This window comes from Galleria mellonella, unplaced genomic scaffold, assembly GCF_026898425.1.
Source record: "Galleria mellonella isolate WM207_F2 unplaced genomic scaffold, CSIRO_AGI_GalMel_v1 utg38, whole genome shotgun sequence".
Classification (NCBI taxonomy): Eukaryota; Metazoa; Arthropoda; class Insecta; order Lepidoptera; family Pyralidae; genus Galleria; species Galleria mellonella.
In genome coordinates, this window is record NW_026442090.1 from 8,285,639 (window position 1) to 8,429,817 (window position 144,179).

The following is a 144,179-nucleotide window of genomic DNA, read 5'->3' on the forward strand; positions in this document are numbered from 1 at the left end:
GCAGTGAAATTACATAGTATATAAGCATAATAGGTTTAGTCCTTAGAAATAGCAACGCATAAGAGGTTCAATAGATATTGCCGTGTATTCTACTCGTATGATGCCCGCGGTATTGGGCATTTCTACAGGCAACGGTTACCACTTTCCATTAAGGCGTCGTCAGCTTGTTTACTATTCTGTATTCCGTAAAAAAAAATTAGAGAACTCATTAGAACTGAATTTTGCTTCGGAACTACACGACTATATGCAGTAAATATAGTATATATTTGTACTATACATATTTCAGATAGACTAGTAGATATATAAAGTCACTATACGAGATTATACTTTATGTAACTCAGCAAAACGTTTTCCTGAATCGCTCTCTCAGTTGCCCGTGATTAATAGCTTATCCCGCTCTTTAATCCTGGAATGTCGCACTCTTTGTTGCTAGTTAATTTCCTCTACGTACCTATCACAGACATCTGAATAAATAAGTTGATTTTACAATTCAGAAAAATCGTTTTTAATGCCTTGTTAATACGCTTTTTTATACTTTAGTATATAAAGTAAAAGATGTTTAGAGCCATTTTGACGGTGTTGCCTATATCTGTCTGTGATTTTACTGTTTAATTTTGAAAGATTATGAAATTGAATCATGAAAGAATGGTTTAATTCTTTCCTATCGTAGTTTATAGAGTTAAACATCACTATGCACATGATAGAATGATGACACTATACACTGTGAAGCTCATGTGATGCAATTTCTGAGGAAGATGTTATGCCCGTTATTTCACATTCGCATTAAGTATCGTTAACTATGCCCTTGAGAAATATGTAAGAATAAAACAGCAAAAGAAAATTGAAGGGTTTCAGGTATTCTAAAAAGTTCTTAAATAATAAGTCTGAGGAATGGGAAAGCCTGATGAGATGAGAAAATATCTATAGTAGAGGCAGACAACAAACAAGCTCATAATGGATGCTTTAACTGGGCACATGCCAGTAAAGCATGTACTATACAAGATGAGTCTGTCTATGCAGATACTGTGGATTATGTAGTATGGAATCGGAATCCATGACATATCAGATGTCCAACTATAATTCGATGGCAAGTATGCGTAAGAGTGTGCTAGAAACGGCTTATTCGAAGCCAAGAGTTTATAAATATCTTAAAACACAGGATATCGTAAAGGTAATACATAGGATCTATAAAATCATAGTATAAGGCAGGGTAAAGCACAAAAGATCCCAACGGACAAATAAAAGATAAGATATGCCCCTGCAATTTTTCTGCCATAATTCATTCTTTAAACTGAAACATAACCATGCAAGAGCAGCTGCTTGGTGCCAGTAATACGAATGGTCAGAAGTATCCAACCAAATGACTTATATAAACTTTTTATTTGATAAAGAATAACAAATCTAATATAATTAGCGTTATTAATAGATATAACCTTAAATTTAGCCATAAATGTCTTCTTTAATGCCATTATCTCAGTAACTCAATAAAGTTGTAACTAAACGATATCAGTACATGGAATGCCAAAACAAAAAACTGGCTAACGTTTTATACGTCCCCTAGAATTGGTCTATTTAAATGATTTTCCTACATTGTAATTCACGCGTACGAAGCAGGGAGTAAAATATTACTCGTAGTAATCTATATAAAGAAAAATAAATCGCTAAATGTGTTGCTATGCGGAAAAGGCTGGATCGAATCAATTAATTTTTTTTCAAGTATTTGTTAACTTGAAGTCTAAGGAGCGTTCTTTGGAAAAGAAAAATTGGAAACATTGTACGGAACCCCATTTTTATATTTTTCATACGAACTGGTCCAAGTTGTTAATTAATTTGATAAAACAACGTCTGTCGGGTTAAATAATTAGTGGGCAAATTTGGGAATTATAGCAGTGTGTTATACAGAACTTATTATTTGAATACAAATATAACTGAATTATTAATAAATAAGAAATTTGTGTAATTAAATTAGTTTCTTATAAAATTATTTAAATTATGCATTAGGTATGAATAAAATGTCCGAATTCTAACCTAATACAACTAATAGATAAATACGATAATAAAAAGTAAATTTATGTAAAACAAAATACAATTGCCAGACGAATAAAAATAAATTATAGCTTCTATTGCAGCACCCAACTAACGGTATACATGTTGGAGGGAAGAAATTGTTAATAATAGGGATCTAACAGGTCCATTGCTAGCAATATACCCTATCAAGTCGACCTCCATGCGGTCCTTCCTGAAAACTATCTTATTTAATTCTTGTGAAATTCGTCACGATGAGCTTACTGGCCTATATTCATTCTCATCTATCATCCTTCGCTGGTACCCCGCCAGCGTGTACCGACAGCGCAAGCGGGATTACCATTACATTATCATTCATTAAAAAAAAGATTAGCGGCATATATAACTATATATACTTATACATTATCCGGTATGTTATACACCTTCGAAGGGCATCTTATTAGGTTTATATCCGTCTATATTCTGGCAAACAGACTTTCGAGGTCATAAATTGTTACGTAAATATAGCAGTTTATATTTGCTCGGATGACTGTCGACAGGAAAGAAGAGAAACTTTTCTTTTTATGGATTACGTTGTTTGTTGAATACTTGAATAGAATATTTAAAGGAATTCTTATATTCCAGTATTTTGTGTGTCTACATTCCTTTTTTTATACTACAAGTATTTTAGGCGGAATAATATGATAACATAATACCGGTATATTTTATATTAGATGTATTCAGCGGGTTTGACTGTTTAAGATATAAGTCTTCTATATGTAAATCTAGACTATAGTAGGTATTTCTGCTATATTTTACATTAACAACAGGACACTTATACTACCAGACTTAATATATTATATTAATTTCAAATCTGTTAAACCATTTAAAAGTAGCTCAGTTGGAGAGCCCAAAGTCGAACCCTAACCTAAGTTCTGAATATTCAAATTTATATTTCAGTTGCTTGCCACTCGTATTTTAGAGAGCATGTAATGCTATCAAAAGGAATTTGTGTATAAAAAGCGATTTAATTTTTTTTTGATATTACAGGATACTTTTACGTGGGTAGCAATAAGTTATAGTAACGTGATTAAGTAATAAACACTCAAACATCTTGCAATTTTTGTATTTATAATACTAGTCGGATTGTAGTATAATGATTAAAGTGATGATTATTATCTTTAGGATCTTTAAAAATAATTGCATGTTGTTCTGTTACTAGTTATTTTTTACGGATAGAGACACTATATACTGGTTGACTTTGCAACAGAGGAAACTGTTACACATTTTGTTATCTATAGTTTGAGATAAGGTTGTGTATACATGTTAATTTATTTGTAGGTCTATTACGATTATATTAAAATTATACATAAGTAGTACCTAGTTTAGTAAGGTACATAGATAGTGTGCCTATACCTTTTTGTGATATACGTTTTATAATTGTGTTTTATTGGAGTTGGAACATGCAACTATCGAAATATGAAGCAATGTCAAACTGTTGCACCGCCAAGGTCGCCCTGTGACATATTTGTGTCTGTTAATTATAAGTTTGCATGTAAACTTTCACGTTGTCCGACAAGATAAAAGATTTAATGGTGTCCTTAGCGAATGTGTCGCAAACGGACCCCATTGTTGTGAAACAATTTACAGGCTTTAATCGCTTTTCTGAGCAATTTTCCGGTCTGCTGTCGAGCGCACGCGGCCACTTATTGTTTTGCAGTGAAACAAGCTTTTTGTTCTCTCTACGTAACATTAATATTATGCTTTATATGAATTCATACTGTAGATAATTTTTCCATTCATAATATTTAAATATTAACTCTAAGTTTTTGTAATGATACAGATGAAACTGATAATATTATTATTTTTTATGAGCGTATTCTGTCAGTGAAATTGATCTTCTTTCTTAGAGTATCACCGATTAAAAAATGATAAAAAATTTTGAATCTCTCCCCAACAGACAGATAAATTTAAATTCAAATAGACTTGTTTGCAAGCACTTTTAAATCGTTATTTTTTATGAATGCAGGGTTCGGAAAGTTGTTTTCTGCTGAGAAAAACCCGCGAGAAACTCAACAGTTATTCTTGTATGTCTCTGTTAACATTATGTGTATTTATTTTAATGTACGAGTACTACGTTTAAAATTACTGGTTATTAAAAAGTCTGCGCATTATCGATTAACATTATGCACATTTGTCATTTAAGTAGTCGTTTAGTGTGTAATAGACTTTGTTTATTAAGTTTTAAATTATGACAGAAACAGATAGCTCCTATTAGTGTTTTTGTTAGTTATATTTAATTAATTTAATTATTTTTGAATCCATGTTTTTTTAGAGAAAAAGTACAGTTGGTAGAATAATAAATTAGAGCTACCGATTTCATTCCGCACAAACAAGGTTTTGATATAAAATGATTATGGTTTAGTTCAATAATTTCCAGTTTTTTTTATTACAACTAGGTGATTAGTAATAATTTTAAGTAGTAATTTTAGCAGTGTAGTCCCTACATAGAATGGGCCACCACTTTCTTTCCCCTGAGTGTCGTAAGAGGCAACTAAGAAAATTTAATGGTTGAGGAAGGGGCAGCAGCGTCCTTCTCAAAACATCACCAAACCTTATCTACACTTGCCAACTTGCCTATCAAATGTGGCAACTACTAGCAATACCTAGGGGGAGGCCTACGTTCAGCAATGGGCAGTTAACGGCTGATATGATCATATAATGAATTAAATAATTTTATACACTAATGAATCTGTATATGAAATCTAGAAAACAGGATAACGGTTCCTCCTTAGTATAATTTTATGTAAGTGAATTAATGCTCTTATATTTTTGATTTACATAGCGAGATTTACATTACCTATATCAACATTTCAACTTATATGCGTATAATACAAAAGTTTCAGTTAGGTACACGTACAGACCTTCTGTAGACCTTCACTCATACAGTACACAATGGCCAGCATTAAAATTTCAAAGTGGAAAGTTAAATAGTCGTTGTGTAAAGTTCGAGAGTAGTACATAGGCATATTATGTATCTACATATAATAGACCGTAACCAGCATTCCTCGGGCAAATCCCTTTGATGGAAAATGTATGTTGTGGCTGGACGCCGGTTACTGTACAATTAATTTGAGCTAAATCTCACATCGTTGAATTATTCATGGTGTGCCAGTAGCTGCCGAAAAATAAGAAGGACCCAAGGAAATAAAATATTTCCGATTAATATTAAAATAATGGTAGCACTTCCCTTCTCCGCCTTGTTCGTTTTCATGAACCTTTTTTTATTGATGACCGATTTTTCATAATCCATGATAAAACATGATTTTTTGGAATTGTGCTAGTTAAAATTAAAATCATTAGATTCTTTTTAAGGTTAGTATTCTAGTAGTAAATCTGAATATTTTTCTAAAAAAAAATATATTTATTTTGGTCCGTGTTTTTTACCAAAAAATTCATATAACATTTTTTAAAATTTTAAAATTTTCATTTTTATACTAAATTGATAGCTGGATATATTTTGTTACTACGAAATGCTCAAAGTTTTGTGTTATATTTCGATCCATGTTTGTTTGGAAAAAAATGACCACTTTTACTGGTAAAATACACTTATATAAAGCTAATATTTAAATTTTATCCTATATAGAATAAAGTTGTAAACGTTAGTACATTGCGTCATTGAATATACGAGTAGCAAGTAGTTATACACAGGGATAGCTTATAACTTATATGCAGAATTAAATATTCTAACAGGAACCGGTTGGAAATGTTAACTTTAACCTCCTGGGATGAAATTGCGTGATTTATATGAACGTTTTAATCGATTATCAATTGATATAACACGATTAATCAACAATGAATTCAATAACTACCTATTCAAATAGAGCAATTACTGTTTAACTTTAATATATTTATCTCTCATTATGTAACGTATGCTTATTATAATTCCCATTGACATGTACGTAAGAGAATGAGTTGATATGAAACTAAATGATTCCTTTCCATTGCCTACTTTGTATATTTTTTTCTTATGTCAAACAGTAAGAAAATTCTTTAAAGGAATGCAAAGGTTCTCGTTGTATATGAGAACAAATATACATAAAAAAAAACTAGACTTCTGCGCAATAAGCACAGAGATTTAAAAATATTTACTGTAAAAGATTATTGAAAGTTCTCTTGGGAACGGTAAATAATTGATTGCAAACCCTTTGTGAATTCTTAGTATTTTACCTTAAGGTTTCTATCTATATATTTTGACTCATTTGAAAGGAAACAAATGTATCTTATTTTCTATCGTATGTGCAATTCTTTTCTATGTTACACAGAGTAATAAGCTGACGGGACAGAGCATACAGAGGTGTATATTATATTTATGATTGTAACTGTGCCTATTAGAGAAATTTGACAACATTTTGTTTTTAATTTGTTTGTTTTCAGAATGTCATTTAAATTAACACTTGCATACCAAAAAAACTACAGTACTCTATCATGAAGCGTCTATAATCTTAATAGTACTATAGTACTTGTTTTAAAATTATAGATGCTACTTAATATGTAGTATAGCAACTTAGACTCATATTAATAACACTAGAGTATATATTTTGAAAACAGCCACCATATATTTACAGAAGAGCGAAGTTTTGTATGATTTTCATTCATTTCTATTTTTCTTGCTAATTATTTCGAATATTTAAATGTAGTAACTTTCCTCTCTCTCACCATAATACTTGCCATGACCGAAATGTTGATTAGAAATTAAAATTAATACGTGACGTGTTAAAGTTGGTAAGATTGGAATTAACAATCAATGGTTGTTTTTGGAATAGGTTTTCTACTATAAGTCCTTAATGCTATTTGTAACGGATATTTGCATAATTTTCTACTGAACAAGTATTGAAGGAAAATACATCATAGATAATCCACTGGAACTAATAATTATCGGGATTCTAGTCTGTCCTGCTGTTAAATTTCGATCCCCGATCACGGTCTTAGTGGGGATTATTATTCCATTACAGGATTTGTGTAATGATGGCTTGCTCTGCCTCAATTATTATTATGCATGCTAGAAATCCTTGTGTTTATTGAACATTGGGCTGTAATTATTTATATGGATAATGGATAAGTAAACAAACGTTATCTACTCTATCTATCTATTCGTTCATTTCTACTATTGAGCATAAATCTTCTCCATAAAGGGACAGTAGGTCCTTAATCTATGCTCATTAGACTATTACAATATTTTACGAAACGGTGCTGAGGTATAAACTAAGAATAGTGCCTATTCTAACCTAAGAATAGTACCTATTTGAGTCACTTGTACATACAAGTTCATATTTTAACATGCTTGATTACGTTGCTTTATGAATTAGAAAAAACAATGAATATGACAATAAAATGAATTTTTAGCAGTTGTGCCGCCATATTTAATGCATGTATTACGTATTGTCAAAAATATCAAATACCCAGTATTCAAAACATTGTACATTAATTGGTATTATGAGTGTGATATGACTATTTTCTGTAACCACCCTCATTGGGTGGTTACAGATTACCTTAAATTTTTTTCTACTTTACATACATTTTTATGTACCAGAAAATATCATAAAAATATTGATAGAAGGAATGATGAATATTAGAAAATAATTTTAGAAAACTATTTTATATTAGAAAATAACAATAAACAAAAATTACACTACCATTGTATTTAGTACAAACAGACAAGGACAGATAAGGAACATTTAGGACGTAATTCAAAATTATGTCCCACAAAAAAGAGTCTTCGAGTGCGGCAAAACTAGTTATTTTGATTTAAAAAGTAAACTACTGAATCAATTTTGATAAAACTCTATGACTAAATATGTAACTATATCCTTTTATATAAAAGAAATAATTTTCTAAATCGTTTTATAATTGACGAAGTTACGAGGTAATTGAGAACTTACTTCTTTTTGAAGTTCTTTGAAAATCCACAATATTCAGATAGTAATAACTTTTTAGGGCATTTTCATCGCTACTTATATGAGAAAAATAAGAAGCTAGGCATTGCTTTTTCATTGTAACTCATATATATGATAATGATAACATATACACGATAGATCCTTATATTTTTTATTTACATATAATGTTTTTTTTTTCTAAATTGGCCCCCCACAAAGTATATGCGCTAAGATAAAAAAAACATTTATGGCATGACATAGACAAATATATATGTGATGTCAAGTGTGCAGCTTTTTGTATTCCAACGGCATTATATGATTAATTTTTTTTTTATATCTGTACCTCTTTCTGACAGTGTATATGTTAAACACGATATACCAAAATTTACAAAGCCGTTTAATATGAATTTTTACACGTCATTTTTTTTATGCTTGAAAATCCGGCAGCCTATAAATAGAATTTATGAGATCACCCCGAAACCGTACCATACCTAGCTTTGTATTCTTGTTTTTGAAATTATATGTATTGTATATATATATATAATTACGAGTACATCTATGTATGAGTAGTAGGCAGTTAAGTTATACTAAGTTATGCAGTGTTAAAATTTGTAAAGAACAGTTTTAACAGTATTAACTGTTTATTATAATATTATTTGATTACTAATATAGTAAATCTAATATGTAAAGTCGTAGCAGAATAGTATTTATCACGACTTATAGACTTCAAAGATCGTCAGTTCGAAACTAACCGATATTCAAAACATGAAAATATACTAGGCAAAATGTAGACGTCATGTTTACTATGACAACCAACAATTGCCTCTGACTATTCTATAATCGATTACTATTATATATATATATATATATATATATATATATATATATATATAATAGTAATCGATTATATATATACATATAAAGGAAATAACACAACTACTCTGAAGATGATAGATTTGTTTCAGCAATATTTTGCACTCAAAGACATCTTTCAGTTTCTAGACTGATAAATTGTTCAAATTTTAAATAAAATATCTGAACACATTTAAATGTTTATATGCATACGTGTAATATCTTTTTATTATATAAACTCATATTCTATTTAATTAAAAATAACATCAGTAAAGAAAATAGAGCTTACATTTCTCACCGATAAAATTTACTGCAATGTTATTTTTCAATTTGCTTGTAACATACAAGTAAATTGAAAACTCTTCAGCAGAAAATGTCGTTGCCACAGTATTTAATTTAGTTCGTTTCGTTCTTACCAACTTTTACCTGTAGATGTTGATTTTAGTTTTTGCAGTTATATTATTATGAGAAGAAAAATTTGAAATTAAACTGTATACTGAACTACATAGCCAGCCTGGTGAAAGTAGATTAATATTAATTAAAGGAATAAAGCATTCCTAATACATAATAATTATTTTTGCTTCTCATATAATCAGAAGCAAAAATAATTACGAAAATCGGTTAGAAACGAATAAAATGTCACCATATGCACATACAAAGAATCTGAAATCCTCTATTTAATTGAAAAATAGTAATTAATAAAGATATATTGATGTAAACAGAACTGTATGTGAATATAAAAAATTTAAACTTTCGAGTGCCTTCGTCGTTGGAGCTTTTGAACCAATACAACGTAAATATAGCGTAATTCGATTTTTCTTAAACCATTTTCCACATTGCATGAAACACTATAAGGTTCGACATTTTAAAACTTCCAGCTTTTGTGCACGAAAGTATTACATATTTGAAAATATCCTTTACTCAGAAATTTTAAATATTATGAGGTAAAAAAAATTAATGTCCTTGGTTAGATAGCTAAATAATGTTAGAAACCAGTTTAGAACCGATTTTTATAAATCATTTTGCATTGGTATCCATAGGGTGAAACATATTTAAAAGAAGAATAATTGAAAGAAAATAAATATACTCACAGCTAAAATAATTCATTTTTAGTTGATAAAAATGAAATAGTGACTTCGCCTACGCAAGCAGTATATTATATAGCAGGATCCTTATAGGGAATAATATGTAGGTAAGGATTAAGTAGATCAGTAGACCCATCGTGACAAAATCAACAATAATTAACCACGATGGTTTTCAGGATTTTCCGCATGGAGGTCTACCTGGTAGGGTGTATTACTAGCAAATGGTAGCAATTAAACCTCTCTGATTAGGTAATCATAGCCATTACTCGACTGTTATTGTAGTGTTGGCCGTATTTGTCTCTTTCACATATTTCGTTAAGTAATTGTAGTTCAAAGAACAGGGTCGACCCTACTGATATCATTCGAATGAACTTTATTTCTCCATTATGAAAAGGTGAGAATTTTATTTGACATACAAAATTGTTGATGTTAGTCAGATTTGAACTAATTAAATGAGTCATGATATCAAAGCACTAGATCACAATGCTCCTTTAAACAAGATATCTATGGAACTCAGACATCATAATTAATTATGTTATAATACGTATACCAGGCTATTCTATATTAGCTAGTAAAACAATATTAGCTAACAGAATAATTTATACACACAGGAGTGGACATAGGTGGTACTTAGTACTCAGAGGGAGGGCCGGGTGGGCCGTGCCTGTCCCAGAATAAGGAACAGAGATTTCAGCTATAATAGAAAACAGGACAGAGAGAGCATATGCACCTTTTTAAGGGGTCAGCCTCCCCCTGCCCCTTGAAAAATATATTTTAAATACGTCAATACATAGGTGATATAGGTAGCACAATGTATGTATCTCTGTATGTATGTCTTTGATATCAATGTTGTATATGTATGATTATGGCTGTTGTTTGATAGTGTAATAGTTTAATACACCGTCTCTTTTTCCGATGGTGATTGATTTTTGTGATTCTTTTATTAACGATAATGGAATGGCAACCTTACTTGCGCTATCGGTTGTGCTGTCAGTCAGTAAGGGATGACAGGTGAGGATAAAAGCAGGTCAGATTTTTTTAAGAATTAATCGTAATGGAGAAGGGGCCGCGTGGTGGTTGACGTGACGGTGTATATTACTAGAAACAAGGTTGTTAATACAATTTACTAATAATACGTTACTAATAATCTCTAACCTCCTTCTCCGGAATTCGATCACCGCACATACAAACTTTCATGAGCATGTCTGTTTGCATTGGAATAGTCTGGGTGTCACAGTTGTCTAATATAAGCTATGCTTAGTTTGAGACTAGATGGCAGTCTGTAATATGTGTAATAATATTTATTTATTAATTTATGTTGCTGAATTGGTTGGGCTGTAGCTTGTTTGCTATTTCCATTACATATACACATATTAGGATAATAAAATGTCTTAGCATTATCAACAATGCCGAAACTCTAAGCTCTCGAATCTTTGTTCACTATAATCGTTCTATTTTCATGACTAATGAGTGCTTTACTTACTTTTACTGCACTTTGGGAAGTAATAATGGCTCTTGATGAAGTTTTGCCCGTAAAAACAGGCTGAGCAACTACATCCGTAAAAGTGGCCGGCGCGGCGCCTCGGTATTACTCATTCGAAATAGGCCAATGCGCACATTATTCTGTGATTGTTCGCCACAATTTGTCACGAAGTGGCAACGCTGGTTTACATAATTCAGGCGGGTCCAATTCACGAGTTATTAATTGGGACTATCTTGACGCAAGTGGCCATATTTGCAATGCTAATGCGTTGTTCCCTTCAACGTCACCAACATTTGATTGACCTTGTAACCGCATTTTGTAAGGTCTCTGACGTAGCAATTTATTGTCCTTGCAACCATAAAGGTTTGACTAGAACTGTTGTTACATGAGTTAGATTATGCTATTGTATTCAAGCTTAGGCATCCAGCCATGTTGTAAAAATTTTTAAAGTGACATTTATGTTCACTGTCGAAGTATAGATGTTTGGATGTTCGGAATACTGTACAGCAAAATTAAGTAATACAAGACATATGAACAATAGTACCTATTTATAACTATTTATATATGTTTTTATTTTTTACATTCCATAAAAGACTCTTCTAAGGGAATCAAGTTTGAGAACTTTAGAAATTTAGTTTTAGGTTTTGAAATAAAAAAAAGGATATAACTTTAAAACATGTAAAAAAATAAAAGTGTTTCTGGATATTGATACGAATATCAATATCCAAACTACGCTGTATTATCATACTACATTGTTTTCCACATCGAACTATATAATTAAGGCTTTTTATAAGGAAATCCAAAGAACGAAGATACGTTTCCTTTTAGAAACCTACACCGGGAAACTCAATGCTATTGCAAAATATCCAAAAAGAAGAACGTTGACTGTCAACAAGAGTACAGTGCTGGGTTCGAAATATTATTAGATATATTGGTAGTAGAAATTTTATCAATACCGCTTCAATTATAGATAGCGTACGTATTGTACGAGAAGATTCTTAGAACTACTTAAATGATGAAAAATATTTTATATTAGAGTTCAAAAATATAACATTTTGTGTAATTTATTGTATTTCTAAATGTATGATATTAAATATGGACATGATAATGTTTTGTTACTGCCTACACAAGCGATATAAATTGATATTGCTATAAAACCCTCACAGGTTTCTCTGTCTAAAAATATTTAGTTAGGTACATTTTCTTTGCCAAATGAATTCAGTCGATTCGCTCTATATTATTTCTATTACAACCATCCACGAAAATATATGGTCCCAGGTACGTAAGAAATCAATGTAATTTTACGGATATGAGATTGCATTACATTTCAGGCTTTCATTGGAATGAAAACATTTTTCCTGTTTGCTCCGGGCGCATTATTCCAATATTTTATAATAACATTGCTTGTGATATTCTCTCTTTGGGTTAGGTAATCCTTTGCCATATTTGTTTACATTATATTGTGAAATATATTGAGTGCAGAATTAAATTAGGTTCATTGTTATTTTAGCCATCCAATATCACAATTTCTGCCACAATGCACGGTCGAGTTTCATCTGTATTCACTGATTTTATCTTTGCTAACAATTACCGTGAAGATTTCATATAGCACATTTAAATATACGAGAAAACCTCTAGATTAGTTGACTGTTGTTTTTCTATGATGTTTTTGATAGATAACACTTCATTTAAAAGCACTAATCTAGATTATATATTGTATATAACGTAGGAAACATTGCAATAGTGATATTTAATCTTCTTTTGCCCGTCTAACCATCCAAAATAAGAGGATGCTAATGTTATAATTATAATATTGTATGTATGTATAATATGCATTACAGCTACTTTTACATTAATAGCTACTAGAAAATATGATAAAAAAAAGAGAAAAAGAATAGATCACGTTCAGCCAGTAGATACATTTTACTAATTTACTTTTAATGCCAATATAAAACTCTTTGCTGCAGAGTGCAAATATTGTTAGTGCAAATTCAGGAGAAAAAAAACTCAAAAATATTTTGTTCTCTGATAGATATTAATATATATCTTTCTAATGAATTAATGTACACAGGAGATAAATATAAAGTGCATCCATAGTATAAACGAAGGGTATGGCATAGCCAGCATAAAATTGTTTATTATTCGTGTTTAAATGATTTTTATTGGACGGGGTTAGTCCTACGTTTATTTATCTTTCTCAAAAAATAATAAGCAAAAATATATGTTGTTCTGTGTTGTGCTCCCAAACATTTGTTGTCTGGTTCTTCGTAACACAGCTTGAGGATCAGGCGATTGAACTGATTGTGTGTCACTTATTATTATTTTATTGTCAAGGACCATCCAAAGCTTAGTAAATAAAAAAAATATCAATAACTACTTGTTCTGTCTGTATATTTTGCAAAAACAAAAGCATGGGTTTATATAAACTCCGCTGAACAGTAACAAATAAACTTAATGAACCGTGTAGACATTGTGTTACCGATATGAATACTTCTTAAAATTTCATTATTTTCAAGTTATAAATAACTTAAAACTGACCCACATATTGTTAATTAATAGTTTAACGTCATATTAGTGAAATATTAATAGATACTTGTTAAAGTTATGAATAAGGCTTAATAAAAATATATGGACGTCAAACAGACATAAAATATGACGAAATTGTAAATTTAAGTACCCAACTATAAATTAGATCGTAAAAGTTCTAGTTATGATTGTATTATAGTAAACTTTGTAATGCCCTTTTTAAATAATTCAAGACAGTCAGTTTTTTAGAAAATGCTTGATAGGGCGCGAAATAACGTTTAGAAATATTTTGACTCTAGATTATTGCAACAAATCATAACATAACCATTAAAAAAAGGTTTCAAAACTCTTTCATGTGTATCAAACGTTCATGGTCAGTTTATTGTTTAAAAGTTAGTTTTATTTTTTCTTCTAGTGGTCTTCCGTTATCTTGAAATTCAATATCTCGACGTTTTATGTGAAACCGTATTTAGTCTAAGGGATACTGGTAACTTAAAAGGTATATTATTTGAAATCTATTATTTTAAATAAATATGTTTTTAAGCAACTCAGAATAGCAAACATGCTGACGGTCGTTGGACAACTGATGGACATTGGTAACCGTCGCTTATAGACTTGAACAGTACCATGGACATAAAAGGGTGTCGCCCATGATTTTTTTTTTATACAACTTAGAATGGCAAACAAGCTGACGGCCCACCTGATGGAAAGTGGTAGTCGTCGCCTATAGACATGAGCAGTACCATGGATATAACAGAGTATACTGTTTCGCTCATGATATCCCCCATGCGTTGCCATTCGTGAGGACTCAGATGTTATTCCTCTGTACCCAGTAAATTCACGCCATATCCCACCCTTCAAACCGACACACAGCCATGCAAACACAACTGCTTCACGGTAGAAACACGAATGGGCAGAGGTACCCAAGCAATCGACTTTTGTACAAAGTATCCCTCATGCGTTGTTATTCCTGAGGAATTAAATATTATGTTTCTGTACCCTGTAATTTTAATGATATATCCCATCCTTCAAACCAAAAACCATGCCAATACAACTGCTTCACAACAGAAACACGAATAAAATAGATGTATTTAAGCCTAAAACTTTTGAAGAATGTCCTTTGTATATATTAGTTATATAAAATAGATGATTTTAATATAAGTAGTTTTGAAGAAAAAGTGTTTCATAATATACACTTTGTTATCTACAGTCATTTATATTAAAATTTATTCACTTTATTAATATATTCAGAATTTTAAATAATAAAATTTGTATAAATGAATTTCTATTTTGGATCAATCGACTCGATGAATATTCTAATGTAAATAATGGATAACGAATTCTTGATATATTATCCGTTTGGATTAGGACTGCGAAAATTAATATGCGACTATAGAATAAATTTAGAACTTTAGATTAAATTTATATTAAAAAAATATATATTTAAAAAATGTCCTCAAAGTATAGAGAAATAAAAAAGGTACTGCTTGTATCTTCTGAACGTAATCGCTGACAAAGTCTAAAGAGGTAAATTTATATTGATACGGGTTCGTGAAGAGGAATATAGCTTTAAATGTGAAGGATAGTATTCGAAAAATATTTTTTCTTTGCCTTGTAATCACATTTAAGCATTTTTTTTAATTTACAATTGAAAGAATAAGTATTACGAAGCTATGTGAAATGTCTGTATTTAAGAAAAATTAATATGAGGAGTCTATATAAGACTAATGCATGCCAACACGTATAAACTACTGTAATGTATGTGGTTTTCACAGTTGTATTCGTAAAGGTTGTGGTGTACGTTTTATCTTAATACGCCATCTAGAAGTGACCTATTTTATTGCTTTTTCTACTTCTGAAATCCACGCGTACGAAGTAGCGGGCAAAATACTAGTTTCTAAAGAAATTTGCGTATTTGTTACACCATTTATTTTTTAAACTTTATTGACCAATAGAAACTGGTAATAAAAACGGGCTTAATGCTATTCAATCACGCTTTAACAGCTGGACGGATTTGATTGAAATTTTGTATAGATAGGTATAAATAGAATATATTTTAAATTCAATTCCACATTAATAAAGCTGCTAGCTATAGCGTGTTGTAATAATAATTATTATTAGATTTGATTTTTATACTTTCATTAAATATAAAAATAATTATAATTATTATTTAAAAATTATATATCCATAATTATTTAAAAATCATAATTATAGGGTACTATAATTATGATTTTTAAATAATTATGGTCATTATTTAATAAACTTTATTTAATTCGTAGACCAGTGTATACCTCCAGTTGTATTCAACTCGGTTATATAGTATGATGGCACTACTGTAAGAATAACTCAGAAAAGGAACTAAATAAATCCCTTGCTTGAGTTAAGTTTATGATAGGTACACTTTATTATTTATTAATATAGCAGGGAGTCTACCATAAAAATTTACAGTATATCCTAAATAAGAACTACTAACAATAAAGTTTACGTAACGTTCGATCGCTTACCACTTGTGCCAAAGCTTTCTCAGAACATGGGTAGAATTTATCACTTGTTTTTCGGTAGAGAAAATGCCTAGTGCTCTTGATGTTTTGACCATAGCCGAATATATATAGAAATCGATAGCTAGTACAATGTTTGGGTAAAGGATTGGTGTATATCGGTTTAACTTTCTTATAGTATTCAACAATATGAAAACTTTTTTACCCGACTATTGGAAACAGTTATATCTTGACTACATTTTTGGTTCATCGTGTAGAATGTCGCGATAGATATGTATTTATTATTTTTGTTTATTATTATTTCGGCCGTTAACTGTCCACTGCTGGATATACGCCTTCCCCATAAGGGGGGTTTGCCTGTAGTTGCTACGCTTGGCAGGCAGGTTGACAACCACAGTTAGACTTTTAGAGATGTTTAAAAAGGGACGCTGCTGCCCATCCCTCGCCCTCCCTTAGTCGCCTCTTACGACACCCACGGGAAAGGAAAGAGTGGCTCATTCTATGCCGATGCACACACAGCGAACTAACATAATATGGTTATAGTAAAATAAATATTATGACCATAAACTGCATCTAATCCTACAAATTCTTAAACAATGACCAATACTATAATGTTTACCTATTTTCTATTGATGCATAAATTGACGAATCACCTATGGCTATATGTGTTGTCTATGACACAAATTCACTCATACAAGAATAAAACATTTTTTAAACTTGAGTCGCCATCTGTTATAAGGTTTACTAATATTTTATTATACCTCAAGTTTTTAAAGTTTGTACAGATACACTGTATTTAATATATGTTTTTGTAGCTCATGTGTTGCCACTAAAATCTTTTTTTTTTTAATGGTTGTACTGGCTTTGGCTTGTTTCATTTCTTCAGATCGCAACATAATATATGTATTGTCGTTTCATGGCAGATATAAGTAAAAAAATTTGAGCATCCAGGCGATATACACGAAATGTGCAATCTGGTTTTCCTATTAATCTGTGAACAAACTTACCCCCTTATGCATAAAAACTAAAACCTTCAACAAAAAACCTTTTTGAATAATACACTGTTTTGTAACTTTCTTTTAAATTGAGAATTTAGTGTAAAAGAAAGGAGCAAAGCAGTTCAATAGCTAAAATTTATTTATGAGTGGTTTGACTTTTTATGAATAAGAGGGTTTGTATCTAACTTTTTATCGAAATAAATAAATTGATATAATCAAATCGCTGGAATAATAAGGATTTTATATTCACTAATGATTATTTTGGTGTTTGTTATTTTTAGTAACTAAATTACAATATAAAATGATGCCAAAATTATTTACTAAAATGTCAAATAAAAATACAAAAGAATCGACATAAAAGTAGTCGTATTACCTAAGTGGGCGTAACACACTTTTAGCAGGCATTTTTAGATATTTCACTAAGGAGATCAAAGAAAAATTTCGGTTTTTATATGAGTCGAAATATTGAAGAAATACATGAGTTCCCCGAAAAGCAAATCGGAGGGTTGCCCACTGTTAGTCAGATAATTTAAGATATAATTTCGCAAAAAGCAACGATTTCAAATGTGACGCAATTTACTAAATCGGAACCAACATGGGAGTAAATGTTATTGAATGCTAAAACAATTATTAGAATTAATAAATAAAAATTTCGATGCGAAATAAAATACTGAGTCACTGCAGAACAACTTTTAGTATATTAGAACTACTAACTGCATATACCATATTCAGAACTATTCTAACATATTTTCTTGTTATTTTAAACTGAGGTAATCAACCGTGCTGTAGAAGTAACTAAGTTGCGGTCTAAATCTAGTGTTGTTGATAACTCGAAAGAAAATAGATACCTCTGTATTTATTGTACAACGCCAACTACTCTTACATTAGGCAAGTTAGTACCATGGATATTAATTAGATAAGAGATAGAAATACTTAGTTATATTTGTAAATATATACATATTAGGTATGCATAGACACAACCAGACTAATATATACAGACACACTCACGAATACAAATGACTTTGTGGGGATCGAATTTGCAACCATCGGAAGACAGTGTGTTAAATGCATATGTATTCGGTTTGATGATGCTGTCAATGTGTAGTGTATTTTATTTATAATTTTGATATCTTATATACCCTTTCTATGAAGAGCTTCCAGCAAATTGTTACCTCGGGCTATGAAATCCATCTCGACACTTCAAGCCGAACTTTCATCGGTGAAATGCAGAACAAAGATAGCGAATGCCAGGCAGTCCTCGACGAGATACTTTAAATTTCTTATTATTTACTCGCAAATGTTATAATTTTGCAATTTCAGACATTTAACATATTTGATATTTGTTTAGTTTTTGTATTAGATAATTAGGCGATATTCACAAAAACAGTCTTTACTGCTAAGTATTTGGAAACTCGTTGTGTCGGTCCGGCGTAGAATGGGCTACCCCTTCTTTTCCCGTAGGTGTCGTAAGAGACGACTAAGGGAGGATTGGCAGCAGCATCTCTCTTAAAAAATCTGTAAAGCCTAACTGCGGTTGCCAACCCGCCTGCCAAGCGTGGCAACTACTAGCAAAACTCCCCTTATAGGGAAGACTTATGTTCAACAGTGGACAGTTAAGGACTGAATAATAATAATAAATTTGGAAACTCGTCTCCTACGAGTTTCCAAATTTATTATTATTATTTCAGCTCTTGGAAACTCGTCTCCTACTTTCTATGTTTTCTGTTTGTCCTGTTTCTCGTTTTCTTTCTTGCACTGTAAAGAATCTGGTGTAAAAATAACTATATAATAGAAGAGTTCACGGCTTCGTCTGCAGAAAAACCGATTCAGGGGAATTTCATTAAAAAATTACCTTTTTTCGTGGATGTCTACATCACATGAAAAGAATTTCTGTGAAATATTTTCCTAACACTAAAAATAAGGCGCTTTCAACCAAATTTACTATTTTCAGTTATTCAACGACGCTAGTTATTATTTGAATGTAGCCAAATATATTGCAATGCTCTTACAAATTCTATATTACTATGATATTTCGACAAGGAGTACGGTACGGACTCGTATTACGGTACGGTAAATAAACAACTCTACTGATATCCATTTATTTCTTTTAATTCTGGAGTCTTTTAAGTGTAAGTTTTAGAATTTGAATATAGGGTCTATTGAGTTTAAATTTTCAGGTCACCTTTATCCAGCAATTGTATATCATAGGATATGTTTGACTGATTACATATAGAACTGTTGTGTGGTCCCGGCATAGAATAGGGCAGCCCTTCCTTTCCCATGGATGTCGTAAGAAGTGACTAAGGTAACTTAATGGTTGTGTTGCTGCATATGTATATATAACGTCCCTCTTAAAATATCACCAAAAGCGAAACTACAGTTGCCAACCCATCTGCTTAGTATTGCAACTACTGGCAAATCCCCGCCAATTGTAAACTGCCATAAGGAATGGCCCCTTTCTTTTTTAAATTTTATGGAGTAGGCCTATGTTCAGCAGTGGACAGCTAACGGCTGATATGATCATGACATATAGAAGACTAATAGGTAACAGGAATCAGAAAAAAATATCTGTATGAATAGCAGAAGACAGTTGATTGTTATCACCGCAGTATACCATAGAGCATATATTATATTGATAGGGGTACTTATTATTTATTTAAAAAAAATATGACTATAATCTCTAATGGGACAGTCAACGTATTTGCCGATTGTTGTCTAAAATAACATTCGACATGGCCATACTTCACCATCTTTTTTCTATTTAAATTGTAGGAAAATTTTAAGCAAATCTCATCTCCGGACTTCCGTGGTAAAATTTTATCAGTAAAGCAAAGTTAATAGAATGTTGAACTGCCCTCAACGAGATAATTAAAATTCTTCGAATGAACTTGTCACTTTCAATGAGTTATACATATTTTTTAGGTAGATGATCGTTCGACCCTTGTCAGTGATGTACATGAAACCAAACATTTTCATTTTGTTTTGACAATTTCCATAGGAATTTCTAAGTATCTATAATATTTACCACATCTTGTTCGTAGTAACTCTTATTTAATTTGTCTTTAACAGCCCGTATTATTAGTATTATTATTAGTATAGTTTATATTTCTTAAAAAAACTTTGGTTAGGTATATTCTGATCCAAGATATAGAAGCTAATAGAAAGAAAGACCTAAAGAAAGAAAGATACTCAAAACTGAGCAAAGAGGAGGGAATTGAGCTAGAAGTCGGACACTAGCATCAAAAGTTAGGATTTATACACCAAACAAGAATTAATATTTCTTTTAATTTTGGGAGAGCAATAAAAAACCATAATCATGTTTTATGCCTATATTCAGGATCTTAACAATTTAATTTGTCAATAACTATAATAATAATTAAATTAAAAATCTACATGTACAAAAATTGTTTTTATATACATGAATTCATGCAACTAATCTTAATCTAATTGGTAGGTAAATACATAATTATAACGATCATTGTTTCAAAAATTTACAATAACTATCGACATCTATAATGAAATCGACCATTTGACACAATCAAAAAACACTTTAAAGTTTTAAAAACTTCATATTTTTAATGATGTTAAATTTACTAATTGCTATTATTAAAAATAGAAATTTAATGTCACGATACCTGTTCGATATTACACGAAACAATTAAAAATCGACGACGATCTATATAATTATAACATGAATGTATTTCACTTAAACGTGTTACGTATTCGACTTGAAAGATAATACACTAATCACATACACATTTCCTGTAGACAGAGCATTTATAAACAAACCATCCAGCAACCAGTCCACAGACGTTGGCTATAGCTAACACAACTAAATTATCTGCATTACTATTCTCTAATCACAATTAGAATAAATTCGTTTGCCCAACAAACTTAACTGTACCGTCAATTTTACTTTCTTAATTATGTTTCGCTCAGTAACAATTTCTTTCTTTCTTTTTTCTTAATAATAGGGGCTAGTAACCCCATTGCTACCAATATGATGTTTGACTCTGTCAGGGCGACTTTCACGAGGTCTTCCCTGAGAACCATCAAGATTGATTCTACTGAATCCATTACGATAGGCCAACCGATCTGACTTCATCATCACCTATCATTCTTCATTGATATCAGGGCGCCATTCCATTTTTGTCTATTAAAATATTTTTTTTTATTACCTACATTCCATTAACTTCCTAAAACTTTTAATTCCTTAAAGTATTTAATCCAGAAGTCAGAATATTATATCTGATATCATCATATAAATTTGGGCACATAACGTTAGCGAATAGTAATACTGAAAGCTAATATTGGCAGATGCAGTGCATCTCTCAATATTAGTGCATCTATACTTTATATTATATTTACACACACAGGGACGAACGAACATTTGGCACAAGAGGCGTTACACGCACACACGCGGCCCACAGACGCCCTACTACAGGTTCTGAGCAAATATAGGTATGCAGAGAGATATCTACAGAAATACGTCAGCTAGAGATATTCTTACACATGCGACAATACTTTATAATACCATTGTATATTTTTGTTTAATATATAACGAATTTATTGTTAAGCATAAAGGCTGCAATATGTTTATGATATACTTCCATAGTTTTATAAATTCCAATATCTGATAGACTAAACCTCTTATTCATAAAAACTAAAACCTACAAATATATTTCAACTATTACATTGCTTTGTCACTTTCTTTCAAATTGGGAATTTAACTCAAAAGAGCAAAACGGTTCAATGGCTAAAATAAGTTTATGAGAGATTAGACACTTTTATGAATTATGTTTGATAGTCTATTGTTAATGTTCCATTTTTATCATTTTTACATAGTTATATTAATGTAATAATAAATAATGTCGAAAGTTAAACAATTAAATACTCTTAACACATTAACAATGATATTTTATTTCATGAAATTTACTCAATAAATAATGTCTGCTTAAAGAATTGTCACAAATGTAACGAAGTCTCGTGACTCCATCTACTAATCTCGACTTACAATGTATTATATAATATTATGTATTAGTGAGTTCTTATTCTACAATATTTACATCTCACAATCAGTCGTATAGTTAATATTTTGGCAGATAATTTTATTTTAAAACTACCTATTTAATTACAAGAAATGTGATCGCAACATTCAATGTACATTTCAAACGCAAATTAAACCTTTTGGTTGGCACCACTGTTGGCACTGTATGGTCCTTAATAGGCCGGACTAAAAGCAGCTATATATTAAAAAATGTATATAAATTCTGAAATTTCTAATATTGTGATGACGATAAAACATTTCACAACCTGTTACTGATGTTCGATATTTAATGAATTATACAAGCTGTACTATGAGGGTGATAGTTGAGGTTAGATAGAGGATATTGTCAAGAGTATGTTAAGTCTCAGAAGATTTAGGATTCGCTAGAGAATTCTAGAAATTGCTGTCGTAGTCGGAACGCCGTCGGCCGTAGTGCGAGCGCGGGTATTCGCCCGTATACCCGTACACCTGGGACCCACCGCCGGTCTGCCCGTACAGCTGTGATCCCCCGCCGCCATATCTATTGACAAAATTACCATGAATCCCTGGTTTTATTAAATTTTGTACGTACATTGCGACCGAAATAAAAATTAACGTTAAAAACCTTGGACCGATCAATTGTCTTTTTAAAAGTATAGTTTTCATTAATCCTTATATCTTAGTAGCTCAGGTAAATATTTAGACTCATTAAATACTATTTTAGAACGTATTGCGTACTATATAAGTATAAAAATATAGTTTAAGTATATGGCCTTTTTCTGCAACTTAGAACGGCAAACATTCTAATGGTCCACTTGATGGAAAGTGGTAACAGTCGCCTATGGTTATGAACAGTACCAAGGATATAACAGAGTATATTCTGTCGCTCAAGACACCCTGTATGCGTTGCCATTCCTGAGAACTAAGGTGTTTATGTATATGCCTCTGAACACTGTAATTTTATTGTCATAACCCACCCTTTAAACCAAAACACAGCCATGCAAACACATGCAAACATGCTTTACGGCAGAAACAAGAATGGGGCAAAGATACTCAAGTCGACGATTTTTATACAGTCTCAATCTGGTTATTATGCAGTCTTAGGAAAACTTCTTCATCTGAGAAACCTTTAAATTTTTAGAACATTTTACATTAACAGGATATTTATCCTGTTAATGTAAAATGTTCTAAGTAGATGAGATTTTAAATACTAGCATACATTAATATTATATAAATAAATACACAAACCGCGAAATTTTAATTTTTAATAAAGAGTATAGTCAACAATAGAATAAATAGTATATAAATAAATAAGAAAATTAAAAACTTGGACATTTTACCCGTATCCATTCCCGACCGGCCCATATATTTGTGAGCCACGTCCTGAGTCTGGAGTGTAGTGCTGCATGTATTTCTGCAGCTGTGGCGTCCACTCCGACCGCCAAGAGTCACCCGGGTTGGGATACGCTAACTGTTCGATGAAAGCAGTCGACATACGCTGTAAATCAATCAAGTATTTTTATATAACTTATGACAGTAAGTAAGTCCAATTAATCTGATGGATGTTAATGGATCACATATACATTACATGTATACTTTTCATTATTATTTCTAAGGACTAAGATCTTATGCCTTCGTAATCAGTAATTTATAAAATTAACTAAGTTATTAAATTAATTTTATTCAAAGAGTGTTTTTCAATAAAATTTTGTTACATTTTCATTTAGTTCTATTGAAACAAACCACAATTTCATAAATTATGTTCGTACTTAATTCTTAAATTAAATAGAGTATATTTACAAAATAAAAAAATACCGTTGTTATAATTACCTTTCCTGACGGGAGGTATGGTAGTTCCCTTTCCTTTAACTGATGCATATCATCAAAACCTCCCATATGACTTTTATCCAGCTCACGAAGCATATCCTCGCTGAGAGGGATCGGTGCTTTGGCTTTGGCACTTTTTTGTCGATTCACCAACTAAAATGAATACGAATAAATTTTAGACATGGGTCTCAGACTTAGATATTACAAATATTATTTTACATCAACAAATGTTTCATTTTAAATCATTATGGAAATCGAATAACAAAATATGCATATCCCTTAGACATATTTTACATCTCAATTCTGTCGCCTAGATAGTCAGTAGGTATAATCATGTTAGTAGAATATGTTGTTGTCAGATAGATAATAATTTTAAGAAGTTTAAATTGCGTTTAAATTCCATTGTTTCTGCCTACCCTAATGGGAGACAGGCGTGACAGATATGTATGTATGTATGTATGTATTTAAATTGCGTAAATTGTGATTAAAATAATTAAATGTAATCAATTGTATAGACAAAATTTTTAAATTGTTAAAGATATCCATATAAGTCAACTATGTACATCACTTTAAATAAAATTAGTACAATAATTGCAATATATATAAATAATAAATATACATAATTGTGTAATGTGTAGGACTTCCACAATTATATATATTTATTATAAACACAACCATAATTTACGCATCTTTTTCACGTCTATTTCTGATGGATAGGAAAACATTAAATAGAAAAAACCTTAAAGTTGAAAGTTGGCACTTGGCCTTTATACACTTAAGTAAATTTACATACTTGAGTGTATACAAGCAAGTTTTGTATAAATAATTTAAAATTAAATTGTGAACTACTTACCACGGTGACACCAAAAATGACGACGAAAAGGAGTGAAGCCAACGCTATAACAATAACAGCGATACCCCATTGTGGTAGAAATGATTCTTCCTCAGGTTGAACTGGCGTTGGTTCCTCGCGTTTCGGTAATACTGTAAAAGGTTAAATGTTAACTTCTAAATGTGTATCAAATTAAAATAATAACATAAGAATCAGCATTTGTAATTACCAATAAATTCCGTATACGCAGGATCCATAACAAACTTTCCAATTTCCAATTTTCCAACAGATTTGTCAATTGTTTTTGTCATCTTCTCATTACTTTTTCTCATTCTTTCTTCATCAGGTTGATCTCCCAACATCATATCAGAATCGAACTCTTCTTTTGGTTCATCAGTAACCTCTTCAACTACAGAACCTGGTTTGGCTTCATGAAGAGATTTATGGAACATTTTCTTTAGATCTAAAGTGTCTACTCTTTCATCGACATCATTGAGTTCAATGAAATAGTCAACAAGCACTGAGCCTGGACTAAATCCATCTATTCGAATATTTTTATACCATTTCTTCAAATAATCTGATTTTGAATATACAGAATTGAGCTGCAAATAAAAAGCACAGATTTATTTTTATGCACAATTGGCAAAAAGTGGCACATTTTTTAAAGATATTCATAAAAATACTTACTTCGTCTTTTACATCGTTTGCTAATCTTTGCCACTCTTCCGTATGGCGATCTAATAATTCTGGTAACCATTTAACTCCTGCAAAATCAAATATACTCTATATTCTTGTGTATTCATAAATATGCAAAAAAAGTATTTAGTAGCGTATAGTATCGTAATTATAGTAGTAGTAGTAGATTCGGCCCTACTTCATACGAATAGATAAAATTAAAAAAAATACATAATGCAGCCTATGTTATTTGTTGATAATGTAGCTTTCTATAGCAGAAATAGTGAAAATATTTTTAAAACTAGTTGAGTAGTTTTTTAGTTTAACTAACTTTTTAGTTTAACTAACAATCAAACCTTTTATCTTTGTAATATATATTTATGAATGAATAAGTATAAATGAGTATACTTTATTTGCATTATACAATATAGGAAATAAGCAAGGCAATTTACAAACACGACGATACAATTGTATAAGTACAGTAAGGCGGTCTTATTGCTGAGAGCAATTTTTTCAAGACCACGTTAAGGTAATGGACTAATTGTTGTACAAGCAGGTATGATAGTGCTATATAATTAAAAAATCATCTATTTATATATATTATAAAGATAGTATATTTAGATAAATAAAACATGATTCTTTGATAACAAGGATACTGCATCGCGCAAGGTAAGAACACTAGCGTGATATTAGTATTTTAAAATGGCGCACCATGAAAAATATATTTACCCGCAACAATTTTTATAGTAGCTGCAATATCACACTCCTTTCGACATACTCCAGGAGTAGTTGATGGTGGTGGCTTAGGTGTAGTTGTAGTTGTAGTCGTAACACGTCGTGTCGTTGGTTCGGTTGAATAATCGGGCATTGGGCTAGTAGCAGTGGCGTTCCTTTGTGCCTCAAGAAGCTTCTCTATAGAAAAGGGTGTCGTAGATGGCGATGGCCAACCAGTAAATTCAGTCGATGCTCTGGAAGTACAGAAAGCATTTAAAATTATTTTGAATTTCATAATAATTGTTAAAAATTCAAATAATACAAATAAATCAATATTTACCTTGTTGGCCAACCTTTCTGAATTTTAGGCGTGACAGGACTTGGACCTAATCCACCGCTAGGTTTTGGTGTAGTTTTTCTACTAGTTTTGCTACCCGGCCTTGAAGGGAAGACTAATTTTATACCACCAGGAGCTTTCGTAGTAGAGCTTGGCGAAATAACTTCTTCTGAAGAGTTAATTTTGAAGCCAGGGGGCAGTAAGCTTGACACATCAGCAACTTTGAACTTTGTCAGCTCATCATTTCCTTTTTCACTTGTATTTAATTTGAATCCAGGTGGTAAAAAGGCAGATATATCTACTGGAACAGCATTAGCTGGTAATTTAGGTTTGTCTATAGATTTTTCTGTTGTAGTTGTTGCAGTAGAATTCAAGTTATATCCTTTTGGTAAAAATGCTGAAATATCAATTTTTTGAGCCTTATCTATAATGTCCGGTTTTGTTACATCTTTCGATTCTCTGGTATCAGAATGAGGTGGTTTATAACCAGGCGGTAAGAATTTACTAAGATCGTCTTTTTGTAGTTTTACTAATAAGTCTTCCTGTGTTTTGTGTTCTTTTGGCCTATATTCTTTAGGAAGTAAAGATTTTCCATCTAAAACTATTACCCTATTCTTGGTATTAATACCTGAAGAGCGTCCTTGTGTGCCATTTATTATATCTTCAGTTGATGAAATTGGTATACTAGTAGTAGCTATTGTTGATGTGGGAATGGTAGTTGTAGTCGTTGTACTAGTACGTTTATCTTTATATGACATTCGAGACTTATATCCAGGAGGCAATAATCCAGCCAAATCGTCCATTACTGTAACTAATTTCTTTTTTGGTTTGGGAGTTGTCGATGTTGTAATTCGAGGAGTGAATTTCTTTATCATTACGGGTAATGGATCTGGAGATGATCTGTCTGTGGATAATGTAGATTGAGTACTTTTAAGAGTAAAAACATTTAAAGAAGACGGAGTTGTAGTTGTTGTGGTAGTCGTTGTTGTACTAGTTGTTAATTCTGTTGATGATTCAGTTATTAATTCTATATTTTTGTTATCATTATCCAATGATCCAGATAAAACAGCACTAGATAGTTCAGATTGAATACTATCCAATTTGTCATTAATATTTTCTGTAGATGAACTACTTACAAGATCACTTAAATCGGACATTGGGTCTTTAGTTACTAATTCTTCTTCTTCATCTAACTGGTCATTGGTTAAAACTTGTTTTTTTCCTTCTTGACCTACTGCGGGAAAAGGTAAAAATCGGGCACCAGATACACTTCTACTCGTCTGAACAGACGCTACTACGATTACATTTTCTGTGGTGCTTGTAAAATCTTTACTTTGTTTGTTTTGTGAAGTAATGGGTTCTGGTGTTACATTTATTTTTGTAGTAGTAGGTGCAAAAGTAATATCAGGTATAGATATTGTCCCATTAACAACACTTTTTGTGGTTACTACAGATACCACTTCTTGTCCTAAAATAGAGGGTTGTTCTACAGAACTGATATCTTCACCAGATATAGGTACATTACTAAAATTAGTTTTATTAGATATTTTTTCCATTTGATCAATTAACGGCGTATCGACAAATTGCTTAAAATTATCGTCTTTAACCATTGTATTAACTGGTTTTGTTATTAATATATCAAATGGTTCTGTAACATTTGATTTAACTTCACTGTCGGGTTTATCAGGCTCTTCAGTTGAATCATATTCATCATAAATGTCAGATGTATGTACAGTAGTCTGAGGATGTTGAGTAGTATGTTTAACTTCGGAATCTTCTGAATCTTCGTAATATTCATATTCTTCACCTTCTTCGACTTCGTGACTTTCTAAATCATCGTTTACATTATCATTTTCGGTAGGTTTTACAGTTGTTGATGTTTTGCTAACAGGCAGTGATGTTGTTCCACTCAATTTAACATGTGGTGGCATGTCTTTGGAAATATTATCTGAATTCATAGAACTAGCATCTGGCTTATTATCTGCAGCTGCTTCTATTTCACTATAACTATGATTAGATTTTATAACTTCAACATCAAATGAGCCCTGTTTATTTTTCATTAATTCCCTGAAAGAGCTAATATCACTAATATCATCCTCAAGTAAAGGTTCCAAATCTAATAGAGCTTTGTATTCGGTTGAAGAACTGTGATATAATTTACTATCAGGTTTTATTGATTCTGCATTATTTCTTGTAAATGGCTTATTTTGAGTAGTATGTAAATTAGTTTTGTCATCTAATGTAACCGAATCATAATGATGGAATGAAGAAATCTTAGGTTTTGTATTCAGTCTTGACTTGCTTGGAAGTCTACCGGGGTTATAAGTAGTAACTCTATGATGCTCAAAAAGATCTTGATTTTCATTGTCAATATCTTCGTCATGTGAAATGTGGCCACTTTGTCCATTGCTTTTTAAACTATTATTATCAAAAGGTATATTTTTGAATCTACTATTTCGCAAATAGTCAATATCAGGATTGTTAATTGTGATTTGACCTAAAAAGGTTTCGGGTTTCGATGGATCATTTTGATACGCAACAGAATGTATTTGTGATACATCAGGCCTCTTAGTTGAAGCTGGGTGAATCATTTGAAAATTATAAGGAAGAGCTGGCCTGAACCTTTGTCGTTGTGGTGGTGGAGGACCACTGAATTCTGGTTGGTTTACATAGTATTGTGTACCTGATTGACTTCTACCCGTAGGCAATTGAAATGGTGATGGATTTTGGTTGTAATTAGGGCTTGGAAACCTAACATGTCCTTCATTGTAAAGAGGTTGTTGTGCGGGCTGCGTTCTATAATTATCCCCATGTTCAAAGAATGTCGATGGACGACTATTTGGAAATAAAGGCGGTTGAACTTGAGCAAAACTTCTTTCCACCGGTGTATAGTAGAAGTCATTTTCATCTGAAAACAAAAGAAAAACTTATTATAGTAATATGACTAAATAAAATAAAAAAAATATACCCATCAATTTTAAAATTAATTTACACATTATCAATCTTAAAATTTTGAAAACATTCCTTTCTTTTTCTTTTAATTGAAAAAGTTTAATTTCTGAATAATTTCATGCTCATTTTGCTATAATCGAAATCGATTATGTACATAAAGTATTACAAGATTATTATTATCTTAAAAATCATATAATAATTAACGGTATTGAAAAATATGCACAGATGTTTTGTATTACGTCAATCGTAACCAGACCGTATGCATTTCATTATGTTCCATTTGCGTATGGAATATATTTCCAATTTTTAGTTACTGTTGCAGAATTTTTACGAACTGGAATACGGACATAGCTAAATTTAATTTCTGTAAATTGAAACCCATATATTTCAATTTGTTGAAACATTAACGTTCCGCGAAATAAATGGAAGTTAAATTGTAATTTTAGGAGTTTCTGGTGTGCGAAATTTAGATAATATGAACAAAAATAATATTATGATATCCAAAGTTAAAGTCAACATTTTACAATAAAAAATTTACAATCTAAATTTTGAAACGTAAAATTTGCCTAATGTATAAATAGATTACCAAAGTATACTTTTACTTAAAAAAGTAGTTACCTGCGATTTCGTTTGTGTGTACTTATTTCTTATTTTACTTATTAAATAAATTTAATCAAAATTATAAAGCAAAGACAGCTTTTCAATTTTCTAATTCGAGATCTGAGCCAATTCTTCACTTAATAATTGTGGCCTTTAAAAAACAGCAAAATAATTCATTTGTGAGGAACTTTTATATAGCCAATATGTTAACTACATGGTAGCTTAATATACAACACAGTTAGGCTGCCTGTTTTAAAATGCTAACATATAAATAGACTAACCAACACACAAAGAGTATAAAATTCTAGAAGCATCATTTTCGTTTCAGTATTGCATGCGCGACATTTATATAAACTTCATTACTAACAATATTTAATGTACCTATAGTTTTGAATTCGTTTTGATTCTTTTATAATGTAAAAATTATAAAATTCGTAGTCCTAACACATTAAAACTTTTATCGGAGAGAATGCATATCCAATTATTATATAGTAAAAGCATTTTGGGTCATCCCATGAAATATATTTGACAAAAGGCGCAAAGACGACGCTCGGCTAATCTTCTTTTATGACCTTTCCAGTTTATTATTACGTTTCTGGTTGGGGCTCCATATCGTTCGGAAAGATAATCTCAAGGAAATTACTTTCTTGCGGATCATATCCCTAATTAAGAAGGGCGGACGATCCTCATCAGTGCTTGAGTGGAAGCTGCGTTGAACATAATAGGAAATCGATAAATTGGGACACTTATTACTTGAGAGATCCTATTGAAAATATTTTTAATGGAAGGCTCTGACAATGATCTTCCAATTAGTAGCAAGTAGTTTAGGTAGTCAGTCAGTCCGGCAAGCATTATATATATATACTAGCCGACCCCGTAAACGTTATTTGACCACTTATATATTATATTATATTATATTATGGTGTTTATTACCAAACTCCTCCGAAACGGCTTTACCGATTTTTATGAAATTTTGTGTGCATATTGGGTAGGTCTGAGAATCGGCCAACATCTATTTTTCATACCCCTCAATGATAAGGGTGATCCTTCCAAAAAAATTTTTTTTTATTTTTTTAATATTTTTTTTCATTTTTAATTTATTATGGTTTAGCATTGAAAAATACACACAACTTTAAATTTTCATCGTTTTACGATCAACCCCTGTCTTTTAATCGCGATTTTTATATTTCGCAATAAGTGGTCAAACAACGTTTACGGGGTCGGCTAGTATATATATATATATATATATATATATATACATACATATATATATATATATATATATGTATGTATATATAAAATTTAATTGCAAATTATTGAACGAATTCAAAAATATGAATAATCAAAAGGCACAAGTATATACGAATAACTATAAAATTATCAGAGCAACAACTTCGATAATTGGAAAAGTCAATAAACTAGAATATTCCATGCCCATGCATGTTTTATTCGTACCACGGCAAATTGGAGGTGTGCAGTACAGCATATGTGAGCAGAGTTCGTTAATCCAAATTTATTGGCACAAAATGTACGCAGACGTGGGCCTGATATATTCTACACCCTGAAGTTAACGGTAAAGATTTGCTAATTGCAATATCAACATAAATTAATATTGATCGTGGCATCTGCATTTGTTTATGCAAATGGGGTTCGAGAGACTTTAGGCGAATGACTGATTTTTGATGAAGTCTAACTTATTTATGTCGGATAAAAGCCCTCCTTGACTAAATGGCAACGGAGATGACTATAAGTCTACAAACAGTATTAATTATGTGAGGTAATTTTTTTTTCATTTGCATCCAACCATGTGTGTCAAATGGTAGATTTTAAATAATCAAATTTACTAATGATCGCCGTGTGGTCGAGATTTGAACAGAATTAATTTAAATTATAAGTTTAAACATTAGTAAAGTTCTAATGTCAAAGACTACACCACTATCCAAGTAATACAAGACAAATAATATGAAGGACATATAATGTGTTTGACATTTAGTAAGGGTATAGACAAGTAATATTAAAGACAAACAATATTAACCTATTCTCAATTTGACCACATACTTTAACAATAAACAAAATACATACTCATACGTGTGTGAGTCAAATACATGGTAGTGTGTGTAATGTTTTTTTTTATTGATTGAATGTATTTTATATGCATAATTGAATATATATATATATATATATATATATATATATATATATATATATATATATATATATATATATATATATTAGTATTTTGCACTCTTTCTCTATACAAATCATGAGTGTGCGAAATTTCATACTCCTTCATCCGCGCAATTTTCGTAAAAAGGAATATAAAGTTTTTGCTTCACGTATATATAATAACATATAGTTAATATGTTCATGTATAGGTATATATGTATATTAACAAAATCAGGTAGGCCTAATTTTTTATTTCAATAAGAGAGTATAAGAAGTTGATATGTGATTTTCATTGAGCCCCCCAATATAAATGAGATTTGGTGAGATTTTGCCAGACCCTTCTCCCCATTTTGAGGTCACAGGATGCACTCGGAGTTTTTTGTGACCTATCAAAGGCATTTGATTGTGTGGATCATAAAACGCTTTTGTACAAGCTCGAACATTATGGTATAAGAGATAATGATCTAAAATTAATGAGAACTTATTTAGAGGATAGGGTTCAAACTGTAGATATTGACGGTGTAAAATCTAAGGGAGCTAATATTAAGATGGGCGTTCCACAAGGGTCAATCTTAGGCCCCTTTCTCTTTTTAATCTACATAAATGACCTTCCCTTTATGGTAGAGAAAATTGCAGATATAGTGCTGTTTGCGGATGATACTTCGTTAGTGTTTAAAATTGGACGTCAAAGTAATCAATTAGACGATGTAAATTGTGCTATGTCTGCAATATTAAATTGGTTTACATGTAATAACCTATTATTAAATTCCAGCAAAACAAAGTGTATAAAATTTACACTTCCTAATGTAAGACTAATAAATACACAGTTATTGCTTAATGACGAAATAGTAAATTTTGTTAATGATACAGTTTTTTTAGGTATAACAGTGGACTCGAAATTACAATGGGGGCCCCATATTTCAAAATTGGCCAGTAGACTCAGTTCTGCTGCATATGCAATTAGAAGAATTAGGCAATTAACAGACGTGGCGACGGCTAAACTTGTATATTTTAGTTATTTCCATAGCATAATGTCTTATGGCATACTGCTGTGGGGTAAAGCAGCCGATATAAATACTATATTTGTTTTACAAAAGAGAGCCATACGTTCTATTTATGGTATGGGTTCAAGAGAGTCATTACGTCAGTGCTTTAAAGACTCAAATATCCTCACAGTTACTTCACAATACATTTATGAAAATATTATGTATACACGGAAGAACTTAGCGAGTTTTAAAAAACTCAAAGACTGTACAAGTAGAAACTTACGCAATATAAATAAGCTTATTTTACCTAAATGCCGTCTGCACAAAATCAGTAATTCATTCTATGGTAATTGCATAAGATTTTATAATAAACTGCCGGAATCTGCATTAAATCTGACAGAGAGGCAATTCAAATCTTATATTAAACAATTTTTATGTAAGAAAGCCTATTACAGGATAGACGAATTCATAGATGACAACATATCAAGTAAATAATTAGTTTATTAGCATACAACGTTATAATTTTATTTTCTCATTGCTTTCTTGATTTAATTGATTAATTTTAGAAATATGAAAGCGTAGCGGTTTTTTGTATTAATTGCCGCATGCATTCTTATGTAAAATGTGAATACTATAACTATCAGATGGCAATTGTGAGTAGCTTTGACGTGGTCTAGTGTTTTGAGTAGTCATGCTCACTAAAATGTCCAGACTTGTGGCGGCGTGGTGGGCCGGGTCATTGGGCTCCCTAAAATATGGTCGAGCGCAGTGATGGCTGGCTCATCCGTCATACTCGTGAACGGGTGCTGCTTGTAGGGACTGGTCTGCTCTAATCACTATGACTGATTTCCTCTTATTAATTGTTTAACCAGTTGGTTATGTATTCAATTTTTTTTTTCTTTTTGAGTATTTAATTGAATTAGTGCTAATTGGTGGTTTGTATTCACACAATTAAACTTAAAAATGTAAAATAATAATAAAATTATTTAAAAGAGCATCACGCAAGTTTCTTGCTCGTTCTTCTTGTGATGAGACAGCTTTCCGAACGAGCGGTAAATTAAAAAAAAATGTTATGACTTTTCAAAAGTGCTTCAATGTAAGTTTATTTGAATAAATGATTTCTATTCTATTCTATTCTATTTTAAGCTCATGTAAGCTTAAAATAGGAGGGCAGGGGAGGGAATTAATGGACTCCCTAATTGATTACATTACTAAATACGTTTATACTTCGTTACGTTATAACGTACATTTTATTTTATTTATTTAGTCTTCACCGCAAGAGATAGATTTAATGAATTTTATTGCGATTTAACATATGTATGTATATATTATGAAGAAAGATTTACTTTATATAGATTTATACTTGAACGAACATAATTAAGAATATATATCTAATACTAGAAATCTGTCCCGACTACATACAAGAAGATAAAGAGATAAATTAGTATTTTATATAAGTTTTAATAGACTTTGATACTCTGGGTTTCATTATTATAATTTTCGTAGCGATCTCTATTTTTTTTTTAAGTATAATACATTACTCGCTGATAATGTATGTTTGTTTATAACCTGATATATAGAGATACCTGATAGATAGTTTATAATAGTAAACCTAACAATATACTTTTCTACTCAGTCATTATTGAGTTTATCCATTACAAAAAACAAACATAGAAAACAATATACCCTTCCTTTTAATAATATTAGGTATAGACAAATAAGTATATTATATTTAATAATATTCCAATTATTTGTTTACAGCTTCTAAAGAGCTGGAAATTATCCTCAGGTATAAGCTTCTCTCTCTCTTTTCATTTAATAGTTTCCTCTTGTCGGTGCAACTAATTCATGCATCTTCTTCCAGCCAGTTCTATCCCAGGCGATATCCCTAACCTCTCCATATGACACCTAGTGTTTCTTTTATCTGTCCTATGTAGTTATTCTTCAGTATTCCTCTTCCTCTTTTGCCTTCTATTTTTCCTTCTATTATGCTCCTTAAAAAATCGTTATGTCGTATTAGATGGCCCCGCATTTTGCCTCTTCTAATCTCTATTCTTTATATAATATATATACAGGTATAAGCTTACTCGATTAAAATTTATATTTAGAATAAGTAAGTCTTAACACTATCTCTACACTATAGCGCTGAAAAAAACTCCACTGTTTATAAATAAAAAAATATCATCTTTGTTCTAGATAATTTACTACTACCTACATATTACAATTTAATGTAATCGCAAATGTAGATCCAGTAAACTGTACTTTTTGATTAGAGTATTAGGTATAACTTGTTTGTATTTCGCTAAGAATATTTAGCTGTGTTGTCCCAGCACAGAATGGGCCACCCCTTTATTTCATGTGGGTGTCGTAAGAGGTGACTAAGGGAAGGCTAGGGATGGCAGCAGCGTCCCTTTTAAAACATCTTGAAAGCCTAACTGCGGTTACCAATCCGCCTGCCAAGCGTGGTAACTACTGGCAAAATCTCTCAAACCACATAACGAGGCTTATGTTCAGCAGTGGACAGTTATAAGCTGATATGATGATATGATTTAATCAAATATAGAAAGGGAATTGAATGCGCCGTTTACCCGTGTATAAATACTTTGCATGGCTTGTGAGTTGATCGGAAATTTAAATTGACACAATTTCTTGATCTCGACAAAATTATATACTTTGGGGGATAATATGTCGAGAGTGGTACTAAGTATTAAGTTAGGAGTCTTGATTCTCCAGTTCTTCAAATAATAACTTTTTATATTGTAAAACTACTTGTGTCTGCAATTTCGTATGCATGTACTGTAGTAACCTTCTGTCGCAATTAATTAATTATGGCATTTTTATAAATGTAGTTTTTAGGCTATGTACCTATTATTCTATAGAGTCCATCCTTGACTACAGATAATTTTAACGATTAAATACCTATAGCTTAAAAATAAATATTTTGAAGCTATAAACTATATATCCATACCTATCTTTATATACTGTTAAAATATCAAACCAAAGTGACGAACCAAAAAACACGTTTCAGAATCGCTTCAGATTTAAAACATTTTGAGTTTTTACAATATACATTTTACAATACAATTTCCTAACTTATACACAAAACAAATCCATAAAATTAGACAATTTTTGGAGTTCTTTCTATTAATCTCGCAAAAGTACTTAGTGTGGAAATAGACAAATAGATTTAATGGAATTATCTAACATTAGAACTCAGCTACCTCGTGTGCCACCTCTCTTATTATTTTTAGTCATCCACAAAATTATTATTATTCCATTTCGCTAACTTTTGTTAAGATTATAGCATTACTTTGGTTAATTTGTCTGCTCTAATCCTAAAGTTCATGGTAACCTATTAAACGCAGTTGAGCTTAATGTATTCGCATATTAAACTCTGTTAAAGACTTCTAATTGTATTGACACTTCCAAAATTCGAAATGAAATTTTCCTTTTGTTATAAAGTACAATCGATCAATACAAAACATTCGGCACAATTTTATTAAGAGAATATTGTAGACAATACAATATTAAATGTAATAGAATTGCCGTTTTGAGACTTGTGTGTTTTATCATTAATCTGTTTAAAGCAAAAAGAAGATTTTTAATTTAGCTGCTTTTTCTATTTTTGTATAATATATGGATTTTCTTATTTGATTTTTTTTTTATAATGACAAAGAAGCAAACGGTTCATTTTATTATCGGTGATGTAACGATTTTCCTAATTTTGGGTAAATAAAAATTTTATTGTTTGCAAAATTTAAGGTAAATGAAATTGGGGAAAAATAAAACGGTTGTGGAAAAGTTTAGGTAATTTTTCGACAGTATTAGTATTATTTTCGATTTTAGCATTTATATAAAGAAGTCAGTATAGAAAATGGCCTATATGCAATGGTTTTCAACACTGGTTTAGGATTGCATAGTAGCGAAGAAAATTTTATCAATTTTGAGATTTTTTTTTTAAATTTTGAACACAATTGTGTTTTTTGAATAAAAGAATCGCATTTGGCATTACTGGACATAACGTAATAGAGTCATAAAAAATTAGATTAAATTCTTTCTTCAGCAAGTCGTTTAAAAATGGAAACTCCGTTTTATAACTCCCATGTGTGTAACCTTTGCCGATAAATAATATTAATCGAGTTTCGAGAGTACAGCTCAAGTGACATAGGCTTCTTTTTAATCCCATTGGTCCTCTTCTAGCGGCTGTAGTATTTTTCTCTGATTAAGTTCGTCGCGATGAGATTTCCCCAGGGAATGTGTGAGCTTCATAGCGCAGTGTCAAATTTTGATCGTCGATATTGATCGTGCTTCTGCAATGTATTGGATAGGGTTGGGTACTAAGGCTATAGAAAAATAAAACATGTCTCATAATTTATGACTCTTAGATTATATAGATAAAGAGTCGCCATACAAATCCTTTGCCAAAACAGGAGAGCTTTATATTCATTTGGGTGTAAATCGGGTTCCCTTTACTATGGCAAAAAAGCATACGACCCATCTGATTATAAACGGGGTTACCGTAGCCTATGGATGCCTGTAATATAAGGATGTCACGAGCGCGTTTTTGACTCATAAGAAACCTTAATACGCCCTTTTTGAAGAACTTCATGTTTTAGGTAGTCTTTAAAAAAAGTCTGGGCAGGAAGATCATTCCAAGACCTATATGTTCGCGAGAGAAATCTCCTCTGAATCAGTTTTGTGCAAGACCATTCTGGTTTTAAGGTGTGAGGATGAATTTTCGAGGTTGTCTTTAAAAACGAATCAATAATTGTGGTAAGTATCTGTTAAATATTTTATAAATTACAAAAAATACATCGATCTAAATTCATAGAGTGAATATATCATATTAAAATTCTGTGGTTACATTGTTATAAAAAAAAAAACTAAGCGATTACTTATAGACTTACTTACATATTTCTTATAAGAAGGCAATTTACATTTCATGAAGGTATTCTTTGATGTTTTTTTTATATAATGAGTAATGCAAAAGATAGATATTTGTTAGTAATTAATCTTGAGAAGTTTTTTTTTTCATATTTACTTATTATTGCAGCGTTTGGAAAATTCAGTGTGTTGTTAATATTTCTTTTTTTATGGCTTGTCACGATGTTACTTTATAGAAAGTATTCGTAAGAACAGGAAAGGTGATAGCGACGAAAATATGCTAATTTTTAAACATTAACTTCTTATGAGACGTTATTATATCTTGCATAACCACACTAGGGAACTGCTCTGGCTTAGTATGCTTTTTATTTTAATGAAAATAATTAATTAATTGATTAACATTACTGATAGTAGTTTTTTTATAGATAAAAAATATTTAAAATTGATTAAGTATAATTTTAAATTTTCTATGACAGACAAAAAAACAATTCTTTCCTCTTTTTAATATTATTTTTGATAGGATTATACACGTCAATTATTTGCTTTAAATATGGCACAATAGTGAAGTTTTGTACTGATATGAAATTTACCCTAGTGAAAATAATATTACCCTTGGTATTTCCCAACAGGCTAAATAGGAAGGGGTTTACTGTCAGTAAATTGCTTTTGTAAATCACATCAAGCACTTTAGTAATGGCGCTAGCGGTCCGCTTAGTTTTCATGGTGTACTCACATCGCCTCTCTATGTCTATGTATATGATAGTCAATTTCTATACCTTTTATTATGTTTATTTTAATTGTCCTAAGTACCTTAACGGATTCACCGTATTCATTTTTATGTATATCCAATTTTTTTTTAAGATTGAGAACATATAAATTAATATATATTAGAAAATTAAATCTTTTTGTTTACAGAAAAATAATATATTTTAAATAATTACTTAGAATTTAAATTGAAGTAAAATGAATTGTGGAAAGTAAGCTTTTTTGTTTGAAGAGCACTCTTTTAGGGTTGAAAAAGCTATTCTTTAAAACAATAAGTAGTAATTAATATTACGGTGGCATATGCGGTAAATCGCAGGTAATTAGGCAGCCAAGCCACACCATTACGAGCGGAGCTGTACGTGATGTCGAGGGCGGCTCAAAGCTCTTTGTAATATACAAGGGTATTTTGAGCCCCGTTTAGTATAAACATGTGGATAAAATTTAACGGGGAAAATGAAAAAGATACATGGCTAATGTATACAACGTTAATATTTCAAAAATAAATATTTGATGTGGATATTCGTTTTATGTTTTTTTTTTTATCAACTTGTTACGGCAAACAGCTGTCACCGGAGGAAATACTGCATCTGTGGTGAGGCATAGAATATTCACAGTATATATGAATATTTTCGATATAATCAGTGTAAAAAATACATTAAAGTTAGAATATTTAAAATAGGTTCTTAAAATGTCGTTAATTTTTTGTACACTAAAAAAATAACTATTCAAGACATCGTGAGTTTAATCTTGTAAAATTTATCGTTTTTATTTGATTAAATTCTAGATTGTCTTTTAAACAATCTCTCGTTTCGAGCTTTAGTTGAAAAGATAAAAAAAATATTTGGTAATTGTGTAGGTTTGACTTTTGCGAAGGTTAGTTCAAAATAAATTAACTATCAATTAATTTTACAAATCTTTGTAATAACTCTTCTTATACATTTTCTTCATAACTAAGATTCAAAAATAGCGAAAATAAGTGATCTAAAATTCATAAAGACGTGATTCGAAATTAATAGCTAATTTAAATATGAAGGTATGAAGATAATTTAGCCCATTTAGACAAAAGAATTCTATTATCTTTCTTGTTTTTACATTTACTTATTTATCATTTATATTTTTGTTTTTTTTTTATTTATATTTATATTACGACAGTAAGTAAAGACATCTAAAAGGCAGTATAAATTTTTAATCTCTTGTTTAAATAATTAATTTAATTTCTCACAATCCCGTATAATACTACAAAATGCATTCTGATTATAAAAAAAAAAGAAACAGATTTCATGATTGAAAGCTATATACTCTTTGTTTGCAATTAATAGAACGTTTTCCACGGTCATATTAATCTTTCCAAGTCGTTACACTCAGTCATAACTTAAGTTCCTCGGGGTATTGAATAGGAAATCATTCTGTAACTTTATATGAACGAGATCCCGGGGGAGCTATACGTCATTTCAGTTATGCATTACTTTTGGCGTGTTGCACGATTTCTATATATTATCCAACTAATTGTATTATTACTAATTATATTACCTGTAACTTTGAGTTCTACGTTTAAGCAGGTACCAGTAGTTATCCTATTTATAAGTTGTGACAAGAAACATTTTAATTTAGAAACGCCAATTTAGAAATTTTACCTCGAATTATCTTTAATTACAAAATAATCAACAAAAATTTTAAGGTCCGATTCTAGTGCCACTAGTGATACTAGAGTATTTATTTCCTGTCCAAATTGTTTAGTAACCGACTACCTTAAGTACCTAATACACGATTTATGTCTGTTGTAATCATTACGTGTAACCTTAGTCCTTAGGTGTGGTAATGCATAGGAAATATCAGGGCTTACTATGCTATATTATTCTATGATGACCATAGAGTATTGTGTAAGTTCGTATGTCTTGAATACATATACAATTTAACTTCAACATCGTCAACAAAATGTTGCACATTTTTTTTCACATGTAATATTGGACTGCATATTTTTTACACTAGGTATTAATGTAACAGCTACTTAATGAACTCTAATAATGTTACAATTTTTTTATTCAAATCCATTTAAACATAGAATGAATAAGCTGGTAATTTATAAACAAATTCATTTTTTATTCATATAAGCCTTTAACTATTCACTGTTGAAAGCTTTCCCATAAGGAGGAATTTTGTCAGTATTAGTAGACGGGTTGGCAATCGAAGTTAGGTGGTTTTGGTGATATTTTTTGGACATTGCTGCCCATCCCTCGATCTTTAAGTTCCCTTAGTCTCCTCTTTCGACACCCACGGGAAAGGAAGGGGTGGCCCCTTCAATTTCGAGACCATACTGTAGACCAATATAATATATTCTAAAATAATACTCGTACATTTACTAAGTCAGCCGTGCTCATCCGTGGGATAATAGCTAATAAATAATAATAACGAAAAATTGTGATGAGAGAAAGAAAAATAATAGGAACCAAAATGAAGAGAATTGGTTCTGTTATTGTTTATTAGTAAAAATATTTCCTTATTTGTCCCTTTCTACCTAATAGCAGATATAATAAATATGTTCGTGACCCATGATCTCGCTTCACCCCTAATTAGATAGGGCCCTCACGTGCGGGTCTCTTCAAACGTTTGAATAAGACATGCTTTAGGTACCTCTGTACATATATACGAAATTACCGTCACCTAATTTTGGTTTCCGTGATTATAGCAGTAATAACATTCCTGCTCATAGTGTATGTAATTAGAAATGTTAGATATATATGCACATATATATTTGTGTTATTAAGTAGAAGTATATGTATATATTAATGAGAAATTAATTTTGGTTATATGATGCTTTTGTATCTACATACGAATTTAACGTATCGTATAATCAGGTGGGCTGTCAGTTTGTTCGATATTTCCTGTTGTATTAAAAATAGGACAAGCAATGATCTGTGGTCTCTATCTACCTCGAAATGCTTGAGTTTATAATAATATGCATGCTCATGTATATTTATATAAACAAAAATACTATAAAACAAATTCTATTTCTGTTGAGTGTACTGAAAAAATCTATAAAATATAGCTGGCAAACGTTAACTAACGTTCGTGTTTTTCAATTTATTTTTCGCTCTAGACGTGCACTTACGTGCTAATAGACTGAGCTAGCTTTAGAACAATTTAATTTTCTTGAAAAATCTCACTATATTTATTTTCTTTAGATATTTTTTGTTTTGTTGTAATTGTTGCGATTAAAATTTAGTTATACCTATTATATTATTTATTTATTATATGATAAGTGGTTATACTATAAGAATACAGATTTATATTTATAATTATATCCAACTACTGAAGAAAGGGTTACTTTAGATGTGGCATTCTATACTAAAAATATAACGATTGTCAACTTTGCTTCCTCGAAGAATTACCCCTTATTATTAATAATTTTTATACATAAACTATAAAGTAACTATTTTAAAAGGCAATTGTACTATGTTCCACAAAGTTACAAAATATATTATTTAAAATATTATTAATTTGTATTTTATTACTTTAAAATTTGTTCATTATAATATTTTTTAATTATAATTTATTATTATTATTTATTACAGCCACAGATTCCTAATGCCTCTGATTACTTTCTTTACGGATTATAATGGTGAGCATATATATTTTTTTATTTAATCTCTTTATGAATTGAATACCAAGAAATCTTGAAACTTGTTATAAGTTTTTATGCTTTAAATTTACGCTAAGTTTCATTGAAAGAAACAATCCTATACCAACTGTAAGCTCCAATTTCAAATGAAATTCGAAAGAAATCTTTCTTAGTTTTATCTTGAAACAGAATCACTTGTGAAATATTCCGTGTTTTGTTTTAATAACGTCTTGATAATACTAACGAAATCAGTTTGTGAATTTATATAATACAACAACAAAAACGCAGTGTGACAGTACAGTTTCACTGCGTGATGGAATCTGGAACCCGGATATTCGCAGAAGATCTGTGACTGAAAAATTTGCATGCAACTATGTATTACTGTACTCGTGTGAGAGTATTGCCCTCTTGTATCACAGGTACTGGTTTGAGGAACAACGACTTTACGTGCAAGTGCATATTGAACTGGTAATAAGCTAAGTTCGGTTGGCCCATAACCGATGCGAAAAAGAGTTTGTGAGTAGTGTGAAGTAATTAGAAGTGTGGTAACCTCAAAGTTGTTACAAGAATTTGATAGATATGAGTGGTTAGGGATCGTAATTTAAAAATTAATTGGCTAAATAAATGGGAGTCTACTTTGAGCAGTGACCAATAATAATAATAGATGAGCTGTGATAGTGATGCTAGTTTCCTATAAGTAAGTGTCGTGTATTTTTTTTTATTTTAATTGAAAACCATAACAGGAATGAATATGAAAGTATTGTATTCTAAAATTTTACAAAGTACATGGCAGTATCATTGAACAACTATTGTATATTGTTACCCTACATAACACAATGAAAAGGTATTCGTTTTAATAGCAATAAATTGTATATAGAATAGAAATTTCTATGGAATTCTATAGAAATATACATAAATCATTCAGTACCAGACATTTATCTCAGCGTCAACAAAGACTTGAAAGGCCTGATAGCAACCAGATACAGTTGATCGAAATTCAAGGTGAAATGGGACTTTGCGATTACAAGTCTTCCAAAGACGCAAGTTGCTCTTGAATAATAAATAGGGCGTCAACTAAACAGCGGTGAAGTCGTGGGCGGCGAGCTTGCATTCTACGCCTACGATAAATGTTTATTATCTCCTTTTACATAGTTTTTAGTTCTTTATATCCATTTCTGTAATGTTGAAATGGGCACTCAGTGTTTGCATATAATCGCAGTACGTGCGTATGCATTATGATTTTGCAACGGTTGGTTATTACTATTTACATATTACCACAGATTATTTAAATGTTAACAGGTTTAAAATGAATAAAACAAACACAGCTGTACGATAAACAGTTTTGTAGACAATCATCATATCAATCGTTGACTGTCCATTGCTAAACATGGTTTCCATAAGGGTTTTGCCAGTAGTTACCACGCTAGGTTGGAGCAACCGCAATTAGGCCTTGGTGATGTTTTAAAAGGTATGCTACTGGCCATCTCTCGACCATTATGTTTTATTAGTATTATGTTCACTTACGACACCCATGGAAAGGGAAGAGAGGGAGTGGGCATTATATGCCGGGACCACATGACAATTTGTAGACAATATTTGATTTAAAATATTTGAATTTAGAATGCAAAAAAGATTTTGCTTCTTAACCTAAGTTCTCAACAACGTCTTTTTTAAAAAGAATTCTTTGCATAATAGCAGTCAGTCAACATAAAACTTTATTTATTAAGGGTTTTTCCCAATCTTGACAATTAATTCATATATCCTTTTCGGGCTTTTCAATCGGCCCTTTACCAAGCTATATTCCATTATATAATCTCATTTTACGACATGATACGTAGTATTTCGTTTATCTATTTAATGTACTTGTTTCTTGGTCTTCTACTTCTCCTTTTACCTTTGTCTTTTCTTCCAAGATGTTCTTTATAAAGTTGTTTTATCATATAGGTTAGCCCAGCTTCTTCTATGCTTCTTCTATACTTTATTGTCTATTCTCTTTTGATTCCAAAAATATATCAAAATCAGCTAAGATGTCGCTAACACACACAATATGGGGAAAGTGATTGTTAGTAATGGGATCTAAGTGTTCCACTCCTAGTAATATAACCTATCATATCGACCTCCACTCAGCTCCACCTGAAAACTATTTATTTATTTAAGACAAACAGATATCTATAACAATATGTAATTACATACTTAAGTAATTATTTAACAGCCACTAAAGTTTGCACAAATGTATAAATACAAGTGAAGGAAATACAAAATTAAATAATACTAATGACAACTACAACAATATTGTCAATAACAAAGCTATGTATATGATTGTTTGTATCTATAAATACATAACGATCAGTACAGAAGTATATTCACATATTTAATCAATAGACTATCAACATTGAATGGCAAAATTTCCCCAAATACGTCGTATAAATTTGCTCGGTCATTTTTCTTTCAAGGATCCTCATATATTGCTTATTACCGAGCCTCCCAAAGGAAATCATACACTTATCGACGACATCTCAATGTCATTCCGGGGTTGGCTCCGTGTTCAATGGGTGTTTAAGTAACCAAAATATAATTTTGGAAATGATCTAAATCTGTGCAATGACTTGCGTTTACCTATCAAATACGTATGTTTGTTTGTTTGTTTAGCAAATGGCAATAATTTGACAATCTTTGTGTCGTAGCAGTACGCACAGTATTATACGTAATGAGTTCCCGGATTCGATCGGGACATTTTAGTTTTATTTAAGTGACGAAGACGAAAAAGTTGAAAAATGAACATATCCCGGTCACGCGAACGAAGTCACTGGGAAAAACTGGCTAGCATATATTTACATTTTTCATATACTACCATGATAATTTAAACGATATTAAGATTTTATAGTCTACTTAGGTATTTTGTATGTTGTTTCTCGCTGAGTAATTATAATACATTTAGATCCCAACAATTTGCATATATTCAACACCAAAATTGTTTACATTTTATAAGACAATATTGTGGTAGAAATTTTACATAATATCCTTTATGAACTTTATACTGTTTACTTCATAATAAATTAATATGCTCTTATCATCATCATCCTTATATCAGCTGTTAACTGGCCACTGCTAAACATAGGCCTTCCCCATAAGGGAGGTTTGCCAGTAGTTGCCACGTTTGGCAGGCGGGTTGGCAACCGTAGTTAGACTTTGAAGATGTTTTAAGAGGGACGATGGGTATCGTTGTCGAAACTTAATAAGTGGTAACTTAATAAGTTCCCTTAGTTGCCTCTTTTAACAACGAAACTCTTACGAAATAGGAAAAGGTCGCCCATTCTACGCCGGGACCACACGGTACTATGATCGGCAATATGACCTTATTAGTAACAACAAAGTGCTCCTTGCTTATTTGCCTTATTTATTAATTGTTTTATACACTCCAAAAACTGTATCTTAATTTTTTAAAAGATACCTAACATTTTGTTAAAGTATCAACTTTAATTTCCATTCATTTCAGATCGATTTCGACAATATAAAACATTAAAATGAAACTAAACGAAACCCAGAGACTGCAGTAAATTTGCACTCTGTCACGTAAGATTCTAATATGCTCGGTATAATGCGGGTAAATCTAATGTCACGTCCACTGCCATAGCAGCAGACGATATTTAAATGCATTTCGTACCGGATAAACACATGCATATCTTTTTAATTTATAATGACTAATAGAATTTATAATTTCCTATACAATGAAAAAGTTCTTAGTAAAAGTTTTTAGTAGGTGAGTATCTTGTACCATGTACATGGCACAAATAAAGTCACCTCATAAGAATATTTTTGGTTTTTAAAAGAGTCAGTATTAGCCTACAAAATTATTTAAAAAATATTAACAATAATAACTTTGTAATATTCGTGATGAAAATAAGCACGAAATTAAACAAGAAAGTCAAATTAATACTGCTAACAAATCTGGCAAATAGCAATCATTTTGCATCGTATAATACAGTTCGAGTTCGCTTATGGAACTTTACACTTATATCCATATTCAGAATTATATAATAACTGAACACTTACCTTGACATTGTGTATCTTTTATTATAAAAAGCAGGAACGCCGTGATTGTAAAGAATCTCCAACGTCGCCGGCCCATTTTGTTTAATTAATTTTCACCGGATCATTGATACCATCGTTCTCTATAAAGACTTATAAAAGTTCATCGATTGTTCCCCGGGTTGTGGAGAAGGCCATTTTTGGCACTAGAGAAATTGGCACAGACATTGATTAAGTCTATACCATGTTGGCAGCACTGTCACATCTGAAACAAAGAATTGTTATTAAATCTCTGCGCGTATCTAATAAATGTAATTACATTTAACGAACAAAAACGAAACTTGCAGTACAGGAAGACAGGAATGAATACCAAAACCTATGAGCTTACATAAATCTCTTGATTTATCTAATTTCACAATCATCTCATCATCAATCATGTATGTAACATACGACTACTAGGGTTTCTTACTTCTTCCTCAGATTGTACATAGATTACCTAATAATTATATGTATACATATAAGTTCAGGTTCATCTATGTACAAGTAGTACATAATAAGTAAAATACAAGTCATTTCAGTATTGCTCGTTCTAAAAAATATTTTATTCTAATTTTCATTAAATTTAATAAAGTATATAATTGAGTTATCACAGTGTAAATCCTAAAAACAATTATTTGTGCAGCATTTCTTATGTACTCTGTATAGACCTTAACATTTAAATAAAATAAAAAAACTATAGTATATATTTTTAATAGACAAATAAATCGAAAAGTCTTTTTTATTTTCAATTAAATTAACATAAAGTTGAATCACAGAGGTTCTAATTCAGTACTCGGCTTAAACGAATTGCATTACAATAATCATCAACATAAATGACTCAAAATATTTATTACATTAATTGCTCGTTGCTAATTACATCAAAAACAATGTGTCAATTAATACGACGTAATGTAAATCGACCATCGCTAATTGAACAGTCAGTTCAACTCAGTTGTTGGCAGCGTAATTATTAGCCCACCATACCAGAAACCCAATCAGTGAAATGAACTTGCCAATCTGGGATGTATAGAGTGTAAACTGATTTATATGTACATAGATAGAGTATTGAAAATTTATTTTTCTTTTATCCAATTATGTCGACCGGATATTTTTCCAAATGTACCGAGATATATTTGGATCAATAGCAATTATATGAACAGGAGCATGCTGTATGTATCGTAAGCAAAGGTGATACGCAGGGTATTTTTTTTTTACAGTATATACTCAAGTTAGTGTTAACTAGGCTCAGATAAATTTACTTCAATATTGACTAAATATCAACTAAGATTTTAGAATTTGCAAAAGGTTAGCAATAAAAAATGGTATTTTCAAAGTGGTTTGTTGAAGATTTCTTAAGAGTTTTTTTTTTACAACACAAGGGGCAACCGAGCATGCGGCTCACCTGATGGTAAGTGACTACCGCCGCCCATGATCACCCACAACACCAGCGGCATTGCAGGTGTGCTGCCGGCCTTTTAAAAAGGAATATACTCTTTTCTTGAAGGTTATATTGTCGTATCGGTTCGGAAATACTGCTGCTGGAAGTTGATTCCAAAGAATGGTTGTGCGTGGAAGAAAGTGCCTTGAAAGTTTCTTAAGAGTGTGATGTTAATAAAAGACTTTTAAAATGTTATATAAATTATGGGTCAATTTATTTTTATCTTTTGATTAAGGCACTTGAATCTCTATTCGTCATAAAAAAAAAATATTTTAACTATAAATTATATATATTACAAATATTTTAACTAGAATTGCCCAAATTAAAAAAAGTATATACATTTTTTTATTTGGGCAATTCTACTTTATTCAGTTCATTTTATTCATTCTGATTATAATGAAACCCTAAACACTGTCAATACATTAGGTATTTTATTTTAGGAAATTTAATTTAATGTTATCCAAGGATAAATAAAACTATATATCTCAGGAACAGAATAATTTAATTCCCACTAGCAAAATTGCGGGCGCTTGGTACAGTTTATTCAAGAACTAAGTCTATTGCCTATTTATTTCTCAAAGCTTAATTAAATGTCTACAACTCCTTGACTTCGGGCAAGGTAAATAGTTTGTCCGCTTGATATATCAGAGAATATATATTTAGTTTCGTACTTAATCAATATGCCCAATATCGGGAATACCAAATTGAGGTTTAAACCGAGACGAGGTGTAAGGTGACGGGATAACTTCAGATATTAGTTTCTGAGGACTATTCAAGATGGTAACAAGTTCGTACTGTTAAAGATTATTGTATATCGCGTTGTCTTGGGACAAGTTGAGGCACGTTCAATAGTAACTTTACGAGACAGGTTGGAAACTTACGTCGCTCCCAACATCCACAAGAAAGCCCACGTCAAACATCATTAAGGTCTAAACTTATATAGGTAACTTTTGGTAAATTAATGAAGTGCGACATCATCTTAGGAATATTATTTAACTACTATTATATTTACAGAAGATAAATAAGATTTACGGAATTTTATATTAAAGAAAGTATGAAAATTTGGACAAAAATGCAAGATTTTAAAATCAAAGTGTTATTTTTTTTTTTACCTATCCTACCCGAGTTTTTAATTATCCACATAGATACATATAACAAGTATAGTTTTTTATAAAAAGATATATTTGCTACTCCGACGTTATGTGCGTGTGTGATTGTGGTGGATGTAATCGGGTAACCCCGAAAATAAATATGTGAGTGAATATTTTTGAACGCTATAGAGGAATCTCGATCACAAGTTAAAATACAAAAAACAACTATTAATCAGTATTAGAAGTATTCCTAATTTTATATAAATTACAGAAGATTTTCATAATTGGTGAAACGGAACGTGTCGTGACGTCACAGATACGTCAAGACCGCAGTCGCGTCTCGCTCGTGAAAGCGGCACGTTCCGGCTCGCCGAACAGTTTCTCGTAAACACGCTCCACATTGTGACCATGCCTTTACGTCTACGTTCCTATAATGTTTGCTTTTTAAAAAGTTTATTTTTTTTTAATGGAATGATTTTTTTATGGATAATAATGGAAGGTAACCTCGTCTGGCGCTTTCGGTATACGCTCACTGAGCACCAATGATGGATAATAGATGCAGTTCCCTGCATTAGTAGGCTCATCGTAAAGAATTCAACAAGAATTAACCATGATTTTTTCCAGGAGGAACCGCATGGACGTCGACATGATAGGGTGTATTGCTAGCAATGGGGCTGTTAGCACCCGTTATTAACAATCGCTTTTCCCCCTAAGAGAATGGTAATCCTACTCACACTATTATATGTATGTATAAATTACCCTGGTGTTATACTACTGACAGATGATAGATGAGGATAGAATTGGGCCATTTATCCCATTGTGACATATTCATTAAGAATCAACCATAACGCTTTACGAGAACCATGTGATAGTCGACCTGAGTATATTATATTACTAATAATGGCAGCCCTATTCTATATATTATAGCCTCTAATTTCTATTACTAACAATCCTCTTATCCATATTAAACATAGATATGTTTTATTTACTTTTATTTATTTATTCTCCTCTTCTATTCTTGCTTAAAAGCCACTTTACGCAAATAGTAAAAGTTTCATTTCATAAAAACCTTCAACTGAGAATAATAAGTGTTTATCTGTAAACATTGCAAAGCGAAATTATTTCAGCCTAAGCCATTATGGAGGCATCTATGTAAATATTAACATTTCGTTAGTAAAATAGCTTTTGCAACCTTTAGATCTTACGTGCACAATTCGAATGCAATATATTGTTAAGAAATAATAGCTATTTCAAATAACGTTAGCAATTATGATTTGAAATTTACGAAACAATAATTAAAGCATTACCAAACAGCTGGAGATGTCTACAGACATCTCCAGTAATTTGGAAAATAGACTTATCATATAATGTACTTCATCGTATTTTTTTGTGAAAATTACGTGTGTGTATACGTGTGTGTATGTGTGCGTATTTTTTTTATTTGGGACTTTATGTTTGTATAAAAAATTTAAGTTAATTTTATTTTAATAGAAAAGTATACTAAGCTGATTGTAAGAATCAGGATTTTTATTTTTAATAGAACTGACCCACAAAACGTTATTTGTCACCTACCGCCATCTACTGGCTTAATTTATTCTTATCAAGATAAAAACTATCCTATTTCTCAGGTTAGAACAAATAATACACATTTAAAAAATTTCAATCTGTTGAGCGGTTTCTGAGATTACCGTGAACGAACATAGTGACAAAGAATTTTTATATCAAGATAAATAATAATTCAAATCTTTATTCATAAATTATTTATACTTCATCATTCATCATCATCATATCAGCCATTATCTGTCTACTGCTGAATAAAAGCTTTCCTCTATTTTGTAAGTAGTTGCCACGTTCAGCAAGCAGACAGTACAGCGGCAGTAGCAGACGAGTTGGTAACCGCAGTTAGGCTTTTGGTGATGGTTTAAGAAGGACGTTGTTGTTCATCCTTCGACCATTAAGTCAGCTCTTACGACGCCCAAGGGAAAAGAAGGGGTGGAACATTCTATGCTGGGAGGACAAGAGATTTCGTGAATAAATAATTCTAATAAATGCTAATTTGACTTGAGTAATGATTTATAATATAATTACATACAAAAAAAAAACATTCATTGTATTATGCGAACGCAAAGTATGCATAAATATAAATAATTAGTTATATAATGCATTTATTAATTAACTCAGTTATTTTATTCAAGGGTACTTCGTAATGATGTTAGGTACATAATTAGTTACAATAAGTCATTTTTATTATAATATAACAAGTAAATTGTAATAATGAATTGTGTTGATCATTTTAATATATCTATTTATTCCTCTCGACTTATCTGCAGTGTATATAAATATATCTTCTTATATTATATCTTATATGCAGTTATATTACTTCATAAAAAGGTAACTAAGTTTAGTTGAAATTATCACAGAAATAAAGAAATAAGAAAATTAAATGAAATAAGAAACAAATCTAAACATTCGATCTAATAATAGATTTTTTATTTGTACTATTATATTAGTGGACTGTCTTATTGGCGAGACAATTAATTGTTCGTTTACATTTTCATTAAATTCTATTGAAACAGGCTTTTTGTTTATTATTTCTATAAGATTCATACCAAAAAATAAGAATATATAATTAACTTTACAGATGCTTACAATTTGGTATTCGAATTTGAGATCTCGACTTCTAGCTGTCACCACTCAATAATGGTAACATCTCTAATTATTTATTTAAGATTTTAGCTTACAAACACAGTGTCGCAATATCACAGCAAACAGCGTCATAAAAAAGGCTATTGCAGAAGTAATGTTCACAATAATGGTGATAATTTGTCAAGATGAGTCAGACAAATTGCAGTTATACAATCTATGTAATATATGACGTATTTGTATATAAGTGTCGACCCTAACATAATACTCAATATTGTCACAGGCCATCTTATTTATATGCCTCGTATTAGATCTTTTCTTTTCTTTTCATTTAAGAGTTTCCTCTTGTCAATGCAACTAATTAGATAATTCATATTAGATAAGCATGATTATTTGCGTTCTTTACATAGTAATGTCTCATAAACCTATTTTAACTGTTGAGGTGTTTTGTCTTTTTCTTTTGCGCTATTTACAACATTCTAATATTTAAAATATGTTAGTAGGGCGTTTCAGTTTTTATGAATAAGGGGGTAAAATATAATGTTACACTATTTTTTCCTTTACCAAGGAATATAAAAGGTAAATTTTTGAAAAAAAAAATATATACCGAGTCACCTGGATAATTGTAAACTAATGTAAGAGACCCATGGTCATTAGTGGAATATAATTACAATGGTACGTAACTACATATTACACGATCGTATTAGTTTTAAAACGTAAAAGTTTGTGACTATGTACGAATGGATGTTTAGCGTGAAAGATGAATAAACATCCATTCGTTCATTCCCAAAAACTATTGAATGAAGTTGAATAAAGAAATTTTGGTTAAATCTATTCAATAGTTTATCACGTGGACGAAACTGCGGGTTACAGCTTGTTTTTTGTTTTTCATTCGCTCAGTCGATATCAATTGTAGTATTTTGGATGGAAAAGGATATAAGTTATGACTTTTTATTTTGGTTAATTAATATATTCAGTTAATTATAATACAATAAAATATTAAATAACAATAAAATAAAACTCATCATTACTTTATAATATAATAATAAAACTGAGTATTTAATAATATAAAACATAGAAGTATGGTATATCAAACGTAAATTTTAATTATGTCAAAAGTAACTTGAAAAATATTCGAAAGTGTACCAGAAGTATGATGAAAAGTTTTATTTGAATGTTTGTTTTTAAATGTGAACCTTGGGAACATTCAGGATTTGGCTCGGTCCGCATGAAAATGCTAATGTCTTTAACAACGTTGTTCTAACGAGTTCATTGTCAATTATGTGGGCTCGAACACGTCAATGGGGAGCGAAGTCAAATTCTTAGGCCCATAAACCACGAAATAACATTTGTCAAAATAAACGAAATGTATTATTTTAAATAATAAACAGAATGCAATGACACATGAAATTGTTACAATTATTTGTAATTACCTCTACTACTAATACAGTAATAATTCCAGTCTTATCCACTATTATAAATTAAAAAGAGAGTTGGTTTAATTGTCTATGTATTACGAGTATCATTTCGCGCCTTAATATTTCAGTCTGTCATTATGAAAATGGGCATACGCATATTTGACGAGACTTATGATTCTGATAGTATTTGGTATAGATAAAAATATAATTTCGATAAATCTGTGAAATATTTAGATAGACACTTTTTATTGTTTCCTTCAAAAGGTTATAGTAGTAAACATATTATAAATAGATATGAACAATTACAAGAAATGTAAAATTTGACGTTTGTTCTTATCGGATAAATGGATAACGATGTAATGTAATACATTTTTAGGTGTATTCTTGACAATCATCAATTATGTATGAAACGAGTTCTTAATACCTATTTGTAAGCTAATTAAAACTTGGAAATTAATATTGCTTATTGCTGTTGGTTGGCAGAAACAGAAAAAATATACACTACACTGAAAAAAAATCATAAGAAAAAAAAACTAACGTGTACAATGTATATCGATTTGTACCAGTTACCAAGAAAAGCAAATATATTCTTATCTCTGGAGAAATGAGTGACATGGTTGAGTAGCAAACTAGGTGAATATACTAACGCACTAGTTAGCGTTTACGGTTGGCTTAATTCTAATGTAGTTTATTGTATCAGTATGGGCATAAATTAGAACAAAATGTAGCCAAAAATAATACAAGTATTAAAAGTTACCTCTTAAATTAATTATCATCTTAATTTCTTTGTGTCCCAATTCATATAAAAAGGTGCGTATGTCATTGAAAACAATTTATACAATTATAAGTATAGATAAAACAATCAAATAGTTAATTTTTAAATTTAATTAATCAAAACTTTATGGCAGAAAAAAATGCAATATTTCTTTAAAAAAATCATCAATTAGTATTGCGTAACATTTGCCCAAAGAATACAGTCAATATGACTGTATTCTTTGGGAATCTTCACATTTTTACTTTTTAACTGACCTGATTTCACAGTTATCATCACACCTATCATCACTCAGTGGTGCTCCTTTAGCGCATACCGTTAGCTCAGGCAGAGTTAGCATTCCATTAAAAATATAAAACCATCTGGCTAGTATATCAATGGCAGGATATATCCTCCTCTTATCTCTCTTGAAAACTTATACTCAGCAGTGGTAAGTTAAATGTATGTTAATATACTGCAGTAAATTGCTTTACTTGAACATGTATCTACGAGTACTATAGTCGCATGTAAATCTGTGGTTAACTTACATTTCCATTATGGATGTTATGAAACATTCTCATGGTCGCCTTATTGTCATGCGTGTTATATTTGGGTCACGAAATAATAGGTACCAGTACCGCTAATAGGTTTTGAATAATTAAAAATAAATTTCGCTGATGACCATATAAGAATGTAGCAAAGTATACACCAATTAGGTTTTATTATATAACTTGAAATTGCAAACAAACTAATGGCCTACCTGATGGAAACTTGTAACCAATGCCTATTTATGTACAGCACCATAGATAGATATTAAAAAATACACTATACCTACCATGGTATCCTTATTTATTCTTAAAAAGTAGTGTTATGCTTCCAATATCAATCTATTAATGTATTAGGAGTTATTCGTTTATCAAGCATAAAAAGGATAAAATCAGCCGTATTTTTGTGTTATTATATAAAATATGATAGATACACTATTTTTCCGCTAATACCGTACCGATTTTAATGATTCTTTTTGACTCAGCTGGAAGTATAAAACGAAACGTATTTATGCTTCATGTAAAGCAACTATTTTAACATCTCAGGTCGGTGCTACTTAAGAGAAAAATAACTATGTAAATATAATTAAAACAATGTTAAAAAAATATAAAAAAAAATAAGTACCACAAATAACGGAATATATTTATATAAATATAATACAAACTGTGATTATAATAGTTAAGTTCGTATAACATAAAACATTTGCAACAATACATTTTCATATATTTTTAATGGTTATGAACAGTTTGATGATATAATTGTAGAGTGTATTTCGTGTTACTCTGATTACGTTTATTTTGATGTGCGTAATGCAACGTATAAATATTTTAATAGAACCGGTTTGCTGTTGTGAAAATATACTTCATACATTAATGAGTAGGCACTCCTGATTTACATTTATACTTCATAACTCTGTTAGTAAATTTATATTTCAATTGGTGCCTAGAGATTAAATATCACTGTTCAATCAAGGTATACTAAAAGTTTCTGAATATAGAAAATTCATTATATATTAAGATTCCACGTGTAACCTTATCTAGGGTATGTCACTAAGGAAGATTTTTAGTGACGAGTTTTTTAGACTCGGCAATGGTTTCTATTTATATTCTAAGATTCTATTCCACTAAAAACCGACTTCAATCTAGATACAATTCTTATTGGTTTGTCACAAGCAAACATGCGCTTTCGATTCATCGACGAAGAACACCAAAATCGATAAAGATATCGTATAGTATATACATTTGAAAATACAAAAGAATTTAGATAATTCAAAATTCGAATTTATAACTTTTGAAGTGTCTTGATAAGACAATTTTCCAATTGATCCAACACACCGAAAACCACTCCCTTTAAAGTAAACAAACTTTGCACATATATTCCATATGTAACTTTGTCTAGTTTACTTTCACTAAAGAGAATTTTTGATATACGCACAAGAAACATCAGTTTACGGGTGATTTACCATTAGATGGACCGAAAATAGCCAGTGGAAACTGCCTAAAAAGTGGTCACTAACTATTTTCGTCTTATAAAAGTATACCCGACAATCTTGATGACATTTACATATTGCGTCTATTTACGTTATTGCTCTGATGTATAAAAATCAATTTAATGGTTCCGCATTTTTAAATTTAAAATTAAATAAATTATGTATTGCCAGAACACTGTCAATATAAGCTATTCTAACAACTTTGAGTACTTAATCAATTCACATTATTTTATGAATAAGAATAAAATGCTTTGAGGTCACGACGGCCATCAAACTCTTAATGATTTCAAGGCGCCTTTCAACCTCTTCATACCAGTGAAGGTCTATTTGACACTTTAGATTCGTTATGTAGCACGACTCTTTAATGCACAGCTATTTAACATGTAAACATTATAAAATGTTTAACAACACACATGACCTAAGTTTAACTTTATTTGAAAATTAAATAATAATACATCAATGTCAAACTCGGTCCAATGTTAAAATTAATAGAAACTGCAATCTGTGTATCTCTATCTCCTTTGCATTTCTATCACAGATATCTAAAGAGAGGAAATGGATAATATTGATAGTTTTATATAGGGATGGATTGTCGTTACATCTATCATATAACAGCTGTCAACTCGACACAATCTAGGGATTAGATAGTATTGACATTAATCCAACTTCGACCAAGAGGTCAACCGATGAATCCAAATTAGCTGGGCAGTGTTCAGAAAATTATGCCACATCTTATCATCCAGAATATCTCAAGGTTTGAAGACGAAGATCTTTAACTAGTGTATCACCGGCAACAAGCGGTGATGATCGAAGTGAAACGTGGTCCTAAAAGATTGTCCATATACAAAAACTTCAAATTACTCAACGAGCTATAGAAAGGGCTATTCTCGGGATTTCTTTATGTGAAAAAATCCAAAATAAAGATATCCACAAAAGAACCAAAGTCCCCGGCATAGCCCGAAGAATAAGCAACCTGAAGTAGCAATGGCCTGCTCATATAGCTCGAAGAACCGACGATCAATGGGGAAGAAAAGATCTTAAGTGACGACCTTCTATCAGATGGAGTGACGATTTCAAATGGATTGCAGGGAGTCAGCAGATGCAGGTGGCTCAGGATCGATCGTTATCGGAGAATCTATGAGAGACGCCTATGATCAGCAGTGGATAGATATTTTTTTATACAACTTAGAACGGCAAACAAGCTAAGATAATGATGATGACATTAATCTATAACTCAATATTGATATATTTATTGATACAAATATCGATGTCGATATCGATATAAATATTGAAAGCTATAATGTCAATCACTAAAACAAGTTTGGCTTTTAAATATGGAATACTTTTAAAATACAATTAAAAATATATTCTAGAGTAATTCTGAATTTATCAGTGTTATAGAATTTCTTTGGCCGTGTAGTTCCGGCATTGAATAGGCAGCCCCTTCCTTTCACGTGAGTGTCGTAAGAACCGACTAAGGGAGGACAAGGAATGGGCAGCAGCGTGCCTCTTAAAACATCTCTAAAGCCTGACTGTGGTTGCCAATCTACCTGCTAAGCATGTCAACTACTAGCAAAACACCCCCAAGGGGGAGGCTTATGTGCAACAGTGGACAGTTAAAAGAAACTATGATAATAATAATAGAATTCCTTGTGTTTTAAATTTTGTATGAAAATAAGTTAAAGCAGACTTTTACTATCTAAACTCGAATCACATCTTATACTTCGAGAATGTCAACATATGAGGAATGTGCTCATTTTGTAATATCCATGGAACTGTTCAAGTCAACGCTTACTCTTTACCATTAACTTGCTCGATTATCCTAGGTTTATATGTAAAAAAATTGAAATTGTAATTAAAAACAAAGTAAGGTAAAGTATTCGTTTTTTAAATCTACGAATAAGAGAGAAGTACTTTAAACGAACTTTATTTGTTTACTACTACATTAATTTCATTAATACATAAATTGCTCTTTTTCCTTTTCTTTTACTGTTATACCTTTTTCAGATTTCAAATGCAGAATATATTTGACGAAAATAAACAAGTTAAATTCTTTACCCTCGAGGTTTAATAAGCACATGACAAATTTTAATTGTTACAATACGAATTCAGATTCTGTTTAGTTTATTACAAACAAGCAAGTGTCAGTATGAATAGCTTAGTCGGTCCACTATGCATGGCATCTAACAATATTGTTAGCAAGTTGAGACAAGCGTACAATTGAGTTCTAGAGTACGGTAAATTGGTTGCTTGTTGTATATATTAGTCTGACCGGGAGTAACGGAATATATAAACTGTTATGTAAGAGAAATACTATTAGAGGAGTTACAAATATGTAATGATATTTAATTCAATGTATATTTAGTGTAAGTTGTTGAATGTTGTTCACACGAGAGTACAATTAAACATAATTAAAATATTATGTAATGGTATTTTTTGTAAATAAGAAAATACTAAAACTCCATATTTCATTATGAATCTCAGTATTGATTCGGATTGAACTACTTTGAATTTATTTTTATTAACACAATAATTGATTTATCATCAACACAGAATATTAGAAGAGATAATGTAGACTTTGTTTTTTATCAACATTTTTTAGCATAAAAGTTTAGTTACATCTAATTAATAATAATATTTTATCTTCTGTTAGATTAATTACTGAAGTCTTTAAACATATCCGAGCAGAAACATGCTGCTGATTCAATCGTTTTAGATGATTGCGCTAAATCACACACAAGTCGACACAGCGGAAATACGGTAAATAAGATTTTAATGTACGCATTAAGAAGATTAATGTTTCTTCTGTTAATAAATATTAAAACGCATGACACATTAATTTTGCAGTGTCGAAACAGTTAAAGTATTCATATAATTAATCCCTTGGCTTTAATATGCAGTATATTGCAATATCTCTATTATACCTATTAGTTCCAACTTAATTGTAATGAAATATGAACGTTAATAATAAAATAATTCCAATATTCAAAGTGAAATTCAAATTTGTGTTATTAGTTATTAATTATAATATTGTTTTATTAAGCACTATTAAGTTAATAATCAATAATATATATATATATATATATATATATATATATATATATATATATATATATATATATATATATATATATTATTGATTATTAACTTAATAGTGCTTAATAAAACAATATTATAATTAATAACTAATAACACAAATTTGAATTTCACTTTGAATATTGGAATTATTTTATTATTAACGTTCATATTTCATTACAATTAAGTTTACAGTATATATATATATATATATATATATATATATATATATATATATATATATATATATATATATATATATATATATATATATACTACAAAATGTTATATTATTAAAAACTCTAATGAAAGAGGGAATAAGTTCATTTAAAACTTAGAAAAAATTCTTACTTGAATTTCCTCAATTTCATAATTGATTTAATGTTATACATAACTAGTACGAGACGCTTTGGTGGAGTTATGCTAAGGTCACTTCATTCCGTCGTATTGCCAAAATATTAATCAATTTCAAAAGTCAAACACTACCCGGGCAAAGCTGTAGCGGAAGTTTGGAGTTTGTATTTCAAGAAGATATACGAGTAGATAGGGTCGTAAGTAAGTAGGTAAGGTAGGTAGGTAAGTAGGTCGGGCGATTAGCTAGCAATCCATCAATCAATTTTATAAATTATATATTAATCATATATATTATATAATAATCTATAATTTACTGAAACAGGTTTTATAACATATATCACAGCCTTTCACATATTTTGAAATTGGATTCCGAATAGATAGTAGAATCTTAAAAAATTGCTTATCTTTAGATTTACTTCAATTAAAAAATACTTTAGAGTCTTTGTTACCAGTCTTGGTAAAACCTGAAAGTTAACAATAACAATAGTTCTGCAATAATATCATGAATATATCCATTTTCAAATGCTCTTACATATAAATTTTCCAAGTGAATAAGCTCCAAATAAAACCCCGTTAATATTATTAATTACAATATCTATCAATTCTAGATTTTGTAGCCCAAAAGGTTTATCTCTTAGTTTATTATACTATTCACACTTATTTTACTATACAAATTTATTTAATTTTTAACTTTTTTATATTTTTTAAAAGTTATTGTGGGTTTGAAATTTTGAATTTAAATTTTTTTAACTTTTAAAAAATATAATATTATAAATAAAAAGAGTTTATTTTTATTTATAATATTATATGATGAATAAAATGTAATAACATATATTAGCTACTCACCTTCAAAAAATTCATTTACACGTATAATATGTTTTATTTATTAGGTACTTTTTTAAGTCAATTGCAAATTTTTTATAATTTTCTAAGTTTTTATCTTTATTTAACTAACTGTAGTGTTGTTCGTACGGATACTTAATGTAACTTTTAATTATACTGTGATTTTCAATGTGATTTGATCATAGTTGATCTAGATATACTCATAGTATAATGCTGAAATACTTATAGGAATTGAATATACACGAGGGAAAGCCACAAAGGCGCCACCCGGCAGCCTATTATGCTAGACACCCCATCAGAATAGAATAGAAATTATAAGAGCAATCACGCCACAAAGCATATTGCATGTGATGTACGTGCATCAAATTAGAATATGTGTGTGTGTGTGTTGTTTGTGTGTGCACCTTTGTGTATGCATGCGTATATGCATTTTTTTGATGATTTGAAATTTTTAATTTTATTTATTAACAACATGGACTTTTAGTTTTGTAATAAGGAAATGAGATGGTAATATGTAAAAGTAAATGTAGTAGGATTAAAAAAAGGAAAATATTTTTTTTGCCTCACTTCAATTTCGTATACTAATAACTAATTGCTACATAATCTTAAATGTAATGAAATTTCGAAACAATAAAATGGTCAGTAAACCGTGTTAATGTTGGCAATTGTTAGCAGTTAGTGGAATTTGTAATTCATCTTTATAATTATTACCTATTATACGTGAGTGGGTAATTTAATAAAATAATGTTGTAACTTAGACTTTATGATTTCAGCTGACCCAATACAAAATGCAATGTCTATCCGTTTGAGTGCACACCAACATTCGCTAATTCACAGCATACCTACAACTAGAGCGTAATAAATTCTCGATGGTTTATGTTACGCCAATCATATTATTCCATTCGTTAAATGAACCGGTACCAACACCTGATAATCGTTTGTTACTCAATCGAATTATTTTGTGCTATAATTATGATCGAGTTCTATGAATCGACTAAATATTAATACTTGCAAACGAGGGACGCTCCATTATATATTTTATTAAACTACATATTAAAATCTAAATTCCATGAATTAATGATAATAATAGGTAAGACTTGACGTATACTGTATTAATGAATGAAGCAATTTAATTTTGTATCAACAAATTTAAAGTAACATCAAATTTTTCTTTGACAGTATTTAGGGGTACTTTTTGTTCATCAAAACAGAAATCTTAAGATTACAAGCTCACCTTATGAAAAGTGGCAACCGTCGTCTGTAGACTTGAATGACACTTTATGCAACATAGAATACACTGTATATTCATTATTATCCATAACAGTGACCTCTTAGTGTATCTGACATAATAATTTAAACATTAAAGTCAGTGAAATACTGTGGAGAGCGAAAGCGTGTTGCTAACGTATTCTTTATTTGTGAACTGGTTCAACGATAATTAGTTCGATAAACTTGAATTATTTTGTACTAATTAAATAAAAAATAAATTTTAATGGGCATATTGCAATTAAGTATAATAAAACAAGTAACATAAGTACCTTCAAAAAATAATTTACAAATATTTGTGGTTTTGATTAGAATTTATTATTTAAAAAATTTTTACTATCAATTCAGAGATAAAAGTCTTCAAATAATTTGAAAATTGACAAGAATTTGTCCATACGAATTTAAATACGATTAAAGTAGATCGTTTTGTATAAAAAAATCATAATAAATACTTATATGTAGTAGACACTATATAGTACAATTTTTGAAAAACATAAACAAAATATAATCTTGACAAACCATGACAGACAAACTTAATATCCTTTCTGTTAAATAAAACACATTAAATTCAATTTTGCATTGGAATTTTTTTACGTAATATAGATGTACAACATACCCATAAAGGAAACAAAAAAATATATATTGTCAATTTAGAATCTCTTCCTTTTTAAAATCAGTTGTAAAAATAATTTAACAGACTACCTGTCTATCTGTAGACGAGTGAATAGCATATGAGGTCATTACACATTAATATTTGGCATTCAGAAACCGGATCTGATGAACGGAAGACGGACACAATAGGATTATACGAGTCAAGTCACCTTATAGCCTAATTATTATGTTAACAAGTACATACATTTTATTTTGCGAAAAACAGCGATTTTAATATTAAGAAAACACACTTATAAGCGTCGAGATTAGATTGAATTTAGAATATGCAATCATATGTGTAGATTACTTGAATCACGATAAGCAGTATTTTGTTCCACATATAAAAATCGCAGCTTTGATCTTTCTAAAATTAATATGAAACCAATGTGGTAACGATAATGCGAATTGGAAAAAAAATCAAATCAGTTCAGAATTAGCTATGTAATTCTGCAACATAATACAAATAAATTGAGAACCTCCATTTTTGAAAATTGCTTAAAATAATAATTTTATATTTCAAATTTTTTTTCTAAACTAAACTTTAGAATATTGTTAACTCGATATTAATGAAATATTTCCGTGTAATAACAGTGTAAGAATATGATTTGTCATCGCTTCTTTTTATCCCAAGGATGTCGTAAGAGGCAATTAAAAGAACAAAGCACAATATGTTTGAAGTCATGCCTTCTATGCCATTCCAGGACTAATAGGTACTCTTATCAGCTGAGGATTAGAATTCCTTTAAAATTTATAAATATGAAAATTTGTTTATTTGTTCGAGTCGTAACGGGTAACGTAGTATTTATCATGGAAAAGGTCATAAACTACTTTTATACAGGTCATTAATACATCACGTGAACAAAATTGCGCGTCCATCCAGTTATATCGATTTAATAATTAAAGTCTCAATACCTCCAAGTAATTAATTTACAACAAAAACTTTAAAAAGTTATAACGACTCTTAAAATTGCCGGTTCAAAATCTTCGCTAACATTTTTATTGCCTACTTAAACAAATATATTGGAGAAAGTTTTGGGGCTATCATCTATAAATACCGCACTTTATTTTCACCCGGCTCTTTAAGATGTGCTTTCTGACCTAAGGTGAAAATTAGGAGGAAAGATTAATTAGGCTGCTTTTTGTGTGTATGTTTGCGATATGTTTATCTGACCAAACTGTAATGATACTTTTTGCGGACGATATGTTCACTTTTGTATTTATCTTATGTTAATTTTGTTATGTTAAAGTCGTTGTTTTGTTTATGGTAGAAAATCTTATATTATGTATAAAGCAATTAGATATCATGGATTCGTCATAAATAATTTCAACTTTTGTGGAAAGTGAATACATAAATGAAATAACTAAGACCTTGTTGTTACGTAAAGTCTCGAGTTTGTTTCACGATCCAGTTAATTTAGATAAAGAACTTTTATAAAATAGCTCAAGTCGATGTTCTAGTATAACTTTTGTTTGTTTTATCATGTATGGCATTGAATAGTACAAAGTGAAATCTAAGAACCCTGTGTTATTATTTATCATTTCTTATGCTTTTATAATTACAGCTGCCGGTTGGATACCGTAAAGATACATAACCATAAATAAAAACTACATGCTCAACCAGAAACTGTCGAAAAGGAATACTGAAGTTTATATGAGACGTAAATCTTATTATCTGAGGTAAAAACCGGGAAAGTAAATTGATTTATAAAGGGATCTCTTCATATTCGTACATATACACTGCAATAATAAAAAAGAAATTCTTTTTATGTCTCCATAAAATATGATGATTTCAAAAGTAATGAACCAATTTTCTAATATATTAGAAGTATAGTTCACGTGAATCCATATCCCTTTTTTAATGATTATGTACAAAATTTAAAATTTCTTAACTATATTAAAATATATGATATGATACCTACTAAAATATAATAGATAGATACTTTTTATTGTTTCCTCCAAAAGATTACAATAGTAAATATATTATAAATATAAATAATTACAAGAAATAATCACAATGAGAAAACAATGGGCGAGAAATCAGGGCATGATTATTAGTAATGAGGACTATCAACCACATTGCTTACAATACGCCTTACTAAGTTCATCCAGGACCTCCAATGTGGTCTCTTTTGAAAATCATCGTGGGTAATTTCCAGCGAATTTATTAAAATAGAAAGGTTCATTCCAAAGGTTGATTGGTAGAAAATGCTATAAGCATTAAGTCCGCCTTTTCTGCCATATTTTATTTTGGTCAATAAAGTTATTTAAATAAATAAAGTAAATATATCAGCTGATTTAATTTCATCCTCATCTACCATCTTTCACTGATGCACCGCCAGCATAAACCATTAACGAAAGATGGGTTATTAATTGCGCATTATAAGTGGTACTTCTTGAATTTAATGGTCGAGACATGGGCAGTGGCGTCCCTCTTAAAACATCACCAAAACCAAACTGCGGTTGTCAATCCGCCTGTCAATCATGGCAACTATTGGCAAACCCCCCTCAAGAGGGAGGCCTATGTTCAGCAGTGGACAGTTAACAGCTGATATGACTTATAAAGAAGCAAGAGACAGATAACATGTTAAACTTGCTAGTTATTTAGTACTCAGAGAGTAGTTCTGTTTAGTTTAAAAATAGTACCTACACCTAATATTCTCATTCGTCTTTACAAATGCAAATATTTTGTAACTGCTTATTCAAAAAATAAAGTAAAAATCTATACGTATGGTGATGAAGTAAGAATACAATATAACACCATCCGTTTTCATCCCCAGAATTTAGTAGAGGTAAGTATGGGAACAAAGCACCATACCTCAGTACAAAAGAAAGATTATGCCAAGTCACCTTATCAGCATGGTAATAGTATACTATGCCCTGTAAATTAAAGAAGAATTTTTTAAATTAGAGGATCCCATGTCTCCGTATTAGCAAGAAACAGACATTAAATAAGAAATAAAATATCTGCCCCTATCAAAATCTCTCACACTTCCACTATACCCAAAGGTTTTTGCACGAGACGACAACAGTGTCTGTTCTCGACAAACAATAGGACATACATCACCGGGTCGTCATTAACTAACGCAACGCTTATTACCTATTACTCAATGCGTTTGTTTGGCATGTCTGAGGCCGGTGTAGCGGGTTCGCAACCTTGCCTGCCCCCCCTCAATTCACAGCTGGTTCACTTTCACTCGCTTCGGCCTTCGTCGGTCGTAATCGGATGTCTTCGTTACTCTGTATTTGAATATAGATTATACTTGAGTAATAGTGAACTATACTTTATAGTGAACTATACAATATTTAAGATCTCTTCCTGATTCATCAGTAGGAATCATTACGGTACAAAGGTTCTTTACTGATACGGTACTGCTTTGACAAATGTAGAAACGTCTAAATGTTTAAGTTCGGGGTATATGTATTATAGTTTTACACATTTCTGCTATAAAGCAGAACCAGATCCCTATGATATACACAGTAACCTGGTTTTTAAAGATGTCTTATCTTATGAGAAATGAGATATAAAATATGTGAGAGTATAACACAGAACATCAGATCCAAGTTCCCTGATCGAGAATCAAACTCGGAACCTAATTTAAGCAAATTTATTGTCATTGCAATAAAAATCACCAAAGCGTTGCGTGAGTTTAAATTTAGAAGGAACGATAAGAAAACCACGCTTTATATAATCACAATATAACAATACAGATATAAACCTTACGGTTTATACTATTATTTGTTTATGTAGTAGTTACTATAGCTGATAATAGCCATTTTTGTATAAAGTGTTTGAGAAGTGACATAGGAGTAATGCTGATTAATCCTCAAGAATAGGAAAAGAGAAGTATGGAAGGTGTCATAAAAGTTATCCGTGATGAATGAACAGCATCGTACATATAAGTAAGGCTCACTTTCATCATGTGTCTTATTATCATTTCCATCAGGTATTAATAGTGTTATTAATATTCATTAATTAAATTGTTCCATTCTATTTGAATCATGTACGAAAATAGAGTGAAAATGGTACGCTCTTATATTTGTAAGAACACTGGCAATGACATAACTTCCTACCAATCAAGGCTACTGGGAAGTTTAAAACTTTTTAGTATAGTTAGGTTTAAACTTGCGTAGTTTACGAAATTATACGTACCTATATTACAAATATTTATTATTATTACAAAAGAAAGATATGAAAGTATCAATAATAAATCTACTTTATTTAATTTTGCACGTTTATGAAATCTATACAAATAACATATGTGTAGATGTAGCTGATCAAGAAAACTTGGTATTCTAACGTTTAATTTATTTATTACATACGAGTATAGATAGAATCAATTAACCTCAATATTTTCATGAGAAGTTTAGACTAGTAGCTTACCTAAAGATTAAATTTTGAGATTAGCTATATATACTTTATTGCAAATTGGATACCTACAATAACACAATCACCTGCACATTGCTCAAGAAATGCATATTTGATATATTTCAAATTATCTGCTAATGTAATGATATCTAAATTATAGCATCATTTTATATTTCTCTAATACGACAAATGTGACATGTTTAAATAAAAATGGTAATGTGAAATTATTCTTAAAGAACAAGAACAGCATCGTAATATATTTCTTATTTCCATCCAAATCTGTTCAACTCTCTCTTAACGGTTATAATGTAAGAAAAAGACGAAAAGTTGCACACTTTCTCGTTTAATTTATGTTGCTAAGATTTTACCATAACATAATTGCCAGACAACAATCAGTTAACAAGACAATTATCACCAGAATTCATTATCCGAGTAAAACCGAACTCAGATTGCGAGGAGTTACGGAACACCGGCCAGGACCGGTTTATGCAAATGCGACAGTACCAAATAATATTTGCGGAATTGCTCGAGTTAAATGTCACTTGATAACCTTCTCTGCGCGCAGACGAACATACAAGTCCGCTGTTCCGTGTCATGTAGTTTCAATAAACTTTTAACCTACTGTCGTATTATTTTTATTTCATATAGTTCCATTCAACTAGCAAGCGACTACCTTATGGAATCTTGTAAATATTTCATTTTATTTTTATACTTTTATATATTACTCATGGAATATTCTGTTTAAAAAAAGTTATATGACTTATGTCTTGAAAAAGCAATTCGTAATAAAGATGACTTTAACCAATTCTTTGATTTTCTGTGCGGTACTACCACTAAATAATTATGCTTTTCTTTCTAAATAGATGCGTTTTTGTCTTTTTTAATTAACCAATATTTTTATATAAATTTAAACAATATTCTATGTAACATTAATCGTAACTTATAATTGTACAAAATTAGAATATACCTATACCTAATTATGCATAGATTGTATTATACAAGTTACGTTTCTGACTAAAAATATATGACAGAACTTGAATAGAAAATTATATTACATATATATTATAATAAAACTATTTTTTCTTCTACGAGAACCATGACAAGCATGTGATTTTAACAGAAAATTTTGTGAAATGACCATCATATCAGTCACGAGATTGCAAACGCAATTATAAATTCATTCGTATTTCTTAAGTTAGCATTCGGCAAATTGACCTATTGTACTGAGCAAATATGTTAACATTCGTCGACCACTTTAGCACATAAGTACTATTGCGACCGCAAATCGTGTACCCGTTAACAGGACGGTTATCAAATTAACATCCAGTCCTATCCCAATTAACAAAATAAACGGAATTTCATTCAATGAAATTTTTAGTTCATGGTGTAATGGTGAATCTAGCACCAGCCGATTCATTTGTCAACGTATAACTCTAATTGGATTTATACTTCCAGTTTCGATTTATAACCGTAAATTCATATTAATTTCAGTTATTGTTGTTTCTAGTGAAATTTCTATTTTTTTTTTTTATACAACTTAGAATGGCAAACAAGCTGACGGCCCACCTGATGGAAAGTGGTAACTGTCGCCTATAGACATGAGCAGTACCATGGACATAACAGAGTATAGTGTTTCGCCCATGATACCCCCCGTGCGTTGCCATTCTTGAGGACTCAGGTGTTATTCCTCTGTACCCAGTAAATTCACGCCATATCCCACCCTTCAAACCGAAACACAGCCATGCAAACACAACTGCTTCACGGTTGAAACACGAATGGGACAGAGGTACCCAAGCAATCGACTTTTGTACAAAGTCTCCCTCTGGTAAGTTATTACTTATTACTTATTACTTATTACTGTATATTTAGTAAATAGGATAGGTAAAATTAAAACTATTAGACCCTTAAATATACATATGTCATTATTAACTGAGAATTATCTTCGTTAGAAGTTGTACCAGTTTGCTAAACAGCAGGGCTACAAGCTTCTGCAAAATAAAGTACCCCAACATTATCTCGCAGGAAAATTGATGTTATAAGAATACAAATGTAACTTAAGATTCTCAATTACGCGACAAATTTTCTATTTATATACTCAGCTTATTCTCTTTGGCACCTCCTTTGATTATATATAATATTATTAACATAAATAATGACAAGATAGACCAAGAGGTAAGCTCTAAATTACTTTTGTATGAACACAAAGGCTCTTGGGAACAATATGTGACTCCTGAATGTCCCTTGGACTGAAAGCAAAATATATAAGACGGTTGTAAAATCTGTCGTAGTATGTTCTGAATGTCGAGTCGTTAAAGCAACGGATAAAAGATGATTACAAGCCAGTGAAATACGAATGTTAAGATAAATGTGCGGAATAAAATGACAGAGTAAACAACAAAAAAACGAGAATATATATAGATAATGCTCGTGTGATTAGATCAAATAAATGTAAGTAAGGTGTAGAAGTCAATTGATATGTCACATAGCTCAAATCGTCAAAGATTGTCAAGTGGCAGGTCCGTACAAACGAACAAAATGTAGAATGACCCCTCCTCTCACTAACTGAAACAATTACTTTAAATATATTGTACAGTATCAATACAGATAGATGAATGGTTTTTTTTTGAGATCTAAGTTCGTAGAATTTTGTGTGATTCGCTTGGATAGAGTACACGGGTACAAAATATAGTGCATCTTAGTTCATAAGAAAAATAAAACCTGAATAGTTTTTGGAATAGCATAGTTATATCTGGGAAGATCTATATTTTATTTTATTCCTGTACCTATTATCAGCAAGGCTAGAGTAGCCACATGATGAAAAATAGCGAAATTGTTTCCAATAGTAATAATAATATAAAATAAATGCCATCACCTTAAATTGAACGACAACAAGACATTCTGATGATGATGAATGAATAGTATTCATCACACCACAAGCTTTTTCTTCTTTTGTTCAGTTCTATATGAAAATCTTTATTTCTAGTAAATGAACAATTTTGTCTGAGTTTAATGATACATACAATTATCGAAGTTCAAAAGTTACATCATCGTATGAAAGTTTTACGTTCGCTTGGCAAAGTCGATGTCGACGAAAATCGTTATAAATCTCTTACCATTACTTTGAAGAGGCTCAAAAATTTCGCTACGAGTCGTTGCGAGAGTTACTCGCGCAATTTAAGTGCTTGTTAACTTGATTACTTATCAAAAATCTATAATAATAATAACGATTTTTAACGCGACTTTCAATTATTAGATCTTATCTCAAATGTATAAAAGGGTTCTTGAGACTGATTGCTTTTACAAACATAATATGATTTTATGTTATGTTTGGAAAAGCAACCAATTTATGATTGAAATGTTGGCATAAACAATTGTAATAAGTAAATTACTATATGATCGCGTCAATGCCGTGTCATAAAAATGATAAATCATCCAACTCGAAAGTCTTAATAAAATATTATTATAACACATGAGATGGTTGAGCTTTCGGTACTGAATAAATAATAAGCACAGATTTTTTTTTGTATTTCCGAAAGAGAACTCTTTCGGAAAGATACAGAAATTAAAATCAATATAGAAACAGAAAATCTATATAATGTATTAGTTTATCTATCTAAGGCCCTGGCGTTCTGTTTAGGGTTAACCATCTCTCTGTTTCCTAAAAGATGTAATATTTAAATCTTAGTACTGAAGACAATTTTTATAAAAAAATGTGTTAATTCTTATTAATTAGTTATTGTAATAGTAAAAATCTGCCCCTAATGTAAAGTCATGCCATATCCCTGAGTACATATCTAATAGATTATATTTTATTTTACCTTTATACGAACGATATTACATAATCGAGACCACGAAAAACAGCTAGTAGGTATATAATATAGCTATCTAAAACAGGAAGAAAACAAATGAGTAAACATTAGTCGAAATTAAACAACATTAATGTTACAATCACGCTAACATGTTCACGACAATAATAAGTCGTGTCTAATTAATGCAACTCCGAATATATATTTGTTTGTGTAAACCACAAATTGTGTAAACAAAGAACTCATTTATGCTTACTTAAAAAAGCAAATAAAAATGAAATATTATTCCTCGTATTCGACTATAATATTATAAATATGAAAGTTTGTTAATTGTTATGCAACGATGTTTAAATGGCTGAATGAATTTAAATTAATAAACAAATCACTCAATAAATAAACCAGAAATTTGATATATAGATGAGTTGCATTAGTACGAAAGATAATTTTATTTACACGAACAAAGGATCAAATTGGAGCTAGATTACATTCTGTAGTGTCTATGATATTGTGTTTAAAAATATAAAATTGTTGCAAAAAATGTTACCATTTGTCATGTTTTGCAATATGTTGTTCTTTGTTAGGTCAGGTGAATTTTGTGAATACGAAATAAGAACTTTTTTTAAACATTATTTAAATAGTTATTATGTAATATTGCTACATATTTCAACATCGCGATTATTCTGACCATAATAAGATTATCGCAACAACCCATACAGTCCATTGCACACAGATTTCTCACACTAAAATTATAACAGTGACTACAGTTACGGCGAGTATTTGTCCCATGGGTATTTCCAAAAACACAAACACATAATTCTTTATGATAAGCATCAATTAAAAAATACTTTTCATATGAGGAAACCTTGTGCAAATGTACAAATATTATGGTTCTGGATTCGTGATTAATCAGCGAGCTGTGGCTTGCTTTTGAGTATGAATGTTTATGTACATATTTAGATACAGTAGAGTAATTTTGTTTATCTTTCTTTACACTAATAATGTATTATACTCTACCCATTTAAGAGCTATATTACACTGTCAAATATAAAGGATCAATTATGTTAAAATCACGAAATATGATATAAAAGAAACGAATAATTCTAAAGACAAGATATTGTAAAATAATATAATGATAAATTATTTTAGATATTTTGAGTCGTAAACGACCATAAGAATGCTTCAAAAGCTTTTTAATTATAATTTATGATACTATCAAATTAAAAAACTCAAATTAAAATATAGCTTTGACTAATTCGTACATACCATAGCCTACTGGCATATAAGGAATACAACATGAGAATCCAGGTCGCATTGATCTAACTAGCGAATTGGTAAGCGAAAAATAGTTCTTTTGGTTGTGATCTTGAAATGTTGAATATATATATATATATATATATATATATATATATATATATATATATATATATATATATATATATATATATATATATATATATATATATATATATATATATATATATATATATATATATATATCTTATATTACTTTGATGGCAAACAAGCATACCGTCTAATGGTAAACAGGATTATCGTAGCCTATGGACCCCTTAACACCAGGGACGTCACGCGCGCGTTGCCGACCCTTAAGAAATCTTAATACGCTCTTTTTAAAGAACCCCATGTTATCATCTCTAGGGATACTCTGCAGGAAAATAATTCTACAACCAGAATGTTCGAGAGGAAGCTACTCTGTAACAACACTGTGTGACCATTCTATATATTAAAATAGTATTGCTGTAGTATAGTATTTATTATTATTTGAGCCGTTAACTGTCCATTACTTCCCTATAATGGAAGTTTTGTCAGTAGTTGCCACGCTTGGTAACAGCAGTTAGGGTTTTAGAGATGTTTTAAGAGGGATACTGCTGCCAATACTTCGCCCTCCCTTAGTCGCCTTTTACGACACCCACGGGAAAGGAAGTATAAGTACATGTAATAGTAACATCCAAGATAACAATCTTTGGGGTAGTAATAATAAGATTATCTCCATGACAATAACTTACAAGTGTATAAAAAATAATCACTAACATCACAATACCACAGAACAAAACAGATTCGTGATGCATATTCACATTGTGGTCGAAAGTAAAAGTGGCCTCAAACTTAAAATTACTATAGAGGCTGATATACGAGCCTCTCTCTATGTATGCATAATATAAGATTAACTTACGATTTATTACTGCAATTTCGCCAAAGTAAGGGAGAGTGGGGTTATTAGGGACACCTAAGGTAAACCTTAAATTACATCTAAAGTCATTATCAAAATATTTTGCCTTTAATTTATTAATGTATTGAACATTGCAGTTTATAATTTAAAAAAATAATATATACATTAATATTAAAAGAATTTCTGTACATAATTATCACAAAAATCTTTGCTGACCATATTAACCGACAATTACCTGCTTGTCTGATATACTTTTAAATACACTGAATAAGAAAAATATTAAAATATTTCAGCACTCATAGCATAATCACTTACCATCAGGTGAGCCGCATGCTCGTTTGCCCCCTGTGTTGTAAATAATAATAATAATAATCATCTAACGTCTTTTCTATGTAGGAAATGTATGTATTTATTTATTTATTTATACTTTTGCACACATTAGAAAATGTCTACAGGCTGGACTTAATGTATGTTTGAAAAAATGATCAAACATTATAAGAAAACGTTTGAAAATGTATTAGTCGATATTATCTTAAAATTCAAGCCTAGTTTTTCTTGTTGATTGCTATTTGGATATTAAAAAAGGTGGATTCCATCGTGCAAATACCATAGCGGAGCACACGGACGGCTCAAAGAGCCAGTATATTAGTATTCGCAATAGCCCCACTCTCCTCTATACTTATTTATAACGAAATTGTTTATTACAAAGGGCCGAGCTTCTTCATTTACGTTATCTTCTAGCTGAGAGAACCTTACTGGTGAGTAACAAACTAATAAACGGTAGGGATGAATTACAGGACTATCTTTTTAAGTAAACCAGATGCTACGAACAAAAGGTATATCTTACATCGCCTTATTTGCTATAACTAAGTATGCAAAATTTAAGAAATATATATTATAGTAGGTAAAAATATACAGATTTCAATTTAGGGTATGAATCTTACTAAATTGACCCATATTTAGGTATTTTCTGAAATGTATTTACATATTTATATTGTGTTGTTCGCTGTAACAAGAGCAGGCCAAGGTTGTCTTAGTAAGATACTCTGAGAAAGTTATCCAGTATTTTTTAGTTCGCCGTTTACTGAGTTTCGATTTACATTAACGAATATAATTTAATATTAATAAGTGCGTATCTTATTTTAAGAGTTTAAAATTTATTGTCTACAATCTTTTTCTGATACGCATCTTGATCAATAATTAAAGCATCATATATCATCATAATTTACAAGGTCACAGAAGAGGTATCTAAAGTACATGTTGTTTTTTATTGTCAGTTGTTCTCATCCTTGACGATCTTGACGGTGTGGTTTTACTGACTACTGTCGTATATTCGATCTTTGTACAATACAACAATTTTTACTCATAACTATATCTTTTTGTGTTGATCTGAGTGTTGGCTATGTGTATAATTTAATATTTTAATCAATTATCTAATACTTGTAACACAAACTCTACTGAATTTGGAACTAGATGGCGTTGTATAATAAATCCGGTGATATTTATTTGTACCTATATAGTCTAGATTTGTATTCAAATACTTTCAGTTCAATTAATATGCAGAGTGCCATATTTGTCATGTCTTACTATGAAATCTAGTTTACCCTGCGCCGGCGCAGGCGGCCACTGAGTGGACTTTCGATTTCGCAGACCAGGCGACCTCGGCACCACGCCTAGCCACTCACATACCATACTTGGTCATGATCTAAACTTGTTTAGCAACAATAAATACCATGATATTGGCTATATTTAATAACCATACTTTTTGTGCGTTATTGCTCAACTGCAAATACTATTTAATGGGTTTTGAAAGAAACTAGTACACAATTCGACTATATATATATATATATATATATATATATATATATATATATATATATATATATATATATATATATATATATATATATATATATGTATTATACGATATCTTTGACAATTCAGATGATTTTGATATTTTTTTGATAAACATAATTTTGTCATTGTTGAAATTGCTTCCTGGGGAATAAGTTTCAATTTTTTTTTGCCATTTTATTTTTAATATAACAGTATTTTTGTTATATTTACAATCATCACTGTATTTCGTTAGCTAGAAAAGATCTCCTCCAGAGATAATCCCCACCTTGCTAATAATATTTATAACACCTTATCTTTGTAATTTATAAGTACAAAAAAAGAATACGATATTTGGTAAAGAGTTGCATCTAAGATAAAAAAAATGAGACTGTAATATAATAATAAAAAGTATAACAAAAGATAACGCGGATGTGTAGGACGACCCCCTACTAGATGGAGTGACAATCTGAAATGCATTGTAGGTACTCAGTGGATGTAGGTGCTCTTTATGACAATTTATGAAGGAGGCTTATTTCCAGCAGTGAATAATGGCTGAAATGATGATAATGATGATAACATAAGAATAAAAATAACAAGAAAACATATATATTACCGAAAAAGATAAATACAAATTCATACAACTTATATGATAAAAAGAAAAAAAATATTTAATGAATAACAACTATTTACAATGTACTACTAACACATTGACCTTACATTTTGTTCAAATTGATTTATAGCAATTCTTTTGCCAAAAGTTTTGGTCAGATATTTAAATGACGGGAAATTGTTATTCATAATATAATGAGTACATTGTGGAATCATTCTTATGATATAGAGATTTTCGTGTTAACATCCCTTTATTTAGGATGATATCGTAAATAGCACGGAAAACAACATACGAGTATGAACATTCTAGGAAATAACAATTAGTAGTAGCAGAAAAAGGCGGAGAATAGATATTCTAGATATAACGCATTTTGTTTTAGTAAATACATTATTTCTGCAAATTCTAAAACGATTTTGCAATTCTTCCTGAGATTTTGTTGTTACTTTCATATTAGACAATTTTATAACAATTGAAATTTAAATAATTGTATAAAAGAGACATACTTTGTCACATATAACTACTTTTAGTTATATAATTTTTACGTAAAAAATTTGAACCAATACCAAAATTAAAGCTAATTCAATTGATACCAGTACAATTTAGTTCGTTTTTAAATTGGACTAAACAATAATCAATTTCAATTTCGTCCACATACTAAATTATAAATAGTTCCATTGATATATATCGATTAATATATACTTTATAACAATTTTCATTACTCCATACATAATTTTCAATTTAGATTTCCAATATCATTGTCTAAGTTTTACTTATTAATGATCAAAACTAAACAATTACAAATATACGAATAGTTACTGAACATAGACTGTTCACTAACAATTTATTATTACATAACTTTATTGTTCTACCCAGAGTGCTGTCTTCTTTGAAATATGTATGTTATTTATTATGTATATTTATTAAGCGTAATATAAACCTATATTTTTATGCAACTAAGAATGGCGACAAGCTGACGCCGCCTAATGGATAATGGTAACTGTCACCTACAGACATGAACATCACCAGGAAACACAGAATAACACAACGGTTAATACATGTAATAGGTATTATTATTTATAATTGTTTCCGATTTTTTGAGAACAAATGTATTTCATCAGTTATATTAAAAAACATCGCTACATATGTATATACAAATATAGCCTCTTTAACCGATTTAAAAAAAGATTTTCAATAATGTTAATCAATATCTTCGCCAATTTTGAAGTGATTTTGATTATTCTTTTTTTATCAATGTGTGACGTAAACCTTTTTATGTTAGTTCCGTAAAAAACTCTTTTATTGTAAGATTTTCTTGAACTATTTCACGTTATTTCTTTATTTATTGTTGAACAACAAAATATAAAAGAAATAACCCTGACATAGAAATATTTACTAAAATCATACCTTAATGGTTCCTTACCTAAAGTAGTTTCGTTCATATGAATGTAAGCAATATTATAATTGTTGCAAACTCATGAAGCTTTTACAGAGTAACCGTCGCAAATAGGCATAAACAACAATTGAAAAGATCTTGTAAATTGCAATCATGACGATACAAAATATGAATGAAAAGGTAGACCCCTTTTGCAAATTTTTAATATTCATGTTCAAAATCTGCTTCAGAACATGATTATAAGGAATATAGCTTTTAGAAACAGTTGAATAGAATTTTTAAACTGAATGCAATATTGTTTTAGATCCTTTAGAGACATGACATGAGAGACGATCAAGCGACAAATAAGCGACCAAATTATAATCTTATTAGAAAGTGTAACAATAGAAGCTTTCGTCATATTGTTCCTGCAGACGTGAGACAGATGTGACATAATAATAATAATAAGTCCTCTTATTCCCTAAATCATGTCATATGAGGCGTTAAAAGAAACGGAACACAATACATCAATACAAGAGAAGGAATCAAAGTATAACTTTATACCAAGTTGCCTGCGAGCGATTTAATAGTAGGTTATATCATGTTATAGCTCCACTCATGGAAATCTTCCTATTAATCCATGCATAATACAGGGGTATCAACTCTTAATTGAGAATGGCCACTCAAAAATTACAGAATTTATGCATTCAATATTTACGGATTAAAAATGAAGCATTTGAATACTATTTAAATTGCAATGCAGTACAATAATATATTTTTTACGATATTTAGAACTGCGGACATACTGACGCCCCATCTGATGGAAAGTGATAACCGTTGTTTATAGACATGAACAGCGCCATGAACATTACCGAAGTCACTAGAGGGAGACTTCGTACAAAAGTCGATTGCTTGGGTACCTCTGTCCCATTCGTGTTTCAACCGTGAAGCAGTTGTGTTTGCATGGCTGTGTTTCGGTTTAAAGGGTAGGATATGGCGTATATTTACTGGGTACAGAGGAATAACACCTGAATCCTCAGGAATGGCAACGCATGGGGAGTAACATGGGCGAAACAGTATACTCTGTTATGTCCATGGTACTAGCTCTGCTCATATCTATAGGCGATGGTTACCACTTTCCATTAGGTGGGCCGTCAGCTTGTTTGCCATTCTAAGTTGTATAAAAAAAACACTATTATGCCTATGATACCCTTCATTATTATTATCATTTCTGAGGACTACAATGTTATGCCTGCATACTCTGTAATTCCATTGCCATTCCCTACTCTTCAAACCAAAGTATAGATATGTAACCACAATTGCTTCAAGATGAGTGGAACAGAAGTACCTTTGCAGATGATTGAAAGTCTTCTTCTGTAAGTATTAATTAACATTACATCATATTCTTAGATTATATAGATAATGTCTCCGTAGAAATGCTTTGAGAAAAACGGATCAACTTTTTCGTACAATTTTGCGTGATAAATAGTTATGAGTGATTTCTTTATTCTATATTTTTTTCTTATAACTTCTGCATCTTTTTAATGCGTAAACACTCATTTTATTTATTAAGTAATACGTCAAGATACATTTTATGAGTAAGGGTACTAATAGCTAATTTGACAATAAACTGACAAAAAGTTAGCCCGTTTTTAAGCCTGGATGCTCTACCTGTATAATCTAAGATCATATTATACCAACTTCTATCTATTCTCCTTCAACCAAAAAATTGTCTGTAAGAAATTGCCCTAGCGATATGACCGCTTTGTACCTTTATGTTTATATTGTAATCTACACTTTATGCTACTGAATTTCACTTGAATTGTCCAACTGTTATTGTATATTTTTAAGTACTTGGTGCAATAAAAAGTTTAATAAACAAACTACACTCCTACTTCAATGTAAATTTGGAATCTATAAAGATTTTTCTTTTATTATACCTACAACCTTTCTCATCAATGTAATTTGTCCGTGCCATTTATATTTACGGGAATGTTATTGCCTTTCTTGTATGTTGTAATAACATAACACAAAAAATCTCTCCAGTAATGGCACTAACATAATAGTTAAGAGTTCAAACCGAGCGTAGGCTAATGGTACAACGAGCGTCTTTGTAAATTCTTGATTTGTCATGGGGACAGTAAGTACGCATTTTATGGAAATGGTGGCTATTGACAGGGGAAATCCGGTGCACAGCTGCCTACCATCCAATTATTTATTATTACTATTTCCTATATCCACCTTTGCTCACGATGTCTTTAATCGTAATTATTACTATATTTCTAAATGTTATATAGAAAGAATATTATATTTTTTTGTGTACTCTAATTTCGCCCGCATCAACTAATTTATTAATTAATCTCGTAGAATAATTTATATTAATTAAAATTTATTAGATGAGATGGATTTATAATAGCTGTTTAAAAGAGCATTGATAATTGGGTAATACAATGACAAATTGCAGACAATACTCATAGGGTTGCATAGTGAGTTGACCGTGAGAACTCAGACGTTAGGGTGAACCGGATAAAATAAAAAGCATCTTCAAGTACTTATTATCATATTCTATTATTCGTTAAATAAATTTTATTACGTGCTGTGTGTTTCGCATTACATTTGTAAAGTGTAGTAAGTGATGGTGAATGCCTTTGTGTACAACACGGGTGGACTACAAATTCTTCACAGCAGAAAGCGCCACCATTAGATGATTAGTAACAGAAAGAATTACTTGGCTTGTAAAATTTTAAATTGAGATAATAGTTATTGAAATTTGACAACCCTAATTAGTACTTCAAATCTCAACTCATTAAAGTCACGTTATTGTTATATATAACATATCATAATTTATCATAACATAATGTATTAGGAGTCATTAATGAAAAAACTAAACGGTACCTAAAAATAATAAAAAGAGTGCTCGACATGGAGAATTTTCGCAGGTGAAGCCAAAATATGTCTGTTATGTGTCTGACTACCTATCCCAGAGCGATGAGAGAGAGCAGATGTTTGAATATTATGGAAATATATAGATTCCAGAGATTATATATTTTACTATTTGATGGAATCTTTTGTAAAGTAAAAATAGATCAAAAGTGGAAAAAAATGCAAACTTGTTACTTTCCATAGTCTTATATTAAAATGACTTTATAAAAAGAAGTCCACTTTGGAAAATCGGGCCTAAGGGGTATTTGTTTATACTTTTACATACATTGAAATATGCCTACGGGACGGGCTTAATGCCTAATGGCATTTTCTACCAGTCAACCGTAACGCTAAACAAAGAATAAATGGCAACATGGAATTGGTCTAACAAAATCAAGTTGTAAATGAAGTAAATATTATAAATAACAAGAAATATACATTCTAAGATGTATGCAAATATATAACAATATATTTATAAAAATACATACATAAATCACATACAATTTATACAACTATGAGTAATACATATTAACATAATATATAAGTCATGGGTGTCATCAGTCATACAATATTTATATGAGTTTAAAACTAAAAAAGTCAGTTTTCAGGTATTATTCAAAAAGTACTCAACGGAAATAAAAAAAAGTTTTAACAAAACATTATAGCTGAAGTCAATGGATTTATGAAACAAGAACGTAAATTTTTCAGAAATCCCCCAACAAAAATGTACAAATATTTATAAACATTTCACCACGAGAAACAGGAGGGCATTTTATCAGAAAATATATAATAGAAATATAAGAAATATACGAACAATAAAAATAATATGTTATCAAAAATATTGTTCACATCAATGAAAGATAATCAAAAGTTGTGGCTATGGTTGACCCACTTCTCTACGTCAATTTTTGGTGCCCGAATAAAGCAAAGTTATCGTTATTTCCCGATACTATAACCACTATAAATAACACTCAAACAAACAAATCTATCTCAAACTAATAAGTCGGATATACAAAGAAATAAGAATACACGGCCTTAGGAAAAATGTTCTTAATATTTCTTGCATTCTGATTTTTTGTTTCTAGGGATAATAATTCTATACTTAAATCAATACTCTTTTTTGGAAATATCAATTTACTACGAACTTGACTGACTTTTTCTAATACTATGTATTATCGTGATTTAAATATTCGAATATCGGTTTGTAGGTTATAAACGTGAGGTCTTACTGAGATAAAAAAGTAAAAGTTAAGTAAACTTTTTATTTATCGAATTCTTTCTGCCATTCTCCTTTTTGTATAATTGTTATATTTAAAGATAGGAAAATTATAAACAGCAGAAAAATAAAAAATAAATGCATTATGTGTAATCATAATATATAAAAATATATAGCGTTAATGTTATGTTGATTTACTTTTTTGGTCCTTTTTCTCTTTTAATAAATTGATCCCAAATACTACATAAACATAATACATATTTTACTTACCATAATAAATACTTCGTAAAATATTTCTAAAATATCGACTACCCTGAAAAAATATATTCCTTGCTTTTTATAGGTTTCACTTAAGTCACGCACACAAAATGTAATAAAGAGAGGATGAACCACATATGTTAACAAAAGTTGCTTCAAAGGATAGCTGAACTTTGTTCAGTGACACGGTATGTGGGCACATAAATAATCAAAGGTTTCCCTAATAATAATATTGGTCATTACTTTTCCTGGGACGTTATTTGGCCAGGGGTTACATGTGTATATGAATAAAAACCATTGGATACTTCCCTGTGGTTTGTCTTCGATATAATATATATTGGTCATTACTTTTCCTGGGACGTTATTTGGCCAGGGGTTACATGTGTATATGAATAAAAACCATTGGATACTTCCCTGTGGTCTGTCTTCGATATAATATCAACAAAATTTTCATATCAGTCAAATAAATTTTTATGTAATTTTCTGTGTAAATGATTTCGTACTTGTACATATTTGATGCCGGCATCATATAAACAGATGCAGAATAAATTATATTTTAAAAGAATACACATATGATGCATAAAAAGAAACATTAGTTATTTAGACTTTAGATATTTTATTAATTTCTTCTTACTTTGTCTGACACTTCAAGTTTTCCGAATACATTTTAGAGTATAAAACATAGTATATGTATTTTGTTCACTCTAAGTGACTATATTTCGCCGAGCATATTAGAATGCGATGTGGCAAAATCCTATGGCCGTCACTCAAATTGATTCAGTCATTGGAATTTTGATGTTTTTAGTGTTGGCCAGATTCGAACTTACGACCTTAATATGGTTCACAATTCGAAATAGTACACCACTGGGTCACAACGTTCTTAATTTTGATTTTAATAAACATTATTTTCTGAGTAATAAAACTTATAACGATCAGAAAATGAGTACCAACTTTCTTGAAATAAGCATATAAAAGACAAACTTTGTTGCTCGAAATATCTTCATTTTCGAAACACTTGCTCGTTCAGTAAAATGTGACGGAATTTCAATATCGCGGCGGAGTGCTTGTCCTCGACTTTGAATTGACGCAAAAAGCACAAGTGAGATATTTCGGAATATTGAACAGTAAAGTGAACATATCTCATATGTTGCGAAAATGATATATTCGTGAAATTGTAACTGTATTTTTTGTTCGGTATAGCAAGTCTGGTAAGTTAATAGTTTTTGTAAGTATGTAGGCTTTCAAACCACTCATTTTTTTTTACTTTCTTTTAAATTAATATAGATTGTATTTTGTACACACATTTTACACAAATGTAAACTATTTTGTTTTTATTGAATTTCTATTAATTATATCAGGAATGAAATATTTTTACAACACATGATTGTGTTAATGATGATATGATTATCATAATTAAAGTCACTAAAAATATTTTGTATTCTACAACTATTTGTGCTTATTGTTATGTTATATAACCTATGAATATCCAACAGATATTCATGGGTTGATAGTCAAGAACTTGAATAAAAACCACAAAACCTCAAGACACGGTACGTATGCAACAACTAGACACAATGTACTATGAAGAAATTCATTCGTGAATGTCGATTGATGTTGAAACGCATACATGTCTACGTAATCAAGCGTGAATATTGTGAGACTTGAACTTTTTCTGTGCAGAGACTTGCTCAACTAATAACACATAGAATTACAGGCACCCCAACACATAAATATTATAACTAAGAATATAACCGTACTATAGAATATATTAAAAAGAGTTTTCCTGAACCAAAAATTCAGAAGTGATAAAATATTTTGAGTCTATACTTAAATAATACGTAGGGTTAACTTCTATAAGAAGCTCCATTATTTTTTTATCCCACCTATGTTTATTTGGTGACAATGTTCAATTTTACAGATAGAGCAAAGAACAGTTATATTTTTATACAAGTCAGAATAATAAACAAGACGATAGCCTACCTGATGAAAAGTGGTAAAGGTGTTTTAAATTTAACAATTCTTATCTTCCATAATGCAAGAATTTATGTAAAAAAAAACTCAGATAACACTTCTGCCGTGATACAAAACAACGTGACCTCCACTCGACCTTGTGGTTGAACCGGATAAAATATATTGGTAAGCAAGAATCCGAGCATGCATGCGTGAATGATTCACGGACTCCGCGGCTGGGTGCATAGAGTCTGCGTGGGCTGCGCCATGGCGTCGCCGTGGCCGCGGTCGGTGGCTTTCCAGTTTCCAACATGCCATTCCGACGTACATTTCGCAAGTCTCGACGCCGTGTTAGTAAATTGCATTGCTTACTCTTAAATTATTGTTATAATGCATTTCAATAAGTTTTTATTTAATATTTCTGCATAATACGATTTTTTTTAATTCAAATTAACTACTAAGTTAGTTGCTTAGTCAAATATCTTAAAAATATGTTTAGGTTTTTTATACAACTTAGAATATTAAATAAGCGAACAGTCCGCCTGATAGAATTAGGAATAGGTAATCTAAAAGAACCATTCCTATGAATGGTTCTTATAATTCCCAATTCAATATAATTCCCAATTTAACACATTTGTATTTTACTATTTTACTTATTCACCTTTGTAGATTATTAAATACATAGAGCGAGCTTGTGTATATATGTTCAATAATTCACTATTATTGTATTAGTTACAAAAGATCAAATGATAATTTTAGGGATTTTTGACCTCAGTCATTAATAGTGAAAGTCCACTGACAGGTTAGAAAGTATTTTGTTCGCTAACTATTGATATTTGCATTAGAAATCTGTGAAACACAACTGATACTTTCTCACACAGAGATTCAACGCATCACTTGTTAGAGGAATTATCTCTGCTTTTATAACCGCATAACATTGTTTAGATGATTGTCGAATAAAGTATGTAGATTTTCTGAGCATTTTTTACATTTTCTTACATACAACTTTGAAAGCCAAATAAGCTGGCAATCCAGCTGATGTTAAATAAATAAACATGAATAACATCACGAATATTATAAAGTACACTGGCAGTAACTATTCCTGAGGAATTAGTGTTAATTTCACAAATATATCTCGCCACTCAAACCTAAACAGTCACGAAAGTACGGAGGCTGGTGATCTAGCTTGACGACAGAAACTCTAATGAGACAAAATTCTCGTTGAGATGATCTGTAATTTTTCATAGTATTTGTAGGTAAGTATATAACATTTATTTATACAACTTTTCTTATGCATATAATACTCCTGATGTTGAAAGCCTCAACAGAGACCATCATCCCATAAGACGGGCTATAATATTTATTTACGACTTCCATGGCATAAAAAATATCAACAGCATAATTAAGAAACACATCAAAACTATAAAAAAAAAATCGAATATTGATTTTATTTTATATTTCATTAAGTGTAATCGATATTTAGATCTTTCCTTAATATGCTGTCGTAAATCAAAAGGACGCTGACCCTTACTTCTTAAAATATCCAATCGATGCCATCGACTCGCTCTAATACAAATGGGTGCTCATTTATACAGCTTCCAAAAGGGTCAAGGTCCTATATATCCGGTTTCCTAATCCATCGATTTTCTTTCACATAGGTATCTTAAATATTTGTGAAATGTTTATGATCGTTTCTCTCATATCTATATAAATACATATAAGTAGGCATCACTTCCCAATAAAGTAATAAATTTAATGGATCTAATTAAGTGCAAGCCTCGCATGAGTGTTTCACAATAAGACATCATATTGGAAATTATGCGCGTTCATTACTGTTGACTGAGAACAGAGGGTAACTTTTTATAGCTATATCTATTTCATACATTTTAATTATCGACCTTCTTAATCACATCGTCAATGCTGATGGTCGTGTCGTTCAGCTTTTTCTTCTTGCACTTTTCCTATATATGTTTGGGGTCAGCGTAATATTAAAATCGTGACTTCCATTGTTAAAACAAATTGTCTTTGTTCAGATTATCTTATCTAAGTACCATATTGACATTTATTCTTCGTTTAAAACTTATGCGTATTTACAAAAATACTAATTTATTTATTCTTAGGTATTCTTATATTTGTAAATATAACTATATGACACACTCTAAATTGCTAAACGCACATACTTGTAGCGACTAGCAAATACAAGTATAATTCAGTACCACAAATGAAAAATAGACAAATAGACAAGAAATAAAGAAAAATGAAATATTTTATATATATTTATTATATTATTATATATTTAGTAATATTATATTAAAAAGTCAAAAACTTGTGATAACTACCGGTTTAACTTACGTGTAATTAGATCGAGAAAGCTTGACTAGTTTAGGGATCAATTCGTGATCCTTAATCATGAACGGCTGTGATGCGAACGCGAGCTTGACTTAAAGTAAACTTGTTACATTAAAATATAATGTTTGCTTAGGTTAGCTTGAACTTTTAACGTCAAAAATTTATTAGAGAAAAATATAAATATCACATGCACTATCTGGGGAAAGAGATAGACATAAAAAAATAATTTTCCGCTTCTCACAAATTGGTTAGAGGATAATAATAATACCAATACATACATTTTATACACATTTTATTGATCAATAATATAGATATCCAAAAAAATTTTCAAGTTTAAATAAACAAATTGACTGTACAAGATTTAATATTATGGGCAAGTAACTTTCCACAATACAGCTCAAGATTGATGTCCGTGGGGGTTAGTAGTTGTCACAAGCAAAACAAAAGACTCCAGAGGCTTTGTGAAAAAAGCAGGAAGTATTCTAACAGATTGCTTTTGATTATTTTTATAACACGTTTTGTTTTCTCTTTTGGGTTTTTAGCGGATGTTTAAAAGCCCCATTTCGGTACATTGGGCGCATAAATTTGGTAGCATCTGTGGTTTATTCAAATCTCGCTTTTCGGCTGTGTATTATTTTTCTTTGGTTGGTTGATAGTTTGTTTTTGATCTAATGTGTCGTGAAAAATATTTTATACATTACTATGTATACTATCATACTATCATAATTTATCAAATACCATATTTTAAATAATCTTGTATAAGTATAGATCTTAGAAAATAACGACTAGATTAATTGTTTAGATTTGTTTGTATAATTATCATTATGATAAAAAGTTTCAAATTCATGAATAGATTTATTAATATAAAATACAATTAACTTAAACCTAAAACTATAGTTGGAAAGACCTACAAAAAATTATATAGTCTAATAATTTGTATTGGATTCAAGTTGCCAAGAGTCTAACAATCCATTTGTGAAGTGCTCAGAGTATAGTGGGATAAGGCTTTAAAAATAATGAAATTCGAGAGAAACGAAGGAAATTAAAAACAAGTCCACTGCAGTGCCTTCCGCAAATAAATGAGCTTCGCTTTCAAGTGGCGTTTATTGCTTATCTCAAGGAGAATGATAGCATTATTGCCAGGACAAAAACTTGTACCATGTCTTTGAACCTTGGCAAGACAGCTTGGAACCTAGCCAATGTCATCGCACAAGACTCGTAAAAATAAAACGTAAAACGAATTTTAAAATTTCTTTATATGATGTTTAAATACCATTCCATACTGTCCTTTTATATATTTATTCGTTATTGTTATGATTTTTATATTTATATAAAAACAAGTCGATTTATTTCATTTCATAAACGTCTTCCTTAATATTTATAAAATATCTTTCTATGGCCCACCTACCGTAATTTTTACTGTTCGGTATTTGTTTTATAGGACTATATGCCTATAAAAATCCATATAACAATTTTTAAAATATCTTTGTTATTGTAGACATTATTATTTATTTACATTATTAGTACGAATATTTTCATGTCTATGGTATTTAAACGACAAGGCTGTATTTTTTTCTTCCATTTTTGTAGAGATTTTTCCAATTTAAGGTTTCCAATTCCATCATTGATCTCGACATGTTTAGTACATAAACCTATTTAAGAGGCACTTCAAAATGCTAGACGAGAAAATCATTAATGCCCCTTAATTGGATAGGTATATTAAGATCTTGAAACGATAAATTAAAGCGTTCATTCCTTAAATTTAGTAACTTTGTCTTTAGTATTTATAGAAAAAATGTTATAGAGCCGTTTTAAATGAATACATTTACAGCATGCTTGCTCATCGAAAATCGACAATGACATTAAGTAACTTCAAACACATTTATCTAATGGACGATGGATCTTATGTGGTGTGAGTTACGTAAAATCCTGCCATTTTCGCTATTAGTTAAAAGTTGTCAGTCAGTTTTCCGCTATTTCCAGCAACTGTGTAAATGTTATAATCCTTCACGAACGAAACTAGTATTTACTGTGTTTTTTGTTTTGTCCAAATAAATCCGTTTTCTTTCTTTTGGCTTCCTATTTCTTTCCTTTTTTTTGCTCTCTAATCTGTTACTAATCCACATTAGATTCATATTGCATTATAATTCAAAACTTGTAAAATAGAAGAAGATATTATATATTCTGAGTATAACAATTAGTACTTATAAAATTACAAGCAGTTAACTGTGGCTTTGCCCACGTAAACCTATTATCGGCGATGTTCAAGAAATCTCCACTATTTTTTTTAAATGTTCCTGTGCTTCTGTTCATACACCCAATAGTTTAGAATGTATTGTCTTTCAGTGATAGAATTTAAAGACCGCAATATCGACTGTGTGTCCGGGATATATTGATGATTCGTAGATACTTGCCAAATTTTATGACAATTCTTTAAGCCATTAAGATTTGGTATTGGTAATCTCTTGGACCAATAAATAAAGAAACAAACTCTTTTTTACATTTATAATATTACTAGCTTAAACCTGCGAATTCGTCCATGTGACTGGGATATATTCACTGACTGATAAAAAAGCTTATAACCTGCATATAGTATGTATAAATAAAATTTCATAGTAATTGACTAAGCCGTTAAGGTACTAACATGTATTGGAACAAACAAACAAACTCATTTACACATTTATGATATTAGGGAGGACTGATTAATACGTAAGTACTGTTAAATATATGTGCATGATTTATAATTGATTCATCGTAAAACAAACGAGGGAGACTTTGTACAAAAGTCATTTGCTTGGGCACCTCTGTCCCATTTATATTTCTACCGTGAAGCAGTTGTGTTTGCATGGTTGTATTTCGGTTTAAAGGGTGGGATATGGCAGTGAATTTACAGAGTACAGAGGAATAACAACAGTCCTCAGGAATGGCAACACATGGGAGGTATCATGGACGAAACAGTATACTCTGTTTTGTCCATATAGTACTGCTTATCTCTATAAGCGACGGTTACCATTTTTCATCATGGGTCGTCAACTTGTTTTCTATTCTAAGTTCCATAAAAAACAACAAAATACACCGAAATAAACACGTTCCATTTGAAAGAGACTACGAAAACAGCGATCAAACCAATTTCTTGTATCATTTTAGGTAGGTAAATTACTAAGTTTCTATTGCTAGGAAATAGGTTACTAATACGGGACTGGCTGCAATCAAGCCGTTACCACTTAATATTTATGCATAACAAATAATTAATCATATTCAGCTCACATCTGAGTCCTTCGGCTCTATTCACTCACTGAAAGTGGCTCACGTAACAAAGGAACGGTAACCTGATACGTGACAAGAAATATGATGTATTAAACACCTCGCATTATTCTATTGTGGTAGACCCATTTACCGACTAATTGGTTCGGACGGATCCAGAAATATTCGTGACTTTCTTAGCGTGTCTCAGTCCAGGTGAAATCGCTGATCCGCTTGGTAAAGCGGGAGGGGATTATTGGTAACGACAACTGACGGCGCCATTAATAATACTCGACTACAATATACTCTGCCAGATGGACCTCCACGCCCTCCCTCTGGAGTTTGCAAATTGGCTAATTCTTAATAAATTTGTCACGATAGGACAACTGAGCTCACCTATCATCCTCCAATGGTACCTCGTCAGTGTATTTTAAAACTAGTGGAATTATCATTCCAATTTCATTTAAGATCTGCTTGGTTTATGGTTTAAAGTCAAACTCACCAACTTGATAACTCGACAGACTTGAGGACTTTGTGGCTCCAGCATCCGTACTTACACACTGTCACAAACGTATACGCTGTTACGTTAAAACAATAACGCAGATTGTGGATTAACTAAACGAGTTTTCGCTAAAAGTGAGGTTATTTTGAATGTCGACAGCCACATTCCTAATACCATTCGGGATATGTTTACGATTTCGGGGAAAAGTTCCAATATACGGGCAGCATGCCGTGGGAAATCGGCGTTGAAATACTTGTGTAGAATATAAAATATTTGTGTTGAGAAAATAAAACTAGTGAAACAATCTTTTGGTTAACATTATATTCAACATACAACATACGTATATATATATATATATATATATATATATATATATATATATATATATATATATATATATATATATATATATATTATACGATGCCTTCAATTTTGAGCCGATTTTTTATAATTATTTTTATAATAATAATAAAAAATATACAGTAATTCAAATTGTATATTTTATCTGGATTATCGTAATTTTGAACTGTAGTCAAAACTGTCAAACTTGATTAAATATAAAACATTTTAATAATAAATTTGTACGCTAATAAATCTACCTTGATTTTATTAATGAATGAATTTGTGTTAACTTTTTCAATAATACGATAGAGAAAACTCCAAACAAAGCTTCGGGAGTCAAGAAATTACTTTCGAAGTTCCATGGTTCTATTATAGACAACTAATATTATTATCTTCCTTTTCAATATTATTACAGAACAAATTAACTTTTGTAATACAATAGAAAAGTCTGTTGTTGCTTTCAAATTTGCATTATTTATAAGAAAAATATAATCTATAAAGATAAATTAATTTATACCGAGATTGTTGTAAAAGGAAACTTATATTCCACCACTATATCATTATTTGGAAAGAACAATAAAAAAATTGTTAATTTGTTTATTTACCAGAAAGAAATCTCGAAATAAAAGCTGGACCATCTAACCAGCGTGTATTAATATCCTTCTCATCAGTAATAGACCTGTGCCCGATACCTTAATTATTATAATGATATAATGGTGATATAAATAAAAAATAAAAAAAAGTTTAGTTAAGAAGGAGAGACGAGATAAAATATAGTGTCTAACATTTATTGTGATATCTTTTACACCATCTTCAAAATACCTCGCACGTATACAAGTAGTAAATGCATTGTTTTTAAAGCACTCGTTACACCTCACGTTTTTCTCATCAGCGTTCCTACTCTCATGGTACGTGACGCTTTTCCTTGATTGCGCGATGACTACACAAAAGTCACTTTTAGAATGTCACCCGTTGGACAGTCAAACTCGAATGTTTTAAACTTACTCAATCGGTACAGAATTATCTGATTATTTCTCATGACCGTCAATTTGGACAATGGAACGATCACGATTAAATCTACTAACAAGCTGCTAACGATGCATCGATTTCGAAAATGCACCAGAATATTCAATCATAGAAATGAATCTTAAACATCAAGCCAGCCGGCTTTACGTCATCGTTCGAAATCGATGTCTATATCGATTTGTTATCGAACGTCAAGAAAAACAAGTTCGTGAACGCTTTAAATTACGTAAGCCCAAAACCTGCCAGGATGATCAATGTGCAGTTAACAAAGCGAAGGCGGATCTGTCAGGTGACCTCGGTTGTTTTCAATTATGACTCATCTACTTAGAGAATTCACCAAACGAAACTCTTCCCACATGTCCTCACATTCAATGTCATGTAGATTGTAGACCCTACCCTTTTTAGGACGACGCCGTTATTTAAATGCTCTATTAAGGTTAAACAATCTATGTAAAAGGTATAATTAAGACTTGTTTCTTCTTTCACATTATTATTTATTGGATATAACTCACTCAATTTTACGATTTTTATGACATTTTTCTGTTTATCTTTACGCTTAAGGGGATGACAAAGAGGACCGATTAGTAATGCCTTTATCTTTGTTTCTTTTGCCTCATCTACTTTCATAGCTCATTTCATACACGCTGCGTCTAAAGACTTCTCCATCAGATAGTTTTGAACCGTCTAATCTGTCAATCCTGTTTAGTATAGGTTGCATATTTCAACATTTCCACTGTAACTAAAATGTTTCGTCATTGTTTCTACGTGCCCAAACAAAAGCAGAGTATGTTTTGCGTTTTTAGATCGACATTTTTATTCAAACTCTCTTATTCTCTCTTTGTAATATATTAAAAATTTCGTTATCTTTTTTAATGTAATATTATACTTAAACTAAACTAATAGGATTGTAATATTTCAATAATTTAATCGAAACATTAATTGGAAATTAACTTCCGTCAACGTTCTATATAAATTTAATTAATATACATACAAGCTAAGCAAATATTAATTTAGCGATAACATTATTTGACAAGAATGTTTGTATAGTTACAAATTGACTGCATTTTTATTTGCCTAGATTATACATATATGACACCTACCTATTGCTATAGAAATATCAATATTCTTCGTCAATATCATCATCTTATCAGCTATTATCCGTCTACTGCTGAACGTAGGTCTCTCTCATAGACTGCCATAAAGAACGGTCCTGAGCCACCTGTATTCACTGATTTTCTGCAGAACATTTGAGGTCGTCATTTCATCTATCGAGAGATTACTTACTGTATTTTACCTTACCTTTACTGTGTTTAATCATACGAGGAAGCCACATAATATTATTAATATTTAACAAAATGTACACATGGTAAAGCATAACTTGAATACTTCTTTACAACTAAGAAAAACAAATGAGGAAGCTTGTGGACTCATTGAAACAATACACAGGAGAGCCTTGATTAATAATACTAACTAGATAACGAATCCAATAAGTTCGGCAGAAAAAAATTATGAGTCAATATTTTCGTTGATTGAAATGAAACATTATTCCTGAATAAAATTAATTTGAGAGACTATAGTAAATTTGTTTTTGTCACATTTGATTAGAATAATTAAAGATTGTGTCCTATAAAAAACCGACTTCAATTGTGAGAAAACTGGTTATTTTGATCTAAAAAATGAACTATTAAACCGATTTTGATAAAATATCTATGGAACCAATTTGTATGTATGTCCTTTCAGATAAATGAAGAATTTTCCAAATAGGTTTACAACTGATGGAGTTATGAGGTAACAAACATTAAAAAAATACAACTGAATTGAGAACCTCCTTCTTTTTGAAATCGGTTGAAAACTTGTATAAATACTGTAAATATACCATTAATTCTATTAAACTGGTAACATTCGTCAGATTAGTAATAGATATAACTTAAGAATTTTTTTTTCGCTTTTCTACGTTTTTCTCAGTCGTCAATGTCCATAAAAAAGTTGCTAATGGGAATCGGATAGAATTATATGTGAGCCAATCCGTACTAAAATGTGGGAATCATTATTCTAGTGAAATGTTGAAAGACTAGGCGAGAACATCTAAAAGTTTCGAAGCTTTGTGCGAAAATTCACCGGATGGATATCTCACCGGGAGACAAACATTTGTATTGATATTGTAACAAGGAATCGAAAACTTGTTTTTGAATCTGAAATAAAAAGTATGTTTTTTCTTTTGAGGATTTGCCACCAGAATAAAGTAAAGAAAAAGTAAGAAAGTCCATAAATAGTTTGCGCCATTTTCTTGCAGTATTAGGAGCAAATTTTGAGACCTTTTTATTTATATCACAAAGGTGGCAAACAAGCATTCGTGTTTCAACCGTAAAGCAGTTGCGTTTGCATGGCTGTGTTTCGGTTTGAAGGGTGGGATATGGCGTGAATTCACTGGGTACGGAGGAATAACACCTGAGTCCTCAGGAATGGCAACGCATAGAGGGTATCATGGGTGAAACAATATACTCTGTTATGTCCATGGTACTGCTCATGTCTATAGGCAACGGTTACTACTTTCCATCAGGTGGGCCGTCAGCTTATTTGCCATTCTAATTTGAATAAAAAAAAATATAGCTCAAGTGAAGATAAACGGTCACTGTAGCCTAAAATCAACTTAATGTCAGATAAAGCAACATACATATAACCTGCTATAAAGGAACACCTCTGCTTAATCTATTATTCCTATGCTCATGCAGTTTCTTTGCGGGTATGAGATGTTTTGGATCAGCAACGTCCAAATCAAAGAGTTATTTCTTTACAAATATTGACAGGCTATGATGGTCAAATTGCTATCTCCAGTAAATAGAAAAAGTTATATGCTTTATAGTACAAAAAATCTACGGAGTAGACTCATTGTTGCCCATACCTAATATAATGTAATCACACGCCCAGTTACCAATGAAATTTTGCAACCAGACTTCATACGTGTTGTCTTCAATAAGAAAACAGAATTTCCTACGATTATATGTAACGTATTTACTTCTAAAACCTAATTATTTAAATTTAAATTAGGTTGCTGGTTACATTCGAATATTACCAACAATATATATACATTTTGTTTCAATAGAAATTCAGAAACTATGAGCATGTCGATAAGTTTAAACACTATCGTTACATGTTTTCCGAAAATTGAGAATAATGTTCATATACAACAATATTCCCAATTCACTAAATAAGATAAATTCAACACAAGTCCTTGTGTTATCTATATGAACTTTCGCTGTGAGACCTATATTATTTCTCCCATGGGAGTGTATGGCCATAATCTCCACGCTTGACATGAACTGGAAACAGTGGTGTCAGATATCTTGATATTACACAAAATATTACATAATATGGAATGTGATAAGGTTTTAGATGTTCTTAGAAAAAAAAACCAAGCTTGAACAATTAAAAGTTAATGTTATTTTCATCATTATCATTTCAACCATTATCTGTCCATTGCTGGACATAAGCCTCCCCCATAGACTGCCATAAAGAACGGTCCTGAGCCACCTGCATCCACTGCAGCGCAGTTCAGGTCGTCACTACATCTAGTGGGGGGTTATATTATTTTACAAATGTTATTTTACACTGCACTTATGTCATTAATTCAATAAACGAACTCTTATTACCAAGGCTAAAAAAAAATATGAAAATGTAAGCTAAATAATTCAGAACAGAAAACAGAAATTAAAATGTTTGTTGAACTGTTTTTAAGCTCGTATTTTCTAAAAAGTCTTATATTTTAGCAAAAATGACACGTTGCCACCCATAAGAATATAAATTGATCTCTAGGTGTAATAAATAAATATGATATTGTTAATACACATAAGAATGCTGCTAAGAATTTAGTAGGCGTAGCCAGCGCCTTAGCTAAGTACTTACTACAAACACACGTACTTTAAACCTAACTACAAGCCTAAATCTGTTTTATTACTGAATAACTTAGATATACAACAAATAATATTATATGTAAGCATTTATGTATTAGGGAGAAAGGTTTTTGAGTGGCGACTCTGTAAGGGCAAATGCATTGTAGGATAACTCCCTACTAGATGGTGTGACGATCTCAAATGCATTGCATGGGGTCAGTGGATAGATGATTCAGGACCGTTCCTTATGGCAGTCTATGGAGAAGGCTTATGTTTAACTGTGGATAGATAATAAATACTAAGGTGGTAAGTTGAAATCTAAGTTGTAGAGTCTATTTCAATAGAAAAAAAATTAATATACAACCAAACGAATAATTTATTCGACTATGAACAATCTGCTGGTATTTATCAGTACAAAAATATTATTTAATTGATTGATAATTCGTAAATAAACAAAAGACAGATATAAATAAATAATTCGATTTGTTACAAATTAATTAATTTGATTTTTAAGTGTTTTTGTTCTAAAAATTGTGACTATGGTCATTGTGATATCCATGGTACTATAGTCTACAGGCGATGGTTACCACTTTCCATCAGGTGGGCCGTAAATGGCATACAAAAAAATTCAACAATACATATATATGTATTGAAACAGCCTACGGAATCAGAACAGTAGATCCAGAATATGTCTGCAAATATTAAACTGCTTCTTGCGTAAAAGATAAATGAATTAATCTAAAATAAATAAAATTATATTCTTTTTATTCTTTAGTAATTGATTTTGTCGACTATTACCTACTGCTATGATATGTAGCATGATGATATGATGGGTAAACAAAAGATTTCATTTGCCCGTATTTTGCCAACTAATTACCAATCTCATGAGGAAGGGGCGAGTTATCCCGTCAGTGGTTACACGCCTTTACTACATTATTACCCAGATCCTGTAATTTAATTTAAAATTTCAAATACATATCATAATTCTTCTTTTGACCCCAAATACCTAACTGTGAGTTAAATATATTTTTTTGGCAATAAAGTATAAATAAATATAGGCAATTATAAAAATAGGCACGTAGTAATAATAGGCGCCTACTTGCATTAAAATATTTCATCTATATAAGTAATTAACATGGTGTCTAATTAGTTATATAATATATAAATAGAATAATATAAAATATATTTAAATATATATAATTTTGTGAACAATATTATATGGATAAATATATAACATAATTCGCCATTATATATAACTAGCTTTTACCTGCAACTTTGTTCGCATGACCGCGATAAATGGCTTAGCCTATATCCTTTGTCATTCCAAATACTCTACCTATATTAAATTTTATAACGATTGGCGACAATTGGCGTTAAAGTGCCAAGAGATAACAAAATAACTCATACAAAATATCGATAATATTAATGATTATATTTGGATCGTCTTTCACTGAATATTATCAAAATTATAGCAACTACGCTAAAATATTATTTGCATTTATAATAAATATTAATAAAATAATTTATGCGTATTTATTGGTATCATTAATTTATTATTCTTATATAATATAAAATACCGTTCATCACAGAATTTTGCAATGTTTTCCTAAATGAGATCCATAACATTATTGCCAATTTTATTGGCAAGATTAAAAGCTTTCACTGAATTTAAAGTCGAAACCAGTTCATATTATGTAAGTTTTTTTAGTTATATTAAAATGCACAAAATTCTTATGATTATTAATATTTATTAAAATTTCAAATGCAAGTAGTACCTATAACAAAATTACTTACCAGTAAATTATGTGACAATCCAATTAGAAATAAATCACAATAGAAACACAGAGACGGACAATTCAGCGAACACCACAGTACGGGGCAAAAAACAATATAATAAAATAAAATCACCAGGGTCAAACAGGATAGCACAATTCAAACAAGACGCGGACACACCATGCTCACTGAATTCTGAAATTTTCAGATTTCGTGAATGAGGAACAGTGCTGTTTCACGATTACAGATACAGACGTTTCATAATCAATGCGTGAGTGTCGTAATATTTACGTAATTTTTTTTCAGCCTGTCAGATGGTCGGCGCGATGTAGTGAAACGAGAAGCGAATGTACCACTCCCGGCGAACGCACGGGCCGCACTGCTTGCCCATAACGGCAAAAGGTCGTTCGTTACCCACATTCTCTTTCCGCGCAAGCCTTCCCAAGTTAGAAAGAGAAAGGACATCCACAGCTTTAATATAACACGAGACAGAAGAAGACAGATATACATAACAGCCTCAGGAAAACCCGAATTCGAAGTCTTGATAGTTCTAACTTGAGATCGTGCTTTGCCTTTGTGAATTATTTGAAAGGTATGCTAAGTCGTTGCACAAGTATACGTGTAAACGGAAATGACAAAAGTGTTTAATTATTATATGAGTGGGTAACTGAGCTATTTACAAGGTTACAATAACAGTGCAAGCCTACTTATTGCTATTATCAATGTTTTTATCATTAATAAAGCTGTCGAGGCTTTGTTTGCATGAATCTGTTCATTCTAAATTTAAGTATATTGAAAACAATTAGAGCACGTATTATATAATTTTAAGCAATGTTAACATAATTAGGCTACTTAGAATAATGTTCATAAATACAGTATAAATAAAATCAATAATTAAGATTTTATAGTCATTAAAAGTAGATCTTCTTTTGTAAAATTATATATTAACTTCTTACTTCTTCTTACTAACTAGCTGTTATTTGTTAAAAAACAAAATATTCTTAGTAATTTTATAAAATTAAAATCATTTAGATATAAAGTTTTTTATTTATCTAAGTATTGTAACCCATTTATATATTTCGCACAATAACTACTTTTTTTTATTTTCACCCGAGAAAAGTTTGAATATAGTATTTGAATAAACTAACGTCTTTAAAGTATATATATATATATACATATACAACTTAGAATGGCAAACAAGCTGACGGACAGTGGTAACCGTCGCCTATAGACATGAGCAGTACCATGGAAATAACAGAGTATACTGTTTCGCCCATGCGTTGCCATTCCTGAGGACTCAAGTGTTATTCCTCTGTACCCCGTAAATTCACGCCATATCTCACCCTTCAAAGAGGAAACACAGCCAAGCAAACACAGCTGCTTCACGGTTAAAACACGAATGGGACAGAGTTACCCAAGCAATCGACTTTTGTAAATCGAATCTCCCTCTGGTAAAATATTTTAAATATTGTAAAAACAATATAGATAAAAGATGGCATAAACAATTAAGTTTTCTTTATTTATCATCAAAATAATAACAGCGGAAGGCTATTACTACAAAATCTCGAATTTTGCCCTTTTTCGTTTATGGCATATCTCAAACAGCTTGCCAGCTTGCCTAGTAATTCATTACATATAACTCGCCGGTGAAATTGCAATCAAAGTTCATTAATATTCATCTTCAATGCGACATGCCTATCAAACTTAAAGGGTTATACGATTCGTATCAAATGACTTTTTTAACCACCCAGATCATTTTCATTCTTCAGCTCAAAGCTGTCATCATGCCTCATTACCCTTTAGATAAAAACAACGACGTTTTAAATGTGAGGACGTAGCGCCTAACTTAGGGAATGCTAGTCGGGCAAATGCCCAGGACGGCAAAATGAGTTTACATTTATTATAAATACATATAAGAGAGAGAAAAGCAATATACCTAGATCGTTTAAGTCCTCTGCTTGGATACCACTATCCCATTCATGTTTCTGCTGTGAAACAGTGGGATATGTCAATGAAATTACAGGGTACAGAGGTATAGCATTTTATTACGCAAGAATGGCAACGAATGAAAGGTGTCAGGGGCGCCACAGTATACTCTGTTATATCCATAGTTTATGAATATAGGCGATGGTTGCTATTTTCATCAAGTGGACAGTCAGCTTGTTAACTGTTCTAACGTGCATAAAAATGATCGAATCCTAGAATACGTAGATAAAGTAAATGGTAGTCATCTAGCTTATTTTTCTATTCCCAGTAAATTACTAGTTTATATATTATAGCTATAAACGTATTAATCTATCTACTAGTAGTATAGAATGGATATAGATTGGAAGACAAGTCATAATGTATTTACCTCAGTTTTAACTTCAGTAAAGACTTTTAAATTTTAACGCTCTGCCCTACCAAATATACATTGATTAATAACATAATTACTATTATGCATAATTTGATAGAATGTAAAATAAATTATTAAAATAATAGACTGAAAATTTAATTATATAATACATATAAATTAATACATTTTAAAGGAAGAACAAACAATAAATGCGTAAAGTAACAAAGAGCATTTTTTTAAATTTTATTACACCCTTGATAATGTGCTGTACATTAAAAGACTGAATAAAACTGTGTATAAAATTTTATTATTCATTTCACTATGCAAAGAAAACGGGACATTTTTACACGTAAAATGTTCTATGTCATGTTTGAAATATTTCCTAAAAAGACTTTAGGCATACCATCTGTCATCATAAAAAACACGGGCATAAGTGAGTAGCAGGAAAGACGACCAATGACTGCTATTTATCGTCATACTCCTGACATTTTACATTACCTCTTTGTTTTATGGACATATATAAAGAAGTACATTAATAATAGAGTGAATATCATCTATATTTAGATTATACACCTATGGTTTTAATCTATATTTGTCTGACACACAACACACAGAGAGAGGGAAAGAAAACAATAAACAAACTCGGCAAGTAATTGTGCCTATTTTTCAAAGATTCATTAAAAAAAGTTATAGTTATAAATTAAAATATAATATGAATGATTATGCGTCAATATGAGGCTCTTACCTAAAATAAGGGCTTTCCTAGACTAGATAGTAATTTATACTGAATTATGAAATATGGTTGAGCGCAATGATGGTTAGCTTATCCGTCATACTCTAGAACGGGTGCTGCTTGTAGGGATTGGTCTGTTCATGTTTGCTTGTTTATTTTCCATTTAATAATACATATAAATAGAACTTTATTTTTATATAGTCACAATACCCATGCAAATGTAAAATTATACATAATTAATTGAAAAGATTGAGCTCGTTGCAGGTTCTTCTCAGCAGATAATAAAAAAAATATACATATAATATACACATATATAATACAAACAATAGCCTGGATTAGATGTTATTTATAAATATAAATAGTAACAATCATAATAGGGAGAAAAGAGAAGAAGAGGTCCTACTCTAACACCGCCACACATAAACAATAAGAAGACCATGCCTCACCTGACATTACGAGAGGCTTAGAGCTAGTGACCTGGGGGCAATTGCTTCCGGAGTTCAAACCGGGTAAAGGGCTTCACCCCGAGGCCCTTCCTACCAGAAGGACCTAGAAGACCTTAATTCAACATCCCGAAACCAGCTGAACATAAAAAATTAACGTTTTAAAAGAGTTTGTAAACAAGTATATTTGAATAAAAGTTATTTTTATTCTATTAGATATTATCGTAAATCAAAAAGCAAAACTAAGCAATAGTAGTTTATATTGTATCTATGTTATGGATAAACATGTTAAAACTAAGTAATGGACGAATATTTTTTAAATTATAATAATTTTCTTAATACACAAAACACAATTATTATATTATTATTAAATCAATATCTATCAGTTATAATCTCTAATATAATAGATTTAGTATACGACTCATATAAATAAATGTACAGATAGGCTTATAAAGGTTTATGTCTCTTAAAACATTTAATATTTACCGGAAGTTTATTAAACATAACAAAATATTAGACAGATTATCGTAATTATTCGTCATCATACATTATAACTTTGAGATATCTAATATATTAAAACAAATTATATAATATCTAATCGAAAAGCCTCCTTTTAAAAAAAAAACTGTTTAAAAATATTATTATTATTACAAAAGAAAAAGTCCAACATTCATAAAAAATATAATTTCGACTAAGTCATCTAATTAATAAAATAAAAAGGCACACAGCTATATAATTGGCATTAACTCATAATTAGGTTTTAGGCGAAGGAAAAAATGGATGAACAAGACACAGAAAATAAAACTGCTAGTAACGCACAGTGAGTAGGAAAACATTTTCTTCGTTTGATGACAACTATTTTTTTTAATCAACTAAAGGTAATATGTACTCGTGCGTATAAGCTTACTGTAATACGACATAAATATTTATAGCTTTGCAAATAAATGGTGAAACTTCTGCTCAAGTTAGCTCGCCTTTATATTATATTCAATGGTTGAGAAGCCTGTATACATTCACTATTTCGGTGGTTCTATTTTGCTGTCAGACCCAGTTTTCGTCGCTAAATAGCAATCAATACTACCAAGTCAGTTGTCACTAACATGAATTCAAAACTAAGCCGGTATGATTGGTTTAATAATAATTTTCCTGATTAAGAGGCAAGTCTTTAAAATAAATTTGTTGTTATCATTTTTGTAAATGAATATAAACAATATTTTGTGATAAAAATTTAAGTGCTAATAAATATTATAATTTACCTTTATCCCGATTAAATATATATCATTTATATACTTTTAACCGTATATTCTATCAGTAAAACTATTCTTTTCTCTAAAGAGATATGAATTGAAAAATTATATAAAATCTCTCCAACTCCTCTCATACTAACTAAAATCTGTCTAGTAAATGCGCCATATACTATTACATTGATATATATTTAACCTCTCATAGCAATGAGAGGTTCAAATTTTTTGTTATTTTGATTAATTTTTCTTTAGGAAATGTTCAATTTAAGTAGTAAAACATTCTCTTAGACTAACGTTACTTTAAACAAAAATCAATTCCTTTATACTACATTTTTAATCAATAGTAGACCTTTTTTCTTATCGAGTTTTATATACAAGTAATAATATCAAGGTACTGGTATCTCATAAATTCGCTAACACTCGCAAAGTCGGGCATTAAATTGGGGACTGGTATGCTACTAATTCTAAATACCTTATTTGATATCTCGGGTAAACAATACCCATGTCATTAATTTCTAACTTGTTTACAATAATGTCATAATAATCTGTATAAATTATAAGTATTATAAATTATGGCAGGAATAATTTGAACGAAATTTACAAGGATTTATTTATTAAACACACTTAATTTCAGTTAAGTAAATGATGAGACAGCTTTAAAAATACATTTAAAAAGAGTATACAATAATTTTTAAATAAGTACATTTCAAAAAACTATGACATGGCAATTGCGTTATATAAAACATAAAGCAATTGCCATGTCAAAAATCACTATTTAAAAAATTATATTGTCACTCGGGATGATAATTATATCGATGTTTTATATATTCTAATCTGTTCAGGCATTTATGGTACAAGTAACTGTTTCCCGCGGTTTTGCTCGCGTGTATCAGTGTACATATAAATTATCCTATATGTTAGCATATACATATTCTACCAGTGAACCAAATATAAGAATACTTGATGGCGGTTTAAATAATAAAATAATTTACATTTACTTTTTATTATTTTTCTTTTCTATCTGCTATCCATCCATCATATAGCAATGACAATAGAATATTTTTCGTTAAATTTTCGATTCATTTTGACATTCGTAATATGTCAGCGACAAAACGTCGCGTTTGACGTGTATCTATGACATATCGATTTGCTAATACGGAACGACTGCGTTCCATAGGATCATATATTAAAACCTCCGAGCATTCTAGATATAAATCTATTAAAATAATTTTTAAGGTACTTTCTTTCACACACAACCACTCTTTGGAATCAACTTCCAGCAGCAGTATTTCCGAACCGATACCACATCATAACCTTCAATAAAAGAGCATATTCCTTTTTAAAGGCCGGCAGCACACCTGCAATGCCTTTGATGTTGTGAGTGACGACGGTAGTCATGGGCGACGGTAGTCATTTACCCTCAGGTAAGCCGCATGCTCGTTTGCCCCCTGTATTGTAAAAAAAAACTTTTGCGTTACCAGAAAATACCAGAAAAACAAAATCAGAATCGAATAAGTACCCTTTCAAAAACTGTTAAGAAAGTCATCAATTCATTTAATTCTCAATTAATTAATAAATTACGAGAATTCAATAAAAAAATCTAATATAGCATAAACATTATTATTATAGAAATAATAAACAAATAAATGTGTATTATTACATTTTGGCACATTAACAGCTTGACCGATTGTCATGAAATTTTGCATTTATATACTATTTGGGATGGGGAAGAATATAGGCCAATCAACATATCCCGTCTTGCGGTCAAAGTTGTGGGTAAAAACTAGTGTTATATAAAGTTATCCAATAAATCCTATTAATTCTATTGATATAATAAATGCAAAAACTTGTAAAGATGGATGGATGTTTGTTACGTGAAAGATCACGCAAAAACTACTATATAATAATACATTTGAATAAAATTTGATACACGAATAGATTAAATCATAACTTAGCACAGACAATAATTCACACGAGCGGAACCACGGGATACAACTAGTTTTACATAAAAAGAATAACATTTTTCATGAGTATTTTATATAAAATAACGAAAGATATGTTAGATGTTACTCGTAGATTAGAAAAGAGCCTCAGCCATAGGGATATGTACTCACAGATAAATAAGGAACTTTTTTAATATTATATTCCTGAGGCGAGTAAAGTTACCCAAGTACCTTAGAAGTAACTCGACAATATGCACGTGATGCGTCTAAGGGTTATTATATCCGGTTACCATGAAACGGCATGTATCTACCTCGCATAGACTGTAAATAAAACAACTTTAGTTTGGTCGCAATGTAAATAATGTTTGAAAAAGATTTTTAAAAGATATTTAATTCGTTTGTCAATTGATTTCACGAATCATGCACCGTAATACACCGCCTTATTTTTTTCATCAGTTTAGCATAACGATTGACTAGTAGAGAATGCCATGCAGCATTAAGTTCAACCGATATACATATTTTACTGCGTGCAAAAGAATAAAAACGTAAATAAATACTAAAGATTGCGGATGTGGTCACTTAATATTTTCTCTGATCTTGTACTTCTTTATGCAACTTAGAAAGGCAAACAAATTAACAACACATCTGATGTGTAGTGGTGACTGTCACCTATTATATACTTGATCAGCATCATGGACATTACTAAGCATACTGTGATGCCCGTGGCACCCCTCATACGTTTTCATTCCTGAGAAATTCGATGTTATACCCATCTTCATACCTTGTAATTTCACTGTTTTTTACTGCTACTTTTTACCCTACAAACTCAAACACAGCCATGCAAACATATTTGCTTCACCGCAAAAATATAAATAAGACAGAAGTACCCAGTAGATAATTTTGAACTAAATCTTCCCGTGATAATGCTTATAAAACTAAAAACTTAAAAGTAAGTAGGTATCAAGGGTGGTTTAAATATAAGCATATAAGTGTAAGTGATTACTGTATGTATGTATGAATAGTATAACTGCAATCAAAGTTATCGCGTGCAAATTGGACATCATAAAGAAAATTTATTAACTATCTTTTCATATCTATATTATTTACGTTAGATTATTAATTTAGTAAATGTTATATTCTCCATATATTATAATTCTATTAATATTAAAATTGTGCCCACCAATAACAAATCAAATTAATCTGAATGATCACGGTAGGTTCGCCCCTTACCATATTGGATTCTAGCTCGGCAAAATGTGGGCATAGGTATCGATTGGTGCATTCACCACAACAGGAATAGTCAACAAATACCTCTATCTACCCCTATTACTACTAAATATATAGTGTTGCTTACCTAGCCATGTGGTACCGGCATAGAATGGGTCACCCCTTAGTTTCTCATGAGTGTCGAAAGGGGCAATTAAAGGAATTTAATGGTCTCTTACTCTTAAAACATCACCAAAGCCTAACGACGATTACCAGACCGTATGCCAAGCGTGGCTACTACTAGCAAAACCCCCTAATGAATAAAAAAAAGGAGAGGTCTATGTTCAGCAGTAGACAGTTAATGGCTGATATTGTATGGTATTGTTTACTGGCAAACGTTACTCTACGTTAATAATTAAACTATGATATTTTTTTTTTATTTAAAATTTGAATTGGAAGAAACATTTATATAAATACATAACGAGAACTGTAAAAAGAATTATCAAAGTCGTTTCAAAATTGACGAAGAAAAGCGTAATACAAAAAAAAACGGGCGAATTAAAAGCCTTTTTATTTTCGATGTAGCTTAAAGAAGCAAGTGTAAATAAGCCCGTGAGAATGCAAAATTGTGGGCAAAATAAATAAAGATTTTTAATCCAACTTTTCACGAACAATTTAACAAATGACAATCCCTCTAGGCTAGGTTCATCTACAGGGACTAAATTTGTATTCAAAGTTGGCTTAACTGTGGACAACTTTTCACCAATGTCCAAAATGTTCGTTCTAGTTTAACCACATTGAAAACAAATGGTGCCATCGAGAATTGGAAAATGAAGTGACTGTACAAATAATTAAGCGACTTAAAAGGGGAGGAGGTTCCAAATTTGACTGATCTTTTTATATTATGTGACATCCTTGTCTATTCTAATATGATTTTGACAACGTTTTTTTATCAAAAGAGTCAAGTATGCCCGACAATGCTTCCACTTTAATTTATTTACGAAGTCGATTTTTTATATATGTATATATATATATATATATATATATATATAAAGAATATATATATATATATATATATATATATATATATATATATATATATATATATATATATATATATATATATATATATAGATACAGAGATTAGATTAACAACTTGTTTTGTTAACAAGTTGGGTGGGCTTATCTCTAAAAGAGATCTCTTATCTATATCTAAAACTTTCTCTAATAAGGAACTAAGTATACTTCATAATGAACAATATTCATTAGGCATAATAAAATTTGATAATGAAATGATGATAATCCTTGCTTGCGCTAACTATATACGCTGCCGGAGCACCTATTTCTAAGAGTACCGGGATGGTAGGAGGGAATGAAAAGGCAAGTCAATTAGCCCATGAGGGGACGACGGGGAAGACGGGGGACTTGCATTGCTAGCAATGGGTACAATTCCCCCCTCAATTATTTATATATGTGTATAATACATCAATACATATAGTGTGTTTATAAATAATTATTTAATACATATTTTTGGATCTTTGTAAAATAGAATTTACAACATTAACAACAGTGTACTATAATTTCATAAAAGATTTACCGACCACTAATTTAATATCTCAGATAAAAAGAATATGCTTCTTTTTTTTTTATAATCAAATGAAAAGAAATTATTCTCTATAGAGTTTTTAAATGTGTAATGAACGACTATATCTTATTTTGGAACATCTTGCAAATATAAAAGAAATACGTTTATTTTTATTAAAAGAAAATATAACTGTTTCATATTATTCCATATTTATTCACTTGACTTTTGGTAATAAATAAAATATAAGTAAGTTATTTTTCTTAATATTATTGTATAAAATTATTCCAATTTCTGTGTCTTATTTAACTTAGGAAAGAAACGAATACATAGATGTTGACATGAAATATGCTCTATTTATTTTCATCAAATTTTGTCAAGTAGCTTACCGATTTTAATAGAAATATAAGTACGTAACTAAGTAAGATGTACATAAGTAACTAGGTAAGTTTTATCCCCGAAAACAAAATGACAATCGCCAACACAGTATAAATTGATAGCGGCCTTCACGTTTGAACTACATTACCTGCTTACCATCAAGTGAGGTACGGTCACTTTGACTAGCCCCTATAAAAAAACGAAAATCCTTATTAATTAAATTTTTTATCGAATGAAAAGTTTTATCTTGAACTATCTTAAATACATACAAAATAAATCATTGTATTACACAATTATATTACACAAAAAAAAACCAACCTCATTTCTGGCAAAACCTAATTTTGTTTAAATAAATCTAATAATTTTGATTTAATAAATATTGAACCTATTACGATAAAATTTCTATGAAACCTATCCGTACCCTTCCAGAAAAAAAAAACAATTTTTCAAATCGGTTTATAACTAACGGAGTTATGAGGTAAAAACAATAAAAAAAAATTGAACTTAGAATCTCCTTTTTAAAGTCAATTGAAATGAAGAATAAAGGGGAGTGGAGATAGGGAGACCTTTCCTCAGCAGTCGAACACTTTACAGGCTACATATGAAAACAAAACTAGAATATTTGACCTACTTTTTATCAATTACCACATCAAATCAAACCTATCCACAAACAAACAAATATCCCAATATTGAGCTAATAAATTTATTTGTAAAGTACCACAAAGCACGTAGGTAATCGTTATTAAACGACGCTTATCTGTTATTGCGATATTGTTTAGTATTAATGTGATTAAAATTGGGTTGTATTACATTGTCGAGGTATGAGTATTACGCTTATAAATATAATTATCTTGATTTACAAGCAACTGGCAGTGCCATTAATTCGATACGAATGAACCTACCTACTTGTTTATTACATTACTAGTTCTTACCCGCGTGTTGGTTCACGTGACCGGGATAAATTGACTGACCCGGGTAAAAAATAGTCTTCTTTCTTCATTCCAATTACTACGAGGCCCTACATCAACGAATACTTTTATGTACCATTACGTTAAACCACAAGAAGTAGCAAATAAACAAATAAACTCACCTTCACATTTATAATATTAGTAAAGATAATAATATTGACATCCTGTTTTATTTATATCTTAAAATTTCAAAGAGCAACCCTTCTCAGCCGGGGGGGAAAGAGATTGTTAGTGTTAGAGACTGAGAATCCCATTACTAGCAATATACCCAACCAGGTCGACCTCCTCGCGGTTCCCCCTGGAAACTATCATGATTAATTCCTGATGAATTCATCATGATGGGCTAACTGGCCTGTTTTCATTCTCATCTATCACCCTTCACTAGTGCTCCGCCAGCGTATCCCGTTAGCGCAGGCAGAGTTACCATTTTATTTTCACCCATAAAAAAGCCCTTTCTCAGCCTTATGACACTGCAGGGTATGTAATAAAAAATAACAGGAATAATAATAATTAAAGTCGATCTCGTTATACTTCTCGTGAATTTGGTCCACACAAAAAAGCATTATCTTGTAATTTTTCCGCTGCGGAACTCTAAAAACAACATTATAATGCACCCTCGAATGCGAGGGGTCGCAATATTAATCTACATGCTTTTATAATTTAACCTACTTGCCTTTGGACTAAAATATGAAAATATATAAAATAATAAAATTTCTAGTAAATATATTTTCCCCCCGACTATTATAATTTAAGTGTAATTATATAATATTGTATCTTATGCGATAAAGTAAATTAATTACTCTTATACATATAATGTAATAATACATTATAATAATTGAACAAATATCGATCGACTAAAAATGAAATTAACTATATTGCCGTGTGGTCCCAGCATAGAATGGGCCATCCCTACTTTTTCCGTGATTGTCGTAAGAGGCGAACAAAGGAACTCCATGACCGAAGGCTGGGCAGCAGCGTCCCTCTTAAAACATCACCCAACTGTGATTGCTAACTCGTCTGCCAAGCACAGCAACTACTGGCAACCCCCCCCCCCTTCCCTATAGGACAGGCCTATATTCAACGGTATACAGTTAATGGTTGATGTGTATATAATATTATAATTATTTATAATACATCTACTTTGTTCCATTGTCTTTATTAAAATATTTTTACGATTTATATATCAAACCAGTTTAGTAACCGTATAATTTTATTTTATTTATTTATTCTTTGTTGACAACTTTACAAAAAAATTACTGGTATAAAACGCGGACTTAATACTATATAGCATTTTGTAATTTGTACAAATTGACTACATAATATTATTCACAATACTTATTGTGGATAGTACTATGTAGTCGATTTAATGACGTTCCATCAAGGAGTCACAACACAAACAGTAAATTATAAAAATAAAATCATTATAAAATAAATTTCTCAACAGTCAAGATTATTAATCACTTGTGCAATTTATTATTGCTACAGTATGAATTATTGACTGTAACAATTTATTTTTAATTTCCATATTTTTCCAATTTACAAATGCAATATTTCTTTGTAGCCGACGTAAACTGAACCCGTACATACTTTATTTAACACGAAACACGAATGTAAAACAAAAATTAGGGCCTTGTTACCAACGGCACGGAACATGGTGTTTGTGAATACATAAATATTTTGGTAATGTTTTATGGTAATTTGAAATTGCAGCGGCCTAACATTACATAATGCATATGCTCATATCTTTACGCTTGGAGGGTAAGTAGGGTTGTAGCATCACTTTAATCTCTACCTGTGATCCTCATTTTCTTCACTCATATTAATCAGGCCCCTGTTGAATATTACATTATCATCTAAAAATTACTCTAAGTTTTAGAAAAAGAATAAGATATTATCCTTATTCTATAGGTATCGTAAGTGCAACACAAGTTAGAATTTTTTTTAATAAGTTTTTCCTATTTGGGTACTAGGCTTTTACAGCCTAAATTAAAATGTAAGGTTGCTACATGTATTTTCAAATTACTTTTTAAAAATCGAATACACGCTTATTAAATATTTATGTAATTCTGTGTCAAGATTGACGATAGCTTTGATTCTTATTCATTCGGGCAAATTCGCAAACCACTCCAAGTATAAGTTGAATTACAAATTCCACAATAATTTAAATGTAAGTACATCACAATATGTGTTCATCATCATACAATACTACATATACATTATTTCGCAGCGCCGATCTACACGAAAACGCTTTGTACAATTCCGCATTGCACTACTTATTCGGCTAATGTATTTGTTGTTTTATCCCATTGTTCGTAATTTTCACACCATTTATTCCATGTGTGGGAGATATCCTCGTATCTGTTTGAAATCTGTTTCCTTTTAATAGGTTTCGTCACCTTCAATTTTTTTGTAAAACTGTTCCACTCATTATTGTTGATACTCAAATGTACTAAACACGATTGCAGAACTTTACCGTAACCGCTTTAATTAATATAAGTACATAGATCCATATAATGAAACCATTATGAAAAGAAAACGCAATCTTAACCTGACCTTGATTGTTGTGACGTGTTTTTGTCTTGAAGCAACTGTGCATTCTCTGGAATATGACTGTAACATACAGGATAGCCGTGTAGTTCTGGCATAAAATAGTCCAACCCTTCCTTTCCCGTGGGTGTCGTAAGAGACGGCTAATGGAGAGCGAGGGTTGGGTAGCAGCGTCCCTGTTAAAACATCTCTGAAGCTTAACTGCAGTTGTCAATCCCCCTACCAAGCATGGCAACTACTGGCAAAACCCTTGCCTTGTGTTCAGTAGTGGACATTTAAAGGCTGATATGATGATAGTCCTTAGAAATGACAACGTATGCGTATCATGGGCGTGACAATGTATACTGTGATGTGCATAATACAGTTTATGTTATAGGCGACGATTACCAATTGGTTTGTTATTGTAATTTATATAAAATTTATAAGTATTTTGTTAAATTGTATGTATTTTTGTACAGAATCATCCACAAAAAAACCTATTTTACTTCGGTTTCTGCCAATGAGGAAATTTGCTTTCATAAACATAGAAATATAATATATTTGTGATAGTTATTAGTATAGATAAATATGCGAGATAATATGTGAGAGCATAACACGCCTTGTCCAACAAAAACTTAACTTTTACCTATCAAGAAACAATCTCTTAAATCCTCTTCAATCTGGATTCCGTCCTGGTCATAGTACGACTACTGCTCTTATTAAAATTTCTGACGATATCCGTTTTGGCATGGAGACTTCTCAATTAACGGTCTTAACATTATTGGACTTTAGCAATGCCTTTAATACTGTTGATTTTGATATTTTGTTAGGATTGCTAACCTCTCTCAACATATCTCCAACGGCAATTGACTGGTTTCGTAGTTACCTGTTTGGACGTCGGCAACGTATTCGCATTGATGACGTTTTATCTTCTTGGTGCCATACGTCAGCTGGCGTGCCGCAGGGTGGCGTCTTATCTCCTCTTCTATTTGCCTTATTTATTAGCACTATCACTTCGAAACTTCAATCTTCCTACCACCTTTATGCAGATGATTTACAGATTTACTCTTTAGCTCCTCTGGTTGATATCTCTTTAGCAATATCTACTGTTAACGCCGATCTGGAACGTATATCTGCCTGGAGTAAATCTCATGGTCTTGTTATAAACCCCTTGAAGACACAAGCCATTATTATTGGGAGTCCCATACTTATTTCCAAAATTTCCTCGACCAGTCTTCCGCCTGTGGTTTTTGATGGGGTTATGATAGATTACCAGAAAAAAGTAAAAAATCTTGGCATTATTTTTGATAACACTTTGTCATGGTCTCCACAAATCTCGGAGGTCAGTAAAAAAATGTTTGCTGCAACTTTTGCCTTAAATAGACTACGTAATTTCCTCCCAGTTAACACCAAAATTGCGCTCGCACACACCTTACTCCTACCCATTCTTGATTATGCCGACTCATGTTATTTAGACCTCACCGAAGAGCAATTAAACAAGCTTGAGCGTCTCCAAAATTTATGTATCCGCTTCATATTTGGTCTTCGCAAATATGATCACATTTCTCAATTTCGTACTCAACTCAAGTGGCTCTCTATCCGTTTTCGTCGTAATCTGCATATCCTGTCTCTTCTTTACACAATCCTTTTTAATCCTGCTGCTCCTGATTATCTAAAAGACCGATTCTTGTTTCTCAGTGAGGCTAATGATCATACTTTACGCAGTGTCAATAACCTCCGACTTAAATTTCCCACTCATTCTTCTTCCTTTTATTCTAGATCCTTTACTGTTCAGGCAGTTCGTCTATGGAACTCACTACCTACCTCTATTCGGTGCGCTCAAACTCTTACTAGCTTCAAAACCTCTGTTAAATCTTACTACCTCTCACTTTAGTACTATTTTCCTGTGTTCTCTCTTCGTTTTCCTTCATCATTTTTTTCTGTTGTATGTATGCTGTTAAGTATGTGTATGTTATGTATATATTTAATTGTGTATATATTATATATGTATGTGTATATATGTATGTGTATATATGTATGTATGTATCTATATATGTTTGTATATGATAATATTTATATATTAGTGCGCCACCTACTCTTTGTCTTTTTCTCAATGTCCTCTACCCAAAGGTTGTCTGGAAGAGATTGCTTAGCGATAAGGCCGCCTTTTGTATCACTTCTCATTAATATTTACTGTATTTGTTATTTCTCTTTATACTTGGTGCAATAAAGTGTAAATAAATAAATAAACACCCTGAAGGCTCACTCTGGTATAATAGTGAGGACGATACAATATTTTTTCTGTTGATAATATTCATGTCTATAGGTGACAGTCATCACTTTGTAGTATGCTTTATGCTTAGATTATATAGATAGAGCATCGAGTCTCAAAAACGGGTCAACTTTTTGTCAGCTAATTGTCAAATAAGCTAACTCGTTCTTTTTATCAGTGTTTTATATACTTACGCATACAATGTACCTTAACGTATTATTTTATAAACAAAATGAGTATTTACGTATTAAAATGATGCGGAAATTATAAGACAAAATAAATATAGAAGTTATAAAGGAATCACTTATAATTATTTATCACGCAAAATTATATGAAAATACAAGGCTTTATGATACGTGGCCCGGCAGCAACTGTGTCGTTTCAAGTCGACAAAAAAAGTAAATTTTGAAATAATACCCAACCACATTAGGTAACAAGTTAATTGTTATGTGCTCGCACCATTTAATTTTATTGTTCATAAAATTTTAATTATTAATGATATTTATGAGATACTAGCTATATCCCGTTGTATTGCTCGCGTATCTAAGTTAAAATAAAATATATTTGTGTGCTATATCTAAGAATAACACAAATATATTAATTAATGTAGTTAGTTGATCATAATGTAGTTATTGATTATATTTTTATTTATACATAGATAATCATTTTGCGATAAAATTCTAAAAATCAGATATAGAAAAAATATCTAAATTAACTCATCATTTGTGCCAGTATCAGCAAGGAAATCATAAATGTTATTATGTTATTATTAACAATGAAAAACTAAAAAGTAAATACTCGTACTCGTACCAATACAAAAAAAAATATTAAAGTAGTAAAAATAATATTGAACAACAATAGAAGTAGAAATAAAAAACAATAAAGGTTTGTACGGTTATAAACTTTGTTTATAAAAAAAATATTGTTATATTTAACAAAATTTCCATGACAATTTATATATGTATATTTAATAGAAAGAAAGATACACACACACACACACACACGCACACACAAAGAGAGAGAGATAAATGAAGGGATCTTATTCATGATTATTGACCGACTTTATAGATATTTTATCCCTGTTACCCCTTTTTATTATTCCTTGGCGTAGTATACACATTGTATTTATTTAACGAAAATTAAATGAAGATTAATGTAAAAAAAGATGGGCACAGTATTTAATCCTGGTCAATCAATAGTCATGCGGACAATGTCGCGGGTATAGTTCATATTGTTATATGTATGTATTGTTACTTGTTCGAGTATGAAAAGGCCACGTACCTGCATACAATGTTGAAATTGTGCACGCGGAACCAACATTGAATGCTAAACTAACCTTGCCGAAAACTGCTTCAATTATATAGACACAATTAATATATAGCATATTAAGAGAACAATATGTTATTAAATATACAAGAAATAAAAAATTAAACTTGTTAAACTTAAAACAAAATCGTTATCAATGATAAACTTGGCGATGAAATGACAAATAAATATGCATAGGGAGGGATGTGGCAGTGAAAATACAGTACTATACACATCACAGTATATGTATATATATAACTAGGTACTATCATATTCTACATCACTTTCTATAGAAATATTGATTAAAATCAACTTGTTTACCTTGTCAAATTACATAAAATATAACCAGCCTTTATTAACGTACATACTCTATTCATATCTGTAACACTATGATTTCCCACACGTGAACCAATCCTGCCACAATCTTTTCAATCCCCTATTGATGGATCTAAGGAATTGGTTGAAAAAATCATGGTAATGAATTCATTGTATACCTTAATCGATCTACAACGTTACCACATATTTGATTCCATATCAGAGTAGGTAATTTGTCATAAATACAAATAGTACTTGTATATACAAGTACTATTTCTATTGTTACTTGTTTTACATATATTTTGTTTTTTTTTTTTTGTATATTTCACACTTTTATCTGTTTTTACTGTGTATGTCTGCTGTTATTTGAATGCTGTAAGTAATGTAAATAATACATATTATAATGCTATATATATATATATATATATATATATATATATATATATATATATATATATATATATATATATATATATATATATATATATATATATATATATATATATATATATATATATATATATAATTATCTGTGCTAATATGTATTATTGCTGTTCGTCAAAACCTCTTTGATCCCTGAAACCCAATAGATTTTTTTAAATGGCTTGTATATATTTTTATAACTTTAACTATAATAGTTTAAACTCATAAAAGGTGGATGAAAATGATAACAAAATAGAAGTAGTTATTAAAATAAACAGATAATACAGAACCTAGTTTCTGTAATAAAATTATTATTAATAAATTCGTTTTTAATATATAAAAAAATTATTTTACAAACATAAACAAGAAAAATGTTGGTTGACAGTAGATAAGTACGTGTATATATATAAGTATAAGTATAAATTTACTTGAATGTCTCTCTATTAATCTAAAATTGTTTACCAGAAGCCATAACATAATAAAAGTAATTTCGAAAAACCAATTAAAAGCAGCCCAATTTTCTAAATTGCAAAAAAAAATATTTGACGTGACTGGTTTAATTAATAAATCACTTTTCCCTAAGTGTACTTCAAATAACCCATATCAAATCAAACAGTCTGTTTCCTACATGGGCCGTGATCTACTTGACTTGCATTGAATGAAGCCGAAATCATCTCAATACAAGTGGTGTCACATACTATTTATTTTTATTAGATAGTTATAAGATTCCCTTTACACTGAAACTTGATTCAAATTAAAATTATTTAAAATATAATAAAATGTATTTGTGCCTAGGTACAAATGGCTGTCAGTTTTTAATTGAATATTATAGCATAATTCATTTTTATTTACAAATTGCATATTTTTTATACCACGAAGATAGCTTTTAAATGTATTATGTTGTGTGAATACTTTTTGATTTTCCATCGACAATAAATATGGCTTGCACGATTACTTATTAAATAGTCAATAAAATTATAATCGTTCACACTAAATTAATATTACAAATGTGAAAGTTACTCAAACACGCTTAGATAGTAAAACGAATTTTTATGAATATCAATATACCAACATACCTACATGCGAATTTATATTTACGTAGAATATAATAATAATAAACTCTTTATTGCGCACAGTAGAGATGTATACAAGGAGTATTTATACAGAATGTGCATATACAAAAGGCGGCCTTATCGCTAAAAGCAATCTCTTACAGACAACCTGGATATAGCATTGAGTCTTAAAAGCGGATCAACATTTTGTCAGCTAATTGTCAAATTAAATTACTGGTTTTGTATCAGTGTTCTATAAACTTACGCATATAATCTAAGATTATTACATATATTTTATTAATATTTTTGCAAGCAAGTCCTCAAGTTACCACTATTTAATTATATTTACGAACAATTGTTGTATGTTGTATCAGCCGTTACCTATCCACTGCTTAACTTAGCCTCTCTCATAAGGGAGGTTCTGCCAGTAGTTGCCATGCGTGGTTGACGGACTGGTATCTGCAGTTTGACTTTCGGTGATGTTTTAAGAAGGACGCTGCTGCCCATCCCTCCACTATGAACTCCCTTACCCTCTTCTTAAGACACTTACGAGAAAGGAAAGAGTGGCCTATTCTATGCCGGGAAAGGCAAAAATTATAAACAATTATGTTAAATTAAATATGCCCATGAACAATATGCTATTAAAGAATTTCATTGATATAATAAATTGGTGCAGGTGCCCCAGAGTGCTGACCTTGCTCGGGCCACGCGAAAGTAAATTGAGGGCATATCAAGGTCTTATAGCATTTTTATGACGTGTTGGTGACTTATAGCCAAATAACGATACCCGTACCAGCTCATTGCGTGTTATAAATTATATATAAATAATACACAATAGTGACGATACTGTACGGGTAAATGCAGTGTAAAACGGCCCCCCAGTAGAAACAATGACGCCCTCAAATGCATTGCAGGGAGTCAGTGAATGCAGGTGGCTTATGACCGTTACTTATGGCAGTCTATGGGCATGCTTATGTTCGGCAGTAGATGAATAATGGCCGACATGATGAATACATCAGGACCAAGTAAACAAAGTTGTTTACCTTAAAAGGAAAAAAAAGCGAGCTTATGTCAATAACAAATAATAAAGACAAATCATTTCATTACAGATTTATAGTTCCGTAAATCCTTGATGAATAAAGATTTTATGTGGAGCAATAAAATGAACACAGAATAAAATGTCTTATTATTACTTTTTATATTTAGAATGCTACAAGATTAGAAAACAAAACGCGGTGCAGTAAAGTAATTACAGGAAACTCAAAGCCTAAACTAAATTATATACGTGGTATAAATACCATTCTGTCGGGTATACTCATATATATCCGAAGATAACTATAGTTTTAAAGATTTTGTTCCCAGTTGGAAATTCAAGCCTCCTTACTGTCATCCTGCAATATGGGCATCTATCTGTATATATAGAAAATGTTTACCTCATTAAGAAAATAAGTTACGATGATGCTTGTTTTTTTTTACAATAATTAAATAGATGATATGATTATTTAATCGTTACAGAGACTATACATTTTTATTAATTTTTGTCTACGAATATATTAATTTTTATTAATCGAAATTTTATCAATCTATTGAAAATAGAATTACATTTATTAGCGACATAATATTAGAAAAGGTAACCATGTTGACGTTTGCCATTCCAGGAAAAGACCAACCATATAAATAAGGGAAGAACCTGGAATTTTCTGTTTTATTTAATCGTAGCGTAATCTGCTCGTAAAAGGGACAAGCGTCGCCATCTAACGGAAGCTACTGAAGCAAGGTCGGACGCTTCCGTGGCGCGACCATAAAGTTTTTATTGTTTCCGGGTCACAGCGCTCCGACAATTCTGTTTTCCAATCAACATCTTTATAGTGATCGACAATATGATATCGACTACCATAACGTATTTAGATTTCAACACTAAATATGTTCAATTCACCCATTACAATACAATTACTTATACTAGGAGTTCCTAGCCATTTATTTCAATAAATAAAATGTTGAACATTAGATAGCCCATTGTGACTAATTCATCAAGAATGAAACGTGACAGTTCTAGAGAGTGTCACGTGGAAGTTAACCTGGTAGATATTTCTATCAATGAGGCCTGTGCAGAAAGCACGTTTTTAGAGTTCTTTTTTTAATTCTTTCATATTTTTTTTAGCAATTAACATAGACTTATAATATCTTCCCTACTATAAGAGATCGTGTTCTCATTTTCATAAATATATTCAGGTCCTTTCTTCACATCGCTCATTAAAAAGATCATTTGTCTTCTTTACTGTTGCTAATGCTCTCCTTTCGCGCTATTGATATTTTTTTCTTCAAGGAGGCTGTATTTCTCATAAAGTGGAGCCATTGGTTTGTCGCAAATGAGATACAAACACAATATACTGTGGTTTACGCTAGCGGTATACTAGTGAGGGTTGATAGGCGAGGATAAAGTCAGGTTAATTGGCCCATAGGGAATTAACCACGATGAGGCTTGGCCCCCGTGAAACAATCTTGCGGGAATTTCTTTAGAAAAAAGTAAAATATAGCGTACAATTCAAGAATAGCGTTGTTTTCTCCGTACATTCAGAGATTAATAGATTACGTATACAAATGTAATTTTTAAAATTTGGATGTTGTTGAAACAATCAAAATGCTCAAATTATATATTTTATTTTTACATCACGACGATCGATACTATAATAATAATAATAAAGGCAACCAGGGCCTAAAAAATTTTAACAATATTAATTTGCACTATGTTTTAATGTTCAAACACAAAATTGTCAGTTCCATTTATACTTTTGCTTTTAGCTCGTTTATTTACCAATAAATGATAAAAGTATTATCATCAAATTATATTTAATACTGACTAATATCCATACGTGGTAATAAGTACGAACATTGTCAGATGTATAACTAAGTCTTTATTAATAATATAGTCTTAAAAATGTAAAAGCAAATCGTAAATTCATCAATGATATAGTACCCATCATTTTTAAAACAAATAAAGAAAATATGCAAGTATTTTAATATATACGAGTAGAATGGACTTATTAAAAAAAGACTTTACAATAAGTCTGAAATCTTAAATTATATTGATAGAGCATCGAGCCTCAAAAACAGGTCAACTTTTTCTCAGCTAATTAACAAATTAGCTAACTCGTTTTTTATTAAAGTTCTATATACTTATGGCCACAATGTTTTTTGATTTTTTTTTACAACTTAGAATAGCAAACAAGCTGATGGCCCACCTGATGGAAAGTGGTAACTGTCGCCTATAGACATGAGCAGCACCATGGACATAACAGAGTATACTGTTTCGCCCATGATACTTTCTATGCGTTGCCATTCCTGAGGACTCAGGTGTTATTTCTCTGTACCCTGTAAATTCACGCCATATCCCACCCTTCAAACCCAAACACAGTCATGCAAACACAACTGCTTCACGGTTGAAACACGAATGGGACAGAGGTACCCAAGCAAACAACTTTTGTACAAAGTCTCCCTCTATATTTAATTATTTAATAAATAAAATGAGTTTCTGCTCATTGAAAAGGCGCAGAATTTATAAGACAAAATAAATATAGAAGTCATAAAGAAATCAGTCGTAACTATTTATCACGCAAAATTGTATGGAAAAGTTGAGCCGCTTTCCTAGAAGCATTTGTGTGGAGACACTCTATCTATTCTAAGACTAAAATCTAAAGCTTCGAAAAATAAATGAGATCGAGGATAGAAGCCGATTGAGGTAAACAACGAACTACACAAATAATTAATCTAACGAATAATAAATAAATCAATATAATGAAAAAAGAAATAGAGGAAACATACTAATAGCGAAACTAGAACACTATACGACGCTGCGACCATAGAAAATACATAAATTATCGTTATAATTTTTTTTATGCAACTTAGAATGGCAAACAAGCTGACGACCCACCTGATGAAAATGGATGGACATAACAGAGTATACTGTTTCGCCCATGACACCTCCCATGCGTTGCCATTCCTAAGGACCCAGGTGTTATTCCTCATTCCTTAGCCATGCTAACACTACTGATTTACGGTAGAAACACGAATGGGACAGAAGTGCCCAAGCAATCGACTTTTGTACAAAGTCTCCCTCTGGTAGCATTATCATTTGAGCGAAAAATGGACAGCCGCTTCCTTTTAAAAATATCTGCAGAGCTAACTGCGGTTATCAATCCATCTGCCAAGCGTGGCAACTACTAGCAAAACCCTCCAAGGGGGAGACTTATGTTCAGCAGTGTACAGTTAAAGGCTGATATCCTGATGATGATAATAACGATAATTATCATTACAATATACTTAAGCAATAATCTATATTTGTTACTCAGTATGTTTAGCAAACAAAATTTACTCGTTTATCTTTTATTTAAAATAATACTCAAAATATTTACCTACATTAATACATAATTGACTAACAGAAATATTTTATTTAAGCGCTTTGTTAATTTTGTTTTTGCAAACTTAACCACGCCAGAGGTTATAGCCGTAAGCATATTTATTTTACTTCGTCAAATCAAAAAATGTTAAGACTATTTACTAAATAAACTAAATAAGAATAGATGCGAAAATTCACAGTCTGTTACACAGATAAATTTAATCCTTTGAACTGACCCGATGTATTGTCCAACATACCGTGATTGAATTAAAGCTATCGGATTTCGGTCATGTTCAATATTGGAAATACATATTTGTAATAAAATATACAATATAGCGACCACTCATCCGTTAACCTATCGAAAGAAAAAAATATTCAACAGAAAAGGTTACATAGTAAACAAACCTCTTTTCCATGTTTATATTTAATATTGTAACAGTTCTTAGACTATTGCAGTATTAAACAACACGTTCTTTTTATTCCAGCTACAGTCCATTATTTAAAAGAACAATTTGTATTTCTTAACTAGAACAATTATTATTCTTTACGTAGTACTGACAACCTCCGACTCAAAATTCCTACCCAGTCTTTCTATTTCTACTCTCCAAATCCTTTTCTGTACAAGCAGTTTGTTTGTGGAACTCAATGCCTACCTCTGTACGGTGCGCTCAATCTCTGGTTATTTTTACAAACTTAGTTAAGTCCCACTAACTATCCTTATAATCACTTAGTACTTAATTCCTACCAGAATTATGTGTGTTATACTCGTATATGTATAAGAAAATAGCCTTTACAAACGTATTGCAAAGGATATTTTCTACCACTTTAATAAAGAATCTTAAAAAATTTCATACAGTGCATAATTATATAGATAATGTAATATTTTATACGTACAAAATTATAATCAATATTCTATCACAGAACTTGCATCGTAAACAATAGTACAATCTAATGACAAATAAAATAATGGGCACAAATAAATAACAATTATAAATATATGAGTTATGTCATTAACATACTCGTAATACGCAATATATATCAAAAGTGGATAATGTAGAATTAAAATAAAATGCACACATACCTCGAGAGAGCCAATGTCAGTATATTAATTAGTGTACGACAGGCCTTTTTGTTACTTTGCCGTGTTTTCTGCATAGACTTTAATAAATCTGGTGTGCTTAGTACTTCCACTTCGGTGGTCCATTAGAAGAATCCCCTTTGATTTAATGAATTACTCGTTGCTATTAAGTGCCACCTATTTCAAATGGAACCATTTTAGAGACTTTTCAGATTAAAACAATAGGCCTGTCTACTTTATTATAATTGCTCATTAAGGAAAATTCTAAAGTAAGACAAATGTTTTTCTAATTTACTGGCTGAAACAATATAATAATTCAGCAATATAGATAAACATATTATACTTATAGTCTTTGCATAGCTACTTATACATAATTAAATAATAAAATTTAAAACTTCTTACTTTTAAGTGTTTGTGACAACAAGTTTGTGAAAACAAGTGAAAATAAACATTTAGGACAAATAAATATGAGATAAAAACATTCAGACGTTTAAGATATATTTATTATATAATAAATATTTAGCTTCACTATTCACATAATACTTAAAGAACACATAAACAGCGTGCGAGAAGGGGGGTTGGTGGCTGACGGATGATTTTTCGCACGGCAGACATTAACTGCACGAGTGACCGGCGACATATATCACATAAATAATTATATTTAATATAACACTAATATTTTTTTAAACACTAATAAAGCTTTTTTTTCTGCTTTCTGTCTTGCACTATTACTGCCCACTCACTACTTCCTATGCCACTGCGTTAGGTTGACTGAAAGATATCTGTTTTAGAGATAAGTTCGCCTTTGCAAACAATGTTATTAACTTATTGTTGTTACTGTATGTTTTAGTGCAATAAAGAATATATATAAAAGCTAGTTATAACGAACTGTTGTTTCAATAAAGTAAATTAAGAGTAAACAGTTATGCTTACATACATACAGTCCAAAAAATATTACCTCAGCTATTTAATAGAAAGTTACAAATTTAAATATGGAAATTCTGAATTATTAAATACTAAACAATGTCAATGCAAGTAAGTAAAAAACGAAATGTTAGTTTTTTTTTTTATGTAGACATCATAAAAATACGATTATTTTTAATCACTTACATGAGGTTGAACAATTTTATACGCATTACATAAAAGTATTTATCTACATTGGGACAAGATGGATCACTTCTGTCATCTTTGTAAAGAAGGCATACAACAATCAATCAGAAATAAACTCGACAAAAGTTCCATGCGATTTGCAAAATTACGTTTATCTTTGATTCGAGAGACTGACAAAAGATAAACAGTTCTTATAAAAGCTTTTATTGGAATCTCTCAACGCGACGAGATAGACTTTTTTTAGGATCGCAATGTTCAGACTCAGGAAAACATTGACACGTCGATATGGAAGATTTCGATTAGGAATTTACGAATACCGACATTTTGCTGTGTTATAAGATTTTCACTGACGACGGTTCACATTCGAGTTCAATTTGCAAGTTTTCCTGAGAGGTTACTATAATCTATAACTCAATAACCTATTTATAACATAAATATATATAACAATTTACACGTATTTTTACTACTAAATTAAATAAAGGCAATCAATATCGGTTCTATTTATACTAAGTCTTTCATAAAGTTGGCATATTTGTAAAATTCCAATATTATAAACAGTATTTAAATTTCTGTGAAAAAAATAATAAAATTTGCCTTAAACATATTACACAGCATCAACAATTTTTTTTTTTAAATTACCTCCCAAAAAGATTAAATTGTTATTTTCTTTAAAACCGTCTATGGCCAAATAGTGTTCACAACAACACAAAATTAATTGTGACTGAAGTGTCAAACCGGTTAGTTTCACAGTTGAATTAAATTTAATATTGTTTTTACAGCACATGCTAATGAAGACATGAACAAAAATAGTAATAGTAATTATACAAGTCTGTATATCTAAACAAAAAAGTGGAAAGATTGAGTGGATAAACATATTTAGTAAAATATTACGTAATTTCCCTCCTGGTCTACCAGAGGGAGACTTTGTACAAAAGTCGATTGCTTGGGTACCTCTGTCCCATTCATGTTTCAACCGTGAAGCAGTTGAGTTTGCTTGCGTTTCGTTGTGTTTCGGTTTGAAGGGTGGGATATGGCGTGAATTTACTGGGTACAGAGGAATAACACCTGAGTCCTCAGGAATGGCAACGCATGGGGAGATATCATGGGCGAAACAGTATACTCTGTTATGTCCATGGTATTGCTCATGTCTATAGGCGACGGTTACCACTTTCCATCAGTAAGGCCGTTAGCTTGCTTGCCATTCGAAGTTGTATAAAAAAAAAAATTTACGAGACCTAAGCTAAAAGTTTGTAAAGTGTTGACCACATCAAAACACGAAAAAAATTTGTTTAAATACCTATATCAGTTTCATATTGTACAAATCCTTTGAGAAGTGAATATTTCGTATTGATTTTGTAGTAATTGCTCAGACAAAGAGCCAGCCGCCGGCGAACCTCCTGGCAAATATCGAAATACGTGTAATTGAGTTTTGTGTTCTCGCAGACTAATATTTCATTTTCTCCTATCAATTGTTTATCTAGTATTTATGTGCGTATACATTGTATTTTAAATTAAGTGAATATATAAAAAATATAGAAAGCAAGAAATATTAGTAACGCAGTTTTACAGCGTCAAAAAATATTTCTCAAAAGTTATCACACACGTAACTTTAATATTAGCGTACTTAACATTCATTGTAGCGAAGTAACTAAATGATTTCAATTCTAATTAACTCATTTTTGCAATTTAATATTTTCCACTTACCGAGTCAACTAAATCATATATTCAAATGGCTTTATCCCAAATTATATTCCTGACCTACCTATGTGACTCTAACTGACATTATATACTTTCTAATTGAGACTTTATGCGTTTGTGTCATAACATCAGGTGAAAGCAATTGTGACTGAATTTTATTACGCCAACAAGTACTGATGAACGATACCAAACTGTGTCTATATATATGTATAACGAAAAACTTTATGAATTTACCATGTTTGCCGTTTTCAACAATTGCTGCAACTTCATCTAGAAATCTTAACAATGGATGATAGATGAGGATGAAAGCAGATCAGTTGGCCTATCGTTACGAATTCAGTATAAATTAACCACGATAGTTTCCAGGAGGAACCGCGTGGACGTTAACCTGATAGAGTATATTGCTAACAATGGGACTATTAAAACCCATTACTAATAATCCCTTTCCTCCCACTTTAGAGGACGTAGAGCGCTTAGTGTAACAGCGTCTCGTCTCACTCTGCAGGCTGCAGCTCTCAGAGCCTGGGAAGACGTCGGTACAGGTGAGAGTGGAGGCAGAAATAGCGATAGCAAGGGACAATGGTGCTATTGAAGACGAAATATAGTTGTATCCAGTGATTTTATAGGTGGCTGTAAAGACTTTCGTCATCGCTGCTGCCGTCTTCTGTGCTATTCGTAGTAGAAGCGCGCGTCCTAAAGAAAATTTTGGGGTAAAGTCGAAACCATTGTCGAAAACGATAAACATAGTAAATTCATAAAATATCCCATAATACATATATTTATTAACACAAGTTCTAAAAATAATATGGTACATATCGGAACTGAATTTAGAAATAAATGCGTGTACTCGTACATCAAATCTGTTTAGCTTGGTTTCATAAATATTATTTTGATATATTAATTTGATAATATATTAACTACTACCACTATTAAAAATACTATTGTATAAATTGCCAAGCCTTATGAACAAAAAATTTTATAGTCAAAATCTGAAACTATACTAAAACTATATTTGAAGAAAAACACTATATAAATTTTACAGCAAACCCACGTATATATTGAATATAAATAAATCAGAATACAAGCTGGATCCATGGTAGTTAATATTCTGTTAACCGAGAGAGACGCTATGGGACTGCCGTAGACGACACGCCATCTGTTACCAGTTACATAGATATGGCCTTAAATAGATGTATCTACCCCTGTACTTTGTAAATCAATTTTATCACCATAATTTAACTTAATAGAACCTAATTCATTCCGAATTCGGATAAAGTACCGGATAAAGGTAGACAAAAAAATTCGAAATAATTCAGGACAATGACAGGTTTTCTAACAATAAAAAATGCATTAAGTTTAGTCGTGATTTTTTTGTCATACTTAGATTGGCAAACAAGTTTTATGGACATCCTAAAATACATTGCAATGTTCATGATACCCTTCACACGTACTTATTCCCCAGAACTAAGATCTGCATCCGAATTTGTACTTTCACCTGTACTTTTATTGTTGAATTAATTCATTGACATGCTCTTCTGACATGCATATTCATAATTACATAAATTGAGGTTCTTGCGTCATTTATTTCTATTTGTGCCTATGCTAGCTACAATATATTCAAATGTATAATACAGTGTGACGGTAGCCCATTAATCTGCCCACGGTTGGCAATGCTCCGTTTTATATTATGCATCGCTTTATGTCTGCTATGGGTATAAAAGGATGCATAATGGTATGCGCAGAAGAGGCCTTTTTGTCCATAGAAAAATCTCTTGGTTAGTTACATCTGACCAGGCTTTTAAGTCCGACATATATATATATATATATATATATATATATATATATATATATATATATATATAAACTTGTCTCTAAAAAGATCTCATCCAGACAACCCAACGCAGTGGTAGTCTTGAGTGGGCATCGATAGTGCAATAAAGTATTGAAATATATTTAAATACTACTAAATAATAAAATATACGTAAACAAATCTAAAAATAATACATACATATGTATATGTTTCATTTTAGAACTCCAGTTAAAGAAAATACGAAAACACAAAAATATAAATAAATAATAACAACGCAGATTAAATTTTAAGTAAATTCGAATTATAAAAATTCCAATTTTCAGCCATAAATTGGAAGTGGCCAGCAATAGTTAATAACTCCATAGTAAAAATTTTACAATTAAAAAAAAATCGAATCACAATGTTTGTTCAACCGTTCAATACAGCAGATGCACTAAGTTTTGGCGATATGATCAAGGCAGAAGTTTACAGCAACACCGGCAGTAATGTAGGAGTTCCTTATTGCTTTCCGGGTTTACGCTTATGCCCCACTCACGATATTGGGTTATTTCAGACAATATTTCAGACTTTGTATACCTTAACAGTACTTATTGATGCATTCCCTATAATAGAAAATTTATGTTAGCTTATGTGTTAATAAGCCAATATCTTCCTTTTATCGAAAGAGACAGATGTAAAAAGATTAGTACTGTTTTTTTTTTTATTACGGGTAAATAACAACAACAACAAACAATCTGATGCCACTCAATTAAATATCGTAACAATCACCAAAGCAAATGAAGAAAATTCAATAATAATAGTTTAAATAATACGAATTATAATTAATTATTATCAATTACTGATTAATATTATAACCTAATTAATTAATTTTCTAGATATAGCCGAACTGTATTGTTGACAGTATTTCTCTACTAGATTTTTTTAAAGAAATTAATAAATTCTCTTCAAATATTATTTATTTTCTATTATATAAAAATATATAAGTTGATTTTTCAAATCAGTATTGTATATATTTAAAAGGAATCCACAGAAAACAGCTTCCTGTAATCATTACAACCAATTCAACAGAGTTGTTTTCCTGAAGTTCACCCTCTCTTTGGCTCTTTGAAAGGAAATCAAATATTCAATTTTATGAATATTTTTTTCTTATTATATCTACAATCCAAATAAGAAATAAATCAACTATTTGATTAGTAAAATATTAAACAATAGTATTTTCTTAATAAATACATTTACATTCACGGTAGCATATGAACGCTTGAACCCAAATGGTATCACACCATTTGGGTTCAAGCTTTACAAATTATAACACTCGATATCAATATTACTAGAATTAAGTTTAATTAAAGTGTATTCATTATTAAAACATTCAAAAATTATTTATATTTATATATATTTATATAAAATAGGTAACAAAGAAATCTTGTTCTAACTATTAGCAAATTGTATAAAATTCTAATACAATTTTCTGAACACAAAATATTATTGGATTTTAATCGTTAACTCGTCACATCATCAGTAACCATTATCGATACTTCATTGAATCCGGACTAGGAATCGATTTTGAATAATAACCCGAGGCATGTTTAATGAACGAAATCAGTCAAAGGCGAGAGATCGACGCTTGCGACTGATTAATGATCATGCCAGATTTAATTGAGCACTCCAACGTACCACGCCCTCTAGTGGTGATTTAGAATAGCAAACTGAAGATCAAAAGAGAAATATAAAATGTATTGCATATTTCCATATGTAAGGTGGCATAAACACTTCTCGATTCCCCATTACGGAAAATCGTGATCACATGAGGATATCTGTTGGTATCGTCAGTAGCCCGATTCCTACAAGAAGCTAGATATCCTACTTCATTCCTAGGCAATAGCCAATTTTACACCAAGAGTCAGGAACCTATTTAGGACCGTGAATTATCTAGATGATTTATAATACTATTTCTTATCGTATTTTTTTTTTTAGATTAATCACCAAGGATAAATTTTCTAAAAATTTAAATACCATATATAATATATACTAAACACAGAACTCTTACTACACAATCTCAAAGTGAATTGGCCGAGATTTCCAACCTAATTATACTTATTGTAAAGACGTTTAAGAATTTATTTTAAAAAATTCTAAAGAACACGGTACTATGATACTCGAGTTAATAAATAAATCCTGCATATTTTAAAATTATAAGATAACTGTTACCCTTCCATCTTACAAAAGCTGCTGAGTCAACAATAAAATAGGTGAGTTTTGAAACGAGATTTAATTAACATTCGTTTGAGAATTGTTATAAATGTTAAAATAAAGAGAGAGTGCAAACTTTAAAGAAACGCAATACAAGCTCCCAGTAATTTCACTGTAAATTTTATATAAAGAATTTTAATATCATTATAATTCTATTTAACATTATAAATGCGAAAGTTTGTGAGGGTGGGTAAATGTGTTCTACTCTTTCATAAAAACTACCGAACATATTTGAATGAAATTTGTTACACGGTTACATTACATATATCCTAACTTAGAACATAGGATATTAGTTATACATACTCATTCAGGCGAGCGAAACCACAGAATACAACTAGTACTATATAAAATACTGATGTACCAGAGGGAGACTTTGTACAAAAGTCGATTGCTTGGGTACCTCTGTCCCATTCGTGTTTCTACCGTGAAGCAGTTGTGTTTGCATGGCTGTGTTTCGGTTTGAAGGGTGGGATATGGCGTGAATTTACAGGGCACAGAGGAATAACACCTGAATCCTCAGGAATGGTAACACATGCTCTCATGTCTATAGGCGACGGTTACCACTTTCCATCAGGTGGGCCGTCAGCTTGTTTGCCATTAGAAGTTGTATAAAAAAAATGTGGATGTTATAAATATAATTGAAGTTAATTGTCTGCTTTTAGCCTCTGATGACGCATATATTGTTCTTTTTGCCTCCATTTTCATCTCACTTCACACTATTTCAGAAATGGAAAATCACTAAAATAGACTACTTCTAGATAACGTATCAAAATAAAACATATACAAAATTTTAAGTTTGGTATTCAAAAAAACAATTGTAAAAATGAAACACATCAGTGCTGTAACATTTGCGCGACGTCAGAACAAACATAGACAGACAAACAAAATAAAAAAAAATTACTTTGGCATCTATTAGATAGATACTCTTTATTGTTTCTTCCAAAAGATTACAAATTATTAGACCCCTTATATTATTGTTTTTTAAATACCCCTCACGTACAGACATCGTCTAGTTGCAATGTTATTATATCAGTAAGATTCGTGGATAAAGTTGCTGCGCTTCGAAGTGAAAAATCTTTTCGGTATTTTCGAAAATTGCAACAAGCGACCATGCCGATGAATCGGTCGCCTACGTAATTCCAGGATTACGTGGGCGATAAATTTTTCGGCGTCAACGTAAACTCGACATAGAGAGCTATTTGAAGCTTTTTTAATTAGTAGTATCTATTTATTAGAGTATCAATGTTTATTTAAGGATATTGTCTCTACATTATATTGAGATTTTTCCAATATATCTTAAAAGTTATTGTTTTATCATCAGCCAATTTCGTCTATCATCATAATATTTGCTCATTTATGATTTTTATGTTATTGGATCTTTACCTAATCATTACTTGAATCTGATTATATTTTATACTTGAAACATAGATATGGAAATGTGCATGGGTCTACTTCTTTACCACTTTATTCCTATCTTACTATTTTTCTTCCAAATTTTTGCTAGTACGTCTGCTGCCTCGATATCATAGGATTTGCTTCTTTATCTTTTCAAAGTTTGGTAGTATTTAATTATTATTTATTTTATTATTTTCTGATTCTGTTATTAGAACGCAATCAATAAACGCAAAATATGATCCAATTTAGGATAATATTACATTTATCATTATTATTATCTCAGCCGTTAACTATCCACTGCTGAACATAGGCCTCTTCCTATTGCTTTGCCAGTAGTTGCCACGCTTTGTAGGCGGAATGGCAACCGCAGTCAGGCTTTGATGATGTTTTAAGAGGGACGCTGCTGCTATCTCTTGACCATTAAGTTTCCTTAGTTGTCTCTATCGACACCCACAGGAAAGGAAAGGGTGACCAATTATATGCCAGATCCATACAACAATACGGACATATTCGATATTATTTTCAAAAGAACGATTGTGTAGCGTAGCATAATTTGTAATTCTGACGAAATATGAGATTGATATTGTAATATCAAATTTCTCAATACTAAAATTAGAATAAATTGTAATAATAAATAATGAACATACATGTAACTCGATCTCGGCTTAATTAAGGAAAATCTTGACAATCCTCGCATGTACAGTATCAGAGTCGGAACTCGCTCGCAATTGGTTTGGTGTATTTAAGTAGGTACGTACTTAATTAGTGAATACATTCACGTAATGTGAGAAGACTGCCTTCCTCCTTCACCTGTATAAATTTATATTTACTTACAGCCTGAGTACTTAGTAAACATGAAAGCTATTTATACGGTACTAGAAGGAAGCTCCGAGGTAGATACGAGTACGTAGATCCTATTATCTGCTGTTTCCATGGAGATTTCCAAACTCCCTACAGTAAGTGTAATCCGGTTTTTTTCATACTGGCTTCAATTAATAAACAGCAGTAGCATTTTTTATCAAATTAATTCAGTTAAAAACAATACATCCTTACAATACTAATTGTGTTATAAAGACAAAAAATAGTATTTACTTGTAAGTAGTAATAATATTGTTACTTCTTCACACCAGATTCCTAAATAAGGCAGAGAAAATCGATTATTTAAATTACATTCCATAGGGAATAATGAACTGATAGCAGTTCATTTCAATTTTTTATTACTTTCCGTAATTAAGTTCTTCGTATGGTAATGTAATAAGAATTCAATATGCCTCCATCATCATCCCTTTTATCCTCAGGTTATCGTAAGAGATAACTACGAAAATAAATCATAGTTCACCAAAGCAAGAGAAGATAGCTCAAGATAAAACCCTACGCCCTATAGTATGTCACACAATTGTTATTATTTCTAAATTTTAATGATAATTATTCTATACTAAATTCTCCTTTCATAGGGAGTGACTCGTGCCCAAACATTGCCATAATTATGAGTCTTAAATATATACGTTTTTTTTTTATTTTACTAATTAAAAGAGATTATGGCAAATTATTATCTTTTATTATAATCCTTTGACGTGAAATGTCCAAAAAAATTTATATATTTATTTTATTTACATAATTAATTACTAAGATTTGTGACTTTACATTATTATTTTTCTTATCTCTTTATAATGATAATATGAAACGATATTATTGCAATTTTCATATTTTATATTTTTTGTAGATAATTAAATTGTAACTGATTCTTATTATGTTACTGGCCTTAAAAAGTTCAACACTTTATTATACACTTAATATTGCTAAATTACGAATTTTTTATAAAAAGTTACTTCAGTGTTCAAATAAAATGCATTACATATTTTACTCTTAGAATAATTTATTTCAATAATTACATTCATGTAAGAACCAATAGTTCGCCTAGTAAAATACTACAAAGTTGATCCTTCCTAGTCACGTATCATCTTAGAAGTTGCGTAACACCATATCTGTACGTAAAGGCTGTTGTGAGTTAAGATTCCCGTACGTGCTGAGACGCTCGGGGGAAATTTTTCAGGAACACAGGTGTCGCTGCTGTTCGCTTGCTCTAAAAGTTTAAGACGAAGTGCACACAACTCGTAAAATCTTTTAATATAGCGGAGTGCTTCAACTGCCAGCGAGTGGTGCCTACTTATATTATGCTTAGGCTTATTTACTTTGAAAACGACTTTCGTAGTAAATAAATTAATAACTGGTTCTTTTTATAATTTCATATTCTAGAATTTAAATGATATGAATCTTTGAATTAGTCATAAATTATTATGTATTCGTAAACAAAGCGTGACATTTGATTTATCAACATTTAAATATAGTATTTAAACTTAATATTTAGTAGGTTAATAATTTTTTTTTGCTTTTTTAGGTAGTAAGGCAAAATTTCACGGAAAATTAATGACAATAAGTAATCCTATTGTTAAGACAGTATTTCTCGCTGCATACCTGACGACAAAAGAATATATAATAAAATTATTTAAATTAGTATTTTATTAATTAACGTAAAGTTTAAATTATATAATAATAGTTTGTTCGTATAATATAATAATGTAAAATTTGTAATTAATTAAATTATCATCGCAATGACTGTAAACTATGGCTATATACCTGAAAATAAAAGATTTATTATTATTAGTTTAGAATTAAAAGTTAAAATAATTTGATTGGTTAGTAGTATTTGCATGATAATAAAATAATAATAAGTTAATAAAGTTACCTCTCTAGTATGGCCTCGTGAATGAGAGGTGTCCGATTATATGTACCGATTCATCACGGACAAGACAGTTCCTATGAACAAACCTGATATCGCGGTGATAGATCGGGCACTCTCAAAGGTGTTTTTGGTGGCTACCACCATACCGCATATCGAGAACTTCATGAAAGGTGAAACCAAAGAGAAGAGGAAATATCTCAGCTTGGCTCACAAGGTGTCCTAATTGTGGAAGTTACATCCATCGAAATAATTCTAGTCGTTTTGTCAGGGAACGGCCATAAGACCAATAATAAAAATAATTGGAATAATCCAACCAATATGGAACAACACCTCAGATGGTTGGGATTCTGAGGCGGCTTACTCCCGGGAAAGATGCAAAAAGAGTTGCTCTTAGATACTGCCTGTATACCGCTTTCTCTCCCTGAAGCACTGAACTCCTGCCGACTGTGCTTCTTTCTGTCGGGGGTTAGTTTGTCATCTCCTTTCCTTAAGTGAAGAGATATGAATTTTGTTATATTTAATAATAATTACTAATAATGAAATGAAATGAAATGAAATGAAATGAAATGAAATGAAATGAAATGAAATGAATTTATTTTGCTAGAATGCAGGTAATTTTAGATGATAGAGGTTTATATTTCCCGTGTACATTCTGCCTCTATGTCGGCGTGCAAATTTTTAACAATATAATAAATTTATATATATATATTCTACATTATATTTCCTTTCCTTAGTCATACAATAAATTATTATTATTTATTACAGTAAACAGAAAAAATAAAAGCCTATACAATAGTTGTCCAAATTAATAAAATATTTTAACAACTGTATCTCTAGTGTAGGTTGTGAAGTGCATTTGTTTTTTTAGCGAAATATTCATTAATGGTATAAAACCCGTTACATAACAGCCAATTTTTAAGTTTACGTTTAAACACTGTATGAGCTGTTACTTCTCTAATGTTATTTGGTAGATGGTTGTAAACTTTAATAGCCATACAGTATGCGTTTCTTTTATGTAAATCTAACCTGCACTTTGGTACATATAATTTGTCGTTTGGTCTAGTTGTACGTGTTCTCGAGTCCGATATTCTTTTGAAAAAGCCAGCATGTTCCCTTACAAATATACACAAATCTCTAATGTACATACATGGCAGTGGAAGAATATTTAATTTCTTAAAAAGAGGGCGACAACTTTCTCTAATTTTTGCACCACATATAGCTTTAACACACCTCTTTTGCACAACAAATGCTCTGGAAATTTCTGCAGAGTTTCCCCATATTAGTAATCCATATGAAAGTATGGAGGATACGTATCCATGATGAGCACTCAGTGCAGCCTGTTCTGATACTGACAATCTTAATTTTCGTATCGCATGCACGAATCTATGGAGATTGTTACACAAGGCCTCTATATGGGCCTTCCATAATAATATAAGTATACCGTAATGAGATGTAGATTGGATTCTCTTTTGCACGCTTAGCCTCTCGTTTGGTCCATTGTGGGTATGAGTCATGCCCCACCCAGAAGCACAGAAGCTTCCTGAGATATTCGCATGCCACAAGGAGCGACCTCACTGTTTCAAGGATTTCTAAATGTTGATGAGCCACAGCTTCACATTCTAGGATTACGTGAGTAGTCGTTTCTTCGGCGTCGAAACAGCCTCATCATAGAGGGCTGTCTATGATTCCTATTGTGTATAAATGTTTGTTTAATGTCCCTTATTGTTTCTATCAATATTTTAAGTTTTTCCTATCTAGATGTAATAAACGCACCCCAACGCTGCATGCGATTGCGTGTTTGTCGATTACTATCGGCACCGCCGGTTCGCACCTGCGTTGCTCAGTTTGCTCCCACTTATCAGGATATTGCTTTGACTCTATTATCTATCTATCAGACTATTGAGCAGACTCAATTCTCTGATTGCTCAGCAGCCAGATATTGATATATATATATATATATAATGACAAATTATTATAATTACAATTTCACAATTCTAATTTGGCCCTCTAGATGCCTCAATTACTAATTGAAAGTTATACTACACAGTATAGTAAAATTGAAAAAGAAAAATAAAATAAGTTCTAAGACAATGTGCGAGTCGAGTGTATATAAGAAAGTTTATGAGTTAAATTAAATATAAATACAAGTATTTATAGTACTTCTAACCCCCAGTTTAATTACAATATTAAAGTTCTACTTCAAAGTTACTTACAACAAACTTACTTGCCTTTAGATCGTTGTTTAGTAACACAACGCTACTTCCAATAAAGAGAATACTGTATTATACAATCAAAAAAGGTGCACCATTTCATGTATTAATATTTATATAGATATAATATGTGGTAGGTACCGAAGGCCCGAGACGTGACCTTCTCCCATCTCAAAAAGGGTGACCCTAAATCCACAGTACAGTGTGGTTATTGGTGGCTTATGTATGGTTAAAGGGTTATATTTTTTATTCAAATAACTATAAAAATTCGTGCGTTTTCCAGTTCCGTAAATACGTATTTGGAATGATTGAGGTTACCATATTTTGGCAGTCATGAGTACATTTTTACTTTAATACCTATTGTAATATAATTTTCTTCTTTTGAGACTCCTGTGGCGGTCTAATAGATATATCGTAACGGAAGAAAGTGCTAATCGAATGAGATTCGACATATTGAAATTAGACATGCTGAATATTAAAAACTCAAACAAAACTCTAAGTGAGTTAAGTCCATTAGTGCGTACATCTATTTACTTGAGTATATTAGTGACCTCCAAATAAAAGGCGTGGCTATAATTTTTTCCCGTAGCTCCCGTGATGGATAATAGGTTTATTAAGAAAAGGTTTGAAAAAACACGATTAATTACAACCCGGAACACTGGTGGCGATTTGTGAACGTGTATGTTATTTTATATAAAGATCACAATATACCTTTGTTGTCTTAAATACTTACATCCAAAAACATACAAACGAGAACAGAATTTAAAAATATTTTTAAGTGTTGAAAAATTTATCGCCTGAAAACTTAATTTAAAAGAATTTGAATAAATATGGTTAATAAAAAATTATGTACGAATATGACTACTCCAACCTCTTCTCCTCTAAAATACCTCGAGGTTTGAAGATGGTCTTGAACCAGTGTGTTTTACCAGTGATGACTTATGGAACCAAAACATGATCCTACACGATTGTCCGTTTTCAAAAGCTTCAAATTACTCAGCAAGCTATAGAGAAGGCTATGTTACGCTACGAAGTTTCTTTGACAAAATCCAAAATGAAAATATCTGGAAAAAAAACCAAAGTCACCGACATAGCCCGAAGGATAAGCAAGCTGAAGTGACAATGGGCTGGTCTCATATCTCGAAGAAAGGTCAGCAGATGGGAAAGAAATGTTCTTGAATAACGATCCCGTATAAATAAACACCGTGTAGGACGACGCCCACTAAATACAATGACGACTTTAAATGCATTGCAGGGATGGAGGATAAGAGGAATGATTGCCAGTGGATGTAAGTGAATCAGAAAACTTCCTTATGGCAGTCTATGAGTCTGCCAAGTGTGACGAAACTGGAAAAACCCCCCAATAGGGTGAGGCCTATGTTTAACAGTGGACAAATAATGGTTGAGATAATGATGATAATAATAATAAGTATTCCAAAGTAAGAACACAAGTCTGTAATTTTAGTAAATGATGCTTAATTTGGACGTAATGAGATTTCAAAAAACGTTTGAGGAACCTAACTGAAAACAATATTATCTTCCGATAATGTAACTAGAAATATACTTAATAATACTCGGATCTCGGTGGATCGAGCTGTCGAAAGGTGTTTTTTTTTTACATATTACGAGTATTTAGTAACAAAATTGTAGACTTTCACATACAGTTGACCATAAACTTATACATTAATATCGATATATAAGCGAAAACTTACACCAAATTTTAAGTTATTCAACCAACGTCTAAAGATAAATATCACACCTAATTTCATTGTCTTCAGCATTAATTCATAGAGTATTGAAATTATATGATCCACAATATGTAAACAATGTATTCATTCACATGGAATACCTAGTTCAGAGGTATAGGTATATATATACGGAATGCGGAAACCAAACAATCGGACTGCAAATGTCTATGCAAAAACATATAGATACATAAATATTAGACTATTTGTATTTCTCACACACATAAATAAGTATCTGTGTATGTATACAAAAAATATTAAAATATAATGTTGTTTAAATGCATTACCTACATTCATATCTTATTATACTGTACATTAACTATTTTAAGTATACAAAACAAAACATTATGCCTTTCTAATTCACTGCAAGGCCAATATTAATATTCATGCATTGTTCTTACAATCTGTAATAGATTAATATTGCACGTCCGCAGTGCCATAATTCAATAATTAAGTACGACTGCGTACTAGTACGTAAAGTATGAGTGTATTTAAAAAATAAAATTTGATCCCTTTACATCATCATCATATTCGCCCTTAACCGTGCACTGTTGAATATAAGCCTCCCCGGCAGATAGGATTTGGGGGGAAGGGTTCTGCCAATAATTACTACGTTTGGCAAACGAATTGGCAACTGCAGTTAGATTTTAGAGATGTTTTAAGAGGGACGCTGCGTCTCATTCCTCTCCTTTCCTTAATTGGTTCTTACGATACCTACAGGAAAGAAAGGGGTGGCCTATTCTATGCCAAGACCACATAGTCATTTCTTTACATACGAAGCAGTAATTATATACCTTTCTAGGATCATTATTATCTTTATGACAACTTTGTGACAGAACAGGATAGAAAGTTAAGAAATTTTATGCCTATTATATTTTGCTTTAAAAGGTTGGCATACGCCAGTAAAGTTCCTAGGTATAAAGACTTAGGTAAATCTTAATGTGAACTATATTCTATTATTTTGATGGAGCTGTTTATATTTATTTTTGAGGTTTAAACAAATAGTAATAACAACAAATTAATAACAAAGTTAACAAAGGCGAACTTATCTCTAAAAGATTTTTTTTCCAGGCAACCTAACACAATGGCATAAAAAGTATAGTACTGTTAGCGTTAAACAGAAAACTAAACAACAAAATTAAATATTTACATAATTTACAAATCATTATATATATTAGTTATATGTATATTAAAAAGACGCGCAGTTTAAAATATCATACGTTTGTTTACGTTTTCGCTTAGGTGAAGTTCCAATACATGAATTAACTATATGACACCGCGTATAGTTGAGCGAACAAACATCGGGTGGAACAACCACAACTACCTTTAGATTTGTTTAGCTGGGAATACAAAGGAGGACAAAGAGCCTCCACCCATACAAAGGTAAGAACTGATTAGTCTGTGCCAACGTCTCTGTGCTTGTATAATAGATAACCCAATTTGTAGCTTCCTCTTTCACTATTGACTACCAAGCTAATTGACTAGATATCGAATAAGACATTTGATTAACAATTCAATAGGCAGACGCCGTAATGTGATTATTCCTCCTGAAATAGATTAGTATCATTTAATTCAGTTATTCGAATGAAAATTAAAAGATATGTATTTTTAACTAAAGTTTCATAGTTCATTGCGATAGGAAGTTATTATAAGCTCAAAATTTAGTTAAAAGATTTTTTATATATCGATAAATCTATTTTAGATAATCTATATATAAAAATCAATTGCTGTTCGTGAGTCTTGCTAAGACTCAATAACGGCTTGACCGATTTAAATTTTTTTTTTTTGTTTCGTTCATTATAACACAATACTTTATAAAAAATCTGAAAAATCGGATTACAGCAAAAAAAATTGAAAAAGTATATAAAACCGAGGTTTTATATACACTTTTAATCTTACATAGAAATCGGCACTTCTAATTATTTTTAGTATATAATATTACGTTATAGGTAATACGAAGTTAACCGAGTCATCTACTATATATTTGTATATATTGTCTTAGATTTTTACGATTTTCAATTGAACGTGGATGTCAATTCACCTATATATGTATGTTATGTCACGAGAAGTCTTCGTCAATTCTAAATCGATTCTGATAATCCTTTTTATCGATAGGGTTACTTTCATGTTTATGCCATATTAAGTAATAACTGTAATAAATGTAATAAAAAAAAGGTAGCTCTCAGCCTGATCAACTACCTTTTTTTTATTATTCTGTATCAAATATTCTGTTATATAATATATATATATATATATATATATATATGTGTGACATTGGGTTTGTATATAGTTTCCTTCACATTTAATATTATCTTATTTATTCTTTATTGATCACATTACAAAAAATGTCTGGTACAAAAGGCGGACTTAATGCTAAATAGCTTTCTCTCCCAGTTAACCTTTGGCAAAACAGAAATATAATTACTTAATGAAAAATTAATAATTGTTGTAGAAAAACAATTACACATACATATCCATATTGACTTACAATTATATAATGAATATGATTATATAAATATATTTTATTAACTTCAATCTTATTTATTCCAGAAGAAACTTACATCCGCCACTAATAGTATAGTAAGAGGTGATTGCAGAAACAAAACAAATACACTAATGCATTCGAAATTACTGTATCAAGCTAATATCTTTCGTATATGGAGACAGATCTCTGTTTTTTCAACTGTTATTACAAAAATCAATTGTTTGGGTAATATTATTGCTTTGCCTCCTATGTGCAATAGGTAACTTAAAAAAATATCCTGCATATGCAGTACGATACAATTACATACATAATACATTGCAGTCGTATATACAAGTACAAATGTTTACGTTCCGATTTTCAAAATATGCGACGAGGCCAATCGTAATGTGCATTCGTTTGTTAAAAACACTCACTCGTGCGTAACAGAGCACTCGACGCTGAATCGAAAATTATTTTACGATTTTTCACCATTTCTACATACTTTCATCATGTCACAGTTAGTACGTCAGTCGAACATGCTGCGACATCTCGATACAAGCTCTCTGTTTAATTGGAGCATACCATCTATATTTGTTGGAGAGTTTTTCATATATCACGACCTAAATGTAAATTTATGGTACGAAGAGGGAGTATGTATTTTATATGTATACCTAATTACCCTGAGGGCTTGTTATACTAATTATAAGAGAGTGAGAATCTAAGGAAAACTCAATATAATACACTAGAGAAAGAAAACTTGAAATCAGTTTTTCTAAACTCAATAATAGAATCTTATTAGATAAAAGAAGTGCAGTAAATATTTTATATCAATATTCATGTCAAGTCCCTTGCATTGTAGCCAGAGAAACCCGAGTGCCAATGGCTTCTACCCTTACATATATCTCTTGTCTCATCAAATTACTGCAATGGTTGCAAATTCTTCCTCTCGGTTTCGCGAATGTCGAAATATATCTATCTTCGCACCACATCCTTTATAACTCTTTCCAAAACATAAAAATAGGTTCAGATGAAGTAAAGCGTAAAACATTCCACGCAGCCTTCGATGTCGGTTTCCGAATGAATTCTATTCAAACGCCCGCATTTTCACTTGCGTGGATCGACGAGATACCTCCCAAAACAGCCGAATATTTTTTTTTTTTTTATATAAAATAGTTCATATTAAAGTTTATTTCATTTTTATATCTAATTTAATGAACCTACAACAAACATATAGATAGCTTGTATCGCAAAATTTTACTTAAGACATTCTGTTAGAATTCTATTTAGAAACACTTTTAAATGTTATAGGCTTTACCCGTTTTCATCAGCGTGATCAAAATTTATTCAATAATAACCAACAGATTTACTGGGATAAAAATTAATTTATGTGCTTCTACATGCCTAATATAACGCTTCTGTCAAGTTTTATGACGAAATAAACTAGTTCCTTCTTACATTTTAATTCTGAGGTTTAAGCTGAGATACAATTTTGGAACATACACAACTCAATGAAACTGGTTGAACGGTAACCACACAACAAAGATTTATATAATTTCATTTTTACTCTACTTTATTTTACATTATTGAGGTAATAATCATAAATGTATATAATATACTAATAGTAAAACATATAATTTACTAATCATGTAATTTAGAATATTTTTCACGCAACATACATTTTAGAATTAAAGAGAACACTAAAGTTGTTACATTTAACGGTAGGTATTCAGAGCTAAGAGAATATAAGTATTTTACAAATTACCTTGCAAAGAGGTAAATTTAATTTAATATTATTCCTTACTTAGCTAAAGCCTGCAGTGCTATCTACTGACAAAATAATCCCGACAAAAAAGAACAAGCAAAGATGGTTTGTGTTAAAAGCCCCAATGATTAGCGCGGGCGGCTTTTTATTATGTTAATATTTTACTTGTTTCCTTTTTCGTAGAGCTAAAACCCGTTAAAGCTTTAGAATTCCCGTCTCGCTGACTTCAAATTAAATGATTCTATTAGAGGTAAGAATTCGATTTGACCCGAGCGTTCATCGGGTAAGTCAATATTGCCTGAAAATTGTTTCGCGATCTCTGACCGATAATTTAATTATATTCGGATTCAATTTGCAGTGGCCCTTGTTTCCATTCAATATCATTCTCTACAGATGTGGTTAGAATTTATCCAGTACAATATACTTATCAGAATGATTTACAATATCTAAGCTATTTAATGAAATTAATCGACTTAAAAACACAATGTTATTATTTCAGTTTTTTACTAATATGTACACCAATTGAGAACTATTTTTGACGGTTATTATTCAGGAGATTATGGAATAAGGTCCCTTTCGAGGTTTTTTCAAAAGACTGCAGCATTGAGTTCTTCAAAAAAAAAGTAAAGGAGTTTCTTCAGGGTTGGCAATGCGCGTTCATAGGTTACGGTAACCGCGTACCATCAGGTGGGCCGAATGCTTGTTTGCCACCTCAGTGGTATAAAAAAAAATATATTTAAAGAAAATAATAAGTTATACACATACTGATATCATATTAATATGATAACTTTTGGGAATTAATAATGTATATATTAACGCACTTCCGTGGTATAGTGGTAGACGTGTTCATCATCATCATCATCTCAGTCATTATCTGCCCACTGCTGAGCATAGGCATCCCTTAAAGATATTCCTTATAGACTGCCATAAACCACTATCCCGAGCCACCTGCATCCACTGACTCCCTGCAATGCACTTGAGGTTGTCACTAAATCTAGTAGGGGGTCGTCCTACATTGCATTTGCCTGTACGGGGTCGCCACTCAAGAACCTTTCTTCCCCATTGGTTATCGGTTCTTCAGGCTATGTGATCAGCCCCTTGACATGTCGGTGACTTAGGTTCTTTTGCGGATATCCTCATTTCGGATTCTGCATGCGAAGAAACTCCGAGCATAGTCCTCTTTATAGCTCGTTTAAAAATTTGAAGCTTTAGCATACGATCAACCATACAGGACCCCGTTTCGGTTCCATAAATCATCACTGGCGACACGCACTGGTTCAAGACCTACGTCTTCACGTATAGACACGTTACTTTGTATAAATGTCCAGCTTTAATTTCCTGTCGGGCTAATTTAGGAAAGAATTTAGAAAAGGGGAAGAATTGTACTCCCAGATGTTTAATGCCTGGTTCCTCGTAACACGGTACACTAGCTTGATAACTGGACCATTAGTATGTTTGTATAGAACCTTATATTATTACTTCGGTATGAATAAACGCCTTGAAATAACTATAACCCGAATGTTTAGGGTGAAATTATTATACAAATTAACAATCTAGCAATATGAAATGTTTGTAATAGGGGCAGATTATAAGACAATTGACATTTCTACCTGAAACTGTAAGCTGTCTGTAAATTATATTTGAACTTAGAACATCAAAGTCTCTGTACAATCCTGTCATTGACAGTAGAGATATCGTGCTTACTGTTCTGTGAATCTGTCTATTCACTATTATTGTTACATTTGCAATTGAATTTAATTCAGCAATACATTTCATATATAGAGTTTTTTTTAATAATAAATAGATTTTATTCAAGAAAACTTCATAATTATAATTTGTAGTCATTTTTTTATGAACTATCGCCCAATTTGAAATTCAATTTCAGTTGAGATAAAAGGGGAAAGAAACATAGTTTTTTTTTCAAATAAAAGTTAAGAATACAACAAAAATTATGATTTGATAAAATCACTATCACAAACTTCATATTGATAAAAAAAAAAGAAAATAGAAGCCACAAAGCTACTAAAGTTGATTATTACAGTATTGTTGAACAGACCAATATATTACAATTAATATGTAGATACCTAGTTTGAAAAGCATTAGAAACATTATGTTTTTCATAACTAAGGAAAATTTTGTTTAAAAGCTATATCTCCCATTGTTTTTCTTCTATGAAACAGAATGGCAAACAAACTGGCAGCATATCTGTTGTAAAAATGTCACTTATAAACATGAATAGCACTATAATTATAGAATGTTCTATAATACCCATTGTATCTTCACACTTCGCTGTTCTTGAGGACTATGATATTAAGCCTTGATGCCCTAAAATTTCACGCTTCAAAACAGCGATGCAAGCTTAACTTCTTCACGCTTCACAGCAAAAATATGTTTGACACAAAAAACAAAACTTAAAAATTTTTCATTTACTCAACATAATTCTAATGTTTTAAAACATGATATCTGTATATGCAGAGAGAAACGGAAATCGTTACCACACTTTGAAAAGGGTTTTCCACAGGCGACACTAAACATTTTTACCGAAGAAACATGCGTTGAAAAACAACAAAAAATGCTAAGACTCTCATGCTAACACGACGCGTTCATCTATTCAGTTTGTATGGTACTCAACATTTTTTGAACTATTTGAATTTTTAATTTACTTAATTTCTATTCTATTATGTTCTACTAGATGATTATTAATTTTACATAAGTACCACTTACGACTTTCACTCTGTATATATTTATATATAGGAATCAGGAAACATACTATTTAAGAAAATTATTCTTTCTCGCAATTAAAAAGACCGATATCGGTGGCTGACCATTCACTTTCATTCTTGTTTCTTTTTTATGGAATACCAACTCCTTCATTAGTGATTCCCTTGGTTTCTTCTCTGCTGTATCTGGAATTTAAACTCAACTTTTTAATTAACTTCGATTTACGCCAAAACTTTTTGAAATGCCTCAAGTGTAGCATTAAATTTCACGACGGTTAAGCTTTTCGGTGATTGATTTTACTTTGAACTCACAAACACAGAATTCAAGTTTCCCTAAAAAGGATCGCTTTTATTAATTTAATAACGAGTTGTTTGACAATATGACTCTGATACTTTTAACGAGTGCTAAGAGAAACCAATTTGTCACATAATAATCTTTATTTGGGACGGAAATAATATTTGCATTCAATCCTTACTTGCTGATATATATAAATGTGAAAATTTGTAAGTATATCTTGAGTTTGGGTGTTTGTTGTTCATACACATTTGAACGGAGTAAGTGAAAACAAAATTAAAACAAAGAAATTTCAATTTATTTTTAACACAATAAATTACATAATTGATATGCCTTATATTAAAAGTATGTAAAATATATTATTACATCTTGTTAGTATATCTTAGAATAGGAATAAATTGTGCGCACGTATGCATGTGTGTGTACATGTGCGTGTGCGAGTGCGTGTGCGTGTGTGTGTATTTTGCAAAAAATAGTAATACAATCCACAATAAAAATAAATTTACTCATGTTACTATATTAGTTTTCTATGCATGTAAGACAGATGAGACAAGAATTTGAGGAAGGTCAGACAAGGGATCCGTCAGGAATATAATTTCGTGTTGCAGGTCCGTATCACACCATTCCGAATAGTTCTGACGTGTAGTATAATAAACACATTAGACCCTACTTCTTACAAAAACACATATACATCAATGTTAGAAAATCTTTATGTTACGATTAATTTATAGATATATTAATTTCAATTAATTCGACGACTATTTTTTAAATATATAATTATTTTTATATTTTTAATTTTAATGTTTATAGAGAGGCATTTATATCCCGCCCTTTCATTACGTGGATATAAAATTTTGTACCATATTTCATTTCAATCCATTGGAAACATATAACGGCTAATCTTCTGATGATGATATAAAATGATGATGATCATCATCATTTTATATATAAATTTCCTACCTCAAAATAGTAGGTATAAGAAAATTCTAACAGAAAAAGGTAATACTGTTTTTTTTTAATTATTCGACATTGGTTCATATAAATGACGTCTCGGGTCCGATTTTCGGCCAGGCCAATTTGCGAAATAGTTTTTTTCGGAACTGAATCGGTTATTTTCCGTTGTAGTTTGGCAGATGGGCAGTTATTTGGTTTCCCATCGAACAGAGTACCGTTATTTAAGGATTGGGCAATTAATGTGATTGCTTTTGGGTTGTTACTTAAGCTTTTATTCTTAGAAAACCACATTCCTTGTTAAAATACATTGGAAGCGGTCTGGCAATGGTTTAGATAAAGTCATATAAATATTTTATTACGCTTCAAAACTGATATTATTATATACCACATTTGTATGTACAAAGTAAACGGCACAGTAGAAGCTTCTACTTCCACATTGTCTCCAAATATTTCGTTATTTAATTTTGTCATTCATTGATTAATTTAAAAAAATAGGTATCGTAACAAAATGCATTAATAAACGATATTAAATGTACTAAATTATAGATTAAGGATTGGACCTGCAATACCAACATTAAAATAAAAACATTGTGATTTAGAACATAGATTCGTGTATGTAATAATGTCAATAATAATGTAGATTTGGTTTTAAATCAAGACGATCTTTGATGCGGAAAGTAAAACGACAGCTTCAGTGGTTACAGAATTAATATGAAACTTTGGTATACCAGAGAAAACCCTATCGAAGAAAAAAATTATCTAAACCTGTCAGAATTG

The 144,179-nt window shown here is 30.8% G+C and overlaps 1 protein-coding gene across 1 annotated transcript; it reads right to left on the minus strand.

Annotated features, from left to right (window-relative positions):
- Positions 1–20,696: 20,696 nt before the first annotated feature.
- On the minus strand, positions 20,697–96,443 carry LOC113522463 (putative mediator of RNA polymerase II transcription subunit 26). Its single transcript, XM_026908148.3, has 10 exons — positions 96,069–96,443; positions 46,819–47,059; positions 26,797–29,701; positions 26,472–26,710; positions 25,755–25,831; positions 25,297–25,669; positions 25,089–25,219; positions 24,239–24,388; positions 23,749–23,906; positions 20,697–22,949 (listed from the first exon to the last, which is right to left on the minus strand). The coding sequence occupies exons 2-10, from the start codon at positions 46,892–46,894 to the stop codon at positions 22,823–22,825; spliced, it is 4,236 nt and encodes a 1,411-aa protein (XP_026763949.2). The 5' UTR covers positions 46,895–47,059; positions 96,069–96,443; the 3' UTR covers positions 20,697–22,822.
- Between the last annotated feature and the right edge of the window lie 47,736 nt (positions 96,444–144,179).

Coding starts and splice junctions, on each gene's coding strand:
- LOC113522463 (XM_026908148.3), bottom strand. CDS start 46,894: ATGGGCCGGCGACGTTGGAGATTCTTTACAATCACGGCGTTCCTGCTT. Junction 25,832..26,471: donor TACTATAAAAATTGTTGCGG/GTAAATATATTT, acceptor TTGATTTTGCAG/GAGTTAAATGGTTACCAGAA. Junction 22,950..23,748: donor CCGGTCGGGAATGGATACGG/GTAAAATGTCCA, acceptor TTTTGTCAATAG/ATATGGCGGCGGGGGATCAC.